This window comes from Carettochelys insculpta, chromosome 17, assembly GCF_033958435.1.
Source record: "Carettochelys insculpta isolate YL-2023 chromosome 17, ASM3395843v1, whole genome shotgun sequence".
NCBI classification, from domain to species: Eukaryota; Metazoa; Chordata; order Testudines; family Carettochelyidae; genus Carettochelys; species Carettochelys insculpta.
In genome coordinates this window covers 13264619-13387890 of record NC_134153.1, presented here as the reverse complement: position 1 = coordinate 13387890, position 123272 = coordinate 13264619, and the positions used below count along the sequence as shown (strand labels likewise).

At 42.9% G+C, this 123272-nt stretch overlaps 2 protein-coding genes across 5 annotated transcripts; one reads left to right on the top strand and one right to left on the bottom strand.

The window, feature by feature from the left end:
- Window positions 1-15761: 15761 nt before the first annotated feature.
- VAPB (VAMP associated protein B and C) lies at window positions 15762-75033 on the top strand. The gene is made up of 6 exons (XM_075011586.1): window positions 15762-16017; window positions 38393-38545; window positions 60218-60321; window positions 64200-64280; window positions 66388-66561; window positions 73828-75033. Exons 1-6 carry the CDS (start codon window positions 15960-15962, stop codon window positions 73984-73986), a joined length of 729 nt encoding a protein of 242 aa, XP_074867687.1. The 5' UTR covers window positions 15762-15959; the 3' UTR covers window positions 73987-75033.
- Window positions 75034-80323: 5290 nt separating this feature from the next.
- APCDD1L (APC down-regulated 1 like) lies at window positions 80324-112924 on the bottom strand. 4 transcript variants are annotated; one of them, XM_075011404.1, is made up of 6 exons: window positions 111726-112079; window positions 110593-110967; window positions 105979-106034; window positions 94406-94580; window positions 90955-91513; window positions 80324-87057 (listed from the first exon to the last, which is right to left on the bottom strand). In XM_075011404.1, the coding sequence occupies exons 3-6, from the start codon at window positions 105992-105994 to the stop codon at window positions 86290-86292; spliced, it is 1518 nt and encodes a 505-aa protein (XP_074867505.1). In that variant the 5' UTR covers window positions 105995-106034; window positions 110593-110967; window positions 111726-112079; the 3' UTR covers window positions 80324-86289. The 4 variants fall into 4 exon arrangements, with proteins under 4 accessions (XP_074867505.1, XP_074867504.1, XP_074867502.1 ...); XM_075011403.1 differs by lacking the exons at window positions 110593-110967; window positions 111726-112079 and adding an exon at window positions 112876-112924; XM_075011401.1 differs by lacking the exon at window positions 110593-110967.
- Between the last annotated feature and the right edge of the window lie 10348 nt (window positions 112925-123272).

Genomic DNA, 123272 nt, shown 5'->3' with positions numbered 1-123272 from the left:
CATTTCCTCAAGCCATCAGCCTGCATATATACTACACAGTATTCAGATGAAATTATGGTTTGTGTCCCTAAATAACTTATATGAGTCTGTTAATCGGTTCAGAGATTTTGTTTTTTAACAAAGTTTTGCTAAACTAGTTTTTGGAGGTACTGAGTATCAGTGGTTCTAGCTGACTTTCTTAAAAAAAACAAAAACCCACACTCTTCTCTGAAGTAGATGAGAAGCTCAGCACTTCTAAGGTCTCAGTTTAAATGACCGAATGCACTGTTGAACATCTAGCCTCTGATAACCTCAAAAGAAATGGACTTTTTTAAGGTACAAGCTGATTAATGGATTAAACTAAACATCCTCTGTACAGCATTGTGTATGTCTTTCAGTAATGATCCTATGGATCTTTTTGAAGCTGGCAAAATTTCAAATTTGAGCTCTTTCTTTAAACTGTGTACAAAACTTAGACCAGGTCTACACAACATGGAAAAATTGATTTAAGATATGCAACTCCAGCTATGAGAATAGTGCAGCTGGAGTCGTATCGTAAATGGATTTTTTTTTTTCTGCCATCCTCACAGCAGGAGGTCAACAGGAGAGTTTCTCCTGTCAACTTCCCTTACTTCTGGAGACTGCCAGAACTACCAGTGTAGATGATAGAGCCCTTATCACTTGATTTAGTGTGTCCCCACTAGGCAGGCAAAAGCAAACCCACAGAAGATCAACCACCATCACATCAAACTTCTAGTAAGTGCACATTTACCCTTAGTTGTGAAGAAATTGAGAAACTGTTGGCTAATGAGCTGGATAACCCTGCTCCTAAATGAGCCAGGGGGAACAAAACCCTGTAAAACTACACTGAACTGAACTGTTGAGTCCCAGATATATGCTTAGAAATTGCTTCTCTGATGTACACGGCTTTAAAGTACAATGTTTTTGTGTAGGTGTTGGTCTTCCTATTAAGCCTCGAAATGGACCTGCTCTGGCAGTGGTTTTTTTTAAACAGAATGTAGAAACATTCCTTTTTTTTCCCGCTAGATGCAAGATTATTGCAAATCCCTTGGAAACTAGAAATTGGAGTTCTCTTGGGAATTAACTTCTTGCTGCCAGGAAATGTAAAATTCTTAGTGTATTTGAAGCTTAAGAGAGATCTTGTTGTACTAGCACATTTATCGGGCTTTATCATCAGCCACAACCCATGGCTCAGGCCTGTTGGCATCCGATGCCTCCCTCACTAGTTCCTTCCATCCTTCCTATCTTTAAACTTTTTAAACTTTTTTCACCATTTCATTCATAGATGGTAAAGCTTTCAGTTTAGTTGCTGAAAATAGAATCATTCAAGGAGAATCTCTCACATGATTTATAGGCTATTCTTAAGACTCTTTTCTGGACGATAAAGTCTAAACTATTAATATTACTTGAGAAAAATTTGATATAATTGGGGGTGTCAGTCTGTTAACTCAGGGAATTCCTGATTTTAAAAAAAAAATTACAGTGGAATACAAACAAATTTATAAAATTTTGGATTTTTCACATTTTTAAATATATTGGTTTTAATTATAACACAAGTGGGTCTGTCCCACGAAAGCTCACCTAATTATTTTTAGTCTTTAAAGTGCTACTTTACTGCTTTTGTTTTGACAGAATACAAAGTGTACAATGTTGATTTTTATATTTTTATTACATATATTTGCACTGTAAAAAAAGGGAAAAGAAATAGTATTTTTCAGTTTATCTACTAAGTACTATAGTGCAGTCTCTATCGTGAAAGTGTAACTTACAAATATGGGGGTGTTTTTCTATATAATGGCACTCAAAGACAAATGGATGCAAAACTTCAGACCCTCAAGTCCCCTCAGTCCTACTTCTTGTTCAGCCAGTTGCTAAGACAAGTTTGTGTACGTTTATGGGAGGTAATACTGCCTGCTTCTTATTTACAGTGTCATCTGAAATTAAAAATGAACATCTGCATGGCACCTGTTTAGCCTATCTGGCACGTTAATACCTTGCAATATCTGCAGTAAAAGTGCCATATGCCTGTTCTTTCAGGTGACAACATAAGCAAGCAGGATTATGTCCTACAAATATATATAAGTTTATTTGCGTGAGTACTTGGCTACACAAGGGGGACTGAGTAGACTTCCTAGGCTGTAAGATTTTACACTTGTTTTAGTTTTGAATGCAATTATTTTTATATATAATTCTGCAAAGTTCAGTTTTCATAGGAAATTGCACTACAGTTCTTGTATTAGGTATTGTATTTCAATACAAATATTTGTAATAAAAAATGAGCATTGTATACTTGATATTCCATGTAGTAATTGAACACACAATATTGGAAAATGTAGAAAAATATTTAAATAAATGGCTTTTATTGTTTAACACTTTGATTAATCCTGCATTTAGATATTTGTAAATTAATTTTTAATCATTTGATAGCCCTAGATGTAAAACACTTAAGATTATGATAGGGAAAAAGTTTTAATAGGGATATTTGGATGACTTGCCTCCTTGTGGAAGTATCTATCATAGTGAGTGAGGATGAGATTTTATAGTTTGGTGGGTTTACTACACTGGTAATTGCAGATTGACAGGAGATGCTCTTGTCTGAACTTCATAGGCTACCACTCCTTCAGTGAGCCTTGCTCATATACAGCAGTAACTAAACAAAAGGAAAAATTAAAAGAAATACCTTTAATAAAATCAGGCGGGGGGTGGGGGGAGAGAATGCAGATTATTTAGACATACTCTTAGCAGCACCATCCAAGACCACTTTTTTTTAGTAAACAAAATATTTCAACACACTTGAGGTTTCTGTAAGCTTCTAAAAATTGATCAGATTTATTAGTCACCCAGGGTACATCTACACAGCTTCCTTATGTCAAAATAAGCCACTCAGGAAGAGCTCTTCCAAAATAGTTTTTCAAAATAACATAGCTAAACACACACATGCATTTGGAAATAGCACTTAGCTATTTCAAAATACAGCATCTCCACACTATGGCTGCGTCTATGCTAGCAAGTTCTTTCGAAAGAAGGGGGCTCTTTCAAAAGATCCAATGGGGCATCTACACAAAAAGTGTTGTTTCAAAAGTAAATCAAAAGAATGAGTCACTCCTTTCAAAATCACTTTCCCATTTCAGGAAGAGCGCCCCCTTTTGAAAGCTTGTTTCAAAGGAAAATGTGTAGATGCGTTGCAGACCCTTTTTTCCCCCTGAAGGAGCAGTCTTTATGGGGTGTGATTTTTTTGAACCCAGGTCCACTCTTTTGAAAGAGCAGGGGCTGTGTGGATGTTCTTTCTGGGAGAGCAGCTCACTCTTTTGATCTGCTTTTTTTTGTGTGTGAACGTGCTCTTCCAAAAGAAGTTCTTTCAGAAGAGATCTTCCTGAAGGGCTTCTTTTAAAAGATCTTTGTAGTGTAGGCATAGCCAAAAGGTGTGTTTAGACTCCATTCCCCTTTTGAAAGAGGAATGCAAAGGAGGGAAATCAAAAATGCAAATGTAGCATTGATTTACAAATCTCGTGCTTCATTTGCACAATCTCATCTGATCACTTTTTTTCAGAAGAGATATTTTTGGGGGGGAAAAAGCAGCCTAGATGGGGTTCTTATAGGAAAGAAAAAAAATTTTCAAAAGAACCCTTATTTCTGAAAAACAGAGGTTTACAGGGTTTTTTTTCTAAAGAACCCTGTCTACACATTTTTCCAAACAAAATCACTTCCAAAAAAGCGATCGGATGAGATTATCCAAATGAAGCGTGAGGTTTGTAAATCAATGCTTCATTTGCATTTTTGATTTCCCTCACGTGCATTCCTTTTTTGAAAGAGGAATGCAGTCTAGACAAATCTATAGAGCCATTGGACGCATTGTGGCTAATTTTGAAATAAGCTCTATTCCCTATCTTAACAGTACTTATTTTGAAATAATTGTTTCAAAATAGGTTAACCTCATTCTATGAGGAATAGTGCCTATTTCAAAATTTCAGAATAGTGGTTGCATTGTATAGATGCCAGAATAGTTATTATTTCAAAATACCTTTGCTGTATAGACCTACCCCATGAAACCACAAAGAACTAAATAAATGTTTACATTAACTGTAGATCCGCAAGAATGCATGAAGAGAATACTCCTTGTGAATTCAGACTGCTAAGAGTGCAAAAATTAACCCTACTGTATAGAATCGTGTGTCCAGAACCAAATTACATAAAAGCTCACTATAAAATTATACAAAAAATTTGGCAAAATTAATTACATTCCCAAATCTATGTTTTATCGGGGGCAAAAAAGCACGTTGAAAAGAGATGCCGTGTGTATGCTTCGAGGCAAAAATAAAAATGGCTTTTAGGATAAAATACCTGTAAGCTAGCAGTTGTTCTTTCTGCCCAGAGAATATGGCAACAGATGCCTTGTCAAATGGCTCCAAGCTGCGGGAGGAAGCAAGCTTGAAACAGCATTTTTCAGTTTCTTGTGTAAGAATCCATGTGCCAAACTGTATTTGCCTACAATTTTAGACACAAATGCCTGTTTGTTAAACAAAAAAAAAAAACCTTTTGATGCTCTTAAAGCATTGAAAAATAACTGCAGATCTTCTTCCTAGTAATGCAGCTGGAACCAAAGCTGACAAAGTTGATTATATGTTTTTGACCCTCCTTAAGTTTTTCCAGACCTTGTCATAGGAAGTAAATCCTGTTAGAGGGTAGTTTAGAAGAAAACCCCTTGTTGCTAGATTTGAAGCCTGATGTTCTTATTGGCAGCAGGGCTTTTTCTGAGCCCCTCACAGGTGGCCCCAAACTGTAGGACTGTGCCTCCTGGATCTAACTATGGTTTAGGGCCAGATTTTCAAGAGCACAGCTGCTACATAGGTGTCTAAATAAAGTGGACAGGTATTTTAAAAATTCCCCAACAGTAAAAGATGCTGAATGCTTCTAAAAATCTTGCCCATAATGTTGACAACCTTAAGAGTAAGCATAACTATTTATTTAAAATTTGATTGACTCATCTCTGCTTTTCTGCCCTGTTTTGTTACTCCTTATGACTTTTGTTTTCCATGAAGTTGTACTATACATTAAGCATATTTTGTTTTCTTGATGCCTTGCATTATGCTGACAGGGATTTGGGTTGTAATGGGTTGGAGATGTTTTTCTTATTCAAGCATCTGCCATAACAGCAAATATTTGTAAACAAAATAGTAATTCATTAGAACAGCCTTGCAAAACTAGCTGTGAAAACACAACAGTGAAGACATGCACACCTTTGAATCCTCTTAGCATGTAGAAAATGCTATTCATTTTTGCCAAAAAAAATTACACATTCTAGGTAAGTGAAGATTTTGTTAATAAGAGTTGTAAATAATTAACTTTATATTCTTGAATACAGGGCAATGAAGCTTACAAATACTATGTGGGGGACACATGTGCATGCAGCACAGTGCTTGGAAATGTATGAAAACCTAGATAGAATGTGTAATACCTTTTGCAAATGTTGATTATTTTTCTTCAGAATGAAGAAAACATTCCATGTCTTAGTATGTGTTTAAGCTTACACAAAAAAAATTTAAATTTCTGTAATTAGGGAACAAAAGTAAAAATTATGAGTAAGCAAATAATTCTGTGTTTGTCAGTAAACATAAGTGGAAGAATCTTTATGTGCAATTCTTATTGTTCTTAAGAAACTTTTGCCTTTTACAACTATGTTTAGGATTAACCTGGTTTAAGGGTTAAAAGGTCTGTGCCTTCTTACTATAACATCCATTATTAAAACAAAATGTAAGCTGTTACAGAAGCATTTGTAATACTGTACAGTGCACAAATGTACCACCATTGCATCACTGCATGAAATACTCCGATTACTAGTGATGAAATATTGTGAGATTGAATTGCCAAGCTTATGAATGGTTTGGTTTTTTTTTGTTTTTGTTTAAGTCTTCTCTTAGGCTGGACCTAAGAGTGTGTATGGTTGGTTTGTAGATGCTAATGTGGAAAGTTAGACTTCTGATCACTCATTTTAGTTTGTATTATTAGTACATGCTCCGCAAACATGAGTTAGCATATTTGTAAACCGCTTTGTTTCAGCTTAAACATTTATAATAAACTTTTATACCATAACATGCAAAATCACTACCAACTTGATGTATTGTGCAGAAAAGGTGTAAACATTTTATTAATAAAATGTTTTTATAAATATACTGGCTTGGCTTCAACAGTTTCTCTGGCTATGGAAACCCTCAAGTATTGTTATATTTCAGCAGCAGGACTGATAGCCTCACCAGGCCCCTCAGCAAGATTGTAGTGGGGGGTGAGCAGGGAGCTGGCTCTGTGCTCCTGAGGGGGCAGAGCCTCAAGTGGAAGGGGGTGGGGCTTGGGCAGACAGCCTTCAGTCCCATTCTCCCCCCACCTCTGAAATATTGCAGCACTCACAGTGGGGCTCTAGCTGCAAACAGTTGAATTACCATCCCCCCTGGCAATTGCACCTATTGTGCACACAGCCCCATCAGCAGTGTGACATCTCAGTATGTACAGCATAGTGTATAAGAAGAGAGTTGTAGGACATACCCAAAGGATAAAGTGAGTACAAATTATACTTCAAACACAGCATTAATAATCTTAAGCTGCCATTATAATCTTCTTGGCAATATAAAACCCACTGAAGTGAAGCAGAAGTGCTCTAACCCACAAAAGAGGAAGAGAATACATAAGAATGGTTTTCTGTAAAATCATCTTTAATACCAGAGAGCAATAGACAGAGTAGAAAGGCAGGTGGAGTGCTATGTACATGGACCTCCTACCATGAAGCCTCATATTAGTTGTATAATGATTATGTTTACTTAAGCCAGGGAGTTAACTGGCTGCTACATTCCACCTGTAAGCATGGTGAAGCCCTGCTACAACAGAATTACTCTAAGAATACTTCATAGTCACTGTCATGTTCAGGCTAACTGCACCTGTGTTTCCCCTCAGTGCCTTCAGAGACCAAGTACTAAAAGTTTCCAGCTCCCAGAAGGTTGTCTTATCTGGCCAGAGACCCGTATTTCCTTCCCTCCTGACAATTTTAAGGCTGCATAGCTCCTTGCCTACATTGATAGCCCCAGCAAGCTGTTTGGTTTAGCTCTAGTCCTCAGCATGAGGGTCAGCAACATTTCTGAGGTGGAGTGCCAAACTTTGACCTTTTGACCTCTATGTATGGGCCAAGTGGCCCTGATCCTTTTTAAACTCACAACAATCCTACTTAAACATCTTTATTTACGAATGAAGCTGTTTTAGGTGGTAACATTAGCTGGTCTTTCATTAATCCACAGGTGTCATGGCTTTGAGCAAGCTCCTGGATGCATGGGGGAGGAGGGGCAAGGCTGAGCTCCGAGCTCCCACCTGGGATCCATTCCAGGGGTTCCTGAACCCTGCTATAAGATATTTCTTTGGCTGGGTGTATTCTTTTCAAAAATGTCAATGTGGTTACATAACAAATGGTTGCGCTTGGGAAAACATACAGCTAGAGCCAAATACTTGGTGTTCAATGTGTGATCCTGGAAAAAACAAAGCAGCGTGCTCCTAAACTCCCATATTTGCCCATGGAAGTTAGATAACTGCATGCAAACATCTTCAGGTGCACACACAACTTCTGATGATGTAGCTCTCCCCCCACCAAGTGCAACTTGTTAAAGTAAACAATTTTATCAACTAGAAAACAGGTGTGCAAAATGGGGAGGGCATGAAATTTCATAAGCAGGGGTGGGTGTGCAGCATGATCGGCTGCTGGGTCATAGGCTCATCTAATTTAAAATGTTGAAATATTTTACTACTTTGTCTGGGTGTTCACATTTATATACCAATTAATAAAGTTTCTACATTCTACAGACATATTTCTTACATGTGCCAAAAGGTGGCAGAGTTTTTCATATGAACATAACCAGTTTGGATTACATTAGACAGGTGGAGAGAGGGGTGGCTACTAATTGCAGGGACCAAAGTGGGCTGTGATGTAAATGGTTTGCTCACCCCTGAGTTAGACGTTCTACATGTTGTACCTCCCTGATCCAGTACTGTAAGGATCTGAGTGATCCCCTGAATGAGGGAATTTGCTGGACCAGGGGAGGCTGGCCCTTGAGTTCATCTGGGAAGAGGGGGAACCTCTCCTGGCTGCCACCAACTCCCTGTCCCAGGCTGCCTGGGGGGGCTCCTCCCCCGGCAGAGCTCCCTGCTGTCACAGGGCTGCTACCAGGGATCCCCAGCCCTGGCACAGCTCCTTGCATTGGGGCTGCCAGTGGGGCTTTCTGGCCCCAACTGCTCTACCTGCAGGGTTCCCAGCCAGGCACCCCACAGTGGGGCTCTCTGACCCCATTTGGGCTCCCTGCTGTCAGAGGGCTACCCGATAGGCTCCCAGCCACCAACAGAAGCAGCCTACCCACCACACCAGCTCTGGGCAGCTGGGGTTCTGTGGTCCAACAATATCTGTAGTCCTGCTGGAACAGAGGTGTTGCCAGTTTCAACCAGTACAGTAATAATTCCATCACACCACTGCAGGAGTTTATACTCCCAGAAAGGTGCTCATCCATACTATCCTGCCACTATATTAACAATCTCCCATAATCTGCCTAGCAACAAGTTACCATATTGTGTTACCTTTGCTGGATTGTTACAAATTGAGAGTTGAGCCTGTGTAACTGATGCACACATTTTGTTGAGGTTTTGATGTATGCCCAACTCCACAAATTTGATCTACAGTGCTTAGTGTACACACATTAATTGCTTATAATAAACCTCACAAACTATGTTCATTAGCTTCATAATTTTCACTTTTGTGACTAGATTTTTACATGCTTTCACATTTCATCCTCGAGGTGAACACAAATGAGCCCCCGAGAAGCAAGAACACACATCAGGTTGCAGGATGCCAATCTCATCACATTCAGAATACAGTAAACCCTCATGATACATGCAACCAAATTGCATGTGTCTTGAGTTAATGTGACCACCTCCCTCACAGGAGCCGGAAACCGTTCCTGTCAGGGGCAGTAGCCTGACCCTTGCTGCTCCTGTTGGGGGCAGCAGCCAAGAGTCAGGCTACTGTCCCTGATTGGAGTGAGGAAACTGCTTCTGTCAGAGCAGCAGCCTGATTCTTGGTTGCCACCCGACAGGAGTGGTTTCCCAGTCCCCAGAGTTTCGCAAAAATTTGAGTTACCAGGGTTGCAGGAACACAACCCCTGTGTAACTCAAGGGTTTACTGTAATGCAACTCTTCAAATCCTTTAAGTTGTGGTTCATCAAACGATTAACACATTTCTGGCTCCTCAGGCAGAACTACTTTGAAAAGGTATAAGTAGCATACAGAATGCTTATTTAGGTGGGGTAAATATGTTTTTCTATACAGACAATTTTTAGGGCAATTGTAAGTCCAACATGTTCCTCTGAATCCTGATTATATTTGATTAAAACAAAGCTTTGCACCTGTCTGCAAGCTGTTTATGGTTACGGATTGATGCCCAGCTTAATGGGGTCAATCTGTTCATGAAAACAAAAGAGGTTATTATAACTGTGGAAAGCAAACTTGAGAGCATCATAAACCTATAATATGGAGAATGAGTGGTAATGAAATTCATACATTCTGGACCAATAAATAAATGAAATGCTCCTTTTTCAAATGTGAATGAATGTTGCTTGATAATTTTGCTTTATGTTGGTGCAGTAAGTTAAAACCTGACAAAGGGCAGTAATTATTGGCTAGAATACCAATGATTCCAGTCTTGTTGAACAGAAGTTAGGGACATCCCAGGCACAGAAGAGAAAAAAGTACCACAATTCACTTTGTGGTTTTATTTGATGGCTTTTCCTCCAATACAAAAGAATATGTACACAATAGCATTCCCCATTAAAGTCAATGGTAAAACTCCCCAATTTCAGTTGTGCAGAGCTGTTGTGCCTATAATCAGTTAGTGTGTCACTTATGATATGCAGTGAACCCTCAAAATATGTGGCTTCAAGTTGCGTGTAACTTGTTTTAACACGAGTTAAGCACAATTTGAAGCTGCTCCATGGCCCCTTCCCCCAGCGGCGCAGCTGTCAGCCAGCATAACTCGAGGGTTTACTGTACTAATATGAAAGATTAAAAGCTTTAAGAAAGGAAACAAGTGAAGATCAAAGATGCCCCATAGCAAACAAAACAGAAAATGGAACAGGTTCCGAGTATCTGAAGAGAGACCAGGTCAGAATACAATGAATATGGACAAGAGCAGATGACGTGTTATGTGGTATAGTACAGACATATACTAACTTCCTCCAGGTGTATAGTCTTGTTTTGTCTAATATAGATAAAATCTCATTCTGTGGGATCTTGCATGGATGCCTGATTATTGATGAGTTTCAAGTTCAGAGAGTTCATTCTTAATTTTCTTTTGTTTATTGTAAAAGGATTTTGATCAAGTGGTTCCTCAGTTTCACCTGTTCCTCAGCTAACATCATATATGCCATCATGTGCCAACAGTGCCCACACAACATGTATATAGGACAGACTGCAAACACTTCAACAAAGAATGAAGGGGCATAGAAAAGACATCAAAAAATTCCAAATACACAAACATGTCAGCCAGCACTTTAAAGATCTAAAAGTCTGTGTTCTCCTGAAAAGGGAGAACCGTCTACAGAGGGAATGCTCAGAACTAACATTCATATTAAAATTTGATACATTAACACGTGGTTTCAATACAGCAATTACCTGACCCATTATAAGGACTCTTTTACATACTTAGACGTTTATCTAATTCTTAACTTCCCCACCTTACATTCACCCCCCCAGCTGTCCCTCTGCTCTTCTGATTTGCCGACCTTGAGAATTTTTCTTTTTTGTCAACCTTGATGATAATTTTTGGACCTGTGTGCTTTATATATTCAGTCTGTTCTGGTAAGGCTGTGATCTGAAGAAGTAGGTCTGTCCCACAAATGCTCATCATCTAATAAATTATTTTGTTAGACTGTCAAGTGCTACATGACTGCTTTTTTATTTTGGTATTATATGATAGCATTTGTATCAATGTGATAATTGAAGATCATTGTGGAAAAATGTGTTCATCAACTTTTTCTGCTTATTAATCCAGTTAACTGGGTATTTAGCACAGCAAAAACCTACATACCTTCAACAGGCCATTAAATTGCTTGAGGAAGTCAGCAGGGTCATGGGAAGGGCCCCAGTAAGTTGGGCATAATCATAAACAGCTAAAAGTCAGTCTGCCTCAAGATTTTCTCCTCCTTGCAGATATGAACCCCCCCACCCAAACTACACCTCTAAGGTCCAATAGGCAAAAGTCAGCCCCAAACCAATGACAATGTTTCTGTTTGTAGAAAGTTACAGGCTACTATAGACTATTCTCTTTACAGCTAGTAGCGCAGTTCTTCCAAACTCATCCCAAATAGTTCCACAGTCTAGCATGCACACAGCTGCCAGCACTTCAGTCCTGCAGGAGTGTCTCTGTACCCTTCCCCAAGTCCAGACCCTGCTCCATCCCCACTTCATATCTGCTCTGCCCACTTTGCCTCCCCCATGTTGCACTTATTCCCAAAGCCCACTCCCTGAGAGACATGGCCTCAGAGATTAGTGTCAGGACTGGTGCAAGGCAGCAGCAGGGGTTGGGCCCCTGACACTCACTGGGGTGGCAGGAGCCATAGTGAAGCAGAGCGCCTGAGCTGGCCTGGAAGAAGGTGGTGGACTAGAGCAGAGGCTGCACATCATGCCCTGGTGAATACAAAGCAGCCCAATCCCTGGTGCTGGCCCCAGCTCACCCAGGATCCTGTGAGCTAACCTATGGGGGACTGTCCCATCCATAGGACCCTGGGGCCACCACAGAGGAGCCTCTGACAGTATGGGGCCCAAGCCAGCTGCTCCAAAACATCCTATGGACAGCATGATTCTACACACACTTCCCGCAGGATGTACCAGCAGTGACACAAAGCTAGCCACTGGAAGTGACTCTAGTCCCAGTGCACTGCTGGTAGTGGTGGCAGAGGCCCTGGAGAAGGGTTAAATTGCTTGAGGAGGGAAGCAGCAGGGCTATGGGAGGAGGAATGCCTGGAGACCCCAACTCACAGAGCCCTGCCGGGGGTGGGGGGGTGTGCGCCTTCTGGCCCACTAGGAGAATGTGGAGACTGGCACTGACCCTAAGGTAAACTGAGCTTGAGGACCCTGTATGATACCATAATATCATATACTTTGGGTATACCCTATCTATTACAGAAAGACTATTACAGGAATGGTCTATAGCAGGAACGGCCAACCTGTGGCTCTTTGAGCCATTAAACTCCTCAGAGCTGCATGCTGGGAATGCCATCCACCACCCTGTACATGTGCCCTAGGACTTGGTGTGAGAAGCATGTGGCACCAGCAGTGGTGGCAGCAGCAGCTCTGGTGAGTCATCAACATTGAATCAGAGCAGGATGGGGAGGGAGGAGCTGGTGTGCCTGGCTCTGGGGAAGGGCATTCAGTTAGAGCAGTAGGAGGGGGAGAACATAGGGTTAGAGCAGGAAGGCTGGGGGTACCGGGCTCTGTGGGTGGGGAGGGAGACTGGGTTAGAGCAGGGAGCTGGAAGTTCCTGGCTCTAGGAGAGGGGGAGGGCATTGAGCCACATATTATATATTTATTTTTATCTATCTATAAGTAACTATATAATACATGGCTGTTTGCACTCTATCCACTGCTATTTTGGCTCTTCGTCTCTAACTGGTTGGCCACCCGTCTATAGTTTTTATAAATTGTATGAGAAGTTTTTAATCACCTGATACATAAAGCCAGGTGTTTTAGTTGCTATGGGTCAAATTAGTAAAGAGCTCAAAGAGAGCCTTAAACACCTACAAATTACATAAAATTACTTTTCCTGTATAAAAAATCTCAGTCTTAAAGTATATCTTTGTGCATTCCCAGGTTAGGTGTGAATACCCAGCTCCAACGGAAAAATCGTCATTTCCCCTTTGCTTGTAGTCTGAAAGTCCAATCTCCAGATTTGCAGCTATGAGATATCAGACTTTAAACTCATGATGATATTATGCATAAAAAACCTTAGGAACAGGTATCTACAATGCCCTCAACTGGGTAATTTTGCAGACATTTAGAGTCAGAAGAAGGAATCATTCCTCTATCCCTTTAATGGATTTTTAAATAATTTAAAAGCTGATCAGAAGAATGGAATATTTACACTAAATCCTGGAAACACAGATTACAGAGCACAAAAGTACAAGTGTTTGGTCAGAGATGCATGATTCATTTACCATTGTGGTGCAGCAATTCACCATAAATGCCACCTCCACCTTTAAACAAGAACCTCTCATTGCTCCTCATAATCACATAGCATACTCACTGAATTCAGTGCATAAATGAAAGTGTTCTGCAGCCCTGGTCTACAGAATCAGAGTATTTAAAAAATAAACAAAAACAGGAGGCAATAAGGCTGCCATGAGATGATGGCAGTAAATACTTGGAGAGAATAGCACAGATAGCCATAGCTGGGCCTGAGTGGGTCATGGCCCACCCATTTATCCTCCAGGCCTTCTCACCCCTGTCCCAGTCTTGCTCCTGCCCTGCTCAGCTGATCTTGCACTCTTGCAGGAGAGCAAGGTTGGGGCACGGGGGCTTGCCCATCCACAGTGCTCCAGCTGGGAAGAAAGGACCAAGCTGCAGGGGTTTGCCTTGCTCTGCCCACCCGGCGGGTCTGCCAGGTTCCAGGTGCAGGGCTTGGTCCACTCTGATCGTTTAGTGCTCCCATCACAGAGATGTCCCTCCTGCCCAGCACTGTTACCAGGGAGCAGGTTGGGGCATAGAGGCTTGTAAGCTCCTGGCTCCCAGTCCCCAACTGGAGCACCAGAGTGGGGCAAGCCCCTATTCAGTGACCCCACTCCCTGGCAGAAGTACTAAGCAGGAGGAATGAGGCAAGCCACCAAGACCCAACACACTCCCCCCTGCTGGTGCAAGGCAACCCCCACTTCCCAAAGGGATGCTGGGCAGTTCAGGTCAAGTCTCCAACCCCACTCCCTAGCTATAATGCCAGCTGGGACGACAGCGCAGGTGGAGTGCACTTTTATTCATTTCCCCACCACCACCATTTTCCCCAACACCTCTGGCTAGATAATCACCCCCAGGGCACTGGAGAGGGAGGGAGATACAGATCACTCTTGCCCCACCCTCCTGTCATTGCCCACCATCCTAAACTGGGGCCCATCCAAGTGTCCCACTTCACTACTGGAGTCTAGTATAAATTGCTTTTTCTACCATTTTTCACAAGTAATTTAAGATTTAATTATTGTTAGTTAATTGCTGGGCCTTTTCCGGCTATGATTTTTAAAGCTATTTCTAAAGGCAAGTGAACATCTAACATTCTGTCTACACTTTAAAGCACAAGCATAGCTCCCAGTGCTGTAGCCTGGTTTATCCTGGCGTTTTACAGTGCTGTAACTTGCTGTGCTGAGGGGGGCAGGGGTTCACACTTCTGAGCCAGAACGTTGCAGCACACTAAAGTGACACTGTAGACTTAGCCTTGGAATGCCGAATAAATATTCTTGCCTATGTGGAAGACTAGTTCTTATATCTAAGCAGAATTCTCTGCATCAGACTGCATTCAAGTTCTTCATGTACTATTCTTAAGACTGTGCGCTTAGTCTGCTTCATGCTATACCTAGGATCTGCACCCAACCTATGTGACATACTCAAGCATTTCCTATTATTTCTGGCCAGAGTCTAACTCTTTTCAGTTCTCGTGCTGTGTAACCTGCAGGCTAGTCTCAAGACAAATGTCAAGTCCAGCACCTGTTGCGCCCAGACTGCACCCATTTTGGTTGGTGATATTCCCAGGATCCACATCTAACCCATTCTATACTGCTCCCAGACTGTTAAATTACTATTAACCTACCTAAATAGAAACTTGAACTATGTATCTGTACTACAGCATCATATCCATATTCCCAGGCTCTGTAAACTTCTGGCACAAGCAGCTCCCTGGCTTGGCCCTCAGCCCAGCATGCACTAGTCCTGTGGTCTACTCCATTCCAACCATACCACCAGCCAAGACCAGCTACTGGCCAGCACTCTCAGGACCAGAACTTGACACCCTTTACAGCCACTGACTAGCACTTTCCAAGTGGGTCTTCAATTTAAAAAGATGGGTCAGTTTGCAGCAAGACCTACAGGAGTCAGAGTGGGCAGTTGGGGTCAGAATCCAACTCCACAGCAGTATTATCCCTCTAAGCTGAGCAGTTGGGCAGCCACCCAGGAGAGATTCAGATGCTGCCCAGCTGATTAGCATAGCGCCCAGAGCCAGCAGCAGGTGGTGGTGCACATCTGTACATACCTTGGGGGCACAGAACAAACTGTGTTCTGCCCATGGATGGAATAAATTACCGGGAGCACAGCTCTGCAGGCACTCCAGCCCGGCCATGCACCCACTACAGTCACCTGTTGCCTTCCTCCCAAGCGCTGTATTCTGCCTGGTGCGCGCTCCCCTTCCCTTCCCAACCCCACGTTCACTGTGGATGGAGCTGCCTTTGTCCTGCCTTGCGTACCCCCCTCCCAGCCCCGAGCGCACTGCGCCAAGGCCCTTCTGCCCCGACGCCGCAGCGCGCCCCCGTCCTCCCTTGCACACTCTCCTTCTCTCCTCTCCCGCGCGGGGTGCCCCGACCCCTCCTTGCGCGCTGTCCTGCGCACGCCCCACTTTGCGCGCTCGTGCTCTGCGGCCGGGAGGCTCTCGGCGGCGCGGGGCGGAGAGAGACGTCAGTCGCAGCCTCTCTCTGGGCCCCTCCGTGGTGCATCATCCCCGCCTCTTTGCCCGCCTCCTGGTCCGTGAGCAGGGAGCCGGCTGCTTCCTCGCCGCGCAGCCGCCGCCTACCGCCCCCGCCCCGCCTAGAGGCGCCGCCGCTGCCGCTCCCCTGCCGGCCGGTTCCCCGTGGCTAGGGGGTTATTAAACCCGCCGGGCGCCTCCCCGCTGCCCCCTCCTGGCGCCGCCCAAGAACATGGCGAAAGTGGAGCAGGTCCTGAGCCTCGAACCGCAGCACGAGCTCAAATTCAAAGGTGAGGGGCGGCCGCGGCCCAGGGCCGGGCTCCCGCGGCAGCCATTTTCCGGGGGCTGGCGCTCGGCTCCAGCGGCTCGGATGTCCTTCGCTGGCCCCGGCCTGCAGATCCCACTGGGCGCGGGGGCGCTGGGGGCTTCCGGGCCCGTCCGTCCCGAGGCCTGGTCCCGTGAGTCTGTGCTCCGGCCTTGCCCCAGCCCCCTAAGTGCCTCGAGTCCTGAATCTGCGAGACACCCCCCACCCCGGGGGGAAGGGGTGTGAAATACTGCCCACTCTCGGGGGCGGCCTAGTGATGTGCGTGCGTGTGTCAGTGGCACGATGGTGTGGTGCGGTGTGAGCCCACCCACTTCAGATGCCTCCTCTTCCACCACCCTCCCCAGAGAAGCGCCACATTGGGATGAGCTGACCTTCCACGTTGCCTCGGTGTTTATCGTTCGTGCAGAAGGAGGAGCAGCCGCCCCTGTGTCCGCTTCTGTGTGTGATTGCGCTCGGCCTTGAGTTTGGCTCGGGGTGGGTGTAATTCCGTATGACTCTCTTTATATGGCGTCTTTTCTATGAGTCGATATCCTGACCTGCTCCCACGGGTGAAATAATCTGACTGTGGGTTTCATTACAAGCGCAGGCTGCTGTGATTTTTAGAGAGGTAGTGGATGAGGAATAAAAAAAAAAATTTCTCTGCGATAGAAGGCACCATCCGGCATGTCTGGGTGGGTTTTGTGGTTTCTATTTCCTGGAGCGGTTATACAGTCCTTTGAAAAATGTCGAACATGGAACGTGTGGAAAGGGGGTTCACTTGGGGGTTGAAAGACAATCTGAGACTTCTGCCCTTGTATCTGGATTTTTTTTATAAGCTTCTAAGAAAAACATGTTTCAAATCTGCTCCCAGGCAGGCTGTCCTTTTAAAATAAAATCCTGAACATTAATTTTCTTAAATTATTATGTTATAGCTTGATGGACTAGACTTTTGTAACACAATTTACTGAGATTACATATCAACATCGTCATGTTTACTTATAGTAGCAGAAATAGAAATCCACTCTTACAAAAATGTAGCACTGATACTTAGCAAATTTTTAAACATCAGTTTCATTACAATAGTGATAATTTAATGTTATAATATTAATTGCATATTTATTGAAAGCTGCTGTTTAACTATATAAATGTGATAAGATAACATCCTTTTGTATATCCTGGTCATTAGTAAGTATCTCAGAAATAGAGTAAATTATTAAAAACAAACATATCAATAAATATGGTATGAAATCTGTTTTTATTTTGGTGAAAATTAAGGCAACAGTAATGAGTGAAAAATGAGAGGTAAACTGTTGCAGTATAACATAGAAATATAAGAATAAAAGTTCACTCATTAACCAGTAGTTTCTGTTCTATAATTATTGCCATTAGGCTTAAAATTCACTATCTGAATGTATAAGGGACAAAAATTCTGACCTAAATCAGCATTGAGTTAATGAGACCATCATTATTGGGGATTTTTTGTACTTTGTTACTCTACTCTTTCATGAACACAATCTGTTTTAATAAGTGCCAAGATCTTTTGTCTGCTGGACTACAGAGATGACCAGTTGTTGATCAGATAATGCATAGCTTCAAGATGCAGGGCTAAATAGTTAGTGAAATCGTTAACTACTCAATAATCTTTTTTTTTTTTTTAAACCGCTCTAGTATGAGGGGAAATTTGCCATACAAATCTCAAGTGACACTCTTTAGTTAAGTAACTTGATTTAAACTTGTGCTTAAATATCTACACTAGAACAAGATTTACCAAAGATTCAGTTATTAGCATGGAAATACAGATGAAAGATTTGTTCACAAAAGTCATTTCTGAAGTAATTAGTTTATTATGGTTTGGGTAGTGCTTATGTGATATTTTTTTTTTTTTTTTTTTTTTTTTTAATTCTGTTACCTATGAATGTCAGTCTTAACACTTTTCAATATTTTTTCATCTAAAAACTGTATTAGTAGGTATGAATTGCTGAGCAATTTCAGTATCAGAAGACAGTCCATTCCTATATATTGCTCTGTGCTGCCAAGATGTTCTTCGCTGAAAGATCTCAGAACTTTGTAGCCAAACTGATGTCATTGAGGCAGGATTGGGACTTAGTGCTATGTCTAGATTACAGGGATTTGTTGGCAGAAGTTTGTGTCGGAAGATATTTTGCAACAAAACTTCAGTCAACAGATTGCATCTGGCCCCCCGGCAGATCAAAAGAGTGATCCGCTCTGTTGACAGAGAGCTTCCAGAATTCCCAGCCACTCTATCAGCAAAATGGCCGACTGGAACCAGGGCATACAAGGTTGTGGGGAGTCCCAGAGATCTCATCTGTCAACAGAAGGCCCCTGGAATGTCCAGACTGGCATTTTGTCAACAGCAGCATTCTTCCTTGTGCCAAACAGGGTATGGCTGTTAACACGAGCACTGCAGTCTGTCAGCTTACTTTCGACAGAACTTGTTTGGCAGTCTGGACACTTCACCCTGTAGTTTAGACATAGCGTAAGTTTCATAACCCATATGGGAGGTATACAGATCCTAGTGCTGAACTACAGCTAGTTCAGAGTGAAAAACAATAGTGAAGTCTCTAGCTCTAAAATTATACCATTCTGTTCCTTACAAAGGCTATAAAAGAGTATTATCACTTTGATGATCATGTCCAGAGGTGGGGACGTGCTGAGCTGTGGTATGGTATTGAGAGAAAGTCTTCCTTGGCATAGACAAGAGAGGGGTTGCTGCCAGCTCCTTGCTTTCAGGTTGCCTAAAATTGTCCATTATGAAAGATTTTTTTGATGCTGTTTTTGGAAAGTTCTTACACATCTGTAGTTTGCAGCGGATCTTTGAAATTCAGCTACAGCTTTAAGCCTTTGTACTTGTCCCCAGGATATGCTGTTTAGGTGTTACTAAAACCTAATCTGTTTGGGGGGAAAAAATGCCATTCTCTTTCTCTCACTTTCCATGGCAAGCTGTCACAATAAGCCAATGTGAACCGTTAAAAGCCAGTCACACTTACATGTCACTACCAGGCTATCATCAACAGAAGAATCACATGCTAATCTGGGAGTTTGGAGAGAGAAGGGGAAGGAGAAAAAGAGCAAGGCCATGATCTCCACTCCAAGTCCAGTAGTAGAAACAATAGTAAAGAGTAAAATTGCAAGGCACGTAGAAGAGCACGAATTGTTGGGCAAAAGTCAGCATGGTTTCTGCAGAGGGAAGTCGTGTCTAACTAATGTATTAGAATTCTTTGAAGGGGTTAATAAACATGCAGGCAGGGGGCACCCAGTGGACATAATATACCTAGATTTCCAGAAAGCCTTTGACACGGTCCCACACCAAAGGCTTTTATGTAAATTAGGCGGTCATGGGATAGAAGGAAAGATCCTTTCATGGATCGGGAATTGGTTAAAAGACAGAAAACTAAGGGTTAGAATAAATGGTAAATTTTCACAATGGAGGGGGGTAACTAGTGGTGTTCCCCAGGGGTCAGTCCTGGGACCGATCCTGTTCAACTTGCTCATCAATGATCTAGAAAATGAGGTAAGCAGTGAGGTGGCAAAGTTTGCAGATGACACCAAGTTGTTCAGGACAGTCAAAACCAAAAGGGATTGTGAAGAACTACAAAAAGATCTCAGCAAACTGAGTGATTGGGCAGCAAAATTGCAAATGAAATTTAATGTGGGTAAGTGTAAGGTAATGCACATTGGAAAAAATAACCCAAATTACACGTACAACATGATGGGGTCAAATTTAGCTACGACAGGTCAGGAAAGGGATCTTGGAGTTATAGTGGATAGTTCTCTGAAGACATCCACGCAGTGTGCAGCGGCAGTTAGTAAAGCAAATAGGATGTTAGGAATTATTAAAAAGGGATAGATAATAAGACAAAAGATATCATACTTCCCCTATATAAAACTATGGTACGCCCACATCTTGAGTACTGTGTGCAGATGTGGTGGTCTCACCTCAAAAAAGATATATTGGCATTAGAAAAGGTACAGAAAAGGGCGACTAAGATGATTAGGGGTTTGGAACGGGTCCCATATGGAGAGAGGCTAGAGAGACTGGGACTTTTCAGTCTGGAAAAGAGGCGATTGAGGGGCGATATGATAGAGGTATATAAAATCATGAATGGTGTGGAGAAAGTGAACATAGAAAAATTATTTACCTTTTCCCATAATACAAGAACTAGGGGACACCAAATGAAGTTGATGGGTAGTAGGTTCAAAACTAATAAAAGGAAATTTTTCTTCACACAGCGCACAGTCAACCTGTGGAACTCCTTGCCGGAGGAGGCTGTGAAGGCCAGGACTCTATTAGGGTTTAAAAAAGAGCTCGATAAATTTTTGCAGGTTAGGTCCATAAATGACTATTAGCCAGGGGTAAAGTATGGTGCCCTAGCCTTCAGTACAAGGGTAGGAGATGGATGGCAGGAGATAAATCACTTGATCATTGTCTTCAGTTCTCCTTCTCTGGGGCACCTGGCATTGGCCACTGTCGGCAGACGGGATACGGGGCTGGATGGACATTTGGTCTGACCCAGTATGGCCATTCTTATGTTCTTAAGTGGCTACAGCAAGCCATTCCCTTCACCTCCCCTAGCATCACTTGAAGTAGGAGCCCTAATCGTTGTGGAGGAAAAAATAGTCAGGCTCCCATGTTTCCAACTTGTAACTGCCTTCTGTTGTTGCCAGCCAATGTAGTTGGTCCCTCAGATGGAAGTTTTTGCTGCAGGTGCAGGATTCAGACTGTGAGGTATGATGGAGAGAATTGTTATAATTGTATGTGGTATCTCTGTTCATATGTGTGTATATGTTTTCTCTTAAAAATTAGTAAATTAAATGCAAAAACTGTTTAAAAGAACATTATTTACGTTGTAAAGTCAAGTGTTTGAAAGTTAGAAAGGTCCAAATTTATGGCTGCCCATGCTCCCTTATACACAAGGGGAAAGTATTATGCATTTTAGTTTTTAATTACACAATAATACTGTTTCCTCCATAGGACTCCTGCCTCATTGTGAGCACGATATAGACCCCTAAGGGGGGAAATTAAGATTGGATAAACACCTTATTGAAAACTAGGCTTGGAAACATCATTGGTCTCTTAATGCCACCAAGTACAATAAACTCTTTCATATCCAGCATTCTATTATCTGGAACTCTCAAATAACTAGCATATTAACCATTGGTAAATTTTCATTTTTTCCTCAAGTAGAGTACAGGAAAAGTAAATACAGATACAGCAAATAAAGTGTAAGTTTACAGTGTACAATACTACTGTTGGTAAATAAATTACTCAATATTTTTGTTTGTTTCTTAAGATCTAATTTTGTTTTTCTTTAGTGTTATGCATTGCTAGGTATACCTCTCTATTATCCGGAATATTTGAATATCCAGCAACCTCCTGCTATCAGGGCTGCCCCATATAGAAAAGAGTTAAATATTTGAGAATTTAGCTTATTTTAAATACAATTGCAAAGCTGGTGCTTGCTTTGCAGGTTGGGGTGGGGGTGGGATATAAGGAAGCGTTTTTTATTAAAGTACAGTAGAGTCAGATATTAAAATAAAATGGACTGGATTAGGCAGATGAAATATTTTTCATCAGCTTTCTTAGCAACTAGCTGCAAGTAAGCCTGAAGTTGTGACTCAGCCCTGTGCTGTTGTGCTCCCCATTTGTCAAATGGCAATACTGCCAAACGTATGAAGTTAGCAACTTGGAAGACAGACTGATAAGATTTACTTCCATTTGGAAATGCTATTTCCTGTTCCCAGGGCTTCTGCATATATATTCTGCAGCATGTTATAGTTTCATTTGCTGAAAAGAACTGAACAATAACCCTGGAATGAGGAGCACCGTTTACTTTTCCTGTTTAATGAAGAACACTGCTTTGACATTGGCTCAGGCTTGGTTCAGTGGTGGTGTTTTTGTTCTTGGGGTGTGTTTTGTTTTTTTTTTTCTTTTTTTGTTCACACTATCATCTGTATTTGATTCAAATTGACCCAAAATCTCTGGAACCTGCAAGTGGCTCTTTGTTAGTTCTCAGTCCAACTGCTCAAAGTCAGGTAGATCACCAGTGTAATTGACTATTTCTGTCAATCTCAGCAAAGAGGCTCAGGACTGAATAGGTCATGGAAATTAAACTATCCTGTGTCCTTTACATATAGTGTCCATACTCAAAGTTCGAACTATGCCATTTTTGAGGGTTCTTAAGTAAGAACAGTGCAAATGTTTTGTGTCAGTATGGGGATTTCTTGTGTTTTTCACTAGAATGGGCGCTAATCAGCGTGCACAAATAATTAGAAAATGATCTTGAAATTGCCTTGTAGCTATGAATAAAGAGTAAAACTTTAAAATGCATTCAGTACTCTCTTTAAACTCTTAAAAACCAGGAGTCTTTTTGGATTCATGTATATGACAGTCTGTAGTAGGATTTTCTGTGCCATCTTTCCCATAAAGATAACTATATTAATAGCTATCCACTTTCCCTTGGAAAACTTATCAGTTCACACTTCACTTTAATTATGTAACTGATTTTAATCAGAGTAAGTGGTTTTGTACTCTCTCAGGAAAACATTAATTTTTTCCTGCTCATTTGTGTTTGATCATCATAAAAACCTGAGACAATGTCTAAAGATGTGTAAATCTCAATGAACAACCCAAGCATGAAACACTGATTTTCTTAGCAACATTTAAATATTTACAGTTCATTACAGTAGCTCTTTTCTCAATACAAATAAAATCAATAGCTTATTCTAACTACACTAGATGCCTTTTATAGTAGAGCAGACATGGTTTGCACCTACTTGATTATACTGATTTCAAGTGCCTTATTAGTATTTTTATAATTACCTAATCACTTTTCATCAGTTTTAACTTTATAGAAAATTATCACTTAAAAAAAAAACACCAGAGATATATTAAGTTATAATTCATGGCAATCTTAATATCGCCTAGTAAGATTCCTTCAGCATATTCAGACTTTCACATTCAGAAGATAAATATTTTTAGTTACTTGTTCTCTAGCACTACCTCTGTCTATATCTATTCCATATGTTATGGGTTATGAATGTTAGCAAATCCATGGGTGAAGTGTCTTGATTTATAGGAAGTCTGTCTCAAAATAATAAAACTCTGCTAGCTATGTTTCGCTGTATATTTTTTTATATGCTTCCATGACTTTTAAGATTGGATTGAGTTGTTTTTTTTCCAAAGCTGTCTAGGAGATGTGGCCACACCTATTAATTGTAATGGAATATGGCTCTAAATCCCCTAGATTTTGAGAATCTTAACCAGGTCTGTTTTCATTGCCTGCTTGAAAGTGAGCTATTATGGTTTCTGTTACAGACCAAGAATCATGCTGTTTTGTACAGTTCCTTAGGGACTTCTGCTGAAATATTTTCCCTTATGGAAAGCAATAAGTTAGTGGTATATGGCATTATTATACCAATATTACTGCATCTGCTCTAGGAGTGGTTGTACCAATGTAATTATTTGGGGGCAGTGGATGGGAAATCACTATCCTAACCACAGTAGTGTTACAGGTACAGTAGAACCGTGAGAGAGGCACGCTAAAGTTGCGCAAACCTTGGGTTGAAGCTACTGAGTGGCAAGGAGCTAGCACCTGGCTTTGAGCTGCCCGCCACTCAGGGGAGCTGGGAAACTGGCCAGTGCAGCAGCCTGACTGTTGGCTGCTGCCAGGGACAGGAGTGGCTGCCGCCCCTGACAGGAGTGGGAAGACTGCTCCTGTCAGGAGCAGCAGCCTGATTCTCACCATCCCTGACAGTAGCGGTTTCCCCACTCTTGTCAGGGGGATGGAGAGTCAGGCTGCTGCTCCTGGCAGGAGTGGTTTCACAGCTCCTGTCTAGGGCAGGAGCCTGACTCTTGGCTGCTGCCACTTACAGGAATCAGAAACTGGCCAGCACAGCAGCACTGGTCAGTTTCCTGGCTCCTCCATTATGCAAAATTTGTCATAGGCAGGGTTGTGCAAGAACACATCTACTGTACAGGTTGTTCTGTACTGCTACTTCTGTTCTAGTGTGTAGGTTAAATCTCTCTAGTCTGGCACCCTCAGGACCTGACTAATGCCGAAAGAGAATCTGCTGAACCATGGGAAGTTCATATTGTCTTGCAGCATTACCAATGCTTCCACTGCTTACTGGGCTCTGAGAAGACATTTGGGGTAAATAACAGCAAACACACACTGAGAGCAGGGACTGTTGGCTGTAAATAAACTTTATGGGACCAGGGGAAACTTGGCCACACCCATGATAAGTGGGTATCCAGCTAACTAAAATCATGCCAGACTACGGATGTTGCCGGATGAGAGCTTGTCAAATTAGAGAAGCTCAGCTTGTTTGTGTGCAGAATTTCATCTCTCTTGTTTTACTGGCGATAAAGCTTAGTGTAAACACTTGCTTTGAACAACTGAAGTTGTCATTTTAGTCTGAGTTTCCTTTCGTTTTGAGGAACCACTGAAAAATACCCTACCACTTGTAATTAAAATGCCAAAACCCTATAATCCTATAGAAGATTGCCATGGAAAGTACATTGTTTTAGTAATCATTAAAATCAAGTAGGTATTTCTTCAGTCATGTCTAATGAGCATTCTAAGTGTTGAATTTTGCAGAAAACTAGATAATATGTATGTTCCTCTCAGTCTTTGTTGGGGGACTGCATTTGTGGGAGACTAGAATTATGTACTCTGATCTTTCACCCAGGTGGAGATAATGCAGGAATCAAATGACCTTTGCTAATTCTGGCTACATCTTACTGTAACACTAATTTTCTAACATCTCATTGCCATATCCATCAGGTTTGTTCAGTGCAAGGAGAAAACACAAGTATTGAAAGAACCTGACAGTGCAATAAAAAAGCCTTTTTTGTCAGTGTAGTGGGTTGTCTTTGAAAGCTTTATTGGAACTGTTTTAAACAGTTTTGTGTTCATAACTGTTGGCCAGGGCTAACTTCATCTGTTATTTATAGAGAAATAGGACATTTGATGTCACTCCCATAACCTCTATCAGCCAAATTCTGTCTCATTAAGCACAGTTCCTTTTGACATCAGTGGGAATTTAGTTAGGTTAAGGACCTCTGTATTAGGCCTCTCTTTAGTGAAGAATGAACTCCATCACTGTAGACATTTCTCATCACTAGACCTTTCCTCTCTTTGTCCCTCTCCACTGAGTGCAAGAGATGGAAGAAAGCCCTGACTTGACCATGTTTCAGCATATGTGCATCAATATGTTCGCACAATTATCCAGTTTCAGGGCAGGGGTTAAGATAAGGCTCTGCAACTTCGGTTGAATGCACAAAACTATTCTAGACCACTGCTTCACCTACCAAGGTGGGAATTTCTAGTAGGATTATTTTTTTTCCCCTAATGTGACTGGACTAATTGCTAAAATGGTCTGTTAGGCACCTTTTTGTTTAGAAAAGGGTTTCTGCAATCTGCCATAGCTGTCTTGCTTTTGCTGCCACTCAAAATATTCTCCCTCTGTGATAAGGCATGGGTGCCTCCATCTTTAATTAAAAATGGTTGTAAGACATGTTTCGATAGGAAAGAAGTGATTGAGGGCTTATGCTTTAAAAAAAGTTCTACCGTGCAGAGCTGAATAAGCTTCTCCTGTCATCAGTTACATCAAAACTTTTTGCTTTCTCTGAACAACTTTTCTAATGTTTCAAAAACTGGCCCTGCTGCTTTCTGCAGTATTTTCCCATATTGTAGTAACAATTATATTAAAATAATCTCTTTATTAAATTCCATAGTTCTTCATTGAGCCATAAACAAAGCTCCTGTTGTCATGTTGCTATGGATTAAAGATGCTGTGTTGCTAAACAATTTAGTCTTGTGTTTTTTTTGTTCCGTTTCAATAGTAGGGGATAGGAAGCTAGGGAAGGAGAGGTAGGATATATATGTCTGGTGATCCAAGTCATTTACAATGTGAATTTTAAGATTCTGTTAAGTATGGGACCTACAATGGAGGGAAATCTTGTGTTCTGCAAGTAGTTTTAAGACCTGGTGTGAGTCTCTTGAGCTCACGGAAACTCAGGAAAATGAAAGCTTTATAAAATGCCTCTTTGCTTCTTATTTATACCATGTGGCTTTTATACCATTTCTGCAAATGTTTGCTCTGCTAAACTTGAGCATGCCTTATTTTTTTTGTTTTGTGCTCCATCAATTTCCAGTTCTGTGCAGAATAAACAATAACAAAATGAGAGATTGTGGGCAAAGAATTGATTACCTTTAATTGTATTGGAATACAAGCTTTAATTTTATAACTATAGTGAGGCTATAATATAGGTGCCTGCAGTTACAGTAGCAGTTACAAACTGAACTGATCACTGCAGGAGTAATGCAGAAATTGATTAATAATTGATTATTTTTTAGATGCTTTCCACCTCATTATGTTGTATTTTGTTTGTGACTTCTAGGTTTTTCCCCTGCCTCATAGGTCTCTGGTCACTCCCAAGCGCTTCTTAGTTTTGTTTTCCCTCACATCTCAAAAACAGTAGTAATAATCCCGCTCTCCAAGTGTTCAACAGTGGAACTATAGCTTCCACCAGTATAGAATCATAGACTTGTAGTGCTGGAAGGGACCTCAGGAGGTCATCTAGTCTATCCCTCTGTCTAAAGTAGGATCAACCCCAGCTAAATCATTCCGGCCAGGACTTTAAAACCTCTATGGGTGGAGATTCCACCACCTCTCTTGGTAATGCATTCCAGTGCTTCACCACCCTCCTGGTGAAATAGTTTTTCCTAATATATAACCTACACCTCTCCCTCTGTAACTTCAGACCATTGCTCCTTGTTTTGCCATCTGTCACTACTGAGAACAGAGTCTACCTTCTTTAGTGCCCCCCTTCAGGAAGTTGAAGGCTTCTATCAAATCCGCCCCCCCCCCCCCAGTCTTCTCTTCTGCAAATTTAAAAAAGCCTAAATCTCAGCTTCTCCTCATGGGTCATGTGCTCCAGCCCCTTAATCATTTTTGTTGTCCTCCACTGAACCCTCTCCAATATATCTACATCCTTTCTATACTGCGGGGGGGGGGGGGGGGGGGGGGACCAGAACTGGGCGTAATACTTCAGATGTGGCTTCATCCGTGCCATATAGAGGGAATAACAACTTCTCTATATCTGCTGGAAATGCTTCTCCTAGTGTACCCCAATATGCCATTAGCTGTCTTGGCTACAAGGGCACACTGACTCTCTTCCAGCCTCTCATCTACTGTAATCCCCAGGTTCTTTTCTGCTGCACAGCCACTTAGCCAGTCGATCCCCAGCCTGTAACAGTGTTTGGGATTCTTCCATCCCAAGTGCAGGACTCTGCACTTCTCCCTGTTGAACCTCATCAGATTTCTTTTGGCCCAAATTTGTCTAGGTCACTCTGGACCTTATCCCTACCCTCCAATGTATCTAGCTGACCCCTTAGTTTAATGTCCTCTGCAAATTTGCTGAGAGTGCAGTCCATCCCCTTGTCCAGTGCAGGATTGATCTCCATTTTTAGGTTGTGAATAAATTAATAGCAGAAGTTACTTTATAAACTGCTGGATGTGCAGCCAGTCTGTGTATCATGAAACCTTTAATTTATGTCTACTGTTGTGTTTATTCACTTGCAAATTATGTATAATTTTAAGTATCTTTGAATTTTTTCCAATTCAGTAACAACCTTGTAGCTATAAATTACATGTATAGTAGATACAAACACATACAGTTTGATTTGTATATAGAAAATGAATATATTAAAACCAGATAGCATGAGCAAAATTATTCTCCATTTATTCTAAAGCCATCACGTTAATGATGATGCTGATGTTGCTGTTTGTTACAGTGGCGGCACATCTAATAGGAGCCCTATGGTATAAATAGACAGGTCGTAGCAGATAGATAATGCATGTTTCTTTGAATTACCCATATTGCTGTAACTCTTGTCCATTTACTGTTCATAGTAGCTGTCTCTCTTCCTCCCTTCTGCCAATATTCAATACATTCTGGATTCTTTGAGGAGATAGGGCTTGCATGGCCAGAAAAAAATATTTCAGAGGAAGCAGAAGAAAATACAGCTATCAAAACATAAAATGAGTACACTAACATCACTAAGTCTTTTTTTTTTTTTTTTTTTTTTAAGAAGACAAATTCTGAAATACAATTTTTGCTGCTTTTTAAGTCTGCTGACTTCAGAGTACAGATAACAATATGAGTAGTGTCACTGTAGGATTCTCCAGCATTTGTGCTTCTCTTTGCTGTTGGAAGGACTATTTGCATATATGGGGCATGCTTAATTCTCCATACTCATTTGGTCTTTGGTCACTGAGACTAACAAGGATGCAGGTATTGGGAATGGGACTGATAACACAAACTGACTTCAGAACTCCTAAACGTGATTTAGTAACTATTGTGTTTGGGTCACTACTGAACTCAGTCTGGATTCATGCTGGCATAGCCAGAAGATGGAAAAACGCCATCCTCTTACAGCAAACATTCATATCCAGCATTCTGTTACCTGGAACTCTCACGTAACTGGCATTTTAACGATAAGTAAATTTTAGTTACATTTTCCATAAGTGTAATATAGTGAAAGTAAATACAAATACATCAAATACAATGTAAGTTTACAATGTACCATACTACTGTTGTTGATAAATGAAGTACTCTGCATACATTTTTGTTTCTTAATATCTAATTTTTGTTTTTCTTTAGTGTTACACATTGTCAGGTATACCTCTGTATTATCCAGAATATATGAATATCCTGCAACCTCCTGGTCCCAGGGCTCCCAGATATGTTACTGTACTAATATCCAGGATTAGCTGTTCACTTACAGAAGAGCCGTTTAAAAAAAGTACAGGTCACATGTCCATAAGCCAGGATTGGCACATCTCTGGTAAATCATGTAAGTTGTGTTGATGAGGTGGAAAGTAGCTGCAAGATAAAGTAACTAATGATTTGACATAATTTTAAAGACAGAAAATGAAAATACAGAAACAGTTGTCTAAACCAAATGTACAAAAATTATACAGAAAAACCTACTTTTCATGGCAAATTCTCTTCTGGACTGACATTTCTAGAAGCTTTTTTTTAGCTTGCATATAGTATCAAGTTTATACTTCACATGCATATGTACTCCACCCCAATATCCCCAATCCATCCAAACTAAAACAAATAGGGCTTGATTTTTTTTAAGTGCTAAGCATCCAGAACACTAGTGGAAGTTCCTGGGATCTGAGCATCTCTGGAAAAATTAGGTCCATAAGGTCTTTAATATGAGTTTCAGCATCTGTGCTGTTCGCAGCAAGCTTGGGGAGAGAGAATGGAGTGTGACTCAGCAGATTCATGGTGCTCCAGAAGTGCTGGGAGGGTGAAGGAGAAGGAGGTACTGCAGCCCAGTGCGCAAGAGGCATGTTGGGGGGGAAAGGGGCCAAACAGAGGTGCATGGGTCTTAGGTGGAATCCCAGTGGGCCGCATACAGTTTACAGGTTGCCCACCACTGCTGTACCCCCCCAATACACACACATCCCAACTGTCTGCCTTAGCTCCCTTCCCATGTTCTGAACGCTTTAAACAGAATAGTTGACTAACTGGCACCCCTATTCCCCCAGCTTGTTAGATAACAAAGCTTCAACAAATGTTTGTTCCATGCATCAGCAAGATTACGTGATGCATTTGGAACCCAGATCTAAAATAATGCTTCAGACCCTTAAAAATGGATGTCTGAAAGTAAAATCCAGCCAAATGTGCTGTTGACAGTTTACTTACTTTTGTGTACTTAATCATGCATAGATAAAACATGTATTAAATTTAGGACACAAGAAAAAAATATTTGCTCACATTTTCTGTTGTGTAAGACTTTTAAAACTACTCAATGCAAAATGTTTGGATATGAAGAAATCAGACTGGAATAAGCAAGTAAAGATCACATAAAATAGAAGTGTGTGCTCTTCTGTCTCTGTTGGCAAGCTTGAATGTAACTTCACTATTCAATTTTTGCAGCTGTGAACTCAAACAGTTAATGTCACTAAAGATATAGAAGCGACAAAGGATTATGGCCATTCATATACTGAGAGTATTCTTTCATTCTTTTAATCTTTTTTTTTCACCTCTCTCCCTCCACCCCACTGTGTGTGAGGCACATTCTTGGCAATAGATTGTGGCAAAACAGGCAAGAGGAGGACACTGAATAAATTATAAACCTATGAACAGGTTCCAAGTTTAGCATCTGGATCTCCTATTCATGTTGGGTTTTTATTTACTTCTCTGTCCTCTTGAGCAATATTCCCTCTAGTTTTCCCTCCATGTGCTGATTTTTTTTATTCAGGTGCTGAATAATTTTTTTATGTGCACCAAGGCACACGTGAGCATGCACTACCAGTAGAAACAAAACCTAGCTGTGGGTAATGTTAATCTGCTGGGCAGCATCTGAATCTTTTCAGTGGCTGCAGAAATGCACAGCTTACAGGGAATGCTGCTGTTGTAATTTTTAAAATGAAAAACTCCTAATTTTTAAACATTATTCCATCATCTGTACCTTGACATGGTGAATGCCTTCATGTAACATTTCACTTTTCCAGCTGCTCCTTTCTCCAGGTTACTTCAGCTGGAAATAAGGAAGGGAGAAATGATGTTCTCTTTTTCTACTCCCCTGACACCAACCATCCTTGCAGGTGGGAGTATTCATGGTGGTAAGGGGGAGAGATTTTATTCCAGGACTGAGTTCCCATTTAAAATCTGTGTATTTGACCATAGGCGTTCCACTGATGGTACATGTAGCCCTGTGCACTTAAGTTGGAATTCATTTGTCCAGCAGTATCTGGGGGGACTTAGGGGTATGTCTTCAATACGGAAATAGTCTGTGAGCCTAGCACTTGCAAAGCATCCCTGCTGCAAAGCCCTGCCTATGCCAATTTATAGGAGCAATTTTTATGTGCTTCAGGAAAGAAAGATTTGGCAATATAGAGTTAGCTACCAAACTTCCAGGAGAAATAGCTCTGGACTTCTAGGTCCTAGGGCTTCCTGCTGTAATATAATTCAGCATACTACACCTCCATTTTCACTGCCTACAACAGTGTTTGAAGTTATGTATGAGCCCATCAGACATCATGTAGACAAAGTGTAGGACCCCCTCTCCACAAGAAGTCCTGTAACTTTATATTGGTAAAAAGATCCTGAGAAAGTTTGTGAAACAGTTCTCTTCTGTCCACCATTGCATCCAAGTAGTAACAAATGCCTCCAATTTGAGATGCTAGGGCTTCATCTGGGCCACTTACAGACTTATGCGTCTTTTCAAGAAGCCCAGTTGCATATAAGCACTGTGGAGTTGAGCACAGTTAGTCATGCTTTCATAATATTGCTTTCAGGGAATCACCTGCTCAGGCTGTGACAGAGAACACCACAGCAATATTTTACATAGCCACACAGGGAGGAGCAGGATCCACCTCTCTTTGCCAGGAACGTGTGAAACTGATGTATTTATGGCAATGTAAGTCAAACTAGTCTTCCCTTAACAGATGTACAGAATATTCTGTCTGATAGCTTCAGCCATTCTATAGGCAATCCTGAATGGGCATTACAGACTGGAATCAAGAATTGTCCTAGAAATATTCGTCAAGGACAGTCTCTCATAGCTCTGTTTATTGTTACAAACAGAAAATGTTCCACATTCTGCTACAGAGGAGATCGTGGCCAAGGGCTTCTGTCAGATGCATTCCAGATTCCCTAGTCTCCAAGTCTAATATGGGCTTAGCTTCCTTTTTTAAATCTCAAGAATAACTTGAAAACTCACCAAGACTTGGACAAAATGACAGTCCTGGCACAAGCAACACTAAAGCAGTTTTAGTTCTTGGATCTAATGAAGCTGTTAGTTTGGCCCCCAGTTCAGCAACTTAAATGGAACCTGATTTAACAAAGGGAGGGCCAAGTCCATCTTCACTATTCCTTACTGGTTGCTGGTGGTTGTCAGTGCTAGAGAGAAGCTCTTCATCAGAAATCCAGAATACACTTGTAAGAGTAGAAAGAAAACTACCAGGACTACCTTCTTTACCAAATGGAAAAAATTATCTAAGCCAGTCATCTACTTCTAAGTTCCTTATGGATTTCCAAGCATACTGCTTATCATTAAAGAGGTCAGGGTTGATCATGAATTTAAGGTTACGACTATGCTACCTCAGAAGATCAACCTGCTCATGGTTGATCTTCTGGGGTTTTGTTTTGCGCATGTGTGAAACAGTGCATTCTGTGGTCAGTGTTGAAGGTTAGGAAAGATCAATGGGACCTTCCACTGACCTTCTTCCTTATAGACCGACGTTAAAGTCGACTGCTAAGTCGATTTTTAGCTACACAATTGGCATAGCTAAAATTGCGGATTGGCTGTCTGCTTCTGTCTAGTACAGGCATAGCTTGGAATGACTTGCAAAAATACTCTTGGGCTAATCCATCTTCAGCTCAAAAGCTCTCGATGTTCTCTCATCACATAATAGCTAAATTCCTAAAGGGTCTTATCAGGGTTTTTTCGCTAATAAGATGATGTGTGGCCCCATGGTATTTAAATATATTAGTGCAGATGATCGGAATGCCCTCTGAGTCCCTTTCATCCTGCTGTTCTTTTTCACCAGCCCATCAAAACCAGTGTTTTTGGTTATAATAACACTTGCTTAAAGGGTGTGAGAGACTGCCTTATTCTGTCCATACAGAATATGGTAATACTTTGGATAAAAAAAATAAAAGTAGGTCTCAGAATAGATCAGAAGTGTGTGATAGAGGTGTACAGATTTGCCTACTTTTTTTTCTTTAATCTTCTTCACATTTAGGATGAGAGGGCTGTTTTCAGGGAAGAACTTGTGAAACATTTATATTTATATAATGCCGATTATTCAGTTTCTCATTCCTCAACTACTTTGATTTTAAAAAGTTGCTCATGCATGCTTAATTACAGGTGTCTAGAGGGCCACATGATAATGATTAAAACATAGAATGTAGTGTGTTTGAAATACTCATCTTCATAAGATTCCCTGTGATTAGGTAAATAGTATACTAACTTTACAGGTATAGAAATTTTAAGGGCCCAAACTTACTTCTGTTCAGATTGATATCCATGCCCATTGATTTTAATGAGGACCAAGACCTTTTAAGCAATCTAAGACACTAGTTCTCAAATTCTGGTCAGGTCACAGGTTCGGACTACCGTTCCAGCCCCACGGTCCCCCACCTCCTATGAGGTTGGAGGACTAGGTCCTGAGCCTCATGGGTCAGATCCAGCCCACAGGAGGGAGAAGTGACCACACACTGCATTCCCCTCCCCCCAGTTGAGAGAGCAGCTGGGCTAGAAACCTCTGGTGGGGTGTGGGGTCTTCCCCAGCTACTCCCTGCATCCTCCCTCCTGGCTAGTACTCACTCCTGCACCCTGCTTCCTGCTCAGACCCCCACCCTCTAGTCTACTGCTGCATCCACCTCCGACTCAGACCATGCAGCCCCATCCTTATCCCTCTCCCCAGTAGCCCCCTTTTACACAGTGAACCCCACACCAGAACCTAAAGGGGTCCACAAAATCTGAGGTCCCTTGACCTCAGCAGAGTTAATCCAGCCTGTGGGAAGCTCTGAACCTCAGACCTCTCTGTACTGCTGCCCCACATGGAGCATCAGGAGTAAGGTGTCACAGTCAGGGGGCCACATCAGTACGGATTGGTGGGGGAATTTTGTTTTCTCTTTTTTGTGTGGCCCACAACTGATTTCTGCCCCACCCCCGTTCCCCCCATGGGTCAGCAACCTCTAATGAGGGGGGAAAAGTTTCCCCTCCCCTGCCATAAATAAAGACAATGTTGAAAACTTGTTTTGAATATAACTTAATGTGTTATTGGAAAACAAAGTTTGATAAATGAACATATGCAATAAGATCTAAATATATGCCCCCTTATGTTTATAGCTGTGTATTTATTATGGCCTAGTAGTCTCATATAAATAAGTTAGAGATAAGTGTGTTTTGTTATCTTGAGTTGCTGGCTGGTGGTCCGTGGAAAGATGCGAGTGGTGTGGGCAATGGGCCAAAAAGTTTGAAAGCTGTTCATATATGGATAGACAGCAAGACTGTGGTACAGCTTTGATTGGAACTCAGAATTTCCTGACTCTCAGCCCTATACAGTAAACTTTCATATCCACCAGTCCCTGGACCAGGATGTTGCCGGATATTCAAATATTCTGGATATCGGAGAGCAGTTAAGAAGAGGCAGAGTCGGTGGTGGTCGTCGTCCGTCTCTCTCCTCCCCCCCCCCCCCCCCCCCCCGCATAACATAGTTCAGCACTGCCCCCCTCCAACCGCACTCCAGCGCTGGCTCCGGCTCAACTACTGCCCCTATCTTGTTGGTGGGGACAGAGTGAAGCTGCTTGAAGATGACAATGGGAGGGTCGTCATGCCAGGAGTCACTCTGGGCAGCAGATGCTGGGTGGGAGAGTGGAGGAGCCCACCGGCTGCACACACAGGCAGCATAGGTGGATGCATAACCCCTAGCGATGATGCCGCTTCTCCACACACTCACCCAGTGTCCACTGCCCAGAGCTACTCAGCTGTGAGTTCTGGTGGTTATTTGAGTGTTCTGGTTACTCAAATACTGGATGAAAAAACTTACTATAATTGTTCTGGTAGACCATGCTGTCACACTTTACATTTCAGCTTAATTCATTTTAAAGCTTATACTTAAAGGACATCATATACGTGAAATTTAATCAAATCTCAAAAGACAATTGAAGTAGCAACTGCTGTGCTTGCCACTGAGAGAGCCTTTTATCAGTCTTTGTGGTTTTACAATCGACCATTTTTCTTTCAAAAAATATTTCTCCATTATATCTGGGGTAAGGTGCAAACAAACTAGGGGGTAAAGAATGTGCCAAAGAGTAACTGACTTAAAAATCTGTGAAATGCATAGTAAACAGAGAAAATAGGTTTAACTGGTCTTTCAGTTAAATTAATCAGAGGTGTTCTCATTATTTGTAACAGGTTCTAAAATTAGATACGTGGGACTGTTTTGTTTCGGTTTGTTCCCTTTAAGTTGAGCGTGTCCCTGTAAAACTCACAGGAGGATAACCCACACTGCCACCCGTGCTATGATGCTCATACTTCCATTTTTAGTTCATGTATAGGTAGTTTCTGTGTGTCTGAATTGCAAATTGCCCTAAGTGAGAAGTTTCAATGATACAAGTACATAAGTAGTCTTTTTTGAAGTTAACCAGGTACTTAAGACCATGCCTGAATTAAGCTTGGAGAATGAACACACTTAATGTTAATATGGAGCATGTGTGCACTTTAAATCAGAGATGTGATTCCCAGCTTGAGAAGATCGCTCCTTCTGGTGCTCAGGATACTACAGCTGTGTTATTTTAGGACATTACTCTTGCACTAGTGATCAAGCCTTGGTGCGGCTAGCCCTTCCCACCACATGTGCTGCCACAGCTACACTATTTTTAGCACACTAGTTTGTCTATCACATCTCTAGCTTGAAGTATAGGCACGCCCTTTATGTTTTCATTGCTTTTTCCCCAGTATAAGGGGCTTCGAGTGGGAAATACATAATAAAGGGCACGAAATGTAGAAGCCATCCAAAGTGGTGTGTGTTTGCCATGGTACACGGTGATGGAGTAGCATGTGTAGTGTACTACTCGGCAGATGGCTATTAGCTTGCTGACATGAATTTGTGTGGTGCCTTTGTAAGGCAATGAGCCGTTGTTAAATTTTATAGTTGACATGGTACTCTTTTGATATAATAGTCAACTACACTTTTTCAATAAGATTAATACAGTACTGGTGTTAGAATAGGAAATGCAGCATGGCAAATTGAGATAATGCAGTGATCTTCCTATGCCAAAGGTTGTGTGCATTGTTCCTGGATGGAAAACCACAAGAAACTGCTCGAAAATAACTAATGGAAAAATATGTTCAAGTACATATGAAAGTCAGATACCTCCTGTCCTCGGTAATATGCGCTTGTCAGCTATAATGTACAAATTAGGTGGTACTTTTTTTTTTTTTTTTTAATATTGCTAGACACCGCATGCATGTACTCAGCTGTGAGGGTTGCCAACAGTTTAATCACACAAACCCAAATACCCTTCCTCTGCCCCTTTTCCAGAGGCCACACCCCCTTCTCCGAGGATACATCCGCTCACTTTATCCCCTTCATTTATTTTCACAAGGATGGGGCAAGGGATTGGGACGTGTGGGGGGCTCTGGGTTGAGCCTGAGGCAGGAGTTTGGGGTGCAGAATATGGGCTCTGAAAGGGAGTGTGGGAGCAGGAGGAGGCTTAGGGCTGGAGTTTGGGGTGCAGGAAGGAATGCAGGGTGTGGACTGTCAGATTGAGTTTGAGTGCAGGAGGGGGCTTAGGGTTGGGGTGTGGGAGGGTGCTCTGGGCTGCTGGGTCAAGGTAAACCTGAGTGCCAGTTGCCCAAATTTAATTCTGCAGTAAAATCATAACCTGAATGACCAGATTTTCAGGCTGAGCGCCCAGAAATTTCTGTTGGGAGCTGTAAACTGTACCTTTCTCCACCATTAACATCTATCTAGAAAATGTACTTCCTTTACTGAGGTGCCAAAATGAGTTCTAAAAATCTGTCCCCAAAATCTATTCAGAATTGTTCCATGACTCCTAATTATAGCCCCTTGCCCTGAATGCCTTTCAAAGTGAGGGTTGGAATCATGGACTATTCCATTGTGGAAGGCTGAAAGAGTTTTAATGGTTACCCCGTTCAGTCACACCATAGTGCCATGCGAGTTAGAAGAGCCAAAATTTGGTACAAGGAGGGACTACTTCATGTCATGGAATTAGTGTGTTTTCAGATGTAAATTCTAGCTTGCATAGTGAAAACACATTACAGTGCAAGTGGAACTGATGCTATTTTGATGTTTTGAGTAGCAGTATTTTAAAAAAAAAAATTTAAAAGCACCAACCATGTAACCAATCAAAAACTATTGCTTATGTGATTAAACATCTTACACGGGGACTGGAAAGGTGATAGAGGGGTGTCCCCACTCCTAGGGTCCCAGCTGCTAACTGCACACCTTGGGATCCCGTGCATACCCAGTGTCTGCAGAGCTCAAGGTGTGGGGCTGGCAGCTGGGGCCATGTGCATGCTGGGATGCCTGCCTGCAACAAAGCCCAATGCATAGGGCCAGCAGGTGAAACCCTGCATGTTCCAGATAGGCTCTGCCACCAGGAGGCAAAGGCTTGATCCCAGCAATCAGGACCCTAGAGAGTTTAACTTTTAACAGAAACCCATAAGCATAAAACCAGTTAACAGATTAGCTGACTTTTACATCCCTATGTTGGAAAGTGGTTAGGGTTTTTTTTTCCTTTTTTAAAGCTGCTTGCATCAAAGACTCTGGCTTTAAATCTGTGGAATTTTTGCCACTTATGTCACCTAAAGATTAGATGTGGGGGGTGGGGGGAAATCTGGCATTCAGTCCGAATTATTTCAAGTTGAAGTTGCTGTGGTCAAGTCCCATCTTCTTTGAAACAGCAATAAGTGTAAGAAGAAGAGTAACGAAAAAAAGTGATAAAACAAATGATTGCTTTTGTATCCAGCTAAAAATCTATTTTATCTGCCTTTTGTGGTAGTTTCTTCATCATTTGCGTTTAAAAATATGAGATGCTTACGTACTACTGGCACTAAATGTTCACATCCACTTAGCTTTTATTCACTGATTTTTGTCAATTCCCTCCAAAGATTATGCTTCAGGTTTTCTTGTTTTGTAGCCTTTGTCAAAAGCAAGCTAATCTAATTTTTTGTTTTCATATCTGTAATTTCTTGGTTGCTGAAACGCAAAAATAAGTACAGTAGCAGAGTGATAGTTGAACTGCCACCAACCTACAGCTTTGATCCAGTTAAAAATCCTAGGTGTGTTCTTTGCTTTCCCTAGGATGCTCCACTGCTACATGGTTGAATCTTGTGGCAACCACTCTAACTCAGCCTTTCTTTTTAATGTCAAGTATTTGCTTTTTTTCTCGAAGACAAATTTAAGATTTCCTATCAGTTAAGACTTTCCTTCTAAAACAACTTTGTCCTCCATACAGCTTTGAATAAAGTGGGTCAAACTGTGTCAATTGTATTTTGCATGTTCAGATATCTCTTTGAGTATATATTTCACAATTCCATTAGTGAGAGACAGCAGGATTCAACTATTTGCATAATGTTCCAGTTATCCATCCTTGTATCTTATCAGTCATAAAAGGCAAAACGCAACTATTGATAAGTTTCAAGATGTTGAGGCTTCAATCCATCCTCAGTTCTGCATGCCCCTGTAAATGCCACTAGTGGAACGAGTCCTAACCTTGTAAACACAAAATTTAGAGTCTCTTCATTATGTTTTAAAATCTATTTTACTGTGTTCTGCAGGTCCCTTCACAGATGTTGTCACCACAAACCTGAAACTTGGTAATCCTACAGACAAAAATGTGTGCTTCAAAGTGAAGACTACAGCACCACGTAGATACTGTGTAAGGCCTAACAGTGGAATTATTGATGCAGGAACATCAATTAACGTTTCTGGTAAGTCGGTCAAACCAGCTTGATTTGTAGTTGTAGCTGGTCTTATCAAATCAATGATTTCACAGAACACTGAACTTAGAAAGTGGAGAGACAAGCAAGAGAGAATGATTCTTTACTTATTTTTTTCCAACTGTTCCATAAAACTTTTTAAATTTTCTGTATTTTGATTAAAAGCAAAAGCAAATGTAATGTAAGCAATGGAAATAATTATGTACATTATGTACATTATACACTTGTTTTATACTCCTTCAAAATGTACTGCATGCTTTGGCACTGAAAATACAGTAGACCCCTGATTTACATGGGGTTGTGTTTTTACATAACCCCCGTGTAAGTCAAAATTCATGCAACTCAAGAGAGGCAGGAAACTGACCGGTACAGCAGCGCTGTCAGTTTCTTGTCTTCTGTGAGTGGCAGGCAGCCAAGAGCCTGGCTCTGGGCTGCTGGCCACTCACAAGATAAGGGAAACTGACCAGCGCAGCAGCCCCACTGGGAGCAGCAGCCTGACTCTTGGCTCTGGTGCCCTGTTCTTCTCATGGGCAGCAGCCTGACTCACCGCCCCTGACAGGAGTGGTATTCCCACTAATGTCAGTGGTGGCAGCCCAGAGTCAGCCTCTCAGCTGCTGCCCCTAACAAGAGTAGGAAAATTGACCAGGGCAGCGGCCCTGGTGAGTGTCCTGGCTTCAGCAAGTGGAGGGGAGCCGCGAAGCAGGCGTCACCCAGGCTCCCCACTCTTTTGTTTGCAGAGCCAGTGGGGAAACTGACCAGCACTGCGGTCAGTTTCCTGTTTAGTTGTGTTAACCTGCAAGATGGGCAACTCAAGTGCACATATCTTGGGGGTCTACTGTACTTTTTTTTTAAAAAAAGCCTATATTTTGATAGGGGAAAAGGGTCATGGATTTATTCATTTATCTATGTTTACTGGCAAGTGACAGCTGAATTTTTAACTTGCATAAATCTGTAGAAGTTGGATAGCTGAATTACAGCAATCCTAAAAAGACAATGGACTGGTACCATAAATTCACTGAGCTGAACATGTTTCCCATGGAAATGGGAGGGTTTCTTAGCTAGGTGAGATACGTACCTATTTAATTACACCACTGTAATCTATAGAAACAATGGCCTTTCAAGATGTGTTTAAATTGCGCATCTCTCTGACTCTCCTGCTAGTGTTTGCAGATGTTTTGAAAATGTTGGGTAATATTCCATGAACTCATTGTCACAACAGTAGCTGATAATTTGACTTAAATCTCTATCAGTTTTACTGGTTTCTGTTAAATCGTTGCTGCTTATTTGATGCTTTTACTCTTTAGGAGGGGCATAATTGTACAAGCCTCAGAATGGTAGTTTCATTCCAGGAATGAGGACTACATGACTACGATTTTAAGCAATAAAATGTTAACTGTATCTATACATGAACCCTATAAAAACCCTATAAAAACATGGAAATACTTATTGAGTTGGTAGTACTAATTCACTTTTCAGTGCCTCATGCACTCTTTTTTAAAAAAAAAAAAAAAAAAAAGCTCAAAAATGTGTGGAGATTTCATGCAGTTTTTTGTATCTCAGTTTTGTATACTTTGTCTCAGAATTGCTTGCCCTAATTATAATGGGGAGCTAAATTCCAAGTTCTTTTTCAAGTGATTACCCATGTCCCTTCCACATCAGCTGTGTGTGTGTGTGTGTGTGTGTGTGTGTGCGCGTGCATGTGTGCCCAGTGCATTGTTATAAATTTTTGCCTCAGTAGGACCTCCCACACACCACCATCTTCGTAATGCTCTGTGCGATTCAAAAGTATGAACGCCAGAGTTGCTGTTGTTCCCTTCCATTCCTACTTATTGCTCTTGCTGATTGTTGGACTGTAATCCTGCTGGTGCAAATCTTATTTCTCATTTGTGTATGGTTAGTAGTCTTTTAGCAGTTATAAGTTTTCCCCTCAAAGTGTTTATGGACACTTTGGTCACTGGGTTTCAAGCCTTGCCATTTCGAGAAACTGATGCCAGAGTGATATGTCAGATGCCTGAGGGGTCTCAGAGAATGTCAGGAATGTGTGTCTTATACTTAGAGATCCCTGGTACCAAAATCCAGAAAGCTTGTGGACAAGAACACAAGAGTTCACACAAGGCCAAGGTGTTCTCTGAGGCAGTCATATGTTGAAAAGGGCCATCAGCTCCAGTGCTGGCACCGTAGAGAGCAATCCCTGAAGTGACTCCATCTAGTTTAGTGGTATGGGAGAATAGTCTAGTATTGTCTGTCTGTGTCTGAGGCTTATGTGGCACCATGGGATAAGAATATCCCATACTGGGTCAGACCAGTGGTCTATCTAGCCCAGTATCCTGTCTTGTGACAGTGGCCAGTACCAGGCACTTCAGAGATAATGAACAGAACCACACAGTCCAAGAGACAGTCCTGCATTCATTGCCAGCTTCTGGCAAACACAGAATAAGGACACTGAGCGTTGTTTTGCGTGAACCTGCATGAGTGTTGCATGATCTGGCCAGTCTCTTAATGTGGGCTTCGTCAGCTACTCAAGACGCTTCTCTCTCAGTACTGACACCTTCGCTAACAGTGTTATTCCACTGTGCAGTATTGCGAGTCCCTCTGGCTTGCTGTTTGCCTCTTCAAGTGACGCCAGCCATGGTTTCAATGGGACTTACATCTCCAGGTTCTGGATATCAGTCTCTGGTATCAATGGGAGCAGTCCTTCCTCCGATCAGAAGTTGACTCCAAACTGTCACAGCTGTGCCATGAACATCACTGTTTCCTGTCAGCTACCTACCATCCTCCGTATCCCCCAGAGGCTCTGTCTTGGCAATCAAGGAGATCCAAGGCTGAGAAGGAACTGAACTCTGAGGCAATATCTGGCCATTTTGGACCCCTTGGGGATTTTCACCTGCTCTTAAATAACCCCCACATACTCTTTACTCTGCTTCATCAAGTAGTTAACAATATACATGAAGCAGGAACCAACACCAAATACTGGGCTCAGTATTATCCAAAAAGTAATTGCTCTGGTAGATCTGCCTCTGGAGGAATCCGTAGAGCTGTTCTGGAGGAATCCGTGGAGCTCTACAGCATCTGCTTTTGATCACCTCCTCTTCATGGAGATAATGGAGCAAATAATTTAGCAATCCAGTTGTAAACATGGATTTATCGAGCAAGTTAGCAATCCATTGTAATCCATTTGTAAACAGCATGGATTCATCAACAGATCTTGTCAAACCAACCTTATAGCTTTCTTTGACAGGGTAACAAGCTTTGTAGATGGGGGAAAGCTATAGACATAGTATATCTTGAGTTTAGTAAAGCTTTTGATACTGTTCTGTATGACTTTCTCATGCACAAACTAGAGAATCACAACCTACATGGAACTGCTATAAGGTGGGTACATAACTATTTAGAAAAGCATTCCCAGAGGGTAGTCATGCTGGAAGGGCACAAGAAGAGGAGTCCCAAAAGGGTCTGGGTCCATTTCTGTTAAATGTGTTCATCAGTGGTTTATGTCATGGCATAGTGAGTATATTTATGATGTTTGTGGAGGATACATAATTGGGAGGTTTGTGAATGCTTTGGAGAATAGTGTTAAAGTTCATAAGTATATGGGCAAACTGAATAAATGGTCTGAAGTAGATAGGATGAAATTCAGTAAAGACAAATGCAGAGTATTCCACATAAGAAGGAACAATCAGATGCACTCATACAAAATGGGAAATGACTGTCTAGGAAGGAATACTGCAGAAAGTAATCTGGGGGATCACAGTGGACCACAAGCTAAATATGACTCAACAGTATAACACCTATTGCAAAATAAATTAAATCCATTCTGGACTCTGTTAGTAAGTGTGCTGTAATAATAGTGATTCCACAGCTTCCCTGTTCACAGCTGTTCAGGCTCTGGGATATAGAAAGAGGAGTGCAAATCAAGGGAATCATGGCACTCTGAACATTCTTGGAGGGAGGGTGAGGCATAGAAGGTGAGGTGCTCCAGTGCATGAGAAGCATGTGGGGATGGGGGCGTGGCACAGGTGTTACTCCAGTGGACTGCTGTATCCTGGTGAGATGGAGAGCCACCCATGAGCCCTTCTCACTATGCTTCATTTTCCTTTGCTGGTCTAAGAAAAAAAATAGTCCTACAGTGAGTGCAGGGGTCCTGGACTAGATGACATCTTGAGGTCCCTTCCAGCCCTGTGATTCATCACCCAATGAGGTGGTGGAGGTCAAAAGGCTCTTCATCTCCCCTAGAGGACTACAGGGCTCATTAGTACTCTGTAAAAAGGGTCTGGATATCCAAGTGAGAGGAATTGGAGAAAGGTCCCTGAGACTACTCACACCTTAATTTCTTATCTTTTAAATTTAGAGTGCAGCTTCATTAACTGAGAGCAATGTAGAGTCCACCAAAGTTATTTTACAGAGGGTCTTCCCTCACTCCCAGAGCAAAAAGGTCCAAGTATAGGTATTATGTCCCCTCACAGGGATTTGAGATTAATACCCACCCAACAGGGTCACTGGAGGTCTCTGCTGCCCATGAGAGAGAAGGCCAAGGTTAACTGGAAGGGAAAGCAAAGGGTGCAAAGAGGCTGGATCTCTGGCAGAAGACGTTATTTTCCAGTGAGTCTGCATCTTAGGATTGCTAGCCAACAGGCTTTGCTCAGTCACTGTGACTTTAACCTCTGGGACAATATATTTAATTTTTAAAGACAAATAGCTAGAGAATGCAAGTCAAGAATTTCTGACCCTAACCGCTGAGCGTAAAGAGGTAGCCGAAACCTCACATCAGGCTGGTTTGAAAGCTGCTGATTCTGCAGCTACTGCCCTGCCTGCCATCAACCATTATGAAGTTCAGGTGGTTATGGTTCCAGTCATCGGGTGTTTTTCAAGAAGTCCAACAGACCACCTAGAATCTGTCCTTTGAGATGTCATCTGTCTGTTCAGAAAAGAGTTATGACAAGTACCATAGCCTAAAGGAATCCAGAATGACACTCAAATCTCTGCACCTCTGTAACCCTATATCAAGGAGGAAGCAGTTCTGTCCTCAGCAACCTACTGGCGCCCTGTTTTTTCCTACCTTGGAGTCTAGCCAGGAAAAAGATTTACCAAGACAGCATGGGAATTCTAAGTAAACATTTTGTTAAATACAGCTTACCAGTTTTTGGAGCACCAGCCACTCTCTCTCACCAGTTTGTCCAATGACTATCCCACTATGTAAGTGTCCATACAGATAAGTGTATAGTGGAATTGGGGCTACACTCTTCATTTTCTTTCTATCCTTCCATCCATTTTCAGGGACTGCTGTCACAAGGAGGCTCTACTTTTGTGAGATGCTTTCTCTGTTTCTGCTGGAGCCATAGAGAAAGTTGCTCAGTTACACAGAAAGAAGGGTTTCCTCCCATTATTTCCTGATCCAAAAGCAGTTCTCAGTCCCATATTAGACCTGGGATAGTTCAAAATAATTCTGAAGAAAATAGTTCTACATGGTTGCATTAGTTTCTTTTATCCCCTCCCTGGAGACTGGAATGCTTCCCCCAGGTTAAAAGATGCATATTTCTATATGGCAGTACATCAAAGCCAGAGATAATTCCTCGGGTTTCTGGTAAATCAGCCCCAGTACCAGTTTGTAATACTACTGTTTGGCCTTTCTGCAGCTCCACACGTCGTCACCAAGTATATGGCAGCCAGTGCTCCCTGTAAACTGTGTGCTTATTGGGCACACACAGATTCCAATGCTGCCCAGCTGATTAGCAGAGCACTCTGATAGGTTTGTGTTTCTCTTGATCCACACGTGCCTTGATGGGCACAAAAAATTATTCCATACAGGGGTGGAAAAGATGAGGGAACATTGCTGGTGGCAGTCCAGAGGAAGTCAGTCAGGAATTCAAGTGTTTTCTACTTGGATGAGTGGCTGGTGAGAGGCCGATCAAAGGCTCAGATGTTGTCTCACCTTATCAACACAGAGAAGTTAGTTTATACCTATATAGGCCACATTTCTTCCTCGTGTAAGATTGCTGCTAATGCTGACTGTTGTGTTAAAACTGAAGGCCCATCCTACCATGATCGTATGATAGGCTTCTTAAGTATGTGGTCTTATGCACTTACATAGTTCAGCTTACCAGGTCCCTTTCCAGGAGCTGCAGTGGTAGTTGGCATCTGTGTGGTCTTTTTAGACAGGGTTTGGATGCCCACTGAAATCTTGGCCTCTCTGGACAAGTGGAAAGACCTTTCAAAAGTATTTGTGTGTTGACTGAATGGTCAGTCTGCTACTTCTCAACCAGCTTTGTCCTTGTTACGTAATCTTTTCCATACCAAGAGCAGAAATCTGCTCATACCTCATATGTCAACCATGTTCTGTATAAACCTGAAAAGAAAGAGCCGGCTCATCTCTGCTATGCCAGGAGGCAGTGTGATTGTGGGACTTTTTCATGTATCCAGCTCTGTCTAGCTCAGGGCCTCCTCTTCTGGATGTTCAAAGTAATCTGGCAGTCCTGCTGAACAGATGATTCACTAGTCACCATGAAAGGTGTCTGCCCAAGCACAGCTAAATTCATTTCCCAGCTGTGGAGAAACTCCCGAGAAAGACCGGTTTTGCAACTAAAGTTAGTAGAAGGTGTCATCCAGATTCTTTCCTGTTGGTCTTGTACACACTTCTTCAGTTTTACTCCTCCTCAGAAATCAGACAGGACAATACACAAGTTGTACTCTCAGCTCTGGCATGGCCTTGGAAACATTAGTTTTCCATTCTGCCCCTCTGACAGAGCTCACGTCAATTAACCTGTTTGCGAGGCAACTGAGATGGAATGGATATGTACAGTCTCACGATGAAAAATCAGTTGTTAACCTGTAACTGTTCTTCAAGATGGATTGCACATTTTCAAACCACCCACCATCTATCCCCACTTCCCCTCTGTTTGAGTCGTCTTCTGGTCAGAAGGAACTATTGGGGTGTTAGTGACAGTTCTGCCCTTTTGTCCCTTTACACCAGAGAAAGTAAATGTGGCATCCCTCCAGATACTGCTGAGGAGGAAGTCTCCAGCAATCCACACCAGAAGTGGAAAGGATATGTTGTATCTGGGGCTGATTTACCAGAAACCCGAGGAATTATCTCTGGCTTTGATGTACTGCCATATAGAAATATGTATCTTTTAACCTGGGGGAAGCATTCCAGTCTCCAGGGAGGGGATAAAAGAAACTAATGCAACCATGTAGAACTATTTTCTTCAGAATTATTTTGAACTATGCAAAATGTGTTGCATGATAGTTATAGAACAGGGTAGTAGGGATTTCTTCTGACTCCAGAAAAAAAAGCGTGCCCAGAAGCCATCTTAGATAATTCTTAAAAATTGCCCCAACAGATAGATACAAGTAGAGTCTGAACATTCGTGAACCTAAGGTTCACGAATTCAATTACTCATGGCGGCCGCTTCCCTCAGGGCTCCTGGGCAGGGAGCTATTCACAAAATTCAACATTCCCAAGGGTTCTCAACATGGAACCCTCGCAAATGTTGAGACCCTACTGTGAAATAAACCTTCCTGTTTTCGACTTGACAAATAACTGGTATTGAAGTCATTTCATCATGATGTGATACTTGGTCTCTCACTGAATAATAAAGCATAGAACCTTTTTGTCTGTCTTGGGACAATTTTTTGGGGTGAGAGAATTCGCATGCTACCTACTAAAACTAGTTCAAAATACAAAAATCACAATTTGCATTTCCACTGAATTAAATGTTTGTTGTATAATTAAACCAACTATTCCAGAAGCAATTTTCTTAAAAGATTGTCTTTTCATGGAGTCTGATTATTTGTTCTGTATGTGTGAATCAGAACCCAATCCTGAATTACACGTGTTTATATTTTATTGCTTGTAGTGTCATTGACTCCACTGGGATCACTCGGATATGAAATTAAGCACCTGAATGAATGTTTGCAGGAGTATAACTTCACTGTACAATTGTAGAAGAATGTTTCAAAGTGAAAATAAGATAATTAGTGCAACATGGTATTTAAAAAGTTGGACAGGGTAGATGCTTTGGACTTTGACTGAGATATGTAGCAAACCTTCCGATGACTAAAGTGGATGAATGAAATAAATGCTTTGGAGTGGAGTTGGGTAGGGTGAGCTTGTTTTGAGCATTAAAAATCCAAATATAAGCTTTATCTTCACTTGCCTGGGGCAAGCTCTCAGAAAAAATTATACAAATCAATTAAGAGATAATGGGAATTAGCTTGATTGTTTAGCTCCAAATAATCTTACTGACATAATTTGTGGATCCTTTTAATCTGTCAGATTAATATTCAACGTTAAAGGACTTTTCTTCCTGAGAGCATGTATCATACTGTTGTCAATGCCATCTTGCTCTTAATTTCAGGCTTTGCGTTTTAAAATAGAATTTCTCTTGTGCTAACAAGAATGACTCTCAAACCCACCTTCAGCAAAATATAGCGCAAATAAGAGAGCTGTGTGGACTACCTTTTTGCCATGTTGATTTACAGTACGCTGACTATTTCAGTCCTGGACCTCCAAAGCAGAGAACATGAAGACTGCTACAGTATGCAGATCTGGATGATCTTACCAAATACTTGCCACCTACTCCGGAACTAAAATTGAAGTTTACTGCCATGAGGGACTAGTGTGCTAACTCTTTGATACTCCAGCACTTGCTTTCTTGATAAAAGTCCTTGTACTGATTCATAATTTTTTTGTAAATTTATGCTTGACATGTTGAACTGTACATGTTCTGAGCTGAACTTGCTTTCATACTGAAATTCACATGATGGCATTAATAAACGCAATCCTAAAATGTGTACCCCAAATTAACATTGTATTTTTAAACTATGCAAGATAAATACTTACAGAGCTCTTCGGATTTCTTTCCTCTAATAAGCACCATTTGAGATTAAGGAAGAAGAATTCTGGGATTACAAATGTTAGTTCTTCATTAGGTTAGAAAAGCTATTGTAACCTTTCAGCTGGAAGCTTTTTTAAAATGCAGTTTTAGCCCCCACTTTGCACTGTGTCCTTTTTTAAAAAGAGTTTTGCACACCTTTGTATGGTAGTTACCTTAAGGTTCAAAAACCTGGAAGGGAACAGCACACACAAAGTAGCACAGCCTCCATAGCTCTTCAGTGCATGGGGAGATACAAAAAAGACCATATAAGAAGGTCTTTATATTGAAGGGCGTATGCAAAGAGAATTTTGAGACGGCAGCAGGTGGATGTGTAACTAGTGGGTTTTCAGCAATTTGGATAAGTGCACTAGGTCCTGCTTACATGTAGGACTGTAGTAGGAGCCACGGAGGTAGTATGTGAGTGGTGGGCAACCTACACCCATGGGCTGCATGCAGTTCATGAGGATAAGCCACTGGCAGGCCTCCAGATAGGTAAGGTAGCACCACTGGCTATGGTTCACCATTCCTAACCAATGGGAGCTACAGGAAGCAGTGCGAGCCACCAGGACGTCCCAGCCGTCATTTCCTGCAGCTCCCATTGACCAGAAATGGTGAATTGTTGCCATGGGAGCCTCGTACAGTCTGCACCTGCAGGCACAAAATAGGTAACTTGTTGGGAGGCCCTCCAGCAGCTTACCTGCTGAACCATGGACCTCAGGTTGCCCACCATTGTAGTATGTTGTGCTGTGGTATCACGTTGATATGGCTTGAGGGAAACGATTCAGAATATCCCCAACCTAAAAACCAGGTTTCCAAGTTCCATTGCATGTACTACCTGTATTTTAGCCTTTTGGAAGAGCTGTGTAGAATTCACTGCTGCTAGTTGCTGTCTTGCAGCTAAACCAATTTGCCGGTATAGGAACCCAGCACCAAAAATAGGTAAATGAATTTCCATTAAACCTTAACCATATTATTTTTTTTCTGTGTCCCTCAGTCTCTGTCCAGGCAACATTCTAACATGATGTTGTCGTCATCGTTATCATCATCATTCCCCTGCACTTTGCCAACCCCTCCCCTCCCAGCACATGACCTGGCCCAGCCACTTCCCTGGCCAGCATGGGGCCCAACCCAGCCACCCCAGCAGACCTCTTCTCCCCTGCACTGTGCCAGCCCCTTCCCCAGCCAGCACGGGGCCCACCCACCTTTCCCCCACACACCATGCCAGTGCCCAGGGCCTGTCCGAGTCCACCAGTGGAGCCTCCCACTATAGCATGCTAGCCCCATCCCTCCCTGGCCAGCGCGGGGCCTGCCCCAGCCCCCAGTGGAGCTTCACCCCCAGCCAGTGCTGAGCCCAGCCCATACATTTTAGATTTGGATTACCAGTTTCTATCTAGAACTTTCTTCCAGTTCAACTTCTGCTTGCGAGTAGAGCTGTAACCAGGCCTACAGAACTTTATGCAGGTCACGCTGTTTAGAGTCTATTTAAACTGTACTAAGGTCAGCATGAAGTCAGATGATTAATCACTGGAACAGTTCACAAAGGGTTACAGTGGATTCATCGTCATTGGCCGTTTGTAAATCAAAAGTAGATGTATTTTCTGAAAGATAATAAGCTGTAGTTCAAGAAGAATTATTATGGGGAAGTTAAGTGGCCTGTGTTATGCAGAAGGTCAGCCTAGGTGATCAACAATCACTTATGGCCTGAGAATCGGACTCTCACGTTTGCTACTTCCTGTCTACACTGATCAAGTTTACAGGATCGGTGTCTGAAATACAAAGTTTCGGGAGGGAAATAAGGCCATCAGTGCTACACTGTTCCACTCTTGCATTCTGGTTTTCATGAGCTTGTCTACGCTCCTTCCTCGTTTTTCAAAATACACAATTACTCCTCTTACTTACTACTTAAACATTTGTACTCCACATGGGCCATAGGTCATCTACAAGTCTCTTCCACTTCACTCTGTCTTGGGACAAATCTTCTAGCTGACTCCAGGAGTATCTCAGTTGTTATCCTTCAGTTTTGCTTCTCAGCACTGATACTCAGTAGCCACATCAAACAGCATATATTCAGTGTGTTACATGCAACAAAAAACAAAACTTTCAAAAAATAGTCCTAAACCTTAAGGTTTGTGAAGCCAGGTATTTTCAGTCATGTAGGAAGTCATATGTAATGCATAAAGACACTTCAGTTGTCCAAAACCAAAGATGATAATATTAGAATATAATAATCTGGATGATAACTTCCAGCCAATAAAACTAATAGGTCTGTCTTTACAAATTCTATTTCCTCTTCCTCCTCCTACATTGCTGGTGACTGGGTTTAATATAGCCATTTGGTAGCACTACAGTGGCACTGCACTTCATTCTTAAGACATTTGCCAAAATCTAACTGAATTAAGATCTTGGGCATGTTGCTGCAGTCTGTCAGAAAATTGCTATCTGAAATTAAAATTGAAGTTGTTGTCTCTTCCCAGTGCTGCTACTTGTCTTGCAATAAAACAATATAGTATAGTTTGAAATTTGTCATAGGAGTGTAGTCTTATAAATGGGTAACTCTCTTACATATTTTGCTTTACTTAAAGTATCAAGCTTTCCATTTTCCAGCAGTGTGGCAAATATCCAACCTCTATCGTGTTGTTCAGAGCACTTCTTAAATGGCAGGGTTTTTTTTAAGCATTCTCATCTCTATCAGCAGACACTTAACTACAATTCCAGACTTGTAGCCCAGATTTATTATTTAAAAAAAAAATACAGAAATGTACGTACAATTATAGGTCTATGACTATTGATTGAAAATGACCATCAGCAGCTATTTGTGTGCATTATGAGCTGATCTGCTATTGATCTTAACTACTTTGAAAATAGGAGCCTGTGTGTGTGGGGCTGTGTGTGTGTGTTTGACAAAGACCTTCCTTCTAATTCTGTAAGTGCCTGGAGTATGCAACATGTAAAAAGATGCACATGAAGATAATGGTGTTCATTTGCAGTTTCGGTCAAAGCCTGAGAATGTCACCATGTGCTGATATGCAGCAAGGATTGTGCCTTGGGGAGGTACAGCCCATCCACAGACGACACCCTCATGAAAAACCAATCACCTCAGCTCATCTTCCAGGAGAGGATTACAGTAAAACCCTGGTTATCTAATACAGTTGGGACTGACTGTTGGTCAGATAACTATGTTGAATAATCAGTGGAGTATACAGGGGCAGAAACAGGGGACTGCCAACTGCTGGACCACTTCTGCAGCATGAGGTAGCTGGCTGCCCAGGGGTTGCTGCTAGCTGCCTCAGGGCCAGCTCCCCAGCCTGCTGGCTCAACAGGAAGCAGCTGCCAGTCCTGAGGCGTGCAGCCTGAATGGGTCATGGGGCACACAGACCCGGGGTGGGGGAGACAGGCTTCTGGCTCCCCCAGGGCGCAGAGCCCCCACTGACCCTGCAGGGGGCTACTGGCCTCCCTGGGTAGGCTCCCAAGGCAGTGGCCCTGGGTCTGGGGGAGAGAGATCCAACCCCCGCTACCTAACGTTCCTTTTATCCCTCAGGCAATATCAGATAAAACGGTGGATAACTGGGGGTCAGATAATGGGGTTTTACTGTATTAGCATTCTCTAGGATGCTGTTTGTTGACGTCATTGGGTCATTTTGTTTATTTTATAGGCCTCTGGGTAATTGATGCTTGATAACTTTAGCCCTCCCCAAAGTCATCTGTTTTGGTGGTAAGAGAGTACAGTATTCATTTTCTCCATCCCAGAGACTCCTGATTACTGCTCTACTCTTCCATCAGCCTTGCAGTTGCTGCAGAGAAGAGCCATGTCTGTTTTTCTGTCCTTCTCCTGGGCTCAGAGGGGCAGAGCCTCAAACTGCTGTGTTGCTCTTAAGAGTCTCAGCTTGCTTGTTTTTAAATTGAAAGATTGGTTGCAGGAGGATCTGCAAGAATGTGAAACATATGTAACTGATGCAGTCATACCTGCCTGCGTCTCCCCAGTCTACAGCTATAGTTCTGAAAGTATGAACAGCTTCATCTCTGTGGGATTAACTGGGATTCTGTTAATGTTAAGTCTTCTAGTATCCTCACATGATTTGTGGATGTAAGACCCTAGACCTGTTCTTATGCCTTAATTTAGCCCTATTCAAGTGTGTATCCAAACTTTCTGGAGAGATCCTGCAGTGTGTGTATGTCGTATTTTAATACCTGCAGAATTTGCTGTGACTACTGTGTCCTTTTAAGACATCAGGTAGGCAGAGATTGGGAAAGTTTTTTGTTTTGTTTTGTTTTTTAAGACCGACACTGTTTCCCCTTCTCCAGTCCTCTGGGATCTTGTCCATCCTCCATGATTATTGGAGATTTTGAGATTGTTTCAGTACCCTTAATTATAACCTAATATGAATTTCGTGAGGCCCTGTTGACTTGAACATACTTTAGTTTGTTCCTTCTCTGTTAACGCTGCATTGAGTCAATATTGGAAGTCATCACTGTTTTAAGTGAATAATGAAGTATAATTAGGTATTAAACAACTCAGCTTTCTTAATGTCTGTTAACACTTCTTCCCTGCTAATTGGAGGACATAGGTTTTTCCTTCATATTTCTTCTGCTCCTAATGTATTTAAAGAGCATCTCCTTAAAGTCTTTTATGCCCCATGTTAAGTGTAACTTGTTTTATGCTTTAGCCCTCATGCTTGTATTATTCTTCTGTATTCTACTTCAGCAAATTGTTCATGTTTCCACTTTTTGTAGGATTTGTTGATTTTTTTTTTTTTTTTTTTTTTTTTTTTTTCCAGATCATTAAAAATCTTGTGATGGAGCCAAATTAGCCTCTTACTATTATCTTTTCTTTGTGTCAGGATGGCTTGTGGTTGTGCCTTTCATGTTTTGTCTTTGACAAACTGCTAGCTTGCTGAATTTTTTTTTCTTCCCTTAGATTTTCTTCCCCTTGGACCCTATGTCATTTCTCTCAATTTGCTGAAGTCTGCTTGCATGTGTGTTTTTGTTTTGTTTAATCCTTCGTGCTTTCTCTGCTTTCGCTCCTTCCTTTCCTAGGAGTTGTGAAATCTGTCATTTCATGATCATTCACCCAAACTGTCTTTCACCTTCAAATTCTCAACTAATTCCTCCCTCTTGGCAAGAATCAGATCTAAAATGGCTGTCCCCTGATTATTTCTTCCACTTTCAGAAATAAGTTCCAAGAATTTAGTGGAAATTTTGGGTTTTGTCATCTGTTACTACCAGGTCTTATGTTTTGGCTATTTGTGATTTGTCCTGGAAAACCTTGATCTTTCTAGTTTTTACAGATGGTTTAAGAGCAAGAATTGCTTGTAGCATTTTCCTTCATAGCATTTCACTCTTCTTCTAATACACTTGACTCCTGTCGGGTTCCTCTGATGCAGTGTAGAGATGGGTGAAATCTTGAAAGGCAGGTGGTGGTGGTGGTGCCATGCTTGATCCTAGAGGTGACGAGCTCCTGCTGTTCTCAAGTTCATCATAAACAGTCATTAAGTCTTATCCTCTGTTTCAGAATTCTGGATCTCTGCCTGCAGGTTCTCTGGATGACCAGTCTTCTCCAGTGTCCTTCATAATGAGAGTGGCAGGTGGCTCACAAATATCATCTGACAAGTGTTTGAGGCCTGAAGAGTTATGCACTTAAACCCCTTGGACTGCACTGCTTCTTGGCTCCTTTGAAAGCGTGTTTTTTCTTCAGTGCCTCCTTACTGGTTGCTGCCTCCTAAATCTCCTCTTCCCTTTGGGGAAGAGAGGTTTTCTTTGAAGCAAGGAACCAGCATAAACTAAACATGGTTTCTGTGTTAACTTCTGCCAATAATCCATTCAAGGAACAGGGTGATGCGTGGGAGTTGCTGTTTTTGCCTGCTACTCCTATCCCTCTGCCTAAACAGAAAGGGAGGTAAAGACAGCATCAGGGGAAAAGATAGGGGGCATCTATTGTGAAACCAGTGTTCTTTTTGCTGTTACCCTGCACGCGGAATCCACCTGATCTAAATCCCCACCATTTGTACTTGCAGAGGAAATGATTGTGTTCAAAATACTTCCAATAGATTCTACTTCTCAGTATACAGGTCACCATGTACATATACTGGTTTCACAGGTAGCAAAATATACAGAATATTTTTTGCAAGCAGTTGATGTCAAATGGTGACTTCAGTTTTACAGGCCATAATCCATGCTCCAGCTTCCTCCTGTGTAGTTTTGGGATTAGAAGTGTTGACCTCATGTTTAATTCACCTTAAAATGAAGGTTCCCAAGTTCTGCTCAGTTCTTAAGTCTGATGCCCCACACTGTAAATGGAATGAATGAAAGAATGAACTGATATGGATAGGTGTTAGGAGTTTGCAAACTGACATAAGTAGTTTCCTACATAATTCCTATTGGTATAATTTGCACGTATTAATCTGAAAGAACAAGTAGTAACAATGCTAATACCATCAAACCTTCTAGAAACCTCCTATTATGAAACAGTGAATTAAATTGAGAACCGAATGTGTTTTGCATTCAAAACAGATTCAACATTGTATCTTGGGAATTAATTGCTTTAAAACAAGCTTATAGCTGCATTCAACAAAGCAAACTGAACTGAACCACAGGCCTACAGAAGTTTTTCTGTACCCACTTAGTTCTCAACCTCTGTAGAGATTCAATCAGCAGAGAAGAGAATTGAGCAACAGTGGAGGAAGTACTGGTCTTAATAATTACACTCCTCATCTGTTGCATATTGCTATCTCCTCCCAGTTCACATTTTCATTTTGCTCAACTTAAAAAAAAAGGTGTCACTTTACGATCTCAATGCTAATTTTAAATTTCACATTTAGCTCTGTGTGTAGCAAAAGATCCTATGTTTAGCAATTGTGTGCTTTTTTTAAAAAGAAAAACTGTCAGGAGCTAATGGCGACTGACTGACTGTATTTGTTTGTAAGAATGGGGACAGTGTCTTAGTGTTGTCCTGTTTAGCTTAAAAACTGCCAAAACAAATTGAGTTCTTACTCCAAAGTAAGTGACATAACTGGACATTAGTTTTCTTGTAACAATACCTTTAGATACCTATGTAAAGCTGTGCATTGGTGTACAGTTGAACAGTTGCACTTGTGGGAAAAATCTCATAATTTACATCTGATGACTGGCTCATAAATTTTAGAAGTGCTGGTCAATCAGGGTGCACATGATTCTGGGACTCTGCGTAATCTCAATGATTGGGGAGGGCGACTCTTGATCATAAAATGTACCTCCTGAAATTTTATACTGGGTATCTTTCTGAGGTTAATAATTGTAATTAAGGCATTATGTAAGTTTTTAGTTGTGGATTCCAGCTTGTTAGCGTGAAACCATTTGCATCATCTAGTTACATATGTTTGTATTCAAACTCGTTTTTGCTTCTGTAATTGTATGTGGTATTTAATTGATCAATGGGCTACAATCAAAATAGCTGTTCGCAGTCAGGTGACTGCTGTGATTATAAATGGTCACTAATCGATGCACAGAGGTTTCACCTCTGTTAACTCTAACAAAAGGGAATTTTATCTTTAAAAACCAAAAATTTATTCGCAAATTCTCTTGCCTCTCATCCTCATCCCCTTCCAGCTCATAGGAAAGGTGCATTGGAAGTAGTGAACCTTCTTCTTGGGTAGCACTTGTGGGAGCTTGTCTCATCATATTTGTGGGTCTCTTCCCAAAACTTGATGCATGCCTGCAGTACGTAGACCTGATCTACACTATAAACTACCACAAGTTTTTCAACGTAATAATGCATGTAACTACACTTCAGCTGGTGTCGCACCATTACACTGCTCAGGGAGGTCATGCTAATATGTTAGTGTATAACCTCAAAGTAGATAATTCAAAGTTTTTTTTTGTTTTGTTTTGGTTTTTTTTTTGGGGGGGGAGGAGGGGAAGATACTGTGTTGCTTATGTCAACCTTGTTTTCCAGCAGCTGTCCTACTAATGCCCCACAGTGACCACTCTGGTCATGACTGTGAACTCCACTGTCCCAGGTCATGGAGACCAGAAGCCCAGCTCCCCATTTTTAATGCACTGTGGATTTGTGAAATTTCTTTTTCTCATTGCCCAGCTTGGTGAGTGCACCTGACAGCTCTTCATGGGTGAGTGCCATTGTCTGGCTGACCCTGCTGGATGAAAGCTCCAAACACACTCATGAATGGATTGGATCGGAGATATTGAGTCTCTTGGACCTGGGGTTGAAGGGGCTGTGTAGGCACAGCTCCTAACCTGTGGTAGAAGTGTAGACTCCTATAAACAGATTGCTCAGGAGATGGGGTGCAACAGGGAATTGCAGCAGTGCCACATGAAAATCAACGGGCTATGGCACACATGTTAGAAGGCCAGTAGTGGATTCATTGCCAACCTGCAGATTTCTTACAAAGAATTACATGCTGTACTGGGCAGACACATCACGCCTGTTCCCCCACAGCACCATGGATACCTCTAAGGAGCCTGACTCTCAGGCCCCTGCCATGAACAGCAAGAAGGAGGACACGCTGATGGATGAGGAAGAGGATGGATATAGGGGACAGATGACTACTAAGGAATCCAGCTGTCCAACAGGGCAGGACTTGTTTTTGACTCCACTGCAGTCCAGCCAGTATCACCAGTTGAGCACAGGCAAGAAAAAGGAAGGAACCTCAGGTAAGTGTGTGTAACTTTCATTTACGGGAAGGTAGCAGGACACATCTTTTGACTTTACCTCTTCTAGAGTTAGTAAGTTTCGGAAGTGATACTACCAAAAGAAGCAGAGCTTCTGTGTGCTTTTCATTCCTCTCTAGTGGTGGGTAGGGGAAGAGAAGGGAGTATGCACAGCAGTGGGTTTTTTTGTTTTATGAGCAGGGATGTCTCCTGAATCCTTTTGCGAGCTCAATGATAATTTCACTGAGGTGCCTCCAATCCTCTGCTGTAATTGTCCAGGGAGGTCTGCCTTATTTCTGCCTCTCAGTAGAACCCTTTTCTATGCCACTTAACAATAACATTAGTAGGCATTATTGGAGCAGCATATAGGCCTAGGTGGCTTTGGGATGCCAGCAGCAGCTGTGGCTTCCATGTCTTTGTTACCCTCAGGAGTGAAATGGGACATAAAAACATCACTGCCTCTGCAAAATGGTGCCATTATTCAGTGCCATTGCCCCATACTCATTTTAGTGCAAATGAGCAATTCCTTCATCGTTTTGCAGGCCCTGCTTCCCTTGCCTCCACTCAGAGTGGCCCTGTGACTGGCACTGTACACAAGCAAAAGCAAAGGTGAGGATATAGATTTAACACTTTAGGGGAGCATTTTAAGTCTCCCCTTTCCTCCCAGTAAGTACACTGACAGTGGTACCTCTTATATATTTTATCTGCAGCTGCTAGCACTGTGGCCTTCGTGATTTTCCACTTTACATCCACAGAACACTTCAGCCAGATCAAGAGGAGAGAGAAAAGGACTCCAGATGATACATTCAGTAAGATCCTGCAAGCTGCTGTGGCATCCAGTTAAGATCACGAGACCTGGAGGTTGAACATGGAGGCCAGCTTGGAGAAGAAAAGCATGGACAGGCGACAGCCAAAGGAATCCTGGGAGGAAGAGGCATCAGGATGCTGTGAGGCTCGTCGGGCAGCAAACAGATTCTACAGACTCTAGTGGACCTGCATGTTCGGTGATCCTGGGCTTGCCTCCCTCTGTAGTCTCTTGAAAACTTGGTATCAGGACCCCCTACCTCCCCATGCAGCTGTCCCAACCTTTCCTATGGGGTCACTGAATTACTCTTGCCACTCAACTGTGGGGAACTTAAAGATAGTCACAGCTTCCAATGTACTGACTTGTGAAAGCCGCAGTTGGTGTCTGCATAGCTGAAATGGACATGAATCTTTTAAGGTTTTTAATGTACTTGTTTTAAAGTTGACATTTTGCACTGCTTTCTTTTACAGAATAAAATTTGGAAAATAATCTTTATTCACAATGGATGCTGCTCAGCAGTTCTGGAAGGAGTCAATTACCTGTTGTTTCACAGTGACACAGCATAGGATCAGTCACAAACAAAATAAATAGATTCATTGACAGTGTTCTTTTCATACCTGTACAGCAGTCACTACACAATTCCTATCAGGCCACAGAAGAGCAGTGACAGAGCACACGCTACCACGTTACTCTGGCTCACTGTTAATATAGTTTTCAAAAGACTACCTGATATGTGTAGATTCATGTTGAGCTATGTAGCCCTTGTCTCTGGCTATTTGAAATCGGCAGACAGCTGCTCCACCTGTGCCCTCTATCCTGCCAGAAAAGCTTCCCTTTTTGCTCTACAGATATAATTCAGGAGATAGCAGACATATAGCTATTGGGATACTTTCCTCACCGAGGTCCAGCTCTGTTTGAAAGGTTACAGGTGTTGTCTAGTCAAAGCCAAAAACATATTGAGCTGTAATTCTGCACTTTCTGATCCAATAGTCCTCTTGTTCCTTGGTGCTGTCAAGGTGGCTGTTCGTACAGGTTCATGAGCTAGAGACACAGGGAGTAGGTTGGGTCGTGGGTCTGAACAGTCCTGTGCTCTTAAAGGTGAGTGTCATGCACCTTCTCAGATTAGTTCACACTGACTGTGACAGAATCTCTGGTGATCCACCACTGCTTGTATAAGCATAGAGGACTAGCCCTTACCTCAGGTGGTCTCATGATCTCTAGTGCTCTATCACAGCTTGGAAACCCTATTGCTGCAAAGCTGTTGCCTGCCACAGTCCTGCATAGCAAAAGGCAATTCATTATTGCTCAGTGTGAGGAATATTCTGCTTTCCCATTTCTCCTATGTGCATAGAGCCATTATATCTGAAAACTAGCCTAATTGAGAACCTAATGCTTTACTTCCTGGGTAATGCTTATAAAAGATTAAAAACCAATGACTTTCTTTTATTTGTGCATGCACAAAGAATGGTATCCTAAGCCAAAGCTGCCACTAGGAAAACATCTTGTGTATCATAGATCTTAATTAGCAAGGCAGAATGTGAACACTGGCTTACCCTACTACAGGGGTCTGGAACCAAAGTAGCAAGAAGTCATTTTTTTTCAAATTCAGTTATAAAATCAATACTTCAAGAACCACAATCCATGTGACTATATGAGACAGTCCTTAATAATGTCAAACCATACTTTCTGTAACATCAGTTTCATGATCAGTGTACACAATGATTTGTACCAGTTAGAAATTTTAAGTTACTGCCACCCCTGGATTGGAGAGCAAATGAGGACAAGGAAAAGGTTGTGCCTGGGGATAGGTTCTTAAGCAGGAAGGAGCAATGTTCACATCAATCCTCCATGCTGAGGAGGAGGAACTGGGAAGTACATTAGCTGCTGGTGGCGCTCAATGTCACACCAGCTCTCCTGGCCAGAGCCGAAGTGCCTGACACTCTTTGTGTCCCAGGAACGGACACTGCTGCTGGTTCCAGGCAGCCCAAGTTCCCACGCTACCAGAAGCAGCAGCACATGGATGAAGCAGCTGCTCTGCGCAAGACCCAGAGCCAGCTCCCTGTGCATCCCTCAGGCTGCAGCAGCCTGCCCTGCCTCCTCCTCGTCCCATGTGCTGCCAGCCAAGCAGGAAGTCCATCTGAGGCAAGCACTGTAGCTGGGCCTTGCCTGTGGGGCACTTGTTGCCCTCAGCAGAGGCAGGCAGAGGGGACAGTTCCTCCTGCATTCCCCCCCCCAGATCTGCTGACCTGCCCTAGGTAGAGGGGGACATCTGGAGCTAGCCAACATGGAAAATCCTGGTGAGTGGGGGAGGGAGATTGTAGAACAGCCCCCTCTAATACCACTCCTCCAGGGCGAAACCATTCTCTACCGGGGCCCAGACAGGGCCATTGTAGCTCCAGAAGCTGCCACTGCTGACTCCTCTGCAGCTCCCTGCCCTGCCGCTGCTGAAGTAATAGAACTAAATTCAGTTGGTTAAATGGCTGGATCCTTCCAGCCACTAAAACAACTGAATGTAGTTCTTTTGTTTCAGTGGCATCAGGGCAGGGAGCTGCAGAAGAATCAGCAGCATCTGGAGCCTCAGATGACTCCTTTAAAGAGGTGCAGGTTGCTGACCCCTGCCCTAGCAGATTGAAATTTTAAGGCAAGGGGGAGGCTGGGATATTTCAGAGCAGACATGGTCCTCATTATCCACAGCAAATTCTTATATATTGTTAATTTCAACATTATATTATCAATTCTAACTGCATTTGTTACACAGTTGATTAAGCCTTTCTGTAGTTTTGAGGAAGATTGTGCTAAAATTAAAACTAAATTTAGATAACATTTTTAATACAGAAAATCACTACTGTAAAATAGCATCCTGAAACAGCTAAATATTTCAAAGAGAACTTGCCTCTTTAAACTTTAATCTCAACCTCTAAAGCATCCTTACGTCTTTGTCTGGCTCTGCAGTTTTCTTTCAAACCTGCCAGCAGTATTGTGTTTGAGTAATCAGTATGCTTGGTCATTACTTTGTTCTAGATGCTCTTTTCCACATCTTCCCTCCTCCCATATACAAAATGTATGTTTTCCTGCTGTGTACAACTTTTTAACATTATTCTTTTTAGGTCTTGTACAGAAAGTTGCTGTTATCAGCATTTTTAAAGAATCACACAAAAAATTGGACGTAAGGAGCTAGAACTTTCACCAATTATTGATTTTTAATTTGGACTCTTAGACTATGCAACATTTCAGCATAAGGGCATGCTACTTAAAATCCATTTTATCCTTGCATATTACTTATTAAGAAACCACATAGTCATGGAGAATAATTAGCAATTCTAACTTTAACTTTTTTTCTTTCAGTGATGCTACAACCTTTTGATTATGACCCTAATGAGAAAAGTAAACACAAGTTTATGGTACAGTCGATGTTTGCTCCAGCTGATACTTCAGATATGGAAGCAGTAGTAAGTACTGAAACTAATAGTGTCCTTTATTTAATATTATAAAAAGAGATCATCTTAAAGATTTTTCTAGCATTACGTGTAGATTGACTCCATGAACTTCATGATTTTTCCCAGTAACTCAAAGTGGTGACATTTACGAAGGTATTTTCTTTTTTCCCTTCACCCCTATGTTTCTTGTGCTGTAAGTCTCAGAGGTGCAGAATTGGATCAGTCGGGGGTGGACAGTATTTTTGGGGGGGGGACTCAAATTTCGTAAGTGACCAAGGGCCGCATTTTTTCTGTAGTGAACAGAGTCTGGGATAGATGTTGGATGCAGATGGGAGCTTGATATAGAGGACTGAGGTGCAGGGGAGAGTGGTGGAGGCTGAGAGGGATTTTGGGTGAAGGAGGGGATTGTGCCCTGGAGCAGAGGATTGGGGTCTGGGTCCAAGCCCGGGTGAGGGTATGGATGCAGGAGAGGATTCTGGCCTAGGTGAGGGGTGTAGGGAGAGGGTGCAGGGTTTGGGAGGGATTGTGACCTGAGGGGAATGCAAAGGTTGTGAGGTCGTTGCTGAGTCTGGGAGGCAGTGTGGGTGCAGGAGAGGACTCTGGCCTCGGAGAAGGGGTTCGAGAGGCAGGCTCTGGCCAGGAGGTGCTTGCTTAAGCAGTTCCCAGCTACTAGCACTCAGGCAGGCTTCCAGGATTTCTAGCAGCCCTAAACCACTCCACATGGCTCTCTGTGCTGTGGGGGAATCTTTCTGGGCTGCCTCCACCCCCAGCAAAATCTCTCAGCTCCTGTTGGCCGGAAATCAGCCTTTTCTACGTTATTTAAGAAAATGGTGTCTCTTTCCTGTGCTCTGTTTCTGTGAGGGTGTGGTGGCTTTGCAGTGCATGCAGGACAGGCCTTTTGCAAAGCAGAAATCATGTAGTAGACCAGAACAAATTAGGGTATAGTTCTCTGAAGATAATAGGTTGGTCTTTGATTGTGTTTATTAGGCTAACCGGAAGACCAGAGAGGTGACTTGCTGTTACACCATTTTACCCTTCTCTGCAATGTTAGCCTCTTGGGTGGTTTCACAGGCTCTAACCTTTAGGCCAGGGGTGTCCAATAGGAATTCAAAGATCATCACACTTGTGATTCTCATCTTTCCATATTCTCCACGTTCTCTTCCCCTCCCCAAGAGCTCCTAGCTCTTCCACTACTCTAACTGAATACCTTCCCCCTGAGCCAGGCACCCCCAGGCCCTCCGTTCTAATTCACACACTTCTCCTACCAAGCAGTGGGGTGTATGTGTGGAGCAGGCAGATGGTATTCCCTGCATGCAGCGCTCAGGAAGAGATGCATTTAAAAGCTCCAAGAGCCACATGTGACTCAAGAGCCTTATTTGCCACAACTTGGTGTCCTCTTCACCACATGTGGCAAGTGGCAAACATATTGGACGCTCCTGCTTTAGGCACTTTAGAACTCACCTTTCCCAAGGAAGTGATTGAAGCCCCTTGGTTTAGCTTTGTATTAAAAGACTTTTTGAATAATCAGTAGCTAGTACCTGTTAGCAAAGAGATTTTACCAATCAAATAACTCATTTTTCTATCTCTAACTTGGATTTTATGCTCTACTTTACATCATCAGAAATATATCTCCATACCCTGAAGCCTACAGGAGTCTTTCAGTTTTTCCAGAGCTCTGCATGCCAACATAACATTTTTCATATAGTCTTTGCTCAATCTTTCAGTATATTATGATAATACAAATATTGTCCTCGTGTGGATAAGCGGATGTGACAGATTTCAAGAGTCTTTTTAACTCTTCACAGCCAATCAGCGAACTTCAAAGACAATCTTGATTTCAAGACAGAAAAGTGGCAAAAAAAATTCAGCTATTTACCTTGATCAAATCCTTACCTTAACTGTATGGTGATAAGCCATAATTTGCAGGGGCTTGAGATATAATGATTATCTAAAATATCTCACTAACAAAAGTACATTCAAGAAGTGAAGTGTATGAATATTCCACACACACAATTGTGGACCTTTGTAGCCAGAAAGCATTATTGTAAGTCAGCCTCTTTCAGTTATGGGTTATCATTTATATCAGGCAAGAATGTGTGTCTTATCTGTAACCGTGAAAATAAATGCTGGGGAAGCGCATTGTTAGTCTGGTTAGATGACGCAGCTACTCCTGTGGGGATAAGGGCTGTGTCACCTATGCAGCACTTAGTATGCTGGACTTCAGATGGTAACTAACAAATACATATGAATATATGTGATTAAACTCACTCATCAGAGCAGCTGCCCCTCCTGCTGGATGTCTCGAGGATTAGCTTTCTCAAGTGAGTGCCCTCTCCTAGTAGTTCCTTCTATGTATGCAGACCTGTCTCAGTCCAGGAACCACAGCATTTTTTCATGACTTGTCCTTCCAGTCATGTCATCTGTATTTTCTCCCTTGCTGGGGAAGCATCTCCCAGTTTTATACAGTGCAGCCACTTCCTCATGGATGAGTGTGGGGGTAAGGGGACCAGAGCCTATGCGCCACTCCAGGTCTCAGCCCATGAGTTACTAGCCTCCTGCTGCCTCTCCTCTTCCAGAGCTGCTTCAGTTCCCTGGGTCATGTCCCTACAGCCCCTGCACCTTCTACAACAGTGGTAAACAACCGGTGGCCCATAAGGTTCTATGTGTGGTGCACAAGATATTGTCTACTGCTGCCCACGTTCAGAGTTGCCAGATTCTGCTGATTTTCATTTCAAATAGGTTTTTTCCTGCAATTGTTGTTAAAATGACACACAAATAAAGCAAGGACATGTGAAGTGAGATGCATGCTAATTGTGCCAATAAACCCATGTGCTTCATTTGAATCTAGACAAAGCACTGCTACAGTTCATTTGGCACATCCCACAAAATTGATGGATGCAAGTGTGGTTAGAGAAACTACCCTATCCCGGGAGACAGTCTTGGTTATGACGGTCTTATGGCTCACTGAGATGGAGGGTCACTTATGCAACCCACTTGCTAGTCTAGGTTGCCCATTGTTGTTTTACACTCTCATCTCAGGATCTCCAGTCCCTGCCAGCAGCTGCACTGTCTAATGTGCTGCTTTCCTGCACCCAGCAAAAACCACCACACCATCCTCTCTACTTAAGTACCCCACAGCAGCCTGCCTAAAGCTCCTTCTGTATAGGGTTGCTCGACCTTGATTTCCTGTTGCTTGCAGCAAGTTTGCTCCTTTTTGGTGAGCAGCGGACATCCCATCGCAACATGAAATATATTTTACCAGTTTAAAAAAAATAGGAAATTCCCTCTCATTTTTGAGGGAACAGTGTTTAATCCCTAATGGACGCAGTTCTAGAAGGAGATTTGAACACCCTCCATTTGGAATGAACTGAAAACCAAATCGCTGATATTGTTAATCATTCAATCTGTACAGCCTGTGCGTCTGTAAGGAGGATACTGTGTGTGAATTTGATTTATTAGTTTTGGTTTTGGTATCCACTTCTTGCACCTTTTTATTTGGTCTAGACTTTAAATATCAATATGAAATGTTTATGGGTATAACCCCTTAGAGCAAATTACATTGTTATAGCTAGCTTTCTTTTTTTGTACCAGTTTTCATATACATTTCTGAATGCCATGAATTTTTACAGCACATCAAGAGAGACAGATTTGGTATCTCTCTGTTCTTTTCAGGATATTTTTAACAAGTATCACCTTGAGAACTATGTATGTGGCAGGGTAGCGGTAACACATTTATTGTTACTCTTGAAAGCTTTGACCTGACAAACATCCAGTACTTTTCTACAAAGGTTTATTTGTCTTTTTTTCTGAACCAGACAGTACAACAAGGAATCTAATTACATTCTTTTTCATCATCTGTATTCTGACCTGATTTATTTTTAATGTTTTAGTGGAAAGAAGCAAAACCAGAGGAACTCATGGATTCTAAACTTAGATGTGTGTTCGAGCTACCAGCAGAAAATGACAAACCTGTGAGTATTTTCAGCTATGTGTGGTGTGTGTGATTTAACTTAATTCCCCAGCTAGATTGTATAAAAATGCATGTTCATACAGACTTCAAACCCTTTGTTTTGGTCTTTGACATCCCTTTTAGGAAAATAAAAAAAAAATTAAAAAAAACCTCACTATTTAGAATTTTCATACTGTTTCATCCAGCTAGAGGTAAATTTGCACATAAAGGTACAGCAAAACTACTACAGTTGTGTGTCTGTGAATTTGGATTACCCTTTGTTTTTTAATAAAGGGTGGCAAAAAACAATTACGCCTTTTGAAGGGTGTTGATTGCTACCCTACAAGTCCACTGTTTGTCCGCAGAGCAGGTATACCATATGCATCAGCAGTACAAGCTTTTACTTGTTGCCCTGCCAGTTTACCTTCTTTCTTATATGACAGAGTTTTTGAGCGTGTTTTAAATGTAGAAAGCTGGGAAGGGGTCAGGTGCAATGATGGCCGTTGTGGCATGGAATCCCTGCTGTTAAGAGCTGATCTTTGTTTTATCTTGTCGGGGCGGGGAAGATACTGATTAATTCATGATGGAAATAAGTGCCCTCAAATGCAGAATTGATTGATTAATATCCACCTACTTCTGTGTCTGTTGCATTCACCTCACATTCAGGAAGCACAAGAGTTAGGCTGTTCTTACATTCAAGCTAGTGCATTTACAATTATATTTGTAACAAGCCCCACAATTAGCCCTCCTTCTGTGACCTTTTATATCCCTTTCTGTGGATCTCTGGGCCAGACTTGTACATCTTGCATGTGCAAACCCCACATTGTGGACATTCGCTCTGGGATTTATGTGCACATACCAGGCCAATGCACTTTGTGAGGTGGGTTAAATATGGCCATGTATCTGTGTGAAATTTGCAACCTGACATGTCTGAACATCAGTCTTTTAAGTTGTAGTTTTGTTTTTTCTTCAATCCCTAACATTTTTTAGGGCAAAATAGATCATAAGTAGTAATAAGAACCTATTTTTAATATCACGTGTTCCTTGTCAAGAGGCTTTCATGGTACTTGGGTTTTTCACAGGGCTTGGTTCTATGCATGCCAAAGTAGAGAATATTCAGGAAGTTCAAAAGGAAGGCTGGGGGAAGAAATCACTGGGGTCCTTCTGTGTAGTCTCATGTTTGTGATGGCTGATAGGGAATTGTTTCACCAGATACATCCTTGTTGTAAATAAGTGTTTGTTTGTTTTTTTTAAATATCAACTCCTGTTCTCTAAACTTGCTTGAAGGTTGGTTCTCCATTTCACACTGCAGAAGCATAGGAGGGTAGAGAATTGGTGGCCAGCTGAGGGAAGTGACGTGTTCACATGGCTCCTGGCAATGTGTAAGGCGCAGATTAGGCAGAATTGCTGCCTCTGATGATCTGCATGTATGGGAAGCAGCATTTGTCACTCTGTGCTCTGCATGCTTCCCTCCTGAACAGGTTGCTTGTGTCTACACATTGATAATGAGCAGCCCGGAAGATGCTAATGAGGTGCAGATGTAAATTTCCAGGGCCTCATTAGCATATGGCCACATGATTCAGAGTCTGGAAGAAGCTGTTCTGGACTCCAAAATGGCCTTGTAAACACATGGCCCGCAGGGATCTCCTGGAAGGATATCCTCTTTCCAGAAGTCCCCTCTTCTCCTTCCGGGAGATCCCTGCGGGCTGTGTCTCTAACATGGCCATTTTGGAGTCCAGAAGAGCTTCTTCCAGCCTCTGACTCACATGGCCATATGCTAATGAGGCATGGGAAATTTACATTTGCACCTCGTTAACATCTTCTGGGCTGCTCATTACCAATCTGTAGATGCAGTCATTCTGTCAGTGTGTTGGGATTATAGGGAAGGGAGAGCAAACAGGAAATCAAAATTTGAGGGTCTCAACCCCCTGCCTTCATTGCAAGAGGCAAAGTCATTGTCTAGGGATCTGCCTGTCTCGGGTGTTGCTGGTGCTCTGACTTTGGTCGTAAACCAGGTGGTGGAAATAAAGGCTGCAAAAAGAAAATAAAATTAAGATAGGCACAGTTCAGGGTGCAGAGTAGTTATCTAATAGTCTTTCAATATAAGATGTTTTTTTCTTTTTTGACAGCACGATGTAGAAATAAATAAAATTATATCTACAACTGCAAAGACAGAATCTTCTGTAATGTCTAAATCAATAAGTTCTTCCTTGGATGACACTGAAGTTAAGAAAGTAATGGAAGACTATAAGAGGCTTCAAATAGAGGTTCAGAGGTTACGGGAGGAGAATAAACAGTTTAAGGTAAAGATTTTTCTTTTGAGTTCTGCCCATTTGAATTTGAAGCCCTTTTTGGGGTCAGAGTGGTTGGCGTGCTCTAGAATACTTTGATATTAGTTACATGTAAGGAGAACACAAATTCTCATCTTCAAAATGAAATCCATGCACTCTTGGGCTATAGACTGAAGTCTCAAGCATACAACCTGACAATGCAAAATTATAGTGACTCAACATCATTCATCTTTTGTAGAATTTAGGGTACAGTTGGACAAAGTCTGTTCCTATCTATATCAGTTGGGAGTTTTATCACTGAGATCAGCAGGAGCAGAGTCAGGCTAATAGAGAGCACTCTAGAAATCCCTCCCATAATGTCCAAAGCTATTAAAATGCATAACCTGAGAAACTGAGCCAGAGTGCAAGAGAATTACTTTGTCGTGCCTTGATCAGCCCAACAATATGAAACCACAGTATATAAGAGCAAAACAGAGACCAACAGAATTACTCTGTTTTAATTGCTGTCCATATCTACCCCTTGAAGTAGCTATAAAGCTGAAATAGTAATATGGGATATAGCCACATTGAAAGAGATTGTATGTTCATCCTGCTTTAATATTGGTTTAAGTGTAAAGTAAATCTTACCATTTAAAATCTGTATTTCCTCCATTTTTATGTCTTATAAATTGTTAGATGCTAGGTTAGTCTCTCATACAATCATAGAACAATAGAGCTGGAAGAGACCTAAAAAAGGCCATCAAGTCCAGCCCCCTGCTCCTAAGCAGGATCAAACTCATCAGATCAGCCGCACCAGGGCTTTGTCGAGGCGAGACTTAAACACCTCCAGGGATGGAGACTCCACTACTTCCCTTGGTAGACCATTCCAATGCTTCACCACCCTCCTAGTGAAAAAGTTTTTCCTTATGTTCAACCTGGACCTTTCCAACCACAACTTGAGACCATTGTTCTGTGTTATGCCATACGTGACCACTGTGAACAGCCTCTCTCCAGCCCCTTTGCAGCCTCCCTTCAGTAAGTTGAAGGCTGTTATCAAGTTCCCTCCTCAGTCTTCTCTTTTGCAGACTAAACAGTCCCAATTCCCTCAACCTTTCTTCATAAGTTATATGCTCCAGCCCCCTAACTATTTTGGTCGCCCTTTACTGGACCTTCTCCAGTGTATCTACATCCTTCCTATAAATGGGGGCCCAGAACTGGACACAGTACTCCCGGATACCACCTCACCAAAGCCGTATAAAGAGGAATAATCACTTCTCTGGATCTACTGGCAACACTCCTCTTGATGCAACCTAATATGCCATTAGCTTTCTTGGCTACAGCGGCACACTGTTGACTCAAGTCCAGCTTCTCGTCCACTACAACTCCCAGATCCTTTTGTGCAAAACTACTACTGAGCCAGTCGGACCCCAGCCTGTAACAATGCTTGGGATTCTTCTGGCCCGAGTGCAGGACTCTGCACTTGCCCTTATTGAACCCCATCAGATTTCTTGCAGCCCAGTCTTCCAATTTGTCTAAGTCAGTCTGGACCCTGTCGTTACCCTCCAGCATATCTACCTCTCCCCTGAGCTTAGTGTCATCTGCAAACTTGCTGAGGGTGCAATCCAACCCTCATCCAGGTCATTGATAAATATGTTGAACAGAACTGAACCTTGGGGCACTCCATTAGAAACTGATGGCCATCCCAACATCGAGCTATTGATCACTACCCTCTGGGCCCGACCTTCTAGCCAGCTTTCTATCCATCTTACTGACCATTTATCTAATCCACATTCCTTTTACTTGCTGACAAGAATATTGTGGGAGACCGTATCAAAAGCTTTGCTAAAGTCCAATTAAGTCACATCCATTGATTTCCGCCCCCCCATCCACAGAGCCAGTTATCTTATTGTAGAAACTAATCAGATTGGTCAGGCGTGACTTGCCCTTCATGAATCCATGCTGACTATTCCTGATCACTCTCCTCTCCTCCAGGTGCCTCAAAATGACTTCCTTGAGGAGCCCCTCCATGATTTTTCCAGAGACTGATGTAAGACTGACCAGCCTGTAGTTCCCTGGATCATCCTTCTTCCATTTTTTAAATGTGGGCACTACATTTGCCTTTTTCCGATCATCCAGGATCTCTCCCAATCTCCACGACTTTTCAAAGATAATGGCCAAGGGCTCGTCAACAACATACGCCAACTCCCTCAGAACCCTAGGATGAATTAGGTCCGGGCCCATCGATTTATGTACATTTAGCTTTTTTAGATAGCTCCTAACCTGTTCTTTCCCCACCAAAGGCTGTCCACCTTCATCCAACAATGCATCATTTGTCACATTAGTCCGGGAGCTGTCCTTGTCTGTGAAGACAGAGGCAAAGACAGCATTTACTTCAGCTTTCCCTACATCATCTGTTACTGGGTTACCTCCCTCATCCAGTAGGGGCCCCATGCCCTCTCTGATCACCACCTTCTTGCTAACATGCCTGTAGGAACTTTTCTTGTTGTTCTTCACATTCCTCGCGAGTCGCAATTCCAGTTGCGCTTTCGCCTTCCTGATAACTGCCCTACATTCTGGAGCTATATGTTTATATGCCTCTCTAGACATCTGTCCAAGTTTCCACTTTTTGTAAGCTCCTTTTTTGTGCCTAAGTTTTCCAAGGATTTCCCCATTAAGCCAGTCTAGTCTCCTACCGTATTTACTTCTCTTGCTCCTCATCGGGACAGTTTTTCTGCGCCTTCAATAGGGCTTCCTTAAAATACTGCCAGTTTTCGTGGACTCCTTTTCCCTTCATGGTCGCATCCCAGGGGATTCTGCCCATCAGGTTCCTGAAGGAGTCAAAGTTTGCTTCTCTGAAGTCCAGGGTGTGTACTTTGCTGCTCTTTCCTTCGGTCAGGATCCTGAAGTCTACCATCTCATGATCACTGCTTCCCAGGTTGTCCCCCACCTCTACCTTCCCTATTAGTTCCCCCTGTTTGTGCGTGGCTTGACCTGCTGCTTACAACCTCTGGTCGGGTCCTTCGGCACTTGTACCAAGAAGTGATCCCCAACATTCTCCAGAAATTTCCTGGACTGCTTGTGTACCGCCATATTGGTGTCCCAGCAGATGTCAGGGTAATTGAAGTCCCCCACAATAACGAGAGCCCGCGATCCGGAAACTTCTCTCAGTTGTCCAAAATAAGCCTCATCTACCTCATCATCCTGATTTGGCAGCCTGTAGCGGAGACCAACCACCACATCTCCAGTGGTGCCTACACCACTAAGCTTGACCCATAGATTCTCAACAGGCTTTTCTCCCTCTATATACTGGAGTTCCAAGCAGTCATAGTGCTCTCTTACATACCGTGCAATCCCTCCTCCTTTTCTCCCTTGCATGTTCTTCCTGAACACTTTATGCCCTTTCATGGCAGCACTCCAGTGATGAGAGTCAGCCCACCAAGTCTCTGTTATTCCAATCATCTCATAGGTTTTGGACTGAGCCAGGGCTTCTGATTCCTTCTGCTTGTTACCCAGGCTTCTGGCATTGTGTACAAACGCCTTAGATAACCAGTCGATCTCCCCGCCCTCACTACTCGAACCAAGGGTCCACTTTTGTTGTTCATTCCTCTTTGCATTTCTTCCTGGCCTCCAAGTTCCTTTCTACCAACAGGGTTTCGGTCACCGTCCCCCAGCGAACCTAGTTTAAAGCTCTCCTCACTAAGTTTGCAAGCCTACTTGCGAAAATCCTCCTTCCTCTCTTGGTTAGGTGGACCCCATCTCTTCCCAGTAATCCTTGTGGCCGGAACAGCGTCCCATGATCAAAGAATTCAAAGCCCTGTCTCCAACACCACCTGCGTAACCATGCATTTACTTCCTCAATTCGACAGTCCCTACCTAGCCCTTTCCCTTCTACAGGAAGGATGGACAAGAACACCACTTGCACTCCAAATTCTTTGACCCTTCTTCCAGCGCCACATAATCTGCACTAACCCGCTGAAGGTTGTTTTTGGCTGTATCGTTATTTCCCACATGCAGAGGTAGGAAAGGGTAGTATTCCAAAGGCTTGAGCAGCTTTGTAAGGCTCTCAGTCACATCCTGAATTCGAGCTCCTGGTAAACAGCACAGCTCACGAGATTGCAGGTCCAGTCAACAGATGGGTGGTTCAGTCCCTCTCAGGAGGGAGTCCCCTACCACCCCTACCTGTCTTTTTTTCCTTCTGGGGGTGGTGGTCATTGAACCCTGACCCCTAGGACTACACATGCTCTGTCCTGCAGTAGAAGCAGTTCTCTTGCGATTCTCTTCCTGTGAGGCTCCTTCCAAAGCATTCACCACTGCAGAACCAGTGGAGAGTGCCTGAAAGCAATTACTTATCTCTATATCAATGGGGGACTCGTGTACCGGCCTTCTTTTTCTTCTAGAAGTTACATGCTGCCAGTTCTCCGCTCCATCCCTTACCACCCTCCCTGGTTCTTCCGCCTGCTGTGCTTGCAAGATTAAACACTCCCTTCTGTCAAGGAAATCTTCATCCTCCCTGATTGAGCGTAGGGTCAACACTTGAGCCTCCAGTCCTCTAATTTTTTTCTTCTAAAATAGAGACCAGCTTGCACTTAGTGCAGACGAAATCCCTTCTTTCCTTGGGGAGGAAGACAAACATGGCGCATCCCGAGCAGGTAACAGCAGCAGACCTGTCACTATCCATGCCTTCCATCCTAGAACAGTGATTTAAAAGAAAAGCAAGGGTCCCTGGCCTCTTCCAAACTCCCACTCTAAGCTAGGACACTGCTTTATAAAGCCCTGAACTGCCTCAAAGTCCCTCGCCTTACTGAGGCTCAGCCAATCAGCCGAGGCTTCTAGATAACAAGCTTATTTAGAAGCCAACAGATTCCAACTGCCAGTCCCAGTCCACCCTCCGTTGGGGCGGGGGGGCCGGGGGAAAAAAAACCAAAACCCCAACTAACAACCACACACCACAGAGCAGAAAAACGCCACAGCCAGAAGCCCCAAACACAACACTCACCCAGACAGCCTCTTACTTAAGAATCCTGTTTTGCCTTCTCCTTTACCTGCCTAGAGAACTTCCTCTCTAACTCTCTGTTCGTGCCCTCACTTACTAGTCACTTGCTAGTGACTTAGAAGATGACTGAAACGCCATACGCTTTTCCAAACTAAAGCGTTCTTAAATATATTTCTTATGGTGCTGAATGCCATGCCTATACTAGACTAAGAGAGTTGACTGCAGATTTGCAAATCTAGCTATGCCAATTGCATAGGTAAAATCAACGTATCTGTGCTCGGCTAACTTGTCTGCCTCTAAAGGGGAAGCTTCATGGGAGAAACTCTCCTGTCAACCTCCCTTACGCCTCACATCTCGTGAGGAGTACAGGGGTTGACTTCAGCCCCTGAGAGCTCGATTTTGTGCATCCATACTAGACGTATGAAATAAAATCCCAGAAGATTGATCTTGAGCAGGTAGATCTTCCATGGTAGTGTATATGTTGTCTTAGTATGTTTCTTACTTTAGAATTTTCATAGTGCTGTGCTGAATCTTTTAAGTCATTAGTATTATAAGTGGAAAGTTTAATCTAATTTTTGCTTTAATGAAAGACCCATGAAGAGTAGCTGAAAATCTTGAAGCCAGAATTGCAGGGGAGTGTGTAATGAGGCAGGCCAGAATTAAAAAAATCCCTTTGTAAGGCTACATCTACACTAGAGTTGTGTTGACAAAACTCACAGAATTTCCACATTTCAAATGTGTTCTATTGTCCGTAAATCAACAGAATGCACTACTTCTGTCACCAGCATTCTGACCTTCTCCCAGGAGGCAAAACACGTTTCTCAACAGAATCTGATGACAGAAAGTCAGTTTGAATGCTCCAGGGGGCCCTCTGTTGACAGACAGAGCTTCTGGGACACCCTGTCTCCTGTGCTTTCAATTGGCCACTCTTTGAAGAGAACGCCTGGGTAGTCTGGCCACTCTGTCCACAGAGCAGATCAACAGAGCAATCTGCTTTCATGTGTGGCTGCAATCTCTCAACAGAAGTTTTGTTGGAAGATATCGTCTGAGAGTAACTTCTGTCAACACATTGCTGTAGTGTAGCCTAAATGTCTGCTTTTGCAACACTACAAGAAAGTTATTTTACCTCGAATGTTACTGCTCACTGTATCTTCTAATGTAGATGCCCAACAGTGTGCAGAATAGCTGTGACTTGCCCTATTTGCATGCCGTTCTGCTATCTTAGGTGCTGATAGCCAGATTCTCAGAGAAGTAAGACATAACTGTAAAATCCTTAACTATCTGTGATCTGCTTCTTTTGGTAAATATTGCATGATATAAAGATTCTAATTTTAAAAATGAAGACTGCTGAATTGAGCAGTGCTGTAGGCTGAGCTTCCTACTAGAATGAATTAATGCAAAAAAAAAAAAAAAAGTTAAAAATAAGGTAAGGAAGTTTCCAAATTACCTGTGAATTTTTAAAGCTTTACTAATTGTATTGCAATTGTTTTCCCCCTTTTGGAAGAGCAGCTTAATTTCATTTTGTCCAAACTTGAGCTTGTTACTTCGATGTTGCAACTAATATTTGATGCGTCTGCCTTTTTAAATTCCACGGCCAGTGTTAGAGCCATTTAGCTAAAGCCTTCTCATATCTGTTGTGGGCACAAAGGGCTCACTTTATCCACCCCAAATAGTTTTCTGGCTTGGGTAATAGCCTGCAGCACTGTTACACAGTTGTTTGGGTCAGGAGGAAATGAATACAGCATCCAGATAAAATTACAGCTCTTCCATCAGCCCTTCATTGGATCACTGACCTGACTCTTCTTAGATTGAGAGCACTGGTCGGATTATAGTACAACATATGCCAGTAATTCCCAGTTTTATCAGTGAGGTGTCATGTAATGTCAGCTTGCATATGGAAAGTAAAAATGGAATCACTTAGTTCAAGTACCTGAGAGAAATTACTACTTCACAATTCAAAGTTAATCCATTGGCAGTTGGCATCTCCGTAACTGTAGGTTTGTATTCACATTTGTACAACTAATTTGTATGCACACTACTGATCATCAAACTCTTTAAGTTGCTTCCCGCTCCCCCCACACCCCATGTACATTTGTGTGATGATACTTAAATTAATTGATTTTTATCCCCATTCAGATTAGATGGTAGGAATGAAGCAAAACAGTATTGTGCTTCTGTGTCAAAATTGTTTGCCTTTCCAAAGAAATATACCTAAGGCTTAGTTAACACTAAGGTTTTGTTTTGTTTTGTTTTGTTTTCAGTTAAGCTTTTTCCCAAAATTAATACCTTAGGGTTCTGTCCTGTAGGAAGAAGACGGACTGCGGATGAGGAAGGCTCCCCAGATAAACAACCCAATATCTGCATCTGCAACTGCTGTCAAGGAGGAAGGGCTCAGCACTAGACTACTTGCTTTGGTGGTTTTGTTCTTTATTGTTGGCGTAATTATAGGAAAAATAGCCTTGTAGAGGCAGCATGCTGAGGATTGTAAATTGGCTTGATGGTTCTGCCATATCATTGGATTAAATTTATTCATAACAATGTTTTAAAAAAAATTAATGTATGACATCTCACAGGTCTTGCCTTTAAATTACCCCTGCACAAATATAACATAATGTAATCCTCTAGAAAGTTTAAAATGTACAGTAAGTGAATGAATGATAAAGAATATTCTTTATTAAGCAATGGGGAAAAATCATGATTTAACACTACAATGGCATATTGTAAATGTCATTTTAAACATTCTTAAACCTTGGTACATGTTGCTGGATTACCTCTTTTCTTTTTAAAAAGAAAAAGATTTATTCTTCCACTGCTAGAGCTGGCCCTTTTGGATGTTTGGAGCTGGGTTAGGCAGGAGGGGTTGATAACTTCTGTAAAATATGTTGTTCCACCATTCTACTCCTAAATTTAACAGTTTGTCAGTGTCCTCAACTCTGTGCAAATTACCAGTTTATTGGCACTTAAATTATTAGTGAAAAGCTGGAAAGAATTTGTGGCCACGCTAAATGTGCTAGGCATCATTAAGAGGTGTATATTGACTGGTATGAAACTGATTTACAATAAAGGTCAATGCATTGTTCACTTAAAGGGACCAAGCTACATTGCTGTTGGTTCATTTAGTTAAATCGAAATGTTCCTCGGAGATGTTTAATGCATACTTAACTTATTTAATGTATTTCATCTCATGTTTCCTTATTGTCTCAAATTGACTTACTACTATGATATAAAAAGGCACCTGTTCTAAAACCAGTGGATAGAACTAAAAATTTACTGCTGTAGTGACGCAAGATTCTTCTGCCTCCTGATGTTTTGGTCACTATGTAATTGTTAAAGTTTTGATCACTTAAACATTGGGGAAACAGCAGCCAGGAAACTGTTTTTTGTATGTAAATAAATGAGTCTATCTAGCAAAAAAAAATTAGTAGTAAACTAGTTCTATGCCGTAAAAAGACGAATCCTGTTTGACTATGTAGCATCTTAAAAAAAAAAAAAAAAAAAAAAATTAAATAAAGCCCAGAGATTAAAAGTTCCTTTTGTTACTTTTGTTAGTCAGTTTTTTTAAAAGGACCTGCAGTTAGTCTTGACGATCAAATATGGTGTCAGGGAATTGCTAGTCTTATTTCAACACTGTTTTCTCCAGCCCCATTTTAATCTCCAGAAGTAGTCTCCATAAAAGTGCATTTGATGGAATAGTGGTGTATAGAATAACCCCATTGTCAGTCTGTTTTATTTACTAGGTGATCTCTGGTGATTGGAGTCAGTAGTCAGTGAGCCTGAGAATTTATTCAAAGTGAGACCATAAGGCAGTAATAATAATATGATTATATTAATTAGTAACAATAGTGTCACTGTAAGGCTGTAATAATGCTACCTGTAAGGCATGTGTATTCACAATATTGAGGCATGATATATATATATAAGGACCTATTCTCTTCAGTTGACTACTCATATAATCTTAGTTGGATTCCAGTTTCAGAAGCCATCAGATTAAGATGCCCTGTAAGATTGAAGAGGCTAAAATGTGCAATAGATTGAAGCACACCTCTGAATCCTAAACAGCTTTAAAATGGTGTTTATATCTAATCCATTCTTATTCCTTAGTCAATCTGAAGGCATGAGGGAAAGTACTTAGGTTGGTAATTTTCTTCTGCATTCTATTTTTCCATCATTGCCATAATACAAATGCTGATGGATATTTACTTATCTACAAATAGTTCCCTTTGCTCTACATTATGCAGATGTAGCAAAATTTTTGCAGTACTAACCTTGCAGGTAAAGCTAAATCTCATCATATTCTCTGTGTGCGCATTTCTTTGGAGACTTGTAGAGCAGCTGACAAAAAACAGGAAGAGGTGCATTTTCAGAGAGGCTGTGACGATAGACTAGAACCAAGCTGGTTTTGTATGGTATGGGAAAAACAATTAAGGTCTCTACTTTTTTGTGTGAGCGTACAACAGGTTGGAAATGGCACAGAGAAAGAAGATCAGCAGTGAGATCATCATGGCAGAGTTGTAGACAGATGGGCAGACTTGTACACAAATTTAAAAAGCTACAGCTTTGATCTTTAGGAGACCAGTAACTAATAGAAGCCTTGCAAAACTGTTCAGCTTCTGTTAACCGAAATGACTGATTAACACAGGAAGCATTCTGAATTGGTGTTTTTAAAAGACTTGCAATTGATATGATGCCTGAAGAATTTGCTTTCCTGGCTTTGTAGGATGTATCTAAAAGAACCATGACTAAATAGAGACTAGACTGAATGCAAATATTTTGGGTGGCAGTGACCACTGGAGCACTGTGGCTGTCTTTAAAAGCAGGGCAGCCTCACAAGTGCAATTTTAAACCCAAGTCAGTATTACATGTAATGATGATGTATAAGCTTTAGTGTGTTGGTCGTTTGGGGTGGAAGCAGGAAAGGGCTCTTTAATCAAAAATTTCACTTTGTAGAACTTGGGAGTCTTTCCCCTTTAGATACAGGATTTAAATTTACTTGCAAGGGAACAAATGTACCTTTGCATGAAGTGTAAACTGGCAAATAAAAGGAACGTTTTCCTTATTTTCACATAGAAGCCTGTGTTTTGAAATGAGGGGATACCATGCAGAAATGATCAGGATTGTCCCTTTGGATTGGCAGTTCCCTGATTGACATGCACAACTGCAGCAATTGCATGTGCAGGTTAAGCACCAAATTTATGTGTATATTTTCACAGTTGGAATTATTTACAATTAATGGCCTTCGTCATTAGAGAATGAGGTGGTGGTTAGAACATTTCAGTGACCAGAATTGGAATACCATAGTGTAGTTCCCTAATAAGTGAAATTTTAAGTTAGATGCCTGATAGCAGTATTCTATATGAATTCACTTCCTCAGAAGTCCTACAAGCGAAGTACAATGTGAAATCCATTCTGCAAATTTAGTTTCTCTCCTCACCAGGACACTACAAAGGGATTATATCCTCTGTGCGCAAACACCTGAATTAAAAAACCTAGCCTTACCAGCTAACATTTATATATAGTTGTACATGTTCGTGTCTGCAGTTGTTAAGTGGCATTATACAATCTTAAAATATTTAATATTGCAATTCTTGATGCAAGAAAGCCAAAGAAATTGAGAATGGCAGTTTAAACGTTGCCATGATGCTCTTTTTCAGGAAATACATTACTGCTCTTTTGTTCCTCTTATCTGGAAATCATTCTTAGTCACAACAGACAACCTAAAGATTGTTTTCAGCCTTCAAAGCTACTCATTTTGCATTGTGGTGTCATGCAACTTGTCCTGAGGACTGTTGTGTCTATATTAGCATATACATACAGTCCAGTTGGTTAATAACATAGAACATTCTGAACTTCCTATTTCTGGTGGATGTGGTAACAGCAATACCACTTAGCAGCAGCAGAATAGAATCATGGTGTTGGAGAGCTATTTTTCCATTCTAATTCAACATGGATTGCAGCTATTGAAAACCCAGAGTTCCCAGTATTACAGAGAAGTGGTATATTGTGTTTAATTTTTTGGTGAAGCGTTCAAACACTCATAAAATGTAAAGGGGAGACTTAGGCATTCTCAGCTGATACAAGTGCACAATTATGCATTAAAATAGCTGATTAGATGTATTTGTGTGCAATTTTTGAGTTGCGTGCACAATACTTGTACAAATAGGGCCTGAAGCAACTAAGCCTTAAAGTACTGAATGTGTGTCTTTTAGAAATATTATCAGACTTATACATTAATGGGTCTCTTTATCTTTAAACTCTGGCAGCCATAAACACAAAGCACAAATAGCAGTTTAGAGTATAAATTTCACTTTCAGATGCAAGTGCTTGATCATGTACAGTGCGAAATGCATCCCAAGCTATCATCAAGCAGTTCCTTGATTTTTATTTATTTTACATTGGCCATTTTTGAGATGAGGCTTATTTTATTGCAGAAGTACAATTAGAAAGAACCTCTATCGTGTAGGAGTCCAGCTCTCCATTTGGAAGCTATTGTGGCTTATTGTGCAATAACATAATTACATGTGCATCTCTCAAAATGTAATTTACTCAATAGAAAATGTTCATAGAAACCCATCAGTCACTTCACAGAAACAAGTGATTCTTCACAACATGCTGTGATTGTTCATACAGCTTGAAACATAGCTATGCTAAAGATTGACTTCATTAAAAGATGGCAATGGAATACAATGCTAACATAAATAAACTCTTGCTTAATAGCAGGCTTCATTGTTAAAAACTGGAGGCATAAATCCTTTGACTATGTTTAAGATTACTTTGTTTTATAGTCAGAGTAATGTATATTTCATCACTTGTTCTAAGGGATGTTGGCATAGAAGTGACACATTTCACTTGAAAAAGTAAATTTTGATGTAGATCTGTTGTGCCCCCAAACCTAACCAAAACTTACACTGATTCCTCTCTTTTGCCGTGAACATCAAATGTAATCCTAGCACCAGAAATGCAAAACACTGTCCTTTCCTCCTCCTTCATCACCAAGTCATACTTTTTCATCTTGTCATCTATTGTCATAAAACTCCCCCAGCCAACCCCCAAGGAAAAGAAGGAAGTAAAAAAGGAATTAGTTTTTGAACAAATTACAGCTACATACTAGAAGCAGTTGTTATGTATCTGGCATCTCCTTATATTCTAGTCTTTAAGTTTCTTGGCTTCATCCTTGGCTGTGAAATCTCAAGGTGTGATGTACTTATGTAGTCATCTATTTAGAATTTGAAGGCTGTACAAAAAACTACATTAAAAGGACATTAAAGTTGCAATGGCAGGCACTCCAAAGATAGGAGATCCCAGAACTTTGATTCCTGGGCAAAATGAAGACCACACTACATATAGGTTGAACCTCTCAAGTCCAACACCGTTGGGAACTGACCAGTGCTGAATAAGAATTTGCTGAACCCGGGGGGCGGGGTCAGTGTTGTCAAGCAGCATTACTAATACTTTCACTGGTCTCTTAAAAGACAGTTAGGGATCAATTACAGCTAAATAACCACACAGAACACTGAGAGCCAGGACTACTGACTGTCAACAAACTTTATGGGACCATGGGAAACTTGACTACACCTATGATCAGTGGACATCCAGTTAACTAAAATCATGCCACACCACAGAAGTTGGTGGATGAGAGAGTGCTGCACTAGAGAGGTTCAACCTATACAAATATTTTAAATGAGTGTCCCACTCCACACCCCAAAACTTCCAATCTCAGCAGCCAAAAGACTGACAGGGTGAGAAGAGAAACAGATGAAGTGATTAAAACAAAAAGACAGTCATGTAGCATGACTGCCTTTTTGTTTTGATAGAATACAGACTAACACAGCTATTTCTCTGTCACTATTCAAGATGAAGTGATTGCACAACAATACCGTGAGGGAGCCAGGAGTGAGATCTGATGCCAGAGCTGTGGGTAGTATTTTTTCAGTGTTTGGTGTATGCCCCCCCTTTCAAAATGCATTTTTGGGGTCCAGAATTGCTTGCCCACACAGTTCAAATTCAACTAATAGGGTTGGGATTTTTTTTGGGGGGGAGAAGGGGGTGTTTTGACCAATTTGACATTTGATTAAGTTTGTGTTTAATTGCTCAAAGGTGAAAAGTACCCAAAATGGCTAAATCAAGATGAAAAACAATTGTGGGTAACCTGAAATATTTTGGTCATCTAATTTAAAAAAAATTAAATGTGGGTCAGGCTAGTGTATTGCCCAATTTGAAATGAATTTTTTATGTTACATCAGTCTGATGAAAAATTGTTAATTTCAAATTCAGCTGGATTTTTTTTTTCTGATAGGTTCCAGTTCAGGAATTTATTATTTGCTCATCTCCACCAACCAGACCATATGTATTTTCCTTTCTGATAGCATGGCTAGCTTTCAACAGTAAGTTAAGACAGGTGTGCTTTTCATTCTACATTATTATCTAAGGGTATGTCTACACGGCAAAGTTATGTTGAAATAGCAGCCATCTACACAATGCAACCACTATTTCAAAATAATTGAAATAGCGGTTGGCTTATTTCGAAATAGATTAACCTCATTCTGGCTTGGTTTGCACTTGCCCCCTTCTTCAAAAGGGACATTAATCAGGGTGATGTGAGATTACTAATGAAGTGCTGTGGTGAATATGCAGCATTTCATTAGGCTAATTCTCCCCCGCGGCAACTTCAAAGCATCAAATTTCGAAGTGCCGGTGTGCATATAGCCGCTGGCACTTCAAAGAGCCCATGGCTACACTTATGTTGACACTTTGAAGTTGCCACATGGGAGAATTAGTCTAATGAAATGCTGCATGTTAACCACAGCACTTCATTAGTAATCTCACATCACCCTGATTAACATGCCTCCTTCGAGGCTGGGGACAAGTGTAGACAAGCCCTCCATGAGGATTAGCACCTGTTTCAAAATAGGGGATGTTTAGACAGGGAGTGGAGCCTATTTTGAAATAAGCCATAGTGCATCCAGTGGGTGTATTTGAAATAGGCTCTATTGTGTGTAGATGCTGTATTTTAAAATATCTAAATGCTATTTCCAATGCATTGTGGGTAGCAGCTTTATTTTGAAATAAACTATTCTGGAATAACTTTCTGGATAGCTTATTTCAGAATAACACTGCTGTGTACCTTACACTGCGTAACTGTCGTATGGCCACATGAGTCCTAATGGAGAGTATTAGTGAAACGTTTCAAAACTGACATCTCAAACTAAGCTCCTTTTTAAAAATAAACTTGGGCATTTACGACTCTGTCTTAAGCTACAACTTCACCTCCAGGAAAGTAGATGCTGCTGCGGTCACTTCTCCGGGGTTTGATTTTTAGCATGTTTGGTAGGGTTGTGCTAAACTGAATTTGCAAGCTGCCTGTATCAGCACCGATACTTTTGCCCTTCATTGGGCGTCAGGACTCCTGTTGACTTCCCCACTGGAGACAGTATGGAAGCTGGAATTAAGGTGCATCAACTCCAGCTATGTCATTAATGTAGGTGGTGTTGCCTACCTTAATTTGACTGTCAGTTGTATTCTAGACCTGCCCTCACTGAAAGTTAATTTAATTGAGACTGCTGAGCGCCTGAGTCTTGAATCACATCAACGCTTCTGAAAAATACTTTCTCCACCTTGAGACATGACATACACATTTTACAGTTTAATTCTTTCAACTTGTTCCATAATGTTCCAGTGAAGCTGCACAATCAATCTACTGTCTCACTATTTGCTGTCCATATTCAATGTATAATTTGTCCAACAAAGTGCTAAAGACACCTCCTTTTTGTTTAAGTTGATCCACGTTTATCCAAGAATGCCCAGGTTTGCACTTCCAAAGCAACTTTAAAAAGGAGAGCATAAAGACAGCTGGTTGATAGCCTGGTGATTGAAGAGTTTTATAATTAAGAAGTAAACATGGATCTCAGTTTAGGAACTTTGTCATCCAACTTTCAACCCAGGCTGTGTTTTCACATACCACCAGAAAAAGAGGAATTTAGAAAAGCAACTTTAATAAATATCTGATGCTGTTAAAATAAGAGAGCATGAACAGTTAACACAGAAAAAAGTAATGCATGAGGAACAAAAATGCATTTATACCTTCTAAAAAAGCAGAGGTACAAAATTTTAACATGTTTTTAAAGGGACTTGATTTTTCAGAGAGACAAATTATCCACTCCTGTGGATTTTTATTCTGTGCCTAAGTGGCCTGAGAATGTCGTGACTCTCCAAAACACGTTTTTTTTCCCTCAATGACTGATTAAAAAAAAAAATCAAAAGTAACTTTTTGAGAGGAAAGGAATCCAGTTGCCATTGTTCTTTTCCATGCAAGATTGCTTTTTTTTCTAACACTGGCTGTATTTATTGTACACAATGTTGGGAAGTTCTATTTTGGATTTCATTATGACAGCTGGAGATAGTGATTGGCTGCTTTGTTGATTTTAATAAATCTTGGAATACAAGGGATATGTCAGAAGCCTGGAAGAAGGATTCAGTTGGGCTGGCAAAAGGATATAAGTAACTCTAGATTTTGTTACCTTACATCTGTCCTGGGCAAAATAATGGACAAGCTCATACAGGCTTCTGTTAATAAAGAATTAAAGGGGAGGAATATAAATTAAAGCCAGTCCACAAAATTTTATGGAAAATAAGTCTTGTCAAACAAAGATTTAGCTCCTGGATGAGATTACAAACTTGGTAGATGATAACTGTGTAGATGTAATACAGTATCACTCCTGGGTTTGACTTAATACCACGACTTCTGATTTTAAAAATATGCATAATACAATATCAGTAAAGCATCTGTTAAATGACAAATTGAAAGAGCTCACAGTAGATAACTGGAGACTACTCACAGGAGGAAGTTTCTAGTGGTGTTTAACAGGGATAAGTACTAGATCCAAAGCTAGTCAACATTCTCCTATGTCAGCTGGAAGTAAATATAAGACCACTGCTGCTAACTGCTTATTGACACAACAGTTGGTAGACTGCGAAATGAAAATGAGAGTGGAGCAGACATACAAAGCCACCTCAATTGCTTGGTAATCTGGGCCCTTTCAGTATGGCCAGACCTACCAACTGGGGAACTGTATTCAGGAAAGTAGAAACTCAAACAGATTTGGGGGTTACAGGGATTTATCAGCTGCAGGTAAGGTTCCAGTGTGATGCTGTAACACAAAGGTCTGCAACCCTTGGATGTAAGGACAAGTAAGTAGTGAGTAGGAGTATGGAGTGATTTTACCTCTATATACAGCACTGATGAGGTGGATGCTGACCTAATGTGTGCAGTTGTTTCCCTGTTTCTAAAAAGGATTTTGAAAAATGAGTGGATGCCGAAGAGCTACACAAGTCTGAGGACTAGTGAAAATGCCTTTGAGTTAACAACTTAAAGAGTTCTGTCAGGCAGCATTATTTCAAAATAAGCTGTTCTGGAAGAGATTTTTCGGAATAGCTTATTTTAAAAGTAATATTGCTACCTGCAATGCATTTTGAAATAGCTGAGCACTATTTCAAAATAGAGTATCCAGGCACAAGAGCCTATTTCAAAATAGACCCATTGGATGCCCTATGGCTTATTTCAGAATAGCCCCTATTAGCTGTCTACACAACCCCTGCTTCAAAATATCTATTTTGAAATAAGCACTATGCATTGTTACCAATTTTGAAATAAGGTATAAGAATGAAGGGCTGAAAGCTGAAGCCAGACAAATTTCCAATAGAATGTAAGTATGTAGTTTCCCCAGTGTGGGTGATTATCCATTGGCACAGACTTCCAAGGGAAGTGGAGGAGGATCATCCCTTCAAATCAAGACTGGATGCCTTTCTGGAGGATGTACTCTAGCTACATACAACTTCTTAGGCTCAATACAATGGTGAAATTTAATTGCCTGTGACCTACAGGCAATCATGTGAGCTAATCCATGAATATTATTTAATTCAAACTTATGGCCTGATTTTGCAAGTCTAAACAGTGACTCTTGATTCCCCGTAAACAACCAAATAGTTTGAAATGGGCTTCCAGTGCAAGTTTTTCCCCCCTTGATGCAGAAGTCACTATGGCCACATGTATAGACAGACATGGAAGTTGACTTCTGATCAGCCAGTTTTAGCTACACAATGGATGGTCTACTTATGTGTCTAGTATAGACATAGCCTAAGCCATCACTGCATGAGCATTGTACTCATGGATTCTCTTTGGTTCCAGGTGGCAGAGAATAACTTGGACATGTATACCATATGTTTGTTAGCTACGTCATCCTGGGCCTCCTGGATTAGTAACTTGGGCTGCAAAACTTAAGTGGTGTTGAGAAAAAGGTTGCATGTCCTATTATAAACCTAAAAATTGTAATTCTAAACCCCAGGGAGCATTGCCATTTTTTGGAATATCAAAATGACCCTTTGTATTTTGATATGTCAGGGTGGTTGAGCAGACTGCAAACTTTCCATTACACTGGTGTTCCCTGTAAGCTGAGCTCTTGGGCAGCCACTCAGAAGAGATTCAGGTGCTGCCATATTAATTAGCAGAGCACCCACAACCCAGTGGGCAGCATATGTTTCTGTTGGTGGTGCACATAACAAAAGTTATTCTTCCCATGGATGGAAGAACTTAGAGGGAACGCTGCATTGCACCCGTGAGAAAAGTATAGGAAATTTGTTTACACTCACTGCACTTGTTCACATGGGTCATTTTTAAACATATGCCTTTAACCTCAGATTCCTGTACATAGCAGGCATCAAAACACAATTAGCTTTAAACAGAAAAAGTATTTTGGAAGATGTACAGATGTTAATGTACAAGGTATTTTATGTGGCAGGTATGTAGATTTGCTGGAGATAATTTGTACCACTATCAGGTGAGCTGATTATTAAATGTGTATAAATCAACTATTAATGTACACAGTCCCCAGTACGTAGTTACAGACTTGTAAAACTTATTTGTTGTATTAGGGCTTGTCCAGCGGGTACCAGCCAGAAAATATCTGAATTATCTAAATATGTGAATTCTAAACCGATTAGTTCAATGGTATAAAATCCTTGTATGGATGCAGTTATTCACAATTAAAGAGGCTCTACACAGTACTCCCTCAAAATGTGCAATTTTGAGTTGGGCTTATCGCACATTAATGCAAGTAAAGCACAACTCAAAATCCCACTCCCCTGGCCCTCGCTCAACCCCCCACCCTGCACAGCCCTGGTTCAAACCTGTGACCTAGATCAATCCACCCCATGCAGCTCCAGCTCAATGCCCCAAAGGGCTGAGTAGCCCCAGGTCACTGCCCACCCTGCAGCCCTAACCTACCCCAGGCTTAACCCCCCTGGCACCCTCCCACAGCCCCAACCCACCCCCAGGCTTAACCCTCCCCAACTGCCCCCTCCCCACCCCCAGGACATAGCTTTCTAAAGGAGCTCCAGGTGCTCCTGCTGCTTCCCGGGCTGCAGAATGTGCGTTCCAATGAGGAAAAAGCCCCCCCCCACACACACACACAAAATTTGAGTTACATGAGGGTGTCTGGGAACATAACTCTTGCTTAACTCAACGGACTACTGTAATGCGGTTTATTGTAGTTCATTCTGGAATCAATTTAAACTGAAAACTAAATTAAAGCCAATTTACTTCCAAATACAGATGTGTATGTGGAAGGTTAGAGGGAGAGAATTCAGCTTGCATAAGATGGTCCTTTGAGTTCCAGTAGGCTAGGGAATATAATTCCATACCTTGCTCTCTGGGAATGGAGAAATTAGCCAGGACTGGATAGTGGTGCCTGAGCAGTCTCTCTCTTCTGCACCCCTCCCATTAACTTACCTAGATCTGGTTTCTCAGATGTTTTCCTTGCACTTGTATGTTTGAGATCTAGTCCAGAGTTGGCTTGATGACTCTTGTTAAGGGGATGTGCCAGCAAATGCACATGGTATTGTGCTGAAGTGGGGACGGGTAATGTAGGGTCTCTATAGTGTCTTTTTGGATCTATGTTTGTGTCTCGCTAATAGCCAGTAAGTGGTACAGTCATAACCTGGCTGGTCATGTCTCAGAACATTTGGGCTAAGTGATAAGAGGAAGATGGAAAAGAGCAAACCCAACCCCTTACACAGTCATTATAATGTGACAGGGACAGGGTAGTACCTGTTGTAAGCTCATGAGCCAAAATGTACTGGGACCATCACAGCCTGGAGCCTGGGAAAAACTTGATTGTAGGTTGCAAGGATGGCACTAGTCTTCCCCTGAGAGCCCTTCCTGAACTACTGGCAGCTTGTTGCTATGAGCATCGTTAGGATGTTTGTGTAGACACATGCTAGCTGATATAGATGTAATATAGATACCCGTAAACTGCCAAGAAAAGTGTTTGTGACTGATCCAGAGCTGTCACCAAAGAGCAACGTGAACTTAAATAGCAGTAACGAGGAGAGTTTCTGCGAGAAGGAGCAGTCAGAGCTATAGAATTTTTTACTGTTGTGCAAACGCAGCCCTCGATTATATCCTAGCAATGCTGTCAGCGAGAACCAGCAGTTAATTCATCTTTTTAGTATTTCTAAATTACCTGACAATTTGCCACATATCCATGACACCACATTAGATTTATGTCCAATGAAGGTTGTTTAGGAAATACATGCCCAGTACACATAGTACACAATCAGACGTTGGGCAGGGACAAGCTCTTGCATATCCATTTTGGTTTTAATGGATACAGAAATTGGAGCAAAGCTGATTCCAGATGTGCTTATCGAAAGGGGATTGTCTTAGCACCCAGAGTGTCTGAATTCTTTCCTGCACCTGAGCAAACACCTCAAGTCCTCTAGGCCCATCTTAAAAGCTGCATTGCTGTAAATGATAATAATAAGGCCACAGGCAAAGGTTTTAGTGTTTCGTTCCCATTATTACCCTCTTTTGCCAGGTAGTTTGGACTGCTGTGTTTAGAAAAGATCCCCATCGCTCCAGCACACTGAATAAGGGGTGCCTGGTAGGAAGTGGGACGCTTCTCAGGTCTGTCAGGGCTGGACCCATCCGTGGGCCTTTCACCAATGAACAGCAAGCTGCGATCTTTCATGTCTTGCTCCATTTTAAAGAGTTCATATTCTGTGTGGGGCAGCTTGATGCCCAAAGCCAGGCACCCATTGGTCACTGTTATATCTTGCTCCACCCCAGCACTCCAGGAGCTGGCCTCCCCGCAGGTCCCTGGCTCTGAGGAGTTTAGCATAGTCAGGGTTACCTGATCCATTGGTGTAACCCGCGCATAGGTCACTTTAAAGGCCAGCTCTGTGCCCCCTCTCACTTTGGAGGCTGGGACGCCCTTGGTGTAGTGCCCAGAGGCATAGATGGTGAAAGTCGGCTGTTTGCAGAGCGGGTCAGAGTAGTGATAATAGTACCCTTCCCAGGTGCGATTGGTGCCATGAAATATGAAGTACCTGGTAAGGAAAAGCACAGCTGGCCGGACTTCACAATGAGCACTCACCCACCTGCCACTTAACTGCAGAGGCAGCTCAGCCTTATTTGGTAATATAGGTGGGTGGTGCTCATCCGATCTGTACACAATCCCACAAGCAGGGCAAGGCTGCACGTGATGCTGTCAGAGGCAAACAAAAATAAAAAGTAAATGAAAAATATTGCATTCAACCCTCCATTCAAAGCATTTAAACAACAACGGCCCAGTCTCCAGCCCTGGTACAACCTCACTGAGGTCCAGAGGGCTGCATCAGGGATGAATTTTGTCCAAGCAGCTTAAAAAGGCCCAGGACACCTGGTGTTCCAGGGAAAGCCAGGAAAGGCCAAATTCTGTCTTTAGAGATGACCAACTGGCTCACCTTGAAAGGGGCCATGTCCAGGCATGTTAGGGCAGAAGTTGGCCCAAGAGGAGTGCTGTTAGCAGGATGGGGCTGTCTTTTTGGAATATCCTGGTTTTCTGTCATAGAGTTTTCACTGCAGGATATTCACTGAGAATATTTGCTTGGTTACAGGTTCAGCCTTTCTAATCTGGAACTCTCTGGGCCAGCAACATCCTTAATCCAGCAAGATTTTAGTTAGCTGGATCCTGGATATGGCCAAGTCTTCCACAGTCCCATAAAGTTTGTGTACAGCCACCAGTCCTGGTTCTCAATGGTCTGTGCTGTTATTTAGCTGTAATTTACCCCTAAATGTCTTCTAAGAACCCAGTAAGCAGTGGAAGTGTTGGTAATACTGCTAGACAATATTGACCTCTCATGTTATGGTAAATTCTCTTGTCTGGCACCAGTCAGGTCCCAAAGGTGCCCAACAAGAAAGATTCAACCTGTAGGATCAAGGCACAAATGCCAAACTTAGACAAGGCCTAGACCTACAGAAAATGTCACTAGTTAAGATTATTCAGGCAGTCTCTGGTACTGCTGGGAGTCATCAAATGGACCTGTAGATTTTTATATTCATTCACACGGTGCCAGAAAAGCCAATGTGCAGCTGAGGCCTGCAGAAGTGCTAAGAAATGGTGCTGCCATCTGCTGGAAGAGTCCATGAATCCCCATATAAAAAGACCTTTTGGCCTTAAAGGCTATGAAAAAGATGGACCCACTCAACAGGTGTTTAGTTTGGAAGGGGCCCCCAGGATGTCTGAGCATTGTCCAAAGCTGTGTCAAACCAGTCCTGTATCCATGCTAATTCTGTGTGCTTTGTGCAAAGCTGAACCTTTTTCCTATGTTATATGCCAAAGTGTCAGCATAGGGTGACTTTTTAAAAAGTATTACAATGTTTGATCATTTTCTGACATTCTAGTTAATCTTTACTGAACTGTTTCCATGGAACAAGATGAAGTAACTCAGTAGTTAACAGTAGGGTGGGTAATTTACATGCATGTTGATTGGAGCTGACTGCAATTTAGTCATTTTCAGCTTACTTTACTGCTACTGTCACACTAATGAGTGCTGACAATACATAGTACATTATTGCTAAATAATCTCAGAAGTTGGCAAATCTGTGCATATTCTCTGTAGACAGGAAATTCTTTGATAATGGAAGGTAATTTAGGGAGAGTGGGTTTCCTCTAAAACAGTTATAGATTCAAGGAAATAAGAGTAATATTTCCCCATAGTAGGTTACAAAATAGCTTCTAGCTGTCACTAGCTATGCCTATTGGTTAGCACTGGGGAGGGGACCAGATTCCTACACTAGACAGGATCCAGAAGTAGGGGGTCAGGTTAAGAACCTAGAGTCAGAGACCAGGAACCTAGAGTGAAGGGTCAGTGGACAAGCCAGAGGTTTGGAACCCCAAGTCAGGAAACCAGGAGGTCAGGAGCAGCAGCCAGTAACAGAATGCACTGACTAAGCAAGTCCAAACCAGGCTACACTCCACTTGTACAGATTTCCTGCTTCTCCTTCTAAGGAGGGGAGGACAAGCCAATCAAGCACACTGGTGTTCCACCAATGTGGACTTTGGTGTCTTCCAGCCAGAGGTGAAAGTAAAGCTGATGCATCCCCGTGCAGTGCTTTGGCCAGCTAGGGCACTCAGCTATGAGGGGCACTCCCACCCCAGCTACCCACTCAGCAGCAGGCAGGTTAAAAGGGCTGGGTGTGGGCACCCCTCTGGGACTGTCCCAGCCCCAAGCCCTCCCCACCATTTCAGGGAGGAGTATGGGGCTGCCGCCACACATACCAGTCCGTGCATGTTGCTTCCTGTTACTAAGGAGTGAGGGAAAGTACAGCACCTGCTGTTCCTCCTCTGCCTCACCCCCAGGGCAGTCCCCTGCCCTGAATCCTGTGCACACACCCCACATTCCTCATGGCCTGAGCCCCTCCTCAGCCTCCCAACCACCTTCTGAGCCCCTCCTCATACCCCATAATCCCCCTCCTAATTCATGCTCCTCAGAACCCTCCACATTCCCCTGCCCTGATCCCCTCCTCAGAGCCCCCAATCCTGTGATTCCTCCAGCCCTAACTTCTACACCCCCACAAAACCCCAAGCCCTCTATGCTCCACCCCACACTTAAATTACTTACAGGTACTGTTGTCTCACCAATCCCCCTCCCTGCCTTCACAGAGAGGGGAGCAAATTGTGGTAGGACAGTACCTGTAGAAATGGAGTTACTTCCACCCGTTTCCAGCTGAGTTAAGCTTCAAGGACTCCTGGTTCTAGCTGGTTGTAGTAAAGCATCAGGTGTAGGGCTGGCACATGAATAACCCCTCCCTAAGGTATCTCCTGGGTTTGAGACTCTGCAGGTCATGACATTAGCAAAGTTGTGTACATCTCTTGCTATTGCTGGCCCATGTTGCACATTAGTTAATTAATGGAGAAGGCTGTGTCCAGCAAAATTCATATTGTGAAGCCAACAATCTTGCTTGTTTCAGCCACATGACAGTATTTCTAATGTATGGCAGCTTCTAATTATCCTCAAGTGATGACATCTGCTGGAGAGCTGTCTGATGATCAATTACAGCACTATATTTAGAGAGTGACTGTCAGTATCTTAGGTTTCGGTTCAAGTTAATGTTTACCAATGTTTATGTTTACCATCTGGTTTAGCTCAGGTATGTGGTTTTGGCCCATGGTAACACCCAGCTTTAGACTGATCAAAGCAAAGTAATTGGAGGTTTCTCATTTTGTGTTTTTTTTTTCTCTCTTAAATTCCAGTTTTTGCAGTATCACAAGGGTAAAAACTTCCCCCAAATGAAGTGGTTCATGATTAGTCCTGTTGCAGCTGGTAATGTTAGGTGACTTTTTGACCTATTTCTCTGCTCAATCATATTTCAGAATTGATTAGTTATGATTTAGATTAAATAATACATTTTTCCTGGAAATAAACCAGCCTACTGGCAAAAAATAAAAATAAATCACATCTGCTGTAATATTATTTATGCTGAAGCAAAGTGATTTTTGTAGAATAACATAATTGTTTTCAGGCAATTTCCCCTTCTAATGGCATTATGCTGTGAATAATGATTTAATGGCTTGTGCTTGTTTGCTTATTCCTCCTTCAACCTGAAGGACAGGTCAAAGAAATAAGAAGAGAGAATGGAAGACAAATAACAGTACACAGAGCTTATAATGATGTGGGACTTAACCTCAGTACAGGATCCAAGTCTGTATTTCTAGTAAGAACACAGCAGCTGAAGAAAATCTATTAACTCCATGTCCCCTGCCAGAGAAGGACTGTTTGCTAGATTATGTTTTCTTTACTGCTTAGTCCTGGCCAGCTTCAAGGCCATATGCTCAGTAAGATGATGTGTCAGATGCATATACAACTAAACACTTAGGTGGGGAGTTAGACCTTCCAACCTCCACCTTGCACAAAATGCAATTTTGTCTTCTATAAGCCAGCCTCTCTGCCTGCCACCTGTCTGCATCATTCTAATACTGAGGTGACTGAGTGCAGGTGGGGTAAATAATTTAAGAACCTCTCTTTATGCAGGCTGCAAACATGTGCATTGAAAAACAGTGGGCCTGGGGAAGCTGGGTTCCTTTTTTTTTATGTGGCCCAGGAGTAAAAGATGTTCTTACCACAGCACTTTGCAAAGGGCGTTGATACCCTGTCGGTCGATAATGGAGCCTCTCAGACCATGTGGTGTGAATATCCCCTAGGTACAGCTCCTCCACTGCTCTGCTGCCGCTTGACTCATTTTGCAGCAGGGGCTCATAATGCTTCTCCACCCGCACCAGGCTGAGTTCGTGCATGGCAAAGCCCAGGGCTGCAGTGCAATCCCGTCCCTCCTTGGCACTCAGCACCTCATAGAGGACTCCAGGAGCCCAGGACCGCCCAGGTGGAAAGAGTCCACTGCAGCCTTCTCCTGACGTCTGATTGATCCGTGCAGAAATCTCCTGCATGGCCCTCTGGCTGTGGAAAACAATACCGATTTTGTGCAGCTGGTAGTCTGCCTCAGTGGCCCCTCGGGTGATCCATGAGGCCTGGCGCAGCCTCAGCTTGCCTTTGATGACCAGGGAGTGGGATGGGTCGTGACAGGAGGAGTCCCAGTAGTAGAACTGATAGGCCTTAAACAAGCGGTTGTAATAAAATAGATAGGATCTGGTGAGGAACTCTGGTCCCGGACGTACCTCACATCTAAGGGCAGAGAAGAAGTAAGTGGTAGTAGAGTCCTGAGTCATGTATTGAGTGGAAGAGCTGGGGTATGAATTCCTGCCTGAGTGGACAGAGAAGTTAATCAGGCATTATCTCCTTTGGTCCCCATGATGAGAGGGGTCTCACCATTGCTCTGTTCCCTTGTCCATTAACATCAAAGGCCTTCCCCCATCTCACTCTGGTGACACAATTATTCCTCCAATGGTAATTTCATTTGCACCCCCAGCAAAAAGGAACTGTGTTAAAAATACACCCACAAACCAACAGCACAGCATTTCTTTACCCAGAAGAATGTCATGGTACATAAGCCCATAATTGTTAGGGCACAACTGTTGCAAAATGAAGGTGAGGGTGGGGAGAGTTTCAATTTATTGCCAGTTGTCCTCACCCAAGTGGTATTACATAGAAATATTTTCACAAATGATCAAGTAGCGTTTCCTCTGCTAGATGTCACCCAGAAATGGGGCAACTCAGTACCATGAAGAATGACAGAGACTTTCCAATAAGAAACAGAGAAAAGTCTCACCCCATATCTATTACTAGCAGGTACTGGGATGGAGTTGTCCACCACAGCAACGGTTAAGGTTCAGGATGGAGGTTTGTGAATAGGGTTGCCTTCTATTCTGAGTCCCCGAGCGAGGCAGGAAAACCACTGTTGCCATTTCTCATGGTTTTACCAGGATATTTGGTTCTATTCTTACAGCCTCCTGTTCATGCGATTGCTTGAGAAAGCCACCTTGCAATTAAAAAAAAAAGGGCAGTGTCTACCCTGAGTTGCCGAGGAACGCTTGAAAACATGAACCTTCAAGGCTTAAATACAAGAAGGCAAATAGAAAGAAAGTTTTTGTTATTACTGAGACTCTCACATTTGTTTGGAGCCTGACTCCTGATTTTTGAACACTTGGGGCTGCTACCATGCAGAACCCTACAGCTGGATGCAGGGCTGAGCGCCTTTCTTTTCCATTGCACGCATTAGCTAAACAGTGAGACTAAGGCACTTTGACTTAGGGGAAGAGGATGCAGGGTTAATGCTGCCTCTGAGACTTCATTTTGGGTCAGGTGGAGGAGGCTGATTAGCCCAATCAGGGAGGAGCTAAGAGCTATAAAGCTGGGCCCTCAGGCTATGGCTCTCACTCCAGTTTAGGAGTTTGCTCTATTTACTAGCCTGGGAGGTATTTAGAAAGGACTTACTGTCTAGTGCAGGGCCTTACTTCAGGATGGATGTTGAAAGTTTGCTGTAGCTCATCAGCTTCTTCTGGCCTGGGAGATTAACTCCATTCAGGAGTTTATGCTAATCCCCAGAACTCAGCCACTTACTTTGGGAGCTTGTCCTAGGTTGGGATTAAGGGGTAGTATTTTCAGTTAGAAGTCCTTTTTTACCCTTAAATGGGGTGTCTGTTTTCCATGAACTAGCTAGCTAATGGAATTTTTGTGAAGCCAACTCACATGGTTCCTGTGAAAGCTTCAGTTAAAAATCCCTAATTTTCCCTCCTCTTCACTGCTGCTGTGACTTTGACTGTTCATCTCCTGGTCATACAGATGTATGCTGGTGTTTATTTCCTGGTGTGCAATAGAAGAGGCCAAAGAGCAATAGCTCCTTGTAGGGAGTTAGAACCATGACTCTGCCCAAGTCTGCTCACAGAAGGAAATCGTAAATGAGGTGTAAGCAATGGGGTGCTTTAAAGCTGGGCTTCTGTGGCCGTGTCTACACGTGCATGCTACTTCGAAGTAGCGGCGCCAACTTCGAAATAGCGCCCGTCACGGCTACACGTGTTGGGTGCTATTTTGAAGTTGAAATCGACGTTAGGTGGTGAGACGTCGAAGTCACTAACCCCATGAGGGGATGGGAATAGCGCCCTACTTCGAAGTTGAACGTCGAAGTAGGGCACATGTAGACGATCCGCGTCCCACAACATCGAAATAGCGAGGTCTGCCATGGCGGCCATCAGCTGAGGGGTTGAGAGATGCTCTCTCTCCAGCCCCTGCGGGGCTCTCTGGTCACCGTGTGCAGCAGCCCTTAGCCCAGGGCTTCTGGCTGCTGCTGCGGCAGCTGGGGCTCCATGCTGCATGCACAGGGTCCGCAACCAGTTGTCGGTTCTGTGGATCTTGTGTTGTTTAGTGCAACTGTGTCTGGGAGGGGCCCTTTAAGGGAGCGGCTTGCTGTTGAGTCCGCCCTGTGACCCCGTCTGCAGCTGTTCCTGGCACCCTTATTTCGGTGTGTGCTACATTGGTGTGTAGACGTTCCCTCGCAGCACCTATTTCAATGTGGTGCTGCCCAACGTCGAAGCTGAACGTCGACCTTGCCAGCCCTGGAAGACGTGTAGACGTTATTCATCGAAATAAGCTATTTCGATGTAGCGTGCACGTGTTGACGTAGCCTGTGTGTGCAAACCTAAGCCAGTGTATTTCTGTGTTCCCTCAGCCCGGAGGCCACTGAGGGGAGCAACTTCTGCAGCTATGGTTTGGAAGCCATGGCAAATTATGAGGGAGATGGTAGCAGCTCGAGAGGGCGCATTTGGATCTGGCTGCAGAGCACATTCTGAACTAGTACTAGTTTTGCTATCAAGGATTTTGATTCAGCTCTTTGCCAAATTAAGAGTGCTGCAAATGAAAGTGCATTTCAAACTACCCTGAAACGAAAGGGTTTTCAGCTCTCTAATTTGGGGGCCCTCTTCCAGCCACAAACAATAACTGACATTTTCTCTGCAAAGGAAAATCATCCACAGCAGCTGCTCTCTAAAATTTAAGTGTGCACCTATCAGTGTACCATGACAATGCTATTTAGTAAGGTGATTTCTCACTCTTTTGGCAGAGTCTAGCAAGGAAGCCCAGACATAAAATCTGCAAACTCCCCTGGGATTCTGGGATCCTTACCCTGTAGAAACCCAATGACCTTCCAGCCGGGGAGGCAGAAGAGCTGAAATTCTAGCGCTGTCCTGTAGGTGGCGCAGTTGGTACTGACACTCTGGCTCCCAGTGCAGTTTTCCAATGTTGTGCGGTTGAGTGTGAGCTCCAGGTACCTCCCATAGCTTCTTTCCAGATGCATAGGCTTAAAATAAGACACATGCTTTCAGATCATGGATGCAGTCACTCCTGCACTTTTCAGTTAAATGCATTCATTTGATTGCGGAGTTTTGTTTAAAGACCAAAGGGGAACAGCAATTTCATTCCAGTAGGTCACACTAGGCCTTGCTGGTTCATTACTACAGTCCTTTTGCTAGTTTCTGGACCGGGAGGCTTCTCTCCTGTCCTGTAACTCTGCCAGAAAGGATTGTTTCTCCTGTCCTATGACCACAGCTACAGCCGCTTGCTTCAAGTGCAGTGATTCTTATCACAGACACTGCTTGAAAAGCTCTGACAGTATACCTACCGCCTTTTGCAGCTATTTCATGACCCCCAGCATTAGCTGTTCATGCATTTATTATCCCCCCCATGAGTTCAGATGAAACAATGAAAAAGCTGCTTGCACCAAAAAAAGCCATTTCTTCATGGAGCTTGGTCAGATCAATCTGACCCATTCAGAGAACAAAGCAAGCTCTGTGCTCTGCAGTCTTGAAGACCCAAAAGCAACAGGCTTATTTTAGGAAGGGAGCAATACAAGTTCCTTAAAAATGCCCTCAGGTTGGCTCAAATCCTGTCCATTGCATGAGTGACTTTGGTGTTCATTAAAATGCACTTACTCCTGCCTTTAATAATGATGTGCTAGTCTTTCTCTAAGATTGCCAAAGAACCTTGCACCGCTGTGTTTAAACAGTGTAGCATTTTATGGGACATTTTACTGTATGCTTTTTCTGTAAATAGGTACTTTTTTTTCTCAGTTTGGGACTCCTTTTAACCCACTCTTCCCAGAAAGCTAAATCCTTATATCTTGTGTGTATTTAATTCTCTAGGCTGACACATTTCAGTTAAAGTAACATGGAGAAAGTTTGCAAATAGAGATGAATAATAGGATAAGTGTGAGTCAGTATCTTTCACCTCAAAGGATCCTAAGATGCCACTTCTACCAGAATTGCTTTCATGACATCCAAAGAAGCACCCCAGGAATGGGATTCATACACTGGTCTGGTCTCTCCCACTGTCTTGTTGTAGCTTCACAAGCCCTACTCAGAGACAGTGTCAGTACAGAAGAACACTTTCACCAATCATGCTCTGCATCTGCTAGAGACAAATGCCAGGATATTTATCATAACTGAATGGGGGGGCAAACATAAGAACATAAGAATGGCCATACTGGGTCAGACCAAAGGTCCATCCAGCTCAGTATCCCATCTACCGACAGTGGCCAATGCCAGGTGCCCCAGAGAAGGAGAACAGAAGACAATGATCAAGTGATTTATCTCCTGCCATCCATCTCCTGCCCTTGTACTGAAGGCTAGGGCACCATACTTTACCCCTGGCTAATAGCCATTTATGGACCTAACCTGCAAAAATTTATCGAGCTCTTTTTTAAACCCTAATAGAGTCCTGGCCTTCACAGCCTCCTCCGGCAAGGAGTTCCACAGGTTGACTGTGCGCTGTGTGAAGAAAAATTTCCTTTTATTAGTTTTGAACCTACTACCCATCAATTTCATTTGGTGTCCCCTAGTTCTTGTATTATGAGAAAAGGTAAATAATTTTTCTATGTTCACTTTCTCCACACCATTCATGATTTTATATACCTCTATCATATCACCCCTCAATCGCCTCTTTTCCAGACTGAAAAGTCCCAGTCTCTCTAGCCTCTCCCCATATGGGACCCGTTCCAAACCCCTAATCATCTTAGTCGCCCTTTTCTGTACCTTTTCTAATGCCAATATATCTTTTTTGAGGTGAGGAGACCAGCTGAGGAGTTTAATTTTAAATCAGAAGCCATTATTGTCATTGCTTCACTTAGACAGCAGATTTGGTCATTTTGCTTGACAGATGTTGGTGCAAAACTTAAGTGTCCTCTGTACCCATCACTCATTTACTGTATCCTGATTAGGTTAGATGGCACCACGGCTGCTTAATGCATCAATAGCACAGGGAAAAGCTTATTCACAAATCACAGTCACCTTAATACCATATTGCTTTGCTGCAAATTAGCTTGTCTCTTTGCACAACATGCAGTTGGTTGCTCCAGCACTCAGTCTGCAAATAGGCTTTATAAGAGCGTGAAATCCGGACTTTCCTGTAAGCTGAGCACTTGAGCATCCACCCAGCTGATTAGCACAGCCCCACAGCGCCTACAGCTGGCAGCATATGTTTCTAGTGGTGGTGCATGCCTGGGTGCACCGAACAAATTTTTTTCTGCACATGGATGGAAAACCTTAGAGTGAACCCTAGTTGTCACTAGTCTGGATGGGGCCTCTACTCTCATCTCTGATGATCACTGAAGGCTCATAAAATAGCAAACCTCATGGCCCAAACGCTGTGGCTATGTCTAGACAGGGTACTGCTGCCGCAGTGTCATGAGAATGAGGGCACTTGACAATGCAAATATATGTTCATTTGCATAGTTGCATCCCTCATTTGCATACTCACACAAGATTGCTGTCCCAGCAAAGGCTTCTGTTGGCACAAAACAAACTGCATAGATGGGGCTCTGTTGGCGAAATCCCCCCTTGTCAGCAGCTCCTTTTCCTCATTTTTTCCAGGAAGAAGGGGCTGCTGACAAGTGGGGTTTCCACCAACAGAACCCCGTCTACATGGCAGAGGCTTCTGTCTGCACAAAACAAGCCAAGACAGAGATCTCGCATGAGTATGCAAATAAGGTGTGACTATGCAAATGAGCATTTATTTGCATTGTCAAGTGCCCTCATTTGCATGATACTGCTGGCAGCACCACCCCATCTAGATGTAGTCTGGAAGTGCAGAAAAGCAACAGACTCGCATTAGAATGGCAGGGAGAGGTCTGCTAGCATCTAAGGCCTTATCCTACCAAGGTGTTCAGTGCCCGCAGTTCCCATTTACTTCATGTTTTACTTCACACAGCCTGAAAATTCACCGGTCTGTTCACAGACCTCAAGAAAGGCTAGTTCAACCATGGAAACTAAATGATTGTTACCAAGGCCAGTGGGTCGTTAGCACTCACCTATAATTTTATTTTATTTGTTGTTTAGTTGGTGATTCCTCTGAACCCCACCAGTTCACAGCTGAAATCTTCAGCTATGACTGAAAGCTTTGTCCTCTCTGTATTTAATCTATTGTTGAGGCAGCCACTGAGCCAGGGAATTACAACATGGGAACCTGAGCCTCTCCTGTCGCCCGCCATAAGGACAGTAACTCTGTCACTTACCTCATTTCCCATAACAACGGATGTTACAGGCTAGGGAATGCGTGAACACGCAGCTAAATCCTAAAGACTTTCTTGGGATGTTTATTCACTCTTTACTCAGGAAAAACTCCTGCCGGAGCCACTGGCAGCTTGCCTGATTAAGACCAAACTAAGAATCTCCAGGGTTTGGCCCACTATGAATAAATTATATGTTGTCTAATTAAAACACCTGAAACCCTCGCTTACATTGAGCCAGCTAGCAAAATAATGTCCCTGGGTTAGGTGTCCTTGCAGACTTGCACTGGGCTGAATTCATTTTATAGGTCCACTGGGATGGCTCACTCTTTGTTCTATAATTCACCCAGCAGCAGGCTGGAAGATTTCATTCAACAACTGAGGCAGACAATAGAGGCTGCTTGTTTATCAGAGAAAGCTGAGGAGATACTTACCTATAGCTATCTATTTTCAGCATCCACAGAGCAGGAATTGACAGACGATGGCCAACATTTATTTTTTAAATTTCTTTACTGCAATTTAAGCACTGAGTTGTCACTTCCTAAAAGCTGTGAGGATTCCCTGCTGCAGATTACATCGTCATCACCTCAGAGAAGAAAGGTGTCTCCACCCACATCATCTGTGGGGGAAAAAAGCAGCCCCCAAACCGAGTAGAAGCAAGGGTTATCCTGGTAAGGGGCCAGTACCCCTGCTCTGGCTGTAATCTCTGGTGTTTCACCCAGTCTGTCCCTGGTAGGGAGTCTAGACATCTGGGGATTCTGCAAAGAGAAAATGGTGAAACTGGGCACTTAGAATCATATAATCTTACGGTTTGAAGGGACCTCAGGAGATCATTGAGTCCAGCCCCCTGCTCAAAGCAGGATCAACCCTGACTAAATCATCCCAGCCAGGGTTTTGTCAAGCCAGGACTTAAAAACCTCTAGGGATGGAGATTCCACCACCTCTCTAGGTAATACATTCCAGTGCTTCACTGCCCTCTTGGTGAAATAGTTTTTCCTAGTATCCAACCTACACCTCTCCCTCTGTAACTTGAGACAATTGTTCCTTGCTCTGCCATCCATCACTACCGAGAACAGCTTTTTCCATCCTCTTTAGAACCCCACTGCAGGAAGTTGAAGGCTGCTATCAAATCACCCCTCACTCTTCTCTTCTGCAAACTAAATAAGCCCAAATCCTTTAGCCTCTCCTCATAGGTCATGTGCTCCAGCCCCCTAATCATTTTTACTGCCCTCCACTGGACCTGCTCCAATGCATCCACATCTTTTCTGTAGTGGGGGGCCTAGAACTGGCCGCAAGATTCCAGATATGGCCTCACAAGTGCCGAAGAGAGGGGAATAATAACTTCTCTAGATTTGCTGGAAATACTCCTCCTAATGCACCCAATATACCATTACCTTTCTGGGCTACATACTTCCTGCTGTATGGAGGAAGGGATTATGCCTGGAGAATACCCTAACCAGGAAGCAGATATACGGGGCAACAAATTGACCTGTTGCATGTATGTTGCACACACAAAAGCAGTAGCACTTGGCTGGCAAAACTGGAAGGGGTGTGTGTGTGTGTAAAAAAAAGTGCCATTGATTTTATATGTAAAAAAAATTCTGATCAAGCTGCTCCCTCCATTAACTTCAGGGGAGAGTTCTGCATAATTTTTTTTATTGATAAAACAGGGCCCTTAATTTGGGGAAGAGAAACCAAGTCATCCAAGTGTGTACCACTAAAAGGCCAGCTCAAATGACCAGCGATATGAGCCTGGTTTGTGGAATGGAATAGGCCTTAAATCATCTCATTAGGAAGGTGTTTTTGAACAAAGCCAACCCATAAAGACATGGGATGTTCAGAAAGATTACAACTGACGAAGCTGTCAGGAAAATTCCACAGTGCAGTCACTCAGTGTCAAAAACAAATGTAAACACCATGGGCCAGAGCCTTAGCTCCATTGATTTCAACAGAACAATACTGATTTACACTAGTTGAGGATCTGGCCAATGGCATGGCATTAACAGAACTTCCTTTCCCCCACTACCCCAAAAATAACTTTATTTTCATCTGAGGTCTAAATCCCTCATTCTTCAGCACTGAGATTTGCCACTGCTGAGCATATGAACCTAGATCAAGTCAAGTAGCTATGGGGTGGGAGAGGGCAGACAGAGGTCTCCCGCACTGAGGGTCTTCTATTCTGCCTACAATGCAGTCACCTTGCTGTAAAACTGCCATTTGCACCGGGAAAAGCTCGTTTGATCTTAAACATCACAGCAAGGGAGCCCTTGCAAATGGTTTTGGATGGCTTTGAAAGTGTGAGTGCTGGAACTGCTACGAGGGACCCAATGGGAATAGATTCCAGCTAAACTGGAAAGTCAGCAAATTCAGAAGCCAGCCTGCCAAAAGGCAAGTGGGACCAGGTGGTGGGTTTTCTGTTACTGCTCCAAGTGCCAGAGCACTGGGAATGGCTGAAAAGCCACCTTATAAGCACTACGGGGTCTGTCTTGATGCAGACTCATTGATATGTGGTTTCCTACTTTTTAAGCCTGTTACGTTTAGCAAGGGGGTTGACGCATCCCCACCCTATGGCTTGCATTATCATTTCCTGTAGGGTTGCCAGTTTTGGTTGGATTTATTCCTGGAGCTTTCATGACATGACATAATCTTTAATTAGAGATACATCTTGAATTCTGGGAGACTCCAGAACAGTCCTAGAGAGTCGGCAGCCCAAATTTCCTGTCTCCAGTACGGTACATGTACATTTTTTTCAACAAAACAGGGACAGGTTTGAGTGGCAAAACCCAGTCCAATTGGTTAGCATTCGAATTTTAGAACATTCGCACCCATTCCACAAGAAAGCAGCACAATGGCTATTTTACAGCTGGGAGGCAGGCCTGCAAGTTCCAGCCCCAGCTCAGTCCCAGATTTTCCTTTTCTTCTTAGGCAAAATACTTACTCCTGTGTCTCATTTTATTCAGCTGCAAAATTCACATGAAATGCACATGCAGATTCGATGTACAGAAGTGTCATGAGACCTAATTAACAGACTTTGGCAAAGTGCTCTGACATCTGAATTTAGCTACATTTTCAAAACATACAGATTCATTATTCTACAGCATACAGTGAATATTTTGATTTGATCAGGGTGCTGGAGTTAAAGGGCCAAATATTGGCCTTTTAAATGTGGAGCCCATATATTTTTGCTTAATACAAGAGCAAATGACTGCTCCAATTCCCACTGACAACAACAGGCATGGAATAAGACCCCACTGCTGGTAATGGGCATTCACAATTGTTTGAACTAGATGTGCAATCATTACCATTGTATGCAGAATTGGCGGCATTATTTGGGGATCAGACATTGGTACTCTGGATGGGGCACAGGTAGAGATCTGGAAAAATTTAGTGTGGTGCCTAGCTACTACAGTGATAGCTCTTCTGGAAGCTCCTGTGCTTAATAGATACAGATGGATGGATGATGAGTATATAGCAGGGGTCACTATCAGAATTCTCCTATTAAAGATTGCTTTGCCCCATAGATCAAATGTGATGACTTTCCCTGTCCCTGTTTGAATCTTCTCTCCTCCACCCCCTTAAACCAAAGTACATATGGATTCACTGAAGTGTCTGTTTGAGGTGGAGAAAGGAATTATTGGCAGAAAGGAAGAGAGATGAGTGACAGGATTTTATGTTGCTTTTATATTGAGTAGAGTTGATCTCAGGTAGAAATGAATAAAGGAGAAATGATCTCAAGTGACAAAATTCAGACCTGGAGCTTAACTCTTCCAACTTCAGAGATGTTTGGTTCAGAACATTCAAGCCATCAAATCATAGAAACACAGGGCTGGAAGGGACCTCAAGAGCTCACCAAGTCCTGGGCTCTGTGTAAAGACAGAACCAGATAAACCTAGTCTACTCCTGACATGTTTCGTCCCTTGGTAACCTATCCCAGTATTTAACTGTCTTTATAGTTAGAAAGATTTTTCTTGTATTTAACCTAAATTTCTGTTACTGCTCATTAAGCTGATTACTTCATGTCATATCATCAATGGCTATGGAGAACAATTGACCACAATCTTTTCAAACATATTTGAAGACCCATTTTTCTTTTTCCAATGCTAAACAGGCCCATTTTTTAAGCCTTTCCTCATAGGTCAGGTTTTCTAAATCCTTTATCATTTTGTTGCTCTTTTCTGGACGCTTTTCAATTTGTCCCAATCTTTCTTAAAGTGTAGTGTCCAAAACAGAACACACTGCTTCATCAGAGACCTCACTGGTGCCAATTAGCTCCTTCCGATGCAACACTGGCATTAATACATGCCAGAATTATATCAGTCTTTCTCACAGCTGAATCACATTGAGCTCATAGTATCAAACCATGAAAGGGCAGCTATTGTGTCCTTAGTCAAGCTAAATTCCAGGTAAAAGTAAGACATTTTCCTGATAAGAGTTCAGGCTTGGACCTTCAAGCTAAAATCCATCCCAGGAGAGATTATTCTGCACACTTCTCTTCCACCAGGTATTGTCAGTCCACTACGTTGATTCAGTTTCACTTCTCAGTTTTTAAATGAACACTACTAATTAAAAACAACAGGAGAGGAATCTTCTATAATGCGTTTTGGGAGGCAAATTTAGTTTATGTCCTACCAAGCAAATAACCTTTGGAAGAAAAGTTGAGTTTAGACACACATCTTTGTTTCTTTATCAATAAACAGCAAAGACATTGCCCTCACTACAGCCTGCAACAAAATTAGGGACTGTTGATCAACTTTTCTCCAGGGCTGGATTGCTATATGCTGTTGCTTCCTAAGGCCAATGTTATTTCCCTCTATAAATCTAATGTTTCACTGTCACCCATTCACATGGATAAGATCAGAGTGTACAGTTGCGAGGAATTACATAGCTCTTTAAGGATGACACAAAACCTTTGATATTTTGCAATGAGTGTTCAGACTAGAACAAAACTATGGATGAGAAACATACAAATGTATTTTGCACAAGTGAATTACACTTCTCCACCCAGGCATTATTAACAAAGCATTCCTCTGCCAGCCTTCTGCCCTGAAAAAGCATGCAGAATGGATTTGGGTTAGCTGATAAAAAGAATGACCAGTGTTCTAAATGCAAGGAAAATGTTTGTCATTTACCAAATCCATTTTGCTTGCATTTCTGTTTAGTTAGTGGTTTTTTTAATTTACTCAAAATAAAGAATATCCCAAGAGTACAATTTTGTGGGGCAGAGCTACATGATATATAGCATTCCATTAAATTAGAAAAAAAGAACTATAATATAATTAATCTCAGCACTATTTTTAATTTTCCACACAAGTTACAGTACTGGAAGAATCAGTTAACTCCTGTTGATTTCATTGTGACATAAACATGCACTTTGTAGGTGATACAAAATTACTCAAGATAGTGAAGTTCAAAGCTGCCTGTGAAGAGGTACAAGAATGGCTCTCACAGAACAGGATGACTGGGCAAGAACGTAGCAGATGACAGTCAGCAGCAGGCAAAAAAAGCAGACTATGCTAGAAATCATTGGAAAAGGGGTGGAGAATAAGACAGAGACTATTTTATTGCCTCTGTATAAACCCATGATATGTCCCCATCCTGAACACTGTATGCAGAAGGAGTCGCCTCATCTCAAAAAGGTATCTTGGTATTGGAAGAAGTTCAGAAAAGGGCAACAAATATGATGATAAAATGATATTGTCCATATCTCCCTAGACACCAGATTGACTTTAACTTGGGTATAAATAAAGACAGAATTTGGTCATTACTCTTTTGTAACTTTCTCTTTTGTTTGGATTAATACACTGATGAACTAACTCATTTCTGTGGAGATACAGACATTACGGTATAGCTTTTCCTTCTAAAATATGCCAGGGCCTAATGGGTCAAGATAAATGAGACAGAAGTTAGACCAGTGTTTCTCACCCAAGGGTATGTGTACCCTTGGGGGTACTCTGAGGTCTTCCAGGGGTACATCAACTCATCTAGATATCTGCCTAGTTTTACAACAAGCTGAATTGAAAAAAAATAAATAAAAAAGGCAGTACAATCTAAAAGTTCATTCAGACAGTGACTTGTTTATACTGCTTCATGTGCATTACGCTGAAATGTAAGTACAATATCTCTATTCCAATTCATTTATTTGACAATGGGATGGTAGAAAGTTTGCAAGTTTTCAGCAGTAGGCTTCTGTGATATTTTCACGTTTTTGTAAGTAAGTAGTTTTTAAGTGAGGTGTATCTTGGTGGTATGCAAAACCAATCTGACTCCTGAAAAGGGTACAGTAATCTTAAAAGGTTGAATGACATTTATTTCAAGACCTTAAATAGCCTTAGGACTGTGTTTCTCAACTGATAGTATGTGTACTCTCAGGAGTACTCAGAAGAAGTCTGAGGGTACTTATAAAGGCGTACTTTATTTAAAAAGGTTGAGAAACACACCGAGTTAGACCAGTCACAGACAGGCACCCGCAGTTTCTATTCCAGATGAGCTCTGTGCTCAGTCCCTCCAACCTTCAGTGGGAATTTTTCCTGACTCAGGCCAGCAAGATTTGGTCTACACATTTGAAACAAAAATCAGGGGAAAGCATGTCAGACAACGTAGGCAGTATTTGAACTAGAGAGGGTGGGAGCAAAGAAGATACTCTCTCACGTACCTTCAGGGTCTTCTTTCATGTTAACCATGTTAAATCAGATTGCCTAGTTTAAAATGCCTTCTCTGGTAGTTTACCAAGTGAGAAAAATCCAGAGGCTAACATAATGTATAAACAGGGATATTCTTGCTCCTGTGCTCATCAGCTCAATAGCAAATCTTCCATTAGCCTTAACAGTGTAGGATCAGGGCCTTAATCAGGAAACACTCATGCTGAATGCTTTAACACAAAATGGACATAAAAAAATCCAGTCCATGATAAAGTCAGTTTTGAGAATAAAGTGATACACAGGAAGAAGCAGATCCACAGAACAGTATACACAGAAAGGCACACATTCAGAATCCACTTCCAAGGGCCATAGAAGTATACTAGTGGTACAGAGCACATCTGTCAGAGAGATCTCAGCAGGCTTTAATTTGGCTGCAGCCCATGCAGAATTACTCTGCTAATGTTTTTCTTACCCAAAATATTACATGGATCGAGAAACTGAAGACAATCTTCCATAATCAACAGGCCAAAGGCAAAAAAACCCCAAAGGGACCCTCTGAACAAGAACATCTGGCAAGATGGCCCTTCATAGGTTTATAAACCATGGTTAGATCAATGCCAACATGTATTTAACTAGGTGTTTTATGCCCTTTCCCAGTCTACATGGGTCAGCATAGCTTGAGTGCTTCTAATATAAGGTACAAATGTGCTTGAAAAGAGTTGTCCTTTTGTGGGCTGAGAGCATGTACACAGAGCTCCCCTGGTGGTAAGGCCTGATAATGACATGTACCTGCATAACGGAATATGGAGATGGCGGGGCGGGGAGGTGGGTGGCGGCTTAATTAGAGGAAAGAACATAATAGACAAGAGAACTGGTTTGCTCCCTGTGTTTAGTGTCAGCAAGGTCTGAGGAAAGCTGATAGACTGAGGCCACACTGCTGCTTTGGGACGTGTGTCACACTCTGACATACCTTGCTACAAAAGTTTGGCACTAATAAGCTCTTGGAAATGCCAAACACAATCCAATAACTAGAAAGGTCAGGTTTTTTTTGGTAGAGCGCCAGTGATAGTGCAGGTTTGCTGTTAGTTAGTAAGACTCATCTCCAATCTCCTGCATACCTAGCTGGTGGGATTTGGGTGCCAACATCCTGTTTAACACACTCACATACAGTACAACCTTGGAGCTGTAATTATAACCATATGAAATAGCAACCCTCATTGGAATCCATATTTTTTTCCAAAGGAAAAACAAATTGCATCTATCTCCATTTACAGTAGATGGAAACTGGGAAGAAAACAAGATGCATTTTTGACATTAAAGGCACTCAGTCATTTCAAGCATATAGAATGCCTATGCAGCTTTGGCAGATCCCGTATAATCTCTCCATGAGACACTCTATTAGAGGCCATCATGACCCTGTTTAATAGTGATGCCTCAGCATGTTTATTTCCCGGAGCACTTTGAAGAGCAGAACTGGTAATCAGACCACAGCTTGGCCAACCTCATTTCAAACATCTAAGTCACTTATGCAGAGCTTGAGCACAAAGGGGACCACCTACCATATAATCTCATCATAAATACAGCATTGTTTCCATGCAAGGGTTACTGGCAGGAGCTGCAAATAGAGTAACAAAAATTATTAGGGGTGGGTCGGATTGAGTTATGGGGAGTGATTAAGCAAACTCAGTATGTGTAGCCTGGCTGAATGTCAGTTGTGGGGGATGGACAGGATGACTGTCTATAAATATTCAGAGGCTATAAACACCCAGGAAGGGAAGGGTGAACACAGAGAGTCTGTTGGGAGGGAGCCTAAACGTTGGGATAAACTTCTTGTCACTGAAATCTATCAGGCTATTGCAGCCTACTCTCTTGGCATGTTTTAGGGGCACAAAGCATTACTGAGTCCACAACAGGGAATAATCCTGCCTTGGCAGGGAGAAGGCCTGGATATTCTAACAGATCTTTGCATCTTGGACTTCCATGGGCCTTGCTCCCAGGGGTTCATAATCACCAGAGTAACCCTAGTGTCTTCCAAGGAACAGCCTGTCTAACTAATGGCTCCTCCAAGGCAGCAAGGAATTCACAGCCTAGTTCTATCAATCTAGAATCATAGGAATTGGGGATCAGGTTCTGAAAGGTATTTAGGTGCCTACAGGTGCAGATTGGCACCTAGTAGGGATCGGATGCCTAATCTGTTTAAATTCTGGAAATCCCTTTAGCCACCTAAATACCTTTGAAAATCAGACTGTAGAGATTTATATTGTGGGATCTGATGGATTGGGACTATCTTTTTGTTCTGTGTGTACAGCATCTTGCACTTTGGGTCCCTGATCCATGACTGGGACTGCCAGACATTACAGTAATAGAGAAACAAATAATAGGAACAAACATAATTATTCAGAAAGGACACAGGTTTCTCTTTGGTTCCATGTGTGAGGGCTGCAGGGTAGAGAATCTTGAAAAGCTGGAGTCTGACCCTAAAGAAAAATGTGAACCACCCAGTTGCAGAACTGTAGCTTATGAGGGAAGTTGTTTCAAAAAATCCCACAGAAAGGTATTAAACTGAGACATGCCACCAGACCAGTAGCACATACCAAAATAAAGACACCAGGAAATGTATGTAACTCAATCACAAGTGACCACAGAAAAACTTTGCTTGCTCAGTTAAATTATAGAATTAGAGATGTTTTAATGTGTGCTTTTTTGGGGTCTGGGTGTGGTTTCTAGATAGGCAAAACAGTAGACTGAAATTTCAAGCTGTCAACATTAGCCAACTTTTGATGCATTCCAGTTCTCTTAAATGCTGCCGACAGATGCTGAAATTAAAGCTGACATTCAACTTACATGCCACAAAATCTAATAATAGGTCTTGTACTACTTGAAATTAAAAAGTTGAGGACTTTCTTGCCACAAATTTCTGCTGTCATCTATATTTTCATTAGACTTTTCCAAATGGCCTAATTGAAAAATTCTTTGAATAACGTGGAAAACAAAGTATCGTATTTTGTTTTGAGATGGGAAAGAAAACTCTTTAAATCCATAACATGCCAGTGACCAGCATTCAAATCTCATGGACATCAATGTGAGAACTGAGGTGAATTCCACAGGCACCAGTGGGAGTTTTGAGTGTGGTCTGATCCCCAGATACCAGGTGAAATCCTGTATGTTTTTCCTTTCACTTTGGTGGGGCAAAGAGTTCAGTGCTTAAGGTTATCTCCATGGGAGTTGAGAGTGAATCTTCAGTGATTGTTTGGGGAATTGACTGATGACAGAATATGACTTCTATTGGCAGTGTGCAAAGTGACTTCACTGGCCTTTTTTTTTTTGCATGTTTCAGTGGCAGAATATGGCTTTATTCTTACCAATAATGAAAGTGAAGAAATGCAAACTAGATCTAAATACTTGCAAATGTTTTCTAACAAAAGGTATATATGACATAGAGCACATCTGAGAGTGTAAAAAGATCTTTGTACTGATAAAATCAAAGACTGGATGAGACTGGTAAAAATACATATGAAAGGAGTCCAAGGGAAAAGGTTAATCCAGGAATCAACTGGAGCTGTTATATCAAACCTATCGTTCCAGAGCTCTGCAGTATTCATCATTTTGCTGATTTCTCTTAATTAAGTCCAAAATGACTTATCCACTTTTACTTTTGAACATAAAGAACCATAAAGCTGGGCCTATGGGGGAAAAAAAGTTTTTTTTAAACCAAAAGAATGAATACAGCAGTATTTTAAGTTTTTGGCAAAACCCTGTCCATCATTTAGAATCTTTGTGACATGTTGCATCACACATTTGGGGCTTGGCAGGTGGAAATATGCATTCCCCTCTTAACCTGTATTTCCTTTGTTCCGTTCCCCTGCTCATATATGGGATGCCCATTACAAGAATTCTCCCAATTCAGACATTCTGTTCTGAGCATTGCTTGATTAGATCCCTGTACAATTTCTCACTGTTTACTCTAAATTAGGCTTCAGCCTCGTACACATTGATATCAGTGACAAAACGTCTACTGAAACTTCTGTAAGAGCAGAAATGGATGCTTAAAATACTCAGGTAGACAATTCAAAGGTCTCCCACTGACTTACATAAGGCCTAGAGTTAGGTCTTTCTTTTGTCTAATGCAGCTGGTAAGAAAGGCGCCCAGGGAATAGTAAATAATAGTAATAGTAATCCATTGCCTTTCCTTGAATTACGTATCTGAGTTCAAGTTTGGATCCTTCTTCACTAAAGAACCACTTATTCTTGGGAACACAAGAGCATAAGAGGCTTTCTCAATTGCTATCTAAACTTTCATTAAAGTTTTTACATTCCAATATACCGCATCAATATTTTCCATGGGTAACGTCTCTTAGATGGTTTAGAACCTTGCCAGTTTTTAAAATAAAAGGACTTCTTGACTTCCAATGTTTATTTTTAAGTTAGAAAATTATGGGGTCAGGGCTAAGATAAGATCAACAGTAGAGGTCAATTATATGATTAGAAAGCGAATCCCATAAAAAGATAATACTAAGTTTATACATATTTTACTGACCAAGTAACAATACTGTCTTGTGTCCATATGTTTAATATAGACCAAGCTTGCTTGCTAATTTATTGTGTGCTTGCTTGCTGGGTTGTTTTGCTTCATTTTTCACTCTTGATTTCAAAGCCATCCAAAAAGTCAACAATTAATGGGCTATGATCCTGTGATCTGACTCTGTTTGCTCTTTCCATAATGACAGCTTAGCTATGTTGTGAAGTATATGAATACAGACAAAGATAGGGCTGAAATGTAAAAAAGAATAAAAAAAGCACAAGTGAAAAAAATATCGTGGTTTTTATATTTTCCCCAGAAGCACAAATTGTTGAGTAAGGAAATTTTCAAAAGCCTGAAATTGCTATGGAGAAAACCAAAGCTGGAATCCAATCCTAGAAGAGGCTGCAGCTGGCAGAACCCAGTTTGGAAAGATATTTTACTTTCAGAGGGTTCTTATATTTGCCCACAACATAGCACGTGTCATTTATAAAAAATATTTTTATGGATGATGTACAACCCCTGTGGAATCAACCTTGAAATTAGAAAGCACCTAAGTAAGGCTGTTATATAGTCCTTTGGTTTCCTTACCTCTTTCCTGTGGCACTGCCCCAAAATAAAATATTAACAATAACTGTAAAAACCTTTAGCTTCTTCAGTCTAAGATGATGTATTGCAAGTGTAATAACACTAAGAAATCAACAGCGAAAAACTGTATTGTAACATACCTTATCCAAGCAAACAGGGCTGCCAGATGTTGAAAATATAATGCATGCAGCCCGTTTATATTATATCATTTATATACAGGAAAGGGAGGGTAAGAATGGTACCTTTCTATACCCACCTTTTGCCACTTTCAGTTACAATCTTGCTAAATGTTTGTGGTTCGAATTTTAAAGTCCACTGGAAGATCTCAGGCTGTGAGATGGTACAGATGAGTGGACAATTGATCAAGCCACTGTTAGCTTTAATCTTGTTTACACATTCAGATCTGATGGTACCATCCTTTAAACATCACCACCAGAAGCTATGACAGATGAGATACCAAACCAGATCACCTCACTACTAAGTGTTTTAAAAGGCTTAGTTGAGTTCTTTCTCACTGTATTTAGTGGTTTAAATGCTTTGAACTTACATGCCTGCCTTTCACCCATTGATCTCAAACTGCTTTACAAGTTAATGAACTCAGCCTCCAAACACCCTTGAAAGGCAGGTCATATTTTTCAGAGGAAGAAACTAAAGAGGAAGCCCATAAGAGGTTTCTAGATCTCCAGACAAGCCTCTTAGCCTTAAGCAACGTTCCCTCTATTTTTTCCCATCCATGGGTGAAATAAATTTTATGTGCATTGAGGCCTGTGCGGATGTGCACCATCAGTAGAAACACCTGCTGCCGGCTGTGGGGAGCTGTGGGTGCTCTGCTAATTAGCTGGTTTGCCTCTGAATCTCTCTGCCTGGTTGCCCAAGCACCCGGCTCACAGGGAACACTGGCCTCAACATCACCCCTTCTCCATCCCGTGCTATATCTTCCCATTCCTTTTTCTGTTAAATTTGTACAGGACATGGCTCTTTCCAGCTCAGAGTCTCCCTTGTATTTTCCAGGGCAACATGCTGTCCAAGCAGGTCCCATAAGGGGAAGTTCCCTCCACAGACTCACATCTTTTTAATGGGGAATCTTATAGCCCTAGGTGGCTGCCACAGGGCTGTTTAGCTTCTCCAGCTCTGTGCATCCTCTGAGGTCTCTTGCAGCTCCTTGCCAGCCCTGGCCAGATGTCAGCCTTGCCAGCTGTAAAGGTGGTCCCAAATTTTCTGTCTGGAGCTGGCCTGGAGCTCAGAGGGGAAATCTGTCTCCCCTCTTGGAGCAGGGCGATCCTGATGATGTGTTTCACCTCCAAGGACTGTGCTTCTCTGGGCTCCTTCCTGGAAAAGGGGTCCAGGAACTCCAGCCCTGGGGTTGGAAGTAGCACCAGGAAGAGTCTCCCAGCCCTCCCTAGCCTCACACCGGGGCTCAGCTTCCCGCCTGCGCCACTGGCTAGGGCAGAAGAGAAAGATAATTAGAGGGAAGTTTGCAAAGGCCTCCAGGGAGGAGGAGCAGCAGCGGGCAGGGAGCCAGAAGCTGCCTCACTCCTCTCTCCTACCGCGGGGGCTTTGCCGAGAGACTCCCCTTCAAGCCCGCTCTGGCTGCAGACCTGTCCCAGAGCCCGGCCCAGCGAGGCAGTCCGGCCCCAAGGGCTCCTCTCTCGCGCCGGAGACACGCGGGGACCGGCGTGGAGAGTCCCGCGAGTCAATGCAAATCGCAGGGCCAGGACTGCCCCCGGAGGGACCGCGCAGAGCGCAGCTCGGGCTGGCGGGACCCCAGTGCAGCCCCGGGCCCCCCCCGCCTCATCCCCATCCCCATCCCCAGCCACTCCAGGGGCTCGCCCGGTCCCCGCGGGGATCTCGGCTCCTGTGCTGACTCTGCGGCGGGCGGCTGCCGCTGGGAGCCGCTTCGAGAGAGGGGCGGGCCGGCAGCCGCCGCCTGGGGCACAGTCCGGGGGTGGGGGCCCGCGCCCCCCAGTGCCAGGACCCGAGGCGGGGGGGGGTTCGCCGGGCGCTGGGGGGGGTCTCGGCCGTGGGACTGCGGGGGCCGGGCTTGGGGCGGGGGGGGAGGGTACCAGCCACCTCGCTCAGGCGTCAGGCGGGCGGAGAGGGGTTCCGAGGCCGGAGAGCCGGGCGGGGCGGCCTCCAAGGAGCATCCCGGCCCTTCCCGGGGCGCCTGGAGGCGCTGTGCAGCCCCCGCGGGTCACCTACCTAGGAGCAGCCCCAGGAGGCACCAGGCCCGGTCCATGGTGTCCAGCCGGCTTCCACCTGCCCGCCGAGAGAGGAGGGCGCCCCGGCGCGGGCGGGCTCAGAGGCGCAGCGCAGGCGGCCCGTGCGGCGGGGCCAGGCGGGGCCCTTCCAAGTTCATCTGCGCGCCCCGGGGCGGGGGGTGGGGGAGTCGCTGCGCGGGGCTTGTGCCTCGGCGCGGCCTGCCGGGACCGACAGTGGAGCTGCGGCTCCTGACCCCCGCGTGTCCCGCTCGGCTCCGGCTCCCGGCTCCGGCTCCGGCTCCGCCAGCGCCGCGCAGGAGCGTCCCCCACCCCGCCGCACCGCCCAGGCTGTAACGGGGCTGGGCAGCCACAGGTTGGAGCTGCCAGAAGAGGTGGAGACTCCCCCCACCACCGCCGCAGCTGCACATTGCAACGTCCCCCTCCCCCAGCCCCAGCCCGTCCCGCGGGAGCGCCCCCGGCCGGCACGGTGCTGCTGGACACGGGCCACCGCCCCCCAGCCCACTGCCCCCCTCCCCGCCCCTCCCCCTCCCCTGTTCACATTCCCCCCAAGGCGCGGGCGGGCGGGGAGGAGGCGCCGGGGCAGAGATGGGGTTTGTTTTTGGGGCGGGGGGGGGCGTTTGCGCTGCTGCCTTCGCCCTGCCCAGCTCTAGGCCAGCGCCCTCCGCCCCCCCCCCCCCCACCTCTCTCCTGCCGTGTGGGGCGGGGGAGCGCACGGGGGAATCCGGGGCTGAGAGCGGGCACTGCTGGAGGGGGCCCCGGGGATCGCGGAGGGGCTGTCCGTGTCCCCTGCCACCAATGGCTCTATCCCCCAGACACTCGCCTCCCTGGCTGGCAGCCGGGACCCTGAGCTGGCCAAGCAGAGTCCCGGCCATTTATCCCCTGGATCTCCCGGGGTCGGGGCAGCTCGCGGGCTGAGGTTTAGCTCTGGGCACTTCCAGACTCAGACATAACAGCTTTCACTGTTTGGGAACGAGACACCCGGGCATGGCTCATCACCAGGGTTAACCTAAACCCAGATCTGTCCTGAGCAGAAGCGCCTCACACACACTCTGTTCTCCTCAAAGGAGTGACTGCCTCCTCTCTGCTTTGGGGAAAGTTCAGGGCTGGATCCTGGGTTCCCTGTTACTCACCCTACTGATCCCAGACAGACTCTGCCGGAGTAAGAAAAGCAAAACTTGGGTCCAATGGAGCCCTCCCTGGCTCACGTGTGTGGCTTCACAGGCTTTAGCTTTCCTGTTGCTACCGGTTTCGTTATGTTGACAAAATATCACACAGTTCCCTTACTAGGAAGTGCTCATCTGAAGTACAGCCATAAATAATCCAAACTACATAACACTTCTCAAAATAAATTAACAAAGTCCATTTTGTGGTGCAGGCACTTTTTGTTTGTTTTATTGTATTTCACACATTCACAATAGTTTTCCCAGTCATTAGCGCAAATCACCACCCTCACAACTGTAATCTTTTGTCTAAGGCATGGGGGGGGAGGGCAAAACACCTAACCATGATGTTAAAGAAAAAGCAGCAATTTTGCAAGGAGTGGCTTTGAAAAGCAGGACATTGCATTGTTGGGATCCATTCAACTAAAATGAAACACATTACTTTGAAAAAATTATGGTACAAATAACTTTAGAACAGCTGTCTTACTCTTAAATTGTGCATCTGATCTTGCACGTACAATGCTTCCAATGTACTCTCCAAGCTGACTTTAATATCCTCTTACTATAGTCAGAGGTCTTTTCAGGATATTTTGGCAGTAAACAAAACCTATTAAAAAAAACACTTCTGATGCAGGTGTTTGAAAATCATCACCGTCATGTGTCATAGATTCTCTAAGACTTTATTGTAAAAGGAACTAAATAATAAGTTCCGTTCATACAGCTCCTTTTGTCCCCAAAGATCCCGAAGGACTTTGCAAACATAACAAAATGATATATGCATTTCATTTAAAAGGATCACTTCTGCAACCATTCAAATGCACACATATCTGGCAAGAGCAGGGATGGCCCACTAATTTTGGGAAGCCATCACAGGCTCCATAGTTCCACTATATTAATGGAGAGGGTGAGGAGTCTGGGAGGGAGTTTGCATGTAGAAGGGGGTGCTGGGCAGGTGCAGCGGGTTGGGGTCTGGAAGAGGGTGAGGGGTACGGGCTCTTTGAGAAATTTGGGTGCAGGTGGGAGTTCTGACCTGGTGCAGGGAGTTGAGGTGTGGCAGGGGATGAGAGAGGCAGGCTCTGGCTGGGAGGCACTTACCACAGGTGGCTCCTGGCCTGCAGCACAGCAGGGTGCTCAGGCAGGCTGCCTGAACCTGATGGCTCCCTGCCATGCCTCACACACTCCTGGAAGCAGGCAGCTACTGCTGGCAAGTCTCTGCATGCCCCTTTGTGGGAGGAATACTGCTGCCTGTGCCCATGAGCACCACCCAGCAGCTCAGGCAATGTGCACTGTGAGGACAGTGATGGAGGGGCAGGGACAGCACATGGAGGCATCCTCCCTGCTCCTCAGCCAGGGGCATGCAGAGACATGGAAGCAGCAGCCAGATGCTTACAAGAGCCTTGTGGGGCCATGGCAGGCAGGCAGGCAGCTTATCTGAGTGCCCTGCTGTGCTGGGAGTCGGACAGAAATATGAGATGGGCTGTCTCCAGCACATGGGCCACATTTTGCCCACCTTTGGGCTACAGCACGAGTGTTCCACAGTGCACAATAACATCAGGCTGAGAAGAATCCTATATCCAATTAATCCTATACCCAGGGAGGCTCTAGGTAGGAACAATATCATTCCCCAGTTGGAAGTTTGCTAGGCCATCAAGCTGGACTTCCCTGAAGTTGCTGGGGAGTCTTTAATTACAGCAGATGGCCAGGGCTTCAGTTTCACTTCTTTTCTGAATGACAGAAATGTGGCTATTTTTTGACGATCATATCAGTCATGTATGCAGTTGTGTTAGATTTACAAAGCCAGAAGAGACCCATATGGTCATTTAGTCTGACCTGGTGTATAACGGGCCATAGGACTTCTCTCAGCTAATTCCCATTTTAACTAGCAAAGCATGACAAGGGAAGTAAATTATTGCCCTGAGCCCATAGTTCCAAAGGGACCTTGGAGCCAGATTTTGCATAGTCCCTTACTCACCATTCTGAATTAGTAGCTTTTTGCACATTCTCTGTACCAGTGTCAATACCAATACAAGGTGCAGGACAAAGAAGAATCAGGCCTTCACTCTTAGTTAGGGCTGGCCTATATAGTCGCTCTGTCACTTGAAGGTGTAAACAATCCACTCCTCTGAATGATATAGCTAAACTATGCTGACCTAACCCTCGTTCACTGGGGTCAGCAGCCACCATGGGCCTGGAGACAAGGCGTGTACAGGGCAGCTCTCTGCTCCTAGGAGTGGCAGAGCCTCAGGCAGAAGAGGAATGGCCAAGAGCAGCCAGCCCTTAGCACCACATGGAACATAGCTCTGGGCCCCTCCGCTAGCCTTCAGATGCTGTGCAGAACAGCAGAGTGATACTCCCATGGCATTTCCAAGGGAATCCTATTTAGTTACACCCCTCCTAATCCTGTCCCTACATTAGTGGGCCTGTCCCCAGTGTACAGGCAACAAAATCAATGGAGGATATTCTTCCATTGACCTACTGACAGGGGATTGGGAAGATGGTGTTCCTACACTGATGTAAAACCCCCTTCCATTGGTGTAGGCAGTGTGTACACTACAAGGTTATGCTGGCATCATAGCTATGTCAAAACAATCCCCATTTTACCTGGTGTAATGACAGCCCAAGGTGCATGGCAATGGAAAATCTGGTCTGTGAAGTCCAAGTATCTTCCCATCTCCCTCCAGACTAGCAAGGAGGTAGAGTGGGTGAGGGCCTCTGGCTACGGGTCCCCAGAAAAAGATCTGCACATTTGGTGGCATGGAGATCTTTTTGCAGGGCTGCCATTAGCCCTACGCCCAGGGACCTGGGTTGCATCTCCTAAAGTGCTTTTCTTAGGATGGAATGGCCAGGATAGAAAGGAAGAAGGCCAGGGTTCCAGAGACATGCAGGTCTCCAGCCTTGAAAATTCTGCACAGCGGAATGGAGAAATTCCATTCCACCACACTCTTTGCATGCCTAGCCAGCCCTGGCAGTGAACAGTAGCAACTCTGTCCTTGAAGTTCAGGCCCCATAGAAATAACAGTGAATATATTTGGACATTCACTGCAGTAACAGCAAACATATATTGAATGTGTGCAATTAAAAACAATCTTCCTTGCCTCCTCCTTTTCATGCCAGTAATGTTGAGAACAATGGATGGGTCACTTGTGAAGAAATTTCCTCCTTGTGACTGGACAGAGTTTAAAAACAAACACTGTGATCTTTCTGTAAGATCTGTAACAGAGCCTCCTCCCTATCTGAGACCTTCTTTGTCAAGTTTCAATCAATAATAAATGTTTATAACTCAATGATAAACTCCTAACTAGTCTCAGAGGAGTAGCCATGTTAGTCTGTATCTTCAGAAAAAACAAGCTGTCTTGTAGCACCTTAAAGACTAACAATTTTATTTATTAGCTACTGAACTATGGAAGCTTTTGAAAGCTCATTACATAATAAATAAAATTGTTAGTCTTTAAGGTGCTACAGGACTTGGTTTTTGTCTTTCTAACTAGGTGTCTTTGGTAAATATACAAGGGACCCTGTATGACTGTAATTGCAATGAATATCACTGGGGAACTCTGGAGGAAGGTGTATGCATGATTCAGCACTCATTGGCTGGTCATTAGATTTGTCATGATGAAGAGGCTGCCCTGGGGAGTTGAGCCGAAAACGTGGGTGGAAAAATAGAGATGCTGGTTGTGTGCGAGTTCTTGGGTATCAGAAATTCCCCAGTGCAGAAAAAAAACAGAATACATAGCTCCTATTTCTTTCAGTCAGTAATAAAAATGGCCAAGTCCTTTTCATCTTCAAAGCAAAGAGAACATTTACTTGTTAGTTCTCATGACACCTTTAAGTCAACTACTGTTGTTTTCTTCTTGGGGTCTCAGGTAGAGATGACTCATGTTCACTCCCAACTGGAACACAAGGTTATAAGCGCCTCATCTTGTTTGAGTCACACCACAAGACACCACCTTTCCTCCTGCCCCTTCTCCTGTATAGTGCTGTAAAAATAAATGACACTATCCTGCAGACTAGTGTTGACATAGCATTCCTTTTGGTGACTCCACATCCAGTAGGTGAGTTTCTTCTGGCTTCTTCCTGAGTGAAGGATGACTATTTTGCCTTGCAGAGTGACCCTTGGTCTACACAAGGCAGGTAAGTTGATTGCAAATACGGAATTCTAGAATTGCATAGCTAGAATCGACTTACCCGCATTTGACTTACCTGGCCGTCCTCACTGAGGAAGGTCATTGGAAGAGTTTCTCCTGTGGACACCCCTTACTCCTTGCAACAGCAAGGAGTACAGGGGTCAGTTGCAAACCTCTGATAGCTCCATCAGGCATGTGAAATCGAACCCCAGAAGATCGACCCTGAGCCAGTCGATCTTCCGGGTAATGCAGATGTGGTTGCAGCGCACAGTCAACTGTAGAGCTCCCTAAAAGAAGTGTCATGATACTGCAGTCTGTTTGGTTTGAGCTTTTCAGTGAGAGGCAGCTTGTGAAAAGCAATACCACTAAAGTCCCAGAATACATGCCTCCTGCACTTTATAAGATAACAGAGAAATGTGAAGAAGTCATTTAGGGTACCTGTCTAGCTCAGTGTATGTGTTTATACAACAAAAGGCAACAGAATATTATTTACAAGCTTAGCTGGGGTTTACACACTTTTAGACAAGTCTGGACTGCTACCTGTTATACTTGGCTCATGATGGTTTGAATAAGAATTTATAGACCCTAAGCCATCTGCAATATGTCCCAGTCCTTCAAGGCCAATGTAAATGCAATGAGGAGGAAAAAAACACACAATGGAAAGGTTAACATGTTTTTCCACCCTTGGAACATTTTATAATTGACTTTCTAGGGTCTGAGAGTAAAAGATTTGAAGCAGATCAAGCTCATGTGTCCTCTTACAGCCTCAGAGATAATTGCAGCAGTTTTCATAGCACACACACATCAGAAGTGACTTTCTTTAGTTTTATTTCATTTTAACTTGTTGAGAATACATGCCCACCAAGACACGGCAGAGAACTGGCTTTGTATGTTGATGTGAAAGCAGGCTGGTGTGATTTATATCATGGTCTTTAACAGGAATAAGAAAAGAAAGAAAGAGAAAGAAAACCAGCTTCTCATTTTGTGCAAGGTGCTTCTGTTTTCCAAAGGGCAAGGGAATTTATAAGCCTGTCATTTACTTTAATGGGCACTTTGGAAACAAGGAGAGGAGCTCTCTCCCTACTGTGAGAGTCACAGGCATAAATGCCTTCTCCTGCCCCTCAGACCCTTATCTATATTAAAGAAAGAAATTTGAAATTAAAATATATCTGGAAACTCGAGCCTACATTTTTGCATGAATGACAGCTCCTTCCTGCCCTCAGCTCACCACATTTCTCCAAGCTTGAAAACTGAAGCTTCAGTCTTAGCAGCAAAGAGTGGGAAAGACATTTGTGGTCTGGTGGTTACAGTGAAGGGACAGGAGGAGGGCTGTTGATTCAAATCTGGGCCAGACTTTTCATTCACTGTGGCCTCTATGTAGCCAGGGGCCGAGTCCCCAAAAATCCCATTGATTTTGCAATCCCATGACTTTACGTAATCTGAGAGGATCCCAGTTTCTTATTCCTCAGAAAACTGGGGTAAAAGAAAAATGCTGGTTCTCAGCCATAGATAACTGGCAGCATCGCAGAGGTCACACTACACCAGTCGAATCTCCTTCCTCCATGTTCTCAGGAATCCCAAGTTTGTTTTCATTGTCACAATAATCCCTGCTGGTGTTGAAGGAGCTGAGATGCTCAGGCTTATGCTGCAGCACTTGACACCTCTGAAAAGCCTCTGATTCCATATTTGAATTTAGAGAGCAGTTCCTTATTTTACTCCAGCCTAGGGCTTGGATTTTTTAGGTCAGTGGCAGCTCCTGTTGTCTTCAGCACAGGGAGGGAATAACCAGCTGGAAAAAGACTGTTTTATTCCATGGTTCTATCCAGAGCGCTACTAGCAATGAACGGATAGAGGTGAGAGTATCTCCAAGTAACATTCATCAGAAGGGGTACAAATGTAGCCTGCACAACATGCAGTAACGTAATGGCAGCCTGTGGCTTGCTGCTGAATACAAATACAAATACAGTAAAGTCTCAACATTTGCAAGGGTTCTGAACACAGAACCCTTGCGAATGTTGATTTTTACAAATGGCGACGGAGTGGGGCTCGGAGCCCCGGGAAGCGGCGACTGCCAGGGCTCCTGCCTTGGGTCCCGGGGAAGTGGTGGCTGCTGGCACTCTGGCCCCGGAGCCCCAGGGAAGCAGTGGCTGCCAGTACTCCTGCCTGAGGCCCTGGGGAAGCTGTGGCAGCCACCAGAGCTTCCCACCTGGAGCCCCAGGGAAGGGAGGCCACTTGCGAATAATTGAATTTGCAAATGTGGCACTCACGAATGTCGAGACCCTACTGTATACATACCACACATCCAGTCTATTCCCTGGGTTAATAATGTTCTCATTATTAACAAGCATCCTCTTCTGAGCTTAGAAACCTAGATAATGGGCACCTTGCAGATACACTGGATCAATTACAAAGGTGCATTGAGTTGAATATACCCTTCCATAGCCTCACACAACTCTTGTCCCTTTCCAGCCATTAGGACAGAGTTAAACACAACCTGTTGCACCACTGAATACAAATAATTGTGAGAGTGACTAAGCAGCGTGGTGGCTCCAAGCACAGCCACTGCCAGGCTGGCCAGAGAGAGGAAATAAGTTGGAACTGGGGCCATCAATAAAGAAGGGTAAAATAACCTTCTTGTTTGCTCAGCGGCTGTGGTAACCATAAGCCAGCTGTTAAAACACCTCTGAGGAGGCTAAACTCCAAACCTTACTGTGGTCCTGGGTCCAGGACCATTAGAGTAAGGGTTGTTTTGTGCTCCTTGAACTGATGGTAATTTTTTTTTTTAAGATTCGGAAAGAAAAATGGTCTCAGGGCCCCTAACAATATTGATGAAGAAAATTACGAAGGCCACCAGCCAAATTCAAGTTACTGTGGGGAAAGCACCATAAATTGCCTCGGCAGTCATGCCTATTCTGAAAGCTGTGTTAATATGCACCTGTTCCTTGCTTAGAAAAGACCTATTCCATGTAATATGCTGCTAGGCGTAAGAACAGTCCATGCACAGATGTATACTCACCATCAGGCACTCAGCCAGAGGTGGAAAAGGTACCCAAAAAGTTGCTTGAGTAAAAGTGCATCTCCATGGGGTGATGTACTTAAGTACAACTCACCAGTGTCCCTCTGGAAAAACTACTTGAGTATACATATGCGCGTGCGCATGGGCGCACAAGCACACACACATCACAACTTTATTGTAGTAAAGTATCCAGAAAGGAAAGCAGCTGCGCTTTTACTCAAGTAACTTTTTGGGTACTTTTTCCACCTCTGTGTCATGCTCCAGTTCAGCAAAGCGCTTCATCACATGCTTACTTCCATTTCTGTTCAATGAAGCACATAAGCTTATATTTAGTGGAATCTTTTATGTGCAGAATCCTTATACGCCCAGAGTTTCATTCCTCGGTGCTGTTCAATAATGCTAAAATGAGCAGAGTGGTCTTCTGCCAGCTTTTCAGAGGAGACTGACCTGAGATGACTGGTTTATACTGTGCATTTCTGCTGCTGCCTTTCTGGTGTGTGTGTGTGTGTGTGAGCATACATCGCCTGCCACTCTTCAAACCCATTGTTGCATTTTCAAAAGAAAAAACAGTCTGGGAGACAAGGGCTGTGTTTGGAGGGCAGGGGGTTGATGGATTATTTTGACACATTGATTCTTGGGTATGCATTAGTCATTGGCACCTCTGATCTCTCTGCACATCTGTACTGTGTGTCTTTCCTTGCTGCCTGGTAACAACTAGCACTGCCCCAAACAGCTGACTGATTAGCCAAACAAGCTCAGTTAAATACTGCCATCTGTAAGCAGTCCACTACTTCTGTAATTGCTAAAAGTATGTCTTTCCTGCACTGAATGGTGTCTACTAAGGATTGTTACCATCTGGATTATAGGTACAATCGATTCTTTGGATGGAAAGGAATATTGTCCAGGCTCAACAGTGATTCTGGCCTTCTGTATTTTCTTTTAAATCTTTACCCATGTTATGGTTAATCTAAATCAGGCAGTGGCATGGGCTGATAGAGAAGCAAGGAGAGTCAGAGCCAGAGATCCTGTTCCTGGTGTGGTGTGTGATCTCCCTTGGACACGTCCTTTTCACCACTCTGGGGATGTCTATATTGCAATACAAAGTCGACAGACTGAGTCTGTGCCCAGGCAATCGACTGGGACTTGCAGGGCTCAGACTGAGAAGCTAAAACTTGAAGTATGGATGTTTTGGCTCTGCATCACACCTCCCACTCTAGGCTTCAGAGTGGGGTTTCTAGTCCTACTTCAAGCCCAAATGTCTGCAACAGCCTGAGCCCATCTGCTGGTCCAGGCCAGTTGTATTTATTGCAGTACAGATGTACCCTCTCTCTCTCCATTTTGCCACCTGTAAAATAGGGATAATGATACTTAACCTCGATGGTGAAGTGTTTAATGATTGAGAGGTAAAAAATGCTACTGTCTATATGTTCTGCCATTGACTTCAGGGGGCCAGAGCTTCACCCTAAATACTGAAGGTGACTAAAGTAATTTTCAAATGTTACTGTTCACCATTACTTCTCCAATTTACTTTTTCTGCCTTTCATCCCACTCCTGGAGAATGAAAACAGGTAACAGGTTCGGCCTCTCTGATCTGGACTTCCATAGTTCGGTAACATTTGTGGCCCACTATCTGGTCGGCATTGGAGGAGAAAGGAGAGGGGTGCCGCTGAAGCACTCATAGCAAAAAGCCAGGCTCTGCAGTTAGCAACTCCTCCTTCACTCTCCCAGAGCTTCCAGAGAGCCACAAAGAGCTCATCTGTAGCACTGAAGCTCAGGGAGAGAGGTAGAGGAGCAGGGATGGCAGATGTTCCTTTCCTCCTTCATATGCATTCTTCATGAAGACTGGCATTGAGGACTCCTTCTCACTACTGCACTGTGTGTTATGGTCAGACCAGAGGGCTTCCTCCGAGTAGGGAGAAGGCAGCCTCAGAAGGCTGAAAGGCCTGTTTATTAGAGGTGAAGGATTGTAGGACAATCAGGAGCAGCTGGCATGGAGCTAACCCAAGCAGATTGGGGCCAGTTGACTCCTCTTCAGGTCTGTTGGGAGCCTTTAAAAACCTCCCCTGTGGAAGGAGGAGGGACAGAAGGAGAAGTAGAAGAGAGAATGGGGAAGCAGAGAGAGTGCTAAACAGTATCAATGGTTACAGAGTGAGTCAGCAGGGGAGAGAGTCCTAGAAGAAGTGGCTGAGCTCCCTACCTTGGAATCCAGCTGCAAGCTCAAAGCCTTGGCAAAGGGGTAAGGTGGCTAGCCCAAACACTGGCCAGGGAAAGAAGGGTCCTTGCCCCAATTGTTACTTCAGGATCCCTTAACTCAAGGGAATGGTTGCATTATCATCCAAGTATTCTCAGATACCATGGTGGTGAGCTTAGTATAAATGCCTTGACAAGCAGAGAGTGTTAGTTGTAGTCATGTTGATCCCAGGATCTTACAGAGACAAGCAGACCACATGAGCTTGAAGTATGGGCCCCAGACATGGTGCAGCACAGAGGTATATGAGAGAGTGCCCCAAGACACCAATTTTATGAGTCTGAAATTTAGGCCGGGGCAGGGGGTGGGGCTTATTGATCTGCTGAAGACAAAATCTGAAATTGATTCTTTTCACTGAGAGGCAAAACCAGTGTTACCTTTCCTAAGCTGGATAAGGAGAGGTAGAAGAGAGATGCCTATGACAGATTTTTGCATTGTCACTTTAAATTTTTGACTCACTGTTCAGTTTTTCCCTTTTGTGGAAAGACTTTCCACAGTCACTGCTGTTTGAATTGCTGCTGAGAAAAAAATATATATGCATAAGTAACATCACACTTTATCCTTCATTAGTTTGGAACTCCATGGTCTATTCAGATGCATGCTTTAATCAAGCAGAAATTAACAGACCACTGGGGATTACAGTTTATTTTGTTGGAGGAAAATAAAGAAATCCCAGTTCATTTATATTCTTCTTTTGATCAATAAAACATAAAGGTTTTGCTGTGTTAAAGAAGCGGAGAGAGTGCAAGTTTTAAACAAATTTATTACTTTTTGTGTTATGTGGAAATCTGAAAAGATTAATATTGTCCCCAGTCTGAAATGGCTTGTTCTGACTTCCATTTTCAAAAGTGGTTTGGTGTGGTGTCTTAGGGATGGGCTTTTCAAGAGTTCTAAGTGAGTTAGACGCTTAACTTCCACTGAAAGTCAATTGGAGATGGGCCATTTGAAAAATGGGACTTTAGGTGCCTTTGAAAACTTC

Coding starts and splice junctions, on each gene's coding strand:
- VAPB (XM_075011586.1), top strand. CDS start 15,960: ATGGCGAAAGTGGAGCAGGTCCTGAGCCTCGAACCGCAGCACGAGCTC. Junction 38,546..60,217: donor AACATCAATTAACGTTTCTG/GTAAGTCGGTCA, acceptor TTTTTCTTTCAG/TGATGCTACAACCTTTTGAT. Junction 64,281..66,387: donor CAGCAGAAAATGACAAACCT/GTGAGTATTTTC, acceptor CTTTTTTGACAG/CACGATGTAGAAATAAATAA.
- APCDD1L (XM_075011400.1), bottom strand. CDS start 111,762: ATGGACCGGGCCTGGTGCCTCCTGGGGCTGCTCCTAG. Junction 91,514..94,405: donor GGTCATTGGGTTTCTACAGG/GTAAGGATCCCA, acceptor CTCTGCCCTTAG/ATGTGAGGTACGTCCGGGAC. Junction 87,058..90,954: donor GCCCTTTGCAAAGTGCTGTG/GTAAGAACATCT, acceptor TGCCTCTGACAG/CATCACGTGCAGCCTTGCCC.